We start from the raw sequence: 144179 nt of genomic DNA, 5'->3' as shown, positions 1-144179 counted from the left end.
GTGTGTGTGTGTGTGTGTGTGTGTGTGTGTGTGTGTGTGTGTGTGTGTGTGTGTGTGTGTGTGTGTGTGTGTGTGTGTGTGTGTGTGTGTGCGTGCGTGCGTGCGTGCGTGCGTGCGTGCGTGCGTGCGTGCGTGCGTGCGTGCGTGCGTGCGTGCGCACATGTGTGTGTCAGTGGTGGAAAAAGTATTCACTTTTACTTCTAGTAAGTAAAAGTATCAATACTGCAATGTAGAAATACTCTGGTAAAAGTACAAAAGTATCCGTATCAAAATGTACTTAAAGTATCTAGAAAGTACTCATTATGCAGAATGTCCCATTTCACAACTTTTCAAATGTATAAAATGTACCGTATAAACATGTGTGTGGGTTAGGGTGTTGGTTTTGGGTTTGGGTGCATTCATTGCATTAGAAAAGTCTTCACAAAGGCCAGGTGTGTCATTGTAGTTGTGTGTGTGTGTGTGTGTGTGTGTGTGTGTGTGTGTGTGTGTGTGTGTGTGTGTGTGTGTGTGTGTGTGTGTGTGTGTGTGTGTGTGTGTGTGTGTGTGTGTGTGTGTGTGTGTGTGTGTGCGCGTGTGTGTGTGTGGCAGTATGAATAATTGAAGTGCTGTTCTGTACGCCGTGTTGAGGGATCCTCCATTTAGATAGCAGGGTTTCTGCAGTGACGCAGCAGCTATTATTACCTAGACTTCACTTGACCCAGCGACCTGTTTTCTCTTGCTGTGAGAATTCAGCCTGCTCCTAAATCCTGTTATCCATTATAAATATTTCCAAAAAATCTTAAAACATGCATTGCACATGCACAACAAATGTGCCAACATTTTGTTGTGCATGTGCAATGCATGTTTTAAGGCCCAGCGCTTGCGAGATTATCCCTGGACGGCCTCACAGACAGACCTACTGTAGCTCTGGTCCATAGGTTGAAGACTGTTTTTTACGAAACAGCGCTTCCAACGTCGCAGAGCTGAATAACACCCAACGAGACTAATGCTCTGTTAATGTGGTCCTCTGACCTGCGCGGCAGTAGTGAGTTGGCACCGCGATGGCGACAACAAATAGTGGAAAAACTAGAAGAAATGGGGTCTCCATCCGGTGGAATATTTTTCATTTCGCCCTAGAAATGTATTTTAAGCGTGTGGTGGGGGGCTCAGATTGCGTCCACTATGTAGAGTAAGCTTTCAACTACCCACTGATACCTTTGGTTTGGTGAGGGGCGAAACAGTTTTTGTTATTTTCGGACCATACTACCCAAAAAAGTATGTGCATTTCTATTTGTGGAGTAAAGATTTGGAATAGTTTGACAGAAGAGATCAAACACAGTAAGAACATTTCACAATTTAAAAAAATACTCAAATTAAATATCATTATCATTTATTCGTACTTGTTAGTATTATTAATTCTATTATTATTTCTCTTACTATTACTTTGTAACATATCTCTGTTTCTTGAATTGTTATTATTATGGAATGTATCAAGTCTATTTCCTTATACATTTTGTTTTTAGTTTTTAATTTTTTTTCTTTCTTTTCTTTCTCTTTTTTCTTTTCTTTCTCTTTTTTTTTTTTTGAAAAAAAAAAATAATAATAATAATCTGAACACTTATAACTAATCAATGTCTTAATTCATGAACATGTAGGATAGGCATTCACAAGCTTTTAGCTTCAGCCTATTCCTTTTGATCACCTGTAACAATGATTATATGAATGTTTGACCTGTATGAAATATGATGATCAAATAAACTAAACTAAACTAAACCAGACGACGGGGCTTTCCGGTTTTGCCAAGCCGGGGCGGAGGTAGAGAAACATTAGCCTGGCGGGGCCCGACGCTATATCTGTGTTCATTCCTTCCACAGTATAACGTCTGGACTTCCGTTGATTGGCAGCGAGTATACCGATTATTCTGTGATTTGGGCCAATCAGTGACTGCTTCCGCACTATGCTTCCGCACAACAAACGTAGTCTTCCTGACAACAAGTGAAAAGATTTCCCTGATTGGTCCATGTGTAGACGGTGACGGTCAAAACAACAATGGCTGCCCTCGCGATGCAAAAAGTGTAACAGTTAACGCTCTAACCATAAAACAACCAATAAGTGCAGTTATTTCAGAGTTGGAATCAATTACAACAATTAAAAAGCAACACGGAGGATGCGCTAGTGGAGTTTATCGGCCGAAAAGACGTGTTTGTTTGCCGTTCTTCCGACTGGCTGAGAGATGGTGATTGGTTAGAGGAGTCTGTCTGTCAAGGCAAGTACTCCCGCCCACTTTTCAAGCTGCCAATAGGCTAAAGGCCAGACGTTATACTGTGGAAGGAATGAACACAGATAACGCCGGGCCCCGCCAGGCTAGAGAAACATAGCGTTAGGGAGAACTCCACTAACGCTATGGACCAGAGCTAAGACAGACCCTGTTCTAGACGCCGGCTCTACCTCCTTCAAAGCCATGCTGTAAAGAAAAAAAATAATAATCCAAAGTGAACAAGGGCAGAGTGAAATGAAACGGTGACATTTACTGCATGATGTCAAGGCAGAGATGGAGAGATGGCCAGCCAGTGTGATTGAGATAAGGCACAAAGACGGGGAGCCAGGCGGGGGCAGAGCGGGCGGGCGGGCAGGAGTCTTCTCCCACACACTGAGATCCAGCTGTAGCACGCTGCACATCCACTGGAACGCCAAGGACAACTGAAGGGCACAGAGAGAGAGGGAGAGAGAGAGAGAGAGAGAGAGAGAGAGAAAGAGAGAGAGAGAGAGAGAGAGAGAGAGAGAGAGAGAGAGAGAGAGAGAGAAAGAGAGAGAGAGAGAGAGAGAGAGAGAGAGAGAGAGAGAGAGAGAGAGAGAGAGAGAGAGGGAGGGAGGGAGGGACAGGAGGATGGCTGTGACAAGAACCTACTGTACAGGTTGAGAGAGAGAGAGAGATAGAGAGAGAGAGAGAGAGAGAGAGAGAGAGAGGAGCCATTGCTCGAGTTAATGTCTTCTATTATCAGTTTAACCATTGAAAAATAGCAGATATACAAGCTCGCAGCGCACCGAGTGCAGCGCTTGTATATCTGCTATTTTTGAAATGTGTGCTTTGAATATCTTTGACCCAACTTCTAAATCCTTCCTCTAAATCGGTGGTTCTCAAACCTTTTCATGTCAAGGATCCCCAAAATTACAGGTATTTGGCCGCGGACCCCCATCTCAAAATAATTGTTCCAGGGACCACCCAGAAGCAGAGATTTGAGTTACAAAAGTTTGTTTTGAAAAATATATTGAAAGATTTGCACACATTTTCACAATTTTTCAAAAATAGCAGATCTACAAGCTCGCAAATATATCTGCTATTTTTCAATAGTTAAAGCAGTCAATAATTCTAGGCCTAAATGGGTTAAGACGTTTTTAACACCTAGAAAGAAAAAAGATAGAAAGAAAAGAAAAAGAAGATTATGCATCAAATAGTAATCAACAAACTAGCCTGCTATAAAGACTTTCTATAAAGAAATTGTCAAATAATATAAGAAAGAACTTGGACTTAATGTCTGAACTCTCGAGTAATACTATACAGGGAAATCTCGCCTTTTCTACGTTTCATTACTTCGACTACAGGAGGGTACCAGTGTCAGCAGCTACTCACCCGCGTCGGGTTACTGAGGTTAGGGTTTGGGTTTGGGTTAGGGTTAGATTTACGCATAGAGGTTAACATTCACCCGGTTAACAACTCACTAGCGTCGGCAGGTATAGCTACTCACCAGGTTAGAATTCACTGTGTTGAAAGAATGGAATGTCACTATACAGTATATTAATAATGATCTAAAAAAAACATTTGAATGATATAATGCCTTTGATGGCATACCAACGAGTACATTCAGACAGCTGTCCTACTTTGAACTGTAAACCATTTTGAAGGTCTTAGATTAAAATGTACAAGGTGCCACTATACACTTGTAAATATGTCTAAAGTTGTAAATTACTGTTTGCCTGCTATATTTGACTCCCAGTCCCAAACACCTTTTATAGACTTTATCTCCCGCTCAATCAGCCTCCTCTGTATCCAGTCATTCACCATGACTAAACTCCTAATCCCCGTTAAGTGGCCATGTGAAGGCAGGCTTGCTGCTCCACCAACTCCCATGCCTCGCCTTCATACACCCCTTTCTTCCCCTCCGTTTCACTTGCCTCTCTCCTGGGCCACATCCATTTCCACACCCAAAATAAGGTTTAATTCATTTAAAATATGTCCCAGATTGTAGCTTTAAACACATTTCGATTTGATTTTTCAGGGGGTCATCACCATGCCGGCTTGTGACAGACATTTTCATCAAACTGTATTTTCGCCATGGACATACACATAGACACATAACACATAGACCTAAACTATAGCCCTAAATGTATACTGTGGACTTGTAATGGGTCATAGTGTTTAAATGACAGTATTTCTGCCTTAATTAAATCAGTCTACCTATTCTGGGGAAAACCTGGAGACTGGCAAGTCAGCCACTACTAGCTGTATATTAGGCACCAATGCAGCATGGTCCAGGTCTGTTCCGTGTTTGATGTTTCAACAATTGAATCTTATCAGTACCGCCAGTGCTTTGATTGCACGTTACTGTACATGTACATAACATTGCTTTTTCATAATATATTGATGACCCATTTATTTTGACTACAGTACATCACATATAATACACCAGTTGTTCTCAGGGACCCCCAGGGTCCCCCCTTAGGGGGTTAGAACCACTGACATACACAATACAGAGAACAGCGAATACTCGGGGAGGAAAAATGATAAAATCCAGCTCATGTTACTTGTCCTCCATGTAGGGGTGTGCGATATGGAAAAATACAATATCACCTATTTTCCGAAGCTGTATCACGATACACGATTTTATCACCATTCTTTTACACGTTGGTTTTTATGGTTATTTTTCAAGGTACTTGACAAAAACTAGACTCTCTGGGTTCCTTTTGGGAGGTCTTTACAAGTGTGTAACTCTGACAGTATACAAAGGAAACCAAATATTTGGATTCATTTGTATACTGTCAGAGTTAAGTGGAGACCTTTTTAAAGTTTGAGAACTTCTGATTTAGACCAAAATGCAGGTTTAAATTGAATTCTGCAGTGAACCTCTGTATTAACAGGATCTTTTACAAGGCTCCCTCAATTGTATCACAATATATACGACATGTCTAAAAAGGCATATCGTGGAGACATTGAATCGCCTCAACGATAATTATCACCATATCGCCCACCCCTACCTCCATGGGAACTGTAGCCATGCAGCTGGATGTGGGGCGAGGTCATGTGGATTCTCTGACAGACATAGACATTAGCATTTCTGGTCCGGCATCACGTTTTGCCCCCTGAGTCCACCTCAGGAAGCCTGTAATGATGTCTCCGTCAGTAGCCTCTCCTCAATGGACGGGGCTTATGAATAAGTAAGCCCCGTGTACAGCGGTTACAGTGGCCTATAGTGAGCTGGAGGATGGGGCTGGTTTCATCATGCTACAGTACTTCCCAGGCTTCAGTAGTAAAAAGGTTAAGGAGGCCGACTTCCCTTCTTCTGCGTTTTACCTTTCATTTCCTCTTCTGCCAGGAGTCTCATGTGGGATTGTGTGGTGGGGTTCAGGGCCAGGCTGAGATGGTGCTCTCTCTCTCTCTCTCTCTCTCTCTCTCTCTCTCTCTCTCTCTCTCTCTCTCTCTCTCCATTCTCCCGCTAGGGGTGAATCTGGGTCAGACTTTGCGTGACGGACAGCCTGCCATTATCACCACTCAAAGACATACAAAGAACAGACAGGGAGCCTGGAAGTGCTAGAGAGAGAGAGAGAGAGAGAGAGAGAGAGAGAGAGAGAGAGAGGGAGAGGGAGAGAGAGGGAGAGAGAGAGTGTGTGAGAGAGGGGCATGAAAGGGATGGGAATGTGAGTGAGAGGAACAGGACAGAGTGCTTTTCCCCATTCTCCTTGTGACTGGATGACAGGATTAGACGGGCTGTCCCACGGGTGTCCTCCTACACAGTCCAAATCCACAGTGTTAATTCAACTCTAGCGGTGTAATAAAAAGGAACCCGGTCCATTCGGGTGCCCTTTTTTCTTTTTACACCATCAGGGTTAAATGAACACTGAGCATTTTGCTGTGTATCCTCCTGCCCCCATTCACACATTCACACTCGACTATCGTCTCCCAAGAGTATACCGGTACATCCACGAGACAGACATGCACGCCCTCGCTAGGGAAGGATGGGACGATATGAAAGTTTCATATCACGATTATTGTGACAAAAGAAATCGCGATTTACGATATTATCACGATAATCAAAATCCACTATTCTGGGGTGGAACATTTGCAAAAAATAGCAGACCTACAAGCTCACAACGCGTCGCAATGCGACGCGTTGTGAGCTTGTAGATCGGCTATTTTTTGGCAAAGACATTTGAAAGAGAGATAAAAAAAATACGTATCCACCTGTTTCCGCGGGAGTTTACTGGAGATTATTTGGACCACACTTCCGGTTTAACAGCAGACATACAAGCTCACGTCGTGTCGCAGATGCAACCCGTTGTGAGCTTGTAAATCACACTCGGCTGCGGCGCCGAGTGGTACCGGATATGCAGCTCAGCAAATAAAAGGTGAATTGATCCCAGTGATGGAGGACGATATCACAATATATTAAATCTACACGATACGATTATCGCGATTGTTTTTTATCACGATAAACGATAATATCGCTTATCGTCCCATCCCTAGCCCTCGCACACACGCACAGTGGCGATGTGCGTTCACTCTTCTGCTAGGCCTGATGGAATTTAAGGGCTTTCTCAGGGGTTTCGTCAAAAGTTCAAGTCTCATTATTGCCCACTGATTTCACTGTAATGTCCGTGACATAATGTCACAGGTTGTCACCGCTGCGTCGCCGGGATGACACTCCATATTTCTATAGCAGTCGGCAGCTGGCAGAGGTCACGCACAAAACACGTAGAGGTTTTTCCTCTCTCGACGGATTCATTTCCTTTTGTTGTGTCTTCTTCATATACTTTCTTCCCATTCCACAACCACGCCAGTCTTATTTCCGGCCCATTTGCAGTTGCTTTCTCATTATTTCTTTTCCGCCTGATTTCTGAGATTGTTTTAGCACCTGCCCTTAGACGCTCTTCTCTCATTTCCTCTGTCATAATTACCCACGAGACACCCCTGCAAATTCCCACTATTTGTTTTGTCTTGATGTGGAGTTATTTTGTGTTGTCCTCCTGCCCACCATTTTGAGCTATCTTTATTGATGTTATTGTCCCATGAGTTGATGAGTGAGTAGGTGAGTAATATCGAAATATATTATTTTAATAAGCAGCGTGGCGAGCCCTAGTATTCTGTTCTCCCTTTGTAGGTACACCCGCTGGTGTTTTGTGTTGTAATTTGAGTTGTGATTTATTTTGCCTTGTCATATCAATTGGGTTGTTTATGTGTGTGATTTGAAAACAACTCTAGGTATTAGATTAACTTCTAATACCTAGCGGTTGTCATAGTTTACCACTCACAGATAAGCTGGATAATATTCTTCAGTAAATATATACATTACCAAGTTATTAAGTGAATATCAATCCCTAACCTTGAAGTAGAAGAGTTGAAGAGTTGATTTAGCCTGTTACACACACACCCACACACAGGCATGCATTTCTACTCCCTTGCTTCAGTGGACGTTCTAATCACATGCACACATCTGAAATGTGCAACAGGGGAATCAGTCAGGTTAATGAGCCTATATCACGGCCACTGAGCGAAAGGGCTTTATACCTGGATAGCTGCTCCTCAACTCATCCAGAGGCCACCAGAATCAGGATAGATCACGGTTTCCCAAACGCTGGGTCGGGAGTCGGGACCATTTGTGTGTCGCAGTCACATTTTTATGGGTTGTGAGGTAAAGGTTCCTTTATTTTTGGTTTCCAACATTTAGTTTTTAATTATTATTTCACAACATTTGAAAAAATATATTCACAATGTTTCATGAATTACGGTAAAAACTATATAGATAGATTACATAATAGAAAAACAAATGCCAAGAAGTAGTGAAATTAGCCGATCTACAAGCTCACAATGCGGAGCAAAGCAACACGTTGTGAGCTGTTTTCACTAGTTTGGGTCCCGGGCAAACGACAGATTTCTCTTTTGGGTCTTGAGCTAAAAAGTTTGGGAAACACTGGGATAGCAGTTGATTGGAGTCCTTTAAAGCTTTCCAAGTCAAGGTCAAGAGGACAGGGGTACAGGGGCAGGTGCATTCAGGTGGAACAGGGGTAAGGCTTCTGCTCGGCTTGCCTGTGTGCTTCAGCGAATGTAGTTAGCTGTGGTCATGGATTCTCTGTTGCTGCACTGGCTGCACTGACTCCAATACTGTAGGTTGGTTGGTGTGCCTATTCATCAGGGTGCCAAACTAGGAAGGACTATAACAGGGGTCTTCAACAGGGGGTCCGGGACCCCTAGGGGGTCCTCAGAGTTACTACAGGGGGTCCCCCAAATCTTTGTGTGATAGAAGTTTTTTTTTTCTTCTCCTTTTTTATATTAACCACTTGAACCCTAGCATCATATTCTGAGAACTTTAGCCAAAAATAGCAGATCTACAAGCTCACAACGTCTCGCGCTGCGAGGCGTTGTGAGCTTGTAGATCGGCTATTTTCGGCAGAGGTTTGGTGTAGAGGAGAAAAAGAGTATACTAAGTTAAGAGGTTAAATATTTGAAAACACAAATTGACATGAATCCGAAATACACGGATGATTGTGCCGTCAAACGATGAAACTATATGGACCCTGGACTATAGTATGTGTTCCTCTGCATCTATTAGTCCATAGTCCTCCCGGTGAAGCTTCTCACTGCCAGCTGAAAAGGAGTGCCAGGTGAGGTGACTCCCGTGTGTATCGGAGGAGGCATATGGTTTGTCTACACTCACCCTATGACCAGTGAGTAGGGTTTGGCAGTGACAGGGACTCTACACAGTGGGGAATTAACATAATGACTACACTACATCGAGGGAAGAATACATAAGACGAGAAGCTGTTTATGAACAAGTTGGCATTTGAACTGAGATGCCTTGTATTTTTTGTTTTGTATGGATACCATGAGTGAAAGACTTAATTATGCCACTACAAAGCCTCTGCAATCAATCACAAGTTGACCTAAATAACCCTGGATGCTCTCTATACTAATTCTTAATTACCAAAGTAACATTTTTTTTCTAAAAGAAGTTGGGATATATATAATTTTTATCGTATCTAATTAGCTCTATACTAGGTTGGTCCTTGTTTGTGGCATTGGGTTAGTACATGCATAAAACACCAAGGCTTGCCTTAGCAAGGATTGCCTTTCTATGCTTCCCCTTCCCCTTGCTGTGGACAGTTAGGAGCGCAGCAGTCCATAGAAGCAGTGTTGCCAGGTCTTCTGAGAGAAATAAGACCTCTAAAAACTAGCGAAAAACAAGCCAAATCTTGCTAGGGAAATAAGCCACATCGCACCTAAAAAAAACAAGCCAAAACCAGCCCAGAAATATGGCCATATATTACTAATAGAAACATATTAGATGCATATATCATAATAATTACTATGTAGGTCTATCATTTATATGTTGGTTATTTTTCATAATATTACATACATACTGGAGCCAGGGGCTTAATAAGTAGACCGAATCTGTCAGTCAATGTGATTCACACTCCTCCACAAACGTATGGGGAATTATATTATATACGTCAAAGAAATGTTGGCTTGTTAGAATTGCCAAAGAAGCCACTGCGTTTTTAAAACAAGCCGCAACCCGCGACTCTCAAAAAACAAACAAACAAGCCAAACACTGGATAGACGTGAACACGGCTTTGGTTAAATGCCCAATAAATAACAAATGGTCAGCTCCATACACCTCCACCAAAACTAAAAGTCAATATGTTGACAGCTAATTACTGATTTACTGTAATGCTTTATTCTGAGGTTGTAAGGCTAAGGTTAATTTTTGCAAACGCTGGAAAACTGACGAAATAGTCATCTACCAATTAAACCCTTTAGGTATATGTACTGCATGTTAATATAACATTTAACTGATTTATGGATTCAAAACTATTTCATATTGGGTCTATTAAGTGCCCCCCATTATGTTCTGTTCCCACCTGACTTACAGTAATCAGCGTGTTTGCTGTCCAAGAGAAAAAACAGGCACTCTGTGCTCAGCAGCCCAAAGGTATTTGGCATGATATGATAGAGAGATGGGTTGTTGTGTCAGACTCCTTGATGCTTGATGAGGTTTATTATTTGTATTAAGCCGAACACTGATTAACTTGGTGAAATGGGATTGTTTATACTAGGGAGGGAGTTGGCTTAATATGCACTGAGAAGTACTAACTGAATACGTCGTGCACACAGGGGAAGAATATCACAAGTGTGTGTGTATGTGCGTGGTGTGCGCACGTACGTGCGTGTGTGCGTGCGAGGAATGTGTACACATTCATCAACAATAGGTATTAGGGATGCAACTATCGATCATGTTATTGGCGATTACTTTTCCGATTAATCGAATAATCGAGGAGAGTTTTTTTTTTTTTTTTACAAACCATTAAATAGATTAGTTTGATTAACTGTTGCACCACTAATGTGTATTAATGTAATCTTATCTGGAGATGTTTATTGTGCCATTGGTTCTTTACAGTAGAGTAGACTATACCATACCTATTCTGTGCTTTACAACGACACTATTTAGCCATCAGAGGGCAGTGTGACGGCTGGAGCAAAAAAAAGGCAACTGTTGCCTGGGGACAGAGAGAGGGTTGTTTTCGATTAACACATTTTGGACTGTGGTGTAGAAATACAACAGGGATGGAGAAAAACAACTTTTATAGTTTTTAATTGAGAGCAGTGTTCCTCTCCAGTGAAAGACTGGGCAGAACTCCCTCCCAGATGGCCATGCTCGCAGCCCACCAGCACAGACACAGACGGATGGACAGACTCTCTCCGCCCACACTCATGTCTTCCACAACAACAGCCTCAAACCATCCGCACAATGCTCTCCCCAAACACTTGTGCACGTGCATACAAACATATAGGTAGACACACACACACACACGCACACACGCACACACACTCAAACACACATTACCCCAGATGCTCCATATGTCACCCTGCGCTGCTTTACTAATGCTGCGTTAATGGTGTTGATGCTGTTTTTGTGTGTGTGTTCTTTTTTTTGTTCTTTTTATTTTTCCTAGTCACGCTGGGCTACTAAACAGGTGCCCTAACGGACCAAAGTCCCTAATGTAGTTGCAGGGAATGCCCTTCCGTGCCAGCTTCCCACCCATAAGCATGGCTGTGCTCATTGGAGTGCCTGGCCAAGCCAGGGGCACTCTGGAGCAATGGAACCTCAGCCTCCACGCTGGTGGGCAGGGACTCTGGCCCTGTGCCACCCCAGTGCCAACGTTGATGGCATTTCTAAAGCTGATCTTGCCAGACTTCAGCATCCTCTTCAACAGAGCATGAGTCCACATGCACGGCTCTGGGTGAAACCTGCTGATATATCTGATATATCTGATATATCTGATATATCAAAGACTTCTGGTGCAAGTGACTTTATTTGACATGGTTTAAGTAGCACAAAGTGATGCACTGTGAACTTGCTATTATTTTTTGAATAGCTAGCTAGCATTTAAACTGACACAAATGCTTAATTTTTTTATGGATTAACAACTGTTTAATTCGCATTTCTTCTATGGTTTTTTGGCAGATAACAGATATTGTGCGATATATGACGGGGCAGTTGGCAAAGATGTCACGTTTGCTTTCTCCAAAGTTAGATCTGGGAAACGAGAGGACCGATTTCAGTGTGTATGTGGGGGACTACTTTATTTAATTTGGATATACTCCCATTAAGATAAGCCCCTTATACATGAAACATGCCATTCACGTCTGTATCATGTGATAATCAGGGGTGTCACAAGGGGGGAAAAGTGGGACTGAGTTACTAGGGCCCAAGGTGGGGCCCAAGGTACTTTACCTATTGAAAAATTGCAGATATACAAGCTCACAGTGTGGCACCGATTGCAGCGCTGCAAGCTTGTAGATCTGCTATTTTTGAAAAAGTTGTGAAAATATGTGCAAATCTTTGAATATATGTATTTTTAAGCAAACATCTTCATATAACTTTGCAAAATTTTGCTTCCTTGGAAATTTTGGTCCTTGGAACTAAATATTTTGAGATGGGGGTCTGTGGGCAAATATATATAATTTTGGGGGTCCTTCACATGAAAAAGTTTGAGCACCATTGACATAGAAACATGTTTTTTTTAAACCTTAGAAGGATTTGAAATATTCAAAGTGAACATTTTCATGATTTTTCAGAAATAGCAGATCTACATGCTTGCAGCGTGGCACTGTACATCTGCTATTTTTCAATGGTTAAAGCACAAAATAATCCAGTGAATCCAGTGTACCCAGGGCCCAGAATTTGGTGCGACACCCCTGCATGAAACATGCCATCCACGTCTGGATCATGTGATCATTTTCAAGTTCATTATCTCCTGGCCCTCATTAACCTTCCCTCTCACACCCCTCCTATGGTAACGTCAGATATGCTGGCTCATTACTGCTGATATTGAAACACATTAGAAGTTATAGTTTGAAGCCAATTAAATAGCCAATTAGTGGATTCATCATCAGACACAAAGCTGTTCTCTATTCCACACACTGGTGTTATTCGTCGATAGTCATTCAATAGCTAAGCTCTTAACAGGAAGTCACCTCCGCGGCTTAAAATGCTCCGCAATTTGACGCTGGTCAAAAGTTCCCGCCATTATTTCAAGGGCACCTCGAGTTCTCTTGACAGCATTCAGCAGAATGGTTAGAAAGCTGCTTACTGGAGCCATAGCCATAAAGCGTTTTTTATAATAACAAGTTCTCACAATTTGACATTGTGGAAAAACGGCAATAACAGGTCGCAGTTCAAACCTCAGCCAGTGATTTATCTGACTGTGGAATTATAACAGACCTCTGGAGCATTTGATACGGACAAAAGAATGGAAGGACAAATCCCAGATGCATTGAAGGACAATGCACAGCACACCACCAATACACACACATGCTGGATTGTGCTCTGTCCTCTCTCAAGCAGCTGAGATTCTTGTCGTCATAGCCAGGGGTGTCGCACCAAATTCTGGGCCCTGGGTACAAGGATTCACTGCGGTTCCCCATGAACGCGTTATTACATGTTATTTTGTGCTTTAACTATTGAAAAATAGCAGATATACAAGCTCACAGCGCGGCACCGAGTGCCACGCTGCAAGCTTGTAGATCTGCTATTTTTGAAAAATCCTGAAAGTTCTTTGAATACTTCAAATCCTTCTAAGGTTTTAAAAAAAAGAAAAACTGTTTCTATGTCAGTGGTGCTCAAACCTTTTCATATGAAGGACCCCCAAAATGATATGACCCCCCAGAAGCAAAATTTTAGTTACAAATGTCGGCTTAAAAAAATCATATATTCAAAGATTTGCACTCATTTTCACGACTTTACAAAAATAGCAGATCTACAAGCTCAAAGCGCGGCACTCGGTGCCACGCTGTGAGCTTGTATATCTGCAATTTTTCAAGAGTTAAAGTATAAAATAATTAAGGCCCCGGGCCCTCCACCTTGGGCCCTAGTTATACTCAGTCCCACTTTCCCCCCCAATGTGACGCCCCTGGTCATAGCATCAGTTTGATGTAGTGGTCCTCCCCTGGATGTGATGGCTGCTGGAGTGCGGGGCGGAATGTTGAGGTCTAGAGCGCCACAAATTAACAGCTGAAAACAGCGAGTGACAGAGTGGCTCCGCGATGGCAACGGAGCCCAGAGTGCAGTGCCTCGCGGCCGATAGCCGATCGATATGTCACACTGTCCTGTCCCAGCTCCCACAGCGAGAGTGCAGCCCACTGTTCCTCTCTCCCCTTCAGACCTGAGTGAGCCTATACAGTCAGTCAGTGCGTGTTCTCTGGCGCTGCATGCAAAATCATCCGCTGTGCTTATAGGACCAGTAAATTTGCACTCCCTGCCAGTCATTAAATGGCGGCTCAGAGCGCGCCCTGAACAGCGTGCCCTTGTTTTGTTAAGCCCACGTGTACTAATTCAGCCATTTTGACATTCAGATTTTTTATAAATCACACGACTTGTCACTTCCTTGCCTAATTCTTTTCTTAAAGGCCTCCAGTCAATGCATCTCAGAGCCTGAATAATTCTCTGTTTCTGTCAGTTCCCTTCCCCTCAGCATCTCACCATGGGGACATTTCCCTGCATACATTAGAGAAGATTGACCGCGCCGTAAAAGGAGCAAAAGACGTTATGATGGCTCTATCTGGTTGATCGTATGTTATCCAAGAGCCGTTGTGGCAGCGGTGTTGGAAGGTTGAGGACTACTCCCTCCCCCTCCCCCTCGTCATGTCGACCTAACAGGAGAGGGCGGCCAATGGGGGACGGAGGATTGATGGATGGCGGTACTTGAGTGGGCAGATTCACAAAACCGCTGACAAGATACAGTAGCATCATTAATGCATGCTGCTGTCTGTATAAGTATCTCTGTGTGCAGGAGAGCTATATGGATACGTGTGCTGGTGTATAGGGTGGATATCGACTATTTTCTTCATATAACTGAGACTTTCTTATGGAGTGTATAGTCGTGCTTTTGTACTGTGTGTGTGCGTGTGGTGAAACTAGTAGTCTCTATGTGCCGGAAAGCTATTGGATACAGTACGTGTGCTGGTGTATAGGGTGGATATCGACTATTTTCTTCATGTAGAATAAGTGAGATTTTCATATGGATTGCATAATTGTGCTTTTGTACTGTGTGTGTGCGTGTGCGTGTGCGCGAGCGCGCGCAGCGCGCGCGCCTGCGTGCGTGCAGTGAAAGTAGTAGCCCGTCGTGCGCTCATGTTCTCTGGCCCCTGAGGCAGAAATCCCAGACATACCTTCTCTTTCTCTTTCTCAATTAAATAATAAGCTGAAGCGTGCGAGGAGACGGAGGCAGAGCATCTAATTGGTCTTTTCTCCAGAAGTGTTCAGAAGCCTTTATTGTACCAGATTCACCCTCTGGATAGATGCACCCATGACGACATGACCATAGACAGAGCTTTGGTTGTTTACAAACGGCATTAATATCATTCTCTTTCGGCAAATCTCCCAACAGATGCTGTTTGTTTGCCTCTGTTAGAGCGGTCTAAAAAATGCTAATTAGTAGGAGCCATGAGCACACTACTACTTCTTGCTCTGGCTTATGGCCGATTTACAGTATGTTGTCGTTGTCGGGTGAAAACCTTGTATGTCCAAAACCGTTTGTTTTGTATTTATCATTTTAAAAATGATGATGATCTAAACTAGTGAAAATAGACATTCTACGTGTGCTTGTACATCTGCTATTTTCACTAGACCTGTGCGACTGTCTTGTGTGATGAAGCAAGGCTTTGCTTTAAAAAAAACTTGGAGATATGAGGTTTCTGCCCGACAGTGACGATATTATACTTGGATACAGATTGAAAATAGACCAGCGCGCAATCGTCACAGCTTGTAGATCTGCTATTTTTGGGGTGTGACACCGGCATAATCAAATGAATGTCAGGCATTAGCGTGAGCAGCGACGGGCAGCGTGTAGAAATCTCCTTCCAACACCCTGCTTGAGTGTGTACACAATATATCGTCGTTGTCGGGTGGAAACCTTGTATGTCCAAATACCGTTAGTTTTGTATTTAACATTTAAAAAATTATTTAGGTGCGAGGCGTTGTGTGCTTGTAGATCGGCTGTTTTCACTACTTTTCTGTGTGATGAAGCGGGGCTTTACATCGCGGAAAAAAAACATGCACATTTGAAACTTGGAGATACAAGGTTTCTGCCCGACAGCGATGATATGTGCACAGCTGAAAAAGAAAAACACACACGCACGGAAAAGTCAGCTGAAGGGCAGAGTGGAATCTCCCAAGTGTGAGAGCTATAGCTGAGTAAATACGCAGAGTTAGTGATTCACTCTGGCCTAACATTGTAGCATCTTAACAAGCTTCCACCCCAACATGTTAGCGCTGTCTGCTCGTCACTCCACTCCAGCTTTGGCAACAGCAATCATGCTGTCAAGAGACGGGCCTGGCAGACAGATCACATGCAATATTCATGCTAAACTCGGGCACAGATTCCTCACGGTTGGAGCAACACAGAACACACACACACACACACGCACACACACACACGTGCAGCGGCCTACTGTAGGATTAACACTAACACGCATACTGACATTCACTTCCCCAAGTAAATAAACAATGAAAGGAAAAAGGTGGCAATGTAAGAGCTTTCAAAAGTCACACTCGTCACTGTATCACATGGCGTCTGCCTGGTTGATTCTGCTGTATGTTGTAGTGCTTTGGTCATTTGTCATGAGGCGCAGCAGCCGGGGCTGTGGCGCTTCGGACCACATAAAACTGAGTTATAGCACGGCCAATAAAACTGTATTACTGCAGGATAGGACACCGTACGCCAGACTCTGGGGGATATCGGTGAACGAGGGAGAAGCACTATACATAGGCTACCGTAGACCAGTGGTTCCCAAACTTTTTAGCTCAAGATATGTCAGACTAGTGAAGATATGGCAGATCTACAAGCTAGCTAAGCATCACTTCACACCGTGTTGTTTTCTAATTTAGGGAAATTTCTTTGATTATATTTTTTTTATTAATGAAATAACTTTTGAAAAATGGTTTAATGTGTTTTCAACTTCAATGAACATGTGTGAATGTTTGTGGAAATATTTCATAATAATGATGTTGTGGGTTCGTATCCACTGTTGTACAACCGGCCCGTGTTCGGGGGAGGGAAGCCGAGCGGGGAGGATTATAAGTGTCATTGCACGCACTCCTACGGGCCGGAGCGGCACCTGTCAGCAAGGAGTGTTGGCCGGGAGGAGTAGAACGAAGGCACTACGTCCTCCCAGTAGGGGCTCCTCACTGGCAGGTGAGCCAGTAGGACACAACAGCAGCGACACCACTGGAATGTGTGTGGGGGGAGGAATCAGTTGACATAATGGCTAAATTGGGGAGAAAAAATGATTGGCTATACTCTAAATCAGGGGTCTTCAACGTTTTCAGGCCAAGGACCCCTTAGTTGAGAGAGAGATGAAGCAGGGACCCCCACAACCTGATTCCATATAGTTAGCACGATCGATCATCAGTATATTTTGGATTCATGTTAATGTGGCTTTTCAGATATTTAACCATTTGAACCGTCAATACTTAATAAACTTGACTTTTCTCTGTACTTTGTCAGCCCTTTTCCCCCTCCAAAGCTCTTAGCCAAAAATAGCCGATCTACAAGCTCACAACGCCTCGCAGCGCGAGGCGTTGTGGATCGGCTATTTTTGGCTAAAGCTCTGAACATATGGATGCTAGGGTTCAAGTGGCTAATATAAAATAGGGGGAAAAAACAAGTTTCTATCACACAAAGATTTGGAGGACCCCCTGTAGTAACTCTGAGGACCCCCTGGGGGTCCCGGACCCCCTGTTGAAGACCCCTGCGTGCGTGCGTGCGTGCGTGCGTGCGTGCGTGCGTGCGTGCGTGTGCGTGTACGTGTGTGCGCGTGCGTGTGATTATCTCGGTGTCAGCAGGGTTGCTCATGGGCGAGTTCATTCTCACGGTCTTGACTTTTAACCAAGGCTCAGACTTGGTTTGAAGTCCAGGGAGCTGACCCAAGACTTCACTGTGTTAGTTCTTCTGCTTGGTGTGTCAGCTCAGTGTGACATGGGATGGACATGCTGCTCATATCTTGAGCTACCTGATAGATAACATTTTGGATGCTGATGTTATATGGATTGGAGAGTCATGGCATTTTGGGCAAATTTTCAGTAATTGTCAACATTTTTCTAAAAAGAATTTTCGCATATTTATTTTGAGTAATTTTTTTTGCTGATCTCAGACACTGTACAAGTTCACAACGATGTAAGATTGTAAATCGGATATTTTCACTATAGTAGCTTAATCATTTAGTGGTTTTAAACAGTTTTTTTATCAGTCTTTCTTTCTTGACTATTACTCCACAGAGCATGTGTTTGAACGGAAGCCTTTTGATAACTGGACTAAGTGGACTCACATCCCACATCACAGAGATGACCTAAACAAGGCAAAGAATTCTGACCTTGTCTACCCATTACTGTTAGCGTCATGATTAGCATTCTCTCTCTCTCTCTCTCTCTCTCTCTCTCTCTCTCTCTCTCTCTCTCTCTCTCTCTCTCTCTCTCTCTCTGTGGTGGAAAAAGTACTCATATTTTGTACTTAACTTAAAGGTACTTTTGCAATACTGCAATGTAGAAATACTCTTTTACAAGTAAGTCTGGAATTAAAAATGTACTTGAGTAAAAGTACAAAACTATCTGCATAAAAACGAAAATAGCAGATCTACAAGCTCACAATGTGTTACATTGTGTTACTCAAGTACAGTACTTGAGTAAATGCACTTTACACCACTGCTCTTTCTCACTGTGCCCTAGTGCAGGGGTTTTCAAAGTGGGTGACGGGGCACCCTGGGGTGCCGTGATGGCAGTCCAGGGATATATGATAATAAGATAAGATAATGTGATAATATTTGGAATTTATTTGGACACTTGAAAAAATATTTAGTATCATTTTAAACTTGAAGTACAAAGTTATTTTCAGTCAGATCTAACCAAAATGGCTATTATATCAACGTTTTCCACGCAACATAATCACTAAAATATATCGCCACTGTCGGGCAGAAACCTTGTATCTCCAAGTTTCAGTACGTCTTTTGCCCTGCTTCATCATACAAGACTGTCGCTCAAAACTAGTGAAAACAGCCGATCTACAAGCACACAACGCCTCGCATCGCGAGGCGTTGTGTGCTTGTAGATCTGCTGTTTTCACTAGTTTAGTACATTTTATAGATGATAAATACAAAACAAACGGTTTTGGACATACAAGGTTTCCACCCGACAACAACGATATGTTATAAATATAAGGTGCTGGGAGTGAAAATTATAATGTAGGGGTGCCTCGGATTAAAAAAATATTTATGGGGTGCCCTGAGACAAAAAAGTTTGGGAACCCCTGACCTAGTGCTTCTCTTTTGCTCGCCCTCCATTTTGTCTGCACCTGGCATCGCTAAGTAAAAAACAATCCTTATCTGTTCTGTCCCAGTGCTCTCTGTGGCTCTCCTCTTATCTGCGTGGCCCCCGTAAGTAAAGAGGTGCTTGGCATGGCCACGCAGAGGTATAATAATGAGCCATGTTATGCCTCTTCCTCGACCTCTCACAGAGAGACAGCTCTGTCAAAACATGCCCTTATTTCCACTGCCCTCCGCCTCTCGTGGTGTTTGAGAGGGGCTGTAAATGTCAAGTGTCAAAGAGAGAGTTGCTGCCGTGGGTCCGTGAGGTCACACTTCCCTTTTTTCTGGCCTGTCATTGTAGCATTGTAACGTGTCTTTCTTGTGTCTGTGTGCGTGTGTGTATGCGTGTGTGTGTGTGTGTGTGTGTGTGTGCGCGCGACGCACACGCGTCTGTGTGTAAGTGTCTCCAACTCTTTAAAGCCGGCTGCACAAAGGCCAATACTTTGGAGTGAAGCAGAGTTAATTAGGTGAAATGTTTTACCCAGGCAGCACAGACTCCTTGGACGCACCCATCACCCATCACCCACTCCCGGGAGGAGGGCTGCAACCATGACCCTCACTACCCACTAAACATTGGGAGATCATGTATTCTTTTCCTAGCTCTATAGGGCTGCCGCCACTCGCTTCACTCTGATCCCCTCTGCGCTTTTTCCAGACACCTGGATCTGTGCATCGGGCAATTAAAAGTGAGCTATGAAATAATAGGCTCCAATGTTCTCCTGTTTGCTCTGTCATTACCCTGCAGAAATAAAACCAACAGCTAACAGGAGCTTCCCTACACCATACCTTGAGCAGAGCAGTATGGGGGAAGATGTTATACTTTAGTTTGCTTACTTAGAACTTGCTGCACTAAATTGTTGTGCAAGAATAACACCAAGGCGGCAGACTAATTTCAAGTCAAGTCCAGTTTATTTGTATAGCACATTTCATACCTGGCAGACCCAATGTGCATCACATAAAATAGAATTATGACGGATCTCAGGATCCACAAAGGAATGGCCTGGCTACGATGCTTTTTTTTAAACAATATATTTATTGAATCTTTTTCAAAATATACAGAATATCGTCGTTGTCGGGTGGAAACCTTGTACGTCCAAAACCGTTTGTTTTGTATGTATCATTTTTAAAATGATTTAAACTAGTGAAAACAGCCGATCTACAAGCACACAACACCTCACGGTGCGAGGCGTTGTGTGCTTGTAGATCAGCTGTTTTCACTACTTCTGCGCGACGGCCTTGTGTGATGAAGCAGTGCTTCATCAAATTTACAAATTTGAAACTTGGAGATACGAGGTTTCTGCCCGACAGTGACGATATGTATGACTTGAGTTAATGTTAATATACTGAACATTCGAACAACAATAGACCATACAAACACTGCATGCAGGCGATGCTTTTGGTAGGTGCTAAGAGGGAGCAGGGTGGGCAGCTAGGGGTGGGTGTAGGGAAGGGGACAAGCGAGGGGAGAAACAAATAAGGGTAGAGAGATAAACAAACAGCGGTACGTTGGTTGATCGACTGTGATGGGGAGAGGTGGAGACGCCGCCTGTTTGCCAGATGCTTCGCTCCACAGATAAAGGGAGAGAGCGAGTGATGAGCCCCCTCTAGGGAAATGGCCAGAGGGAGGAAGAAAGGGAGCCGGTGGGCAAATGGGAGGGGTCAAATGGGGGTCAGGCAGGGTTCTGTACTATAACCCCCCCCCCCCCCCCCGTATCCAGGAAGCCAGAATACGCTGTACTCTCCAGTTGCACAACCCATTATGGCCTGTAATGACCAAATCATGTATTTGCTGATAGAGCATAATTGCACGTCAGAGGGTTTGACTACTGTTAACTGGGCTAATAAATCTAAGATGATTTACTGCACACACACGCGCACACGCACGCACGCACGCACGCACGCACGCACGCACGCACGCACGCACGCACGCACGCACGCACGCACGCACACACACACACACACACACACACACACACACACACACACACACACACACACCTCTGCCTCTGCACGTACAGACTCACAAGCTTAAACGTAAATGTATTGCTCACAGAAAGGCAATGCATTCTCTGTCTGCCTGCAGAATCAACAACAACAACCAGGGGTTGTTGTTGTTGTCACAATAGTCACAGCGCAGCACTTGGTGCCGCGCTGTGAGCTTGTACAGATCCTTCTCGAAAGATTAGAATATTGTGTGAAAAAGCATTGCAGATGCCATAGCACCCCAAATCATAACCGACTTCTGAAACTTCCCATTGGACTTCAAGCAACTCTGACTTCAGAAGGTTGACATTTCTCTATTATAAATCCTTGTTTTGAGTGGTCTTGTGTAATATTGTAATATTTGAAATATGGACTTTTGACATTCATAAGCTGTATGCCATAAAAATTCAAAATTGTAAAAAAAAAAAGGTTTGGAATAATTCACTGAATGTCCAATGTATCTAGAATATATGAAAGTTTCAAGAAATATATGAAAGTTTCAAGACAATTTACTTTTACACAATATTCAAATTTTTCGAGAAGGATCTGTATATCTGCTATTTTCCAATAGCTAGTGTAAAATAATTAAGGCCCCTCAACCTTGGGCCCTAGTAACTCAGTCCCCCTACCCCCCCCCCCCCCCCCCCCCCCCTTGTGACGCCCCTGACAACAACAACTCCCTATCTCAGCTGGAACATTGGCTAAACCTGCCAAGATGTTAATGCAATTATTGTACGGAGGCTCTCTGTACACAAATCACAATAATTAAAAGGTCAAAGAGGACAAAGTAACCATTAATTTCTCATCTGTATGTGTTCGTAGGAGCTAATTTGCTCGGCGGGTGGAGAATTGTTCTTCAAAGGACACAGGATAAAGCTTTTTGTTTACTTGTTATGTATGTGCCCTTGTATAGGATATGAATGCTGCATTAGCTTAATAGCCTTCTCTATCTCACACACAGACACTGAATCTATAAATAGCTCTAGGCCTATATATAAACAGTATTACATACGCAGTGCTCTTCGTATTTCTATTTTCACCTGGCAATTAACATGCATTTTGTATCCAGATAGTCTCCAGACAGATAGTCTCCAGACAGAGTTACAATTAATTAGCCATGACATTAAAATCCTAATCCTTGTTATATAATGTAAATTCAATTGGTCTCGTCTGCAGGTTAAATGCAGATCACTGCGCTTGTCATTTCGCCTTTAAATCCTCCAGAAAGATGCCAGATTTCTCATAAATTGCTGTCATTATGCACACTTTCTTTTATTTTTCAAATAATATCAGAATCCATGTCCTGAGGCAGCTACTGTATTAGCATACAGTGTACCTAGCTTTGCGGAGCATATATACTGTATGCCAATTACTATACATCGTTGGTTGATTATTTATCCGTTCACATCATTTGGAAACTACTGTATGCACTACAATCACTGAACTCCTCACCAACAATAATGATAACCCGCAGGGGCGTCACAAGGGGTAGGAAAGTGGGACTGAGTTACTAGGGCCCAAGGTGGAGGAGCCCTAGTAACTTTAGCTATTGGAAAATAAGAGATATACAAGCTCACAGCGCGGCACCGAGTGCCGCGCTGCGAGCTTATAGATCTGCTATTTTTGAAAAGTCGTGAAAATGTGCGCAAATCTTTGAATATATGTATTTTTTAAGTGAACATTTGTCACTCAAATTTTGCTTCGGGGGGTCCCTGGAACTAAATATTTTGAGATGGGGGTCCTTCACATGAAAAAGTTTGAGCATCACTGACATGGAAACATAGGTTTCTTGGCACACATTTTCACGATTTCTCAAAAATAGCAGATCTACAAGCTCGCAGCGCGCTGTGAGCTTGTATATCTGCTATTTTTCAATAGTTAACATTCATGGGGGGCCCGCAGTGAATCCTTGTACCCAGGGCCCAGAATTTGGTGTGACGCCCCTGATAACCCGCTAAACCCAGACAGTCACCTGGTGCAAAGACAATTACCTCTAACTCCAGGGAAATAATTGCAGACGTAAGCTGGTTGCACACTGCTGCGTTTTTTGAAATCCGAAATGCACAAAAAACATAAAATTTACCCTGGTCCGATAATAAATGTGAAACGGGCGGCAGTGTGCAAACGTGATTGACATAACGTGAGGGTAGGTTTTTTTTTATTTACATGCTCCAAAATTCGCAAAGACCTTTACTGTATCTGAAAAACAATCAAACCCATATTCACATTGATGGTAATCCCATCACCACAAAAGGGTCTTTAAAATCCCTCAAATGGAAAACAACGCCTGTATTTTCTCAGAAAGTAAAAAGAAATACAGGGTTGATATTCCACTTCTCATCCAGTTGTTCACAGCCATCATTCACAGTATTCTCACATTATTCATCACAGTTTGCTCCAGTAATCTCGACAGTCACACAAACTGCAGAGCATAATAAACAGAGCATCCAAAATCCTTGGTGCTCCCCTCCCCTCAGTTGAATACCTCCATATCCATCAGCTGATTAAGCATTTCTGAATTCCACCGGCCTTAAGAGGTGTTGTTATAACTCAGAGCTTAGTGCAGGAGCATAGTTCTGGCAATTTAAAACCACTCCAATACGGAAGTAAAACTTCCTATGATTGGCCGCTAGTTGCGCTGTTTTCCCCCGGCCGATCGCAAAAAGAATTGTTCTCCATTGGATCCCATTCATTTTCCCCTTTCGTTTTCTAACCTTAATTAACATTTTCATGAATACTGTATGGTTCCTATCGCTAGTTAAAAATTGCCTTTCAATCACCATCATATTCGTTTTGTCGAAATGTGGTCCAATTTATTTTAAAATAAATGATAAAGTTGCGGGGGGGCGTGGCCAACTAAACTGATACCAGCCGGCTGTGTTCTTCTTCGTGTGCTGTATTTCGGGAGGCTCCAACCACATTCTCCCATGTATCCCTGCGGTTGCACGTGACCGTTGGCAGCCAATAGCATCTCTGATGCCTTTACAATTCTATGATGGCGACACCCATTCCAAGGGGTAGAAAGGGCCATTTGCGCTGCATAGAAACCAATGGCTTCGCATCGTCCATATTTTTCTACAGTCTATGGCTTAGTGAAGTGATTTATAAAATCATTGTAAACCATGGCCGTTCATAAAATGATTCCAAAATATGGCAACATGAAAATAGACATAGACAATGACAAGCAATTGCAGCGACCCGATGACGAATGGTTAAGGATACTGCACATGGGCTCTAATGCCTGACAGCTAGTCTCCAGTCGATTTCCGGCTGGCCGGACAATTTGCTGCGTGTCACTCCCCTGTTCTCTCTCCCTCCAGGTTTCCAATCTTTCTACACTCTACGTGTCAAATAAAGGCTCTGAAAAAGGCCCCGAAATAACTTAGAAAGAAATGAGAAAATATAGAATCTATTCCCAGACTGCCTGGACAATCAAGGAAGTTGCTACAGCATGTGAATGAATAGAAAGTACCGAATGGTGAATATTGTAAACACGCCATTAGCGCAGTAATACTGATCCAGGCGGTAACAGGTGTGTGTTTATAGAGCGTTTTACAGCGGCTTCAAAACACGACTCGGCCTATCATAATCAAGAGACTGGAACTATCCGTTTTATAACTGTCTTTTACCGTCTGATCACCCAGGATGTATGTTCATGACAGGTGTAAATGGGTCTTTGGTTCGTAGCGTACTTTCACACTGTACTTTTAAGTGCTATAGTGGGATCAATAGTTCATGAAATAGCGGGGTTTGTGTGTCGGTTTGTCAGATGAATCTCGACGGGGTGGAAAGCCACGTGATCGGCACTTGTCCACAGCCCCATGTGGTGGTTGTTAACCTGGCATCTCCCAGCAGGCGACGTTCTCTGTGGGCAAGCCGATCAATCCTCTCCTCTGACTTACTGTACTCTGAAACATCCTGAGGGTCCATCTTCACATCCTCAGAGCAGTGGCTGGTGGAAAAAGTACTCACATTTTTCACTAATACTGTAATGTAGAAATACATTGCTATTTTCATATAGCCAAGGTCTAAAATAGGGCTAAAGTGGTTTATGTATGTTTTCTAATAATATAATGTATTATCTGCAAAGTAACTAGTAACTAAAGTTTTCAAATACATTTAGTGGAGTAAAAGTACAATATGTAGGTGTAGTGTAGTGGAGTATAAGTAAAAGTATTGGACATTGGAAACTCAAGTAAAGTACAAATACCTAAAAAGTTGTACTTAAGTACAGTACTTGAGTAAATGTACTTAGTTACTTTACACCACTGCCTCAGAGTTACATTGACACTCACGTTTTCGCAGTGTTGTGAAACACACACGCACGCACGCACGCACCCACGCACGCACGCACGCACGCACGCACGTGGATAGACAGACCCACGGAGAGACGGGAGCCGTCCCAACATGTTCATCCTCTGTGTGGTGCAGAGAGTCATGGGGTGCTCACGCTGGCTGCCCTTGCTGCCTCCTGAGCTCCATCCAAGGCTCCTCGCAGGCCTGGAGCAGGCTGGGTGTTGCCACGTTAATTAAACATGCACGTTATCTCAGAGAATCAGGGCGCAGAGCGGCGCATCCAGCCAGATCACACAACGCCAGGCCAGCGCTCATTATGGACGCACGCACGCACGCACACGCGCACACCCACCACACACACACACACACACACACACACACACACACACACACACACACACACACACACACACACACACACACACACACAGGGACGCGCTGCGACGTGTTGTGAGCTTGAAGGTCGGCTATTTTCCGTAGGCTACTTGATACCACACTAAACTAAGCTAAAAAAGGCAATACTAGAGATGTGGTGTAATGGCATGGATTTCTACACAAAGAGATCTATTCTTTCAACATAAGATGCTGCATTCAAGTTCAGGAGAGGTTGGACAAGGACATTCTCTTGAATGCTGCCTTCAGGTATGGCATGGAAAGAGGGAATTTTCATTTCTTTCACCATAGTAAAAACTGCATGCATCCATGGTGGAGAGGGCTCTTTTCTACAGATGGATAAAAAGGCAAGCCCCCTTTGATGTCTACCGTATGTGTGCACGTGCCTGTGCACACACAACGAGGCTCAGCCCCACTGCTGTTAATTATCATACTGTATCTCTCACCCCCACCCCGGCCCACCCCTATACTCACTCTCAGGGGCGTCACACCAAATTCTGGGCCCTGGGTACAAGGATTCTCTGCGGGCCCCCCATGAATGTTACTATTGAAAATAGCAGATATACAAGCTTGCAGCGCGGCACCTGCAAGCTTGTATATCTGCTATTTTTGAAAAATCGACCCCCAAGATGATATGTATTTGGCCCCGGGCCCCCATCTCAAAATATTTAGTTCCAGGGAGCCCCCAGAAGCAAAATATGAGTTACAAATGTTCGCTTAAAAATACATATATTCAAAGATTAGACACATTTTCACGACTTTTCAAAATTAGCAGATGTACAAGCTCGCAGCGCTGCACTCGGTGCCGCGCTGTGAGCTTGTATATCTTCTATTTTTCAATAGCTAAAGTTACTATAGGGCCCCTCCACCTTGGGCCCTGGTAACTCAGTCCCACTCCCCAATTGTGACGCCCCTGCTCACTCTCTCCCGAACCCTCCCTCCGGCTCATGATTGGCTGGCTTTATGGGAATAAACGAGGGAGCGTGGAGGCTGCCTGTATGCTGCTTCCATGGTGCTCTTTTTATTAGCGAGGATAGAGAGATGGAGAGATGAGGCCATCTTCACTGGTCCTGTGGGCTGCCGGCAGACCCAGAGTTGGCTCATGGTGGTATAGATTTCAGAGATAGATGGGATTAAATCAAAAGACTCTCTCTCGGGCTATACATAAACACACACACACGCACGCACGCACGCACGCACGCACGCACGCACGCACGCACGCACGCACACACACACACACACACACACACACACACACACACACACACACACACACACACACAGTGAGAGAGAGAGAGAGAGAGAGAGAGAGAGAGAGAGAGAGAGAGAGAGAAAGAAAGAAAGACTATGAAAGGGAGAGAGACAGAGGGTGAGACAGAGAAAAACCGAGACAGAGAGAGTGAAAGAGAGAGAGAGAGAGAGAAAGTGAGACCAAGGAGAAGGGATGGGACGATATATACGTTGTGTCACGATTATTGTGACCCAAGAAACAGCGATTTGCGATATCGCCATAATCAAAATAACCCCAACAGACATTATCCTCGGGCGGAACGTGAATAGCCTACAAGCTCACAACGCGTCGCGTTGCGGTGCGTTTTTTTGGCAAAGAGATTTGGTAGAGAGTGAAAAAAAGAAAAGACTTAATCAAGTACGTTATTTCCAGGTCCGTTTTACCAATTCTAGAAGGTTTAAATGGTACCGGATATGCAGTTCGGCAAATGAAAGTGAATTGATCCCAGCGCATGACAGCACAATTTCACGATAAATGTAAATCTCTGCGACACGATTATTGTGAGTGTTTTTTATCACGATAAACGATGATAGCGATTATCGTCCCCTCCCTGCCAAGGAGGAAGAGGTGGAGGCAAATGGAGGATGGGATTGAATGGAGGGATGAAAGGAGGGAGGGAGGGAGGGAGAGAGAGAGGGAGGGGAGCAGGATGAGTGGAGGATGGGAATAGCAGGCAGGGAGCGGAGGTGTTGCCGGGGTGACAGGAGATATGGATGAAGTGGGACGTGCCAGTGGAGCGTCAGTAATCCCAGCGCTGGCTGCCTGACAGTGCACGCACGCACGCACACGTACACACACACACACACACACACACACACACACACACACACACACACACACACACACACACACACGCACACACACGTACACAGTAAAATCTTGCGTGGTCCCAAAATGGACCCAAATGGACCCATAAGGATCTATCAGTGCACGCAGGTCTAGTCAGTATCAGCAGGGTTATGTACTTGGTTGCGCGCGGGTGTCGCGCATCAGAGATAACCGATCTGCAAGCTGCACAAGGCACCGTGCCACAACACGTTGTGGGCTTATAGAGCGCCTATTTCTGGACAGTGACGTGGCGTGCGCAACCAAGACCTTCTGGTGGTTCAAGGCCACGGGGAGCCATGCATGTTTGTCACCTTTTGCCCTGCTAGTTTGGCACAGCCACGCAGATGGATGTAATGGGGGAGAGAGAGCGAGAGAGAGAGAGAGAGAGAGAGAGAGAGAGAGAGAGAGAGAGAGAGAGAGAGAGAGAGAGAGAGAGACGGACAGCCTGGAACACACAACCAGACAGAAAGAGAGGGGGGTGGTAACGTTGGGGCCTGGCAGCCTCTCTTCTCACGCTCTCACACATACACACACACACACATGCGCGTGCGCACGCACACGCACACACACACACACACACTTAACATACTCCTCCTCTATCTCTCACTCTCTCTGACTCTCTCTCTTGCTCCATCCTTCCCCTCTCGCTCCCAACCGTCCTGTCGTTGATTTGTCCGTCCTTTGCCCGTCCCGTGTTGGGTCTCACCACCACCACGTACTGTACAACCGAGGACGTCCAGTCTGTGAGTGAGCACATGGGGGCATAGGGGAGAGTGTGGGGGGGGGGGAGAGCTGGATGATAACAGGGACAGAGCGACAGAGAGAGAGAGAGAGAGAGAGAGAGGGGCAAGGAGCGCGGATGGAGGATGCTGGGGACCGCTCAGGTGGGCACTTAGAGTGACGTGGCCCTCCAACTCCAACACCTAATCCCCCATTCCTCCCTCCCACCCTCCTTTCCCTCTTCATCACCTTCCCTTCTCTGTATGCCTGCCTGTCCCCCTGCCCCCTCCCTCCCCCCCTCCCTACTGTGTTCGCTGTCCCTGTCATGTTCTGTCCTCTATCCCCCCGTCTCTCTTTCCCGTTGTTCCTTCGCCGTCCTTCTGCACAGTGTGTTTGCTTGAGCGGGAGGTGTCTTTGGTTTACTAACCCGCAGCGTTCAGGGATTGACTCTCTGTGTGATTGTGTGTGTGTGTGCGCGTGCGTGCGTGCGTGCGTGCGTGCGTGCGTGCGTGTGTGTGTGTGCGACGTGTGTGTGTGTTATTGCCATGATAGTCACGTAGCTCTGCTGTACTGTATGTTGAAAGACTGCATGCATCTCTTCGACCTCATGCAGCTGCAGCTGCTGCCTGCACTGTAAACCGGAGTTAAAGGTCCATTTGGTTCCATTTGTAGCCTATACTCTCAGAGTCTTTTTTTTATCATACCGGGAGCATTTCTTTATGCTATTATTTGAACTGTTGTTTGTGTCATGAGTATGCACATAGAACGTGAATTATTATGTGCCGATACAGTGACATTATTTGTTTTCATAACAAGCAAATAAAGGCATATCCTATGAGCATCCCCAAATTCATAGTTTGATGTGGCATTCGCATTTTCAGATCCTTTATTCCTCACATGTCCCGGTGTGTAAGGTCCTTTAGGTTTTTACTGTATGGTTCAATGGCAACTATAAAACTACTGGATCTACAGTATGGGGCTCCTTAGGCACTTACCCCTTTTCTGGGTGCGGAAATATAGCTTACCAAGCTCACATTCACAATCTACTGTAAAAGCTCTCAACGCGATAGGTTGTTAGCTTATAGATCTGTTATTTTCAGAGAGATTTGGGTGTGGAGGGGGGAAAGGAGCAGACCAAGTACAGAATCGACCCGGATAAACTAAGTGTTCATTTACCAACCAAGTATAGAGAGGATGTTTCTTGGTTAAAACAAAACTTTTTTTGTTGTTGTTAAAAGTTTAAAGCACTCCTGATCTGGGTAATAATCATTGCCCTAAATTAGAGTGTTAGTTCAGTAATAGGGGTGAATGAGAAAATAGCCAGCAGCACACAATACATGTCCTTTTCACATAATACAGGCCACTGCTGAGCCTAATAAGTGCCTCAAGGGTTGGTTATAACAAGTGACTTGTGAGATTATTACAAATACAAATAGGGCCTACAGAATATAAAAATACTTGAATAACAGAAAATGTAATTGCAAGTGGGTTGGCAATTTCAGCCAATCAGGAGAGAGTACCCATTCATCAGCTTCAGTTGTAAAGTGTTCCAGTTCCAATTCTGCCTGCTACTTTCTTTATGTCATCACTTCCAAGTCCACTTCTTTAATCTGTATCCTGTTTGAGTTCTCTCTCCTGATTGGACACATTTTGAAAGGTTTATTTTTATTTTCAAAAAGAGCGAAAATGGGAGGTATATTCGTGAGTCGTGACAATCGTCTATCTTCGACATCATCACGGTGTATTCGTAAACTTTAGTTACTACAGTAGTTATCTTGTAGATTTGGATTACAAAACATACATTAACCACTAAATCCCTACATTTCTGCCATAGCCGCTCTCAGTGTTGGGTGTAACGTCATTATAACTAACGACGTTACGTAACGACGTTAGTTTGGCGGTAGCGGAGTAACTTAACGAGTTACATTTTACAATATAGCGGTTAGTTACTTAGTTATATTTTCAAAAAATAATCTCGTTATTTTTTTTTTAAAGTGTCCCATTTCACTGTTCATTTTGTTGCCACCGATTAAAAAAGAAGCCCCGAGTCACATTTCCTCCTTCTGTCTTATTCTGTCAACAAATACACGTGTGTAGCTGTCTGTCTGTCTGCCTGTCTGTCTGTCTGCCTGTCTGCCTCCCTCGTATGTCAGCCAATCGCATTCCTTTCATCTCTCCAGCTCTGTAACGCGCGTCATCTTAAAACCAGGAAATCAACTCACTCACTGTTGTTCACTGTTGACGCTGTTGACTTGGTGCTCTCCATCCATGTCCCACAAAACAACGACAGAAGCTGCTGCGTCCGTCTGTAATATAGCCTACGTGTTCCTCACAACGGGGAGATATTAGAAGCGTCCGTGCCTTTAGTTGACCCGACCGTGTGTAAAAGTCTGCGTCGGTAGGGTATTAAAATGGATTTACTGTACATCATCGGATCGTATCTGGACGGCGGACAACAGTGGATTCGGACCCGGCCATTTAACTCCGGTATAGAGCCTCCATAACAACGCCACGGCACCGAGGTACTGTACAGTTTAATGCTGGGGAGCGTTGATCTTTTGAAGAGGACGCATGAACTAAAAGGAGGCTGCACTCTTGTCTTTTTATGTTTACCAAACTTCCACGCTGGTGGGTTTTAATGGTCGGTAACGGTAACGGTAGCTCGTTAAGTTACAATTGTCATTGGGTAGTGGAGTAACTTAATGGATTAGTTTTTCAAGTCAGTAACTAAAGTAACTTAACGAGTTACTTCAAAATGTAACGATACCCAACACTGGCCGCTCTACATGATACATGATTGAGGTTGTAGATATGCTATTTTCAAAAGACTTTTATACATTTTATACATTTGAAAACTTGTGAAATGGATCATTCTGCATAATGAGTAATTTCTACTTTTGGTACTTTAAGTGCATTTTGATACCAATACTTTACTCAAATAATTGTTTTATTCCTGACTTGTACTTGTAACAGACTACTACAGTACATTTCTTCAATATGGTATTGATACTTTTACTTAAGTAAAACACACGAGTACTTCTTCCATCACTGGTTATTTCCATTATGCTATAGACACCCAGGCGTCCCCTATAGCGGCATAATATCTGCCGCCGTTGCCAAGGTGACGCCATGCTGGATAACAAACTGGCTCAGTCGCTGCCACTCCCTTTTCCCATGTTCCCTCGCTGCATGCATGGCGTTGCTGCTCCCTCGTTTGTCTGTGTGCTGCGTGCTGCTGCGGTGGCTCCGTAGGACCAGGGAGACGGAGCTGGAAGACATTAGCTGGACAGCTGGCCCAGCCAGAGAGCTTATTGCTCATAATTATACCACTTTGATGGCCTCGGTGTGTGTGTGTGTGTGTGTGTGTGTGTGTGTGTGTGTGTGTGTGTGTGTCGCGTGCGTGCGTGCGTGCGTGCGTGCGTGCGTGCGTGCGTGCGTGCGTGCGTGCGTGCGTGCGTGCGTGCGCATGCAAGTGCATGTAGGACAATGTACAGATTATGTGCGCGTGTACCTGTGCGTGTTTATGTGTTCATGTTTATGTGAGCGTGTTTGTGTGCGTGGGCAGTAACGTGCACACATAGACATCAAAGGGGGTTTGAGCCCCCGTCCTTTTAGCTGTCTGTAAAAAAGTGCCCTCTTCAGACAATGAATGCCGTTTTTGCTATGGTGAAACAAATGCAAATGCCCTCTTTCCATGCCATACCTGAAGGCAGCATTCGAGAGAATTGCCTCGTCCAAACTATGCTGAACTTGAATGCAGCATCTTATGTTGAAATCAAGAAATATGTAGAAATCAAGCATCGAAAATAGCCGACCTCCAAGCTCACAACGCGTCGCAGCGCAACGCGTTGCGAGTTTGGAGGTCTGCTATTTGTGATGTTTTCACCAAAAGCTCCTTTTAGAAATTTCAGCCCCTGCCTCTCTAACATTCTCTGCACGTCCCTGTGCGTGTGCATGTCTGTGTGTGCATGTGTGTGTGTGTGTGTGTGTTGTGTGTCATTACGACGGCCATGTCACACCTGCAGAGGAAAGCTCATAAAGCTACTGTACCTAGACACCTAGACAACCATCTGGACCTCCTGATAGCTGCCAGCATGTCAGGGGAGTCGCTGTGAATTTCACGGGAGAGTGTTTTCTGCTGGTGATTCAGTCCGAATGTATCAAAGGGTGCGTTCGTAAATGCGCACGAGGGTGTGGTTAGGGTTAGGGGTTATGGTTAGGTTTAGGCATAGTTTTACTGAGGTTAAGGTTAGGGTTAGGGTTAGGGTTAGGCATAGTTTTACTGAGGTTAGGGTTAGGATTAGGGTTAGGTTTAGGCACTCACTACACTGAGCACACACCCGGTGCGCATTTCCGAACGCACCCTTTGATACACTCGGACGGAAACACCGGCAGAAAACACCATCCCGAATTTCACTGGCCCTGTATTTCACTGGCCATGTATTTATTTCTTCCGTGATAACTAGGCCCCTTTCTCAGCATGCATGTCTGTACTGTATGGCAGGGGTCTTCAAAGTTTTTAGGCCAAGGACCCCTTAGTTGAGAGAGAGAGAAGAAGAACCAGGGACCCCACAACCTTTTTCGTAGTTTCCATATTGTTGAATTGTTTGATAGCACAATTTGTGTTTTCAGATATTTAACCACTTGACTTTTCACTTTACTAGTCTGCTCTTTTACCCCTCTAGACTAAACCACATTGCCAAAAATAGCCGATCTACAAGCTCACAACGCCTCGCAGATCTGCTATTTTTGGCAAGTGTTTAATAGAAAAAAGGAGAAAAACGTTTCTATCACACAAAGGTTTGAAGGACCCCCTGTAGTAACTCTGGGGACCCCCTAGGGGTCCCGGACCCCCTGTTGAAGACCCTTGATGTACTGTACTGCGTGCTTGAGTGCAACAAGGCTGAGGGACAGGTCCCATTAGCCCAGTGTGTTTTGTGTCAAAGGAGGCCAGCACCTCTCCTGTCCTGTCCTTTCCTCGCCTTCGTCTCCGCTTCCACAGTGCGTAGAATCGCAAATGAGATGCGCGTGCAGTTCTAATGCTGTGTATTTGTGCGTTTATCTTCTAGTGTGTTGCACGTGGGCGCTTCTGTCAGTGTGCGCAAAGCGTGTGCAGTGACCCTTGATGCAACACTTGGCCTTGCCCTCCTCTCTCCGCTGTTAGGACTTAAAGAATCCCGTTCTCCCGTTAATTAGGCAGGCAAACCTCCAGAGTTTGAGACTATTATTTATTCATCGTGCCTCCAGTCCCATCTCTTCACTGAAGTAGTGAGAGTGAGCGAACGTGTGAATGTGTGCATGTGTGAGCAAGAGTGCATGAAGGTTTCATAGCTGAGAGGGTGATAGGGTTCATTGACTCTTTTTTAGCAATGCACCCCACACACACACACACACACACACACACACACACACACACACACACACACACACACACACACACACACACACACACACACACACACACACACACACACGCAGGGGCGTCACAAGGGGGGGAAAAGTGGGACAGAGTTACTAGGGCCCAAGGTGGAGGGGCCTTAATTATTTCATACTTTAGCTATTGAAAAATAGCAGATATACAAGCTCACAGTGCGACACCGATGTGCCGCGCTGCGTGCTTGTAGATCTGCTATTTTTGAAAAGTCATGAAAATGTGTGCAAATCTTTGAATATATGTATTTTTTTAAGCGAACATTTGTAATTCAAATTTTGCTTCTGGGGGGTCCCTGGAACAAAATATTTTGAGATGGGGGTCTGTGGCCAAATACATATCATTTTGGGGTCATTCACATGAAAAAGTACCACTGACATATAAACAAGTATTTGAAATATTCAAAGACTTGCACATGTTTTCATGATTTTTCAAAAATAGCAGATCTACAAGCTCTACAAGCTCGCTGTGAGCTTGTATATCTGCTATTTTTTAATTGTTAAAACACAAAATGTGAGTGAATCTTGTACCCAGGGCCCAGAATTTGGTGCGACACCCCTGCATGCACGCACGCACGCACGCACACACACACACACACACACACACACACACACACACACACACACACACACACACACACACACACATACCGTACAGTGCATCGAGAGATTCTGGGGAAACAAAAGGTTCTGATTATCCGCATCACTGACTTCCCCTTCCAGCTCTTCAAAGCATCCCTGCAGCCTGTTGTCTCCATGACATGGATGTAGAAGAAGTGAGATGGGAAGTGAACGAGCACAGTTGATGTTTGTGCTTGAACATAAACTATAATCTGACTGTGGCTGAAGAAGAGATGCTTTGTGATATCTATAACCATCGGAGAACTTTCTTGACTCTTTACAGTACATCGTGTTGCCGTAGGGGTTGCGGCCAGTTGGGTGCCACTGTGTTTCTGTTGTAAACCAAACTTCATTTTTATTTCATTTGACATGGCAGGTCATGACTTGGTTCTCGGTTGATGCAATAGCCTTTTCTGCCCAGCGGCCTTCCAAGTCTTTATCTGATCAAAGAATGGGAAGGGCATTCACAAGCATTTTACCCTCAAAATGATGCTCCGTGATAAAACAGTTTAGTCTTCAAACACAGTCACCTTGACATGATTGTATAGCAGTACGCTGCAGACAAAGCTAGATCTCGCCATTCATAGTGTATTCAGCACATGATTACAATTTTTGTGTAACTCTCTTGGAATGTGCATACGGCCAAGTACATCTTGGAAATGTTATTACAGTACATCAGTTGCCCTACTTTGGCTTTCATGTCTGAGAAAATAACATTTGCAGACGAATCAATGCAATACAAATGAGTTCACGAACCCGCATGTGCTGTAGTAGCCGCCTAGACCACAAATCCAAAAAGGAGAGCCTATGCTTTTAGAGCTCATAAACACAGTGAAGCTGAAAGTGATCCAGTATCTTAATCTTTACATTACAGAGAGTGGCTGGTATGGTGTTTAAGAACTTTATATCAGTACGAAACAATACTGACCAATTTGTACAGTCTTTAGCACAATTCCCTGTGAGAAAATGATGAGTCATAGGCAGTCATTTGTCAAGAGGAGGTGATGAGTGCAGAGTGAGTGGTTTATGATTGTGAGCGGATCTCAGACAGTGTGTTAACCTTTTCGCAGTGGCTAGAAGTCCCCTGAATGTCTCTGACCCTGTAAGATGGTTACTGTATCTTGGGCCCGGCTACAACTTTCCCTCCTACAATCTCACTTCCAGAAGATGCACAAAGGATGCACAGGAGCCTGTACAGGTGGGGGGTCCCTGGTAGGGAAGGTACCGGTGGGGGGTCCCAGGTAGGGAGCCAGCAGAGCATTCATGTGGGTGAGAAAAATGGTTCTGATGCAGGGGGAATCAGTGTGTGTGTGTGTGTGTGTGTGTGTGTGTGTGTGTGTGTGTGTGTGTGTGTGTGTGTGTGTGTGTGTGTGTGTGTGTGTGTGTGTGTGTGTCTGTGTCTGTGTCTGTGTCTGTGTGTAGGTGTGTGTGTGTGTGTGTGTGTGTGTGTGTGTGTGTGTGTGTGTGTGTGTGTGTGTGTGTGTGAGGTGTGGGGATGAATAGCACTGTGGCAGAATAGGGAAAGGCTGGAGATGCAGATATGAGGCGATAGAAAGAGAGAGAGGGAGAGAGAGAGAGAGAGATTGCAAAAGATACTGCACTGCGAGTGATTGACAGGCTTTTAAGCAACGACCGGAAATGCCCCAGAAGCAGCCGGTGAAGCGTAGAGACCTCATCTTCAGAAACTCGGGAGGGAAGCGAAAAGAAAGTTGCAGTGAAGAAGGCAGTTTAACTGATAACACTTTTAGTAAATTAAGGTCAGTGTAGTGCGGTGCGGTGCGGTGTCACGAACAGAACCCAGACACGCGCGAGGAGGTGGAGCAGTAAGTTCCCGATCGGGGGCTGGGATAGGATATGGGAGCAGTTTGGAGAGTCTGGGGGGGAAACAAGGCGACTGGGTGACAATTACATGGCGTGGTTGTTTTTGGGAGAGCTGCCTGTCAGTCTGTGTGAACGTCTTCAGGGATTTCTGCGGGAGATTAATGTTCTCCCGTCACATCCAGGACTACTAACTGTCAAACAGGCCGCTCCCAGCACTATTTATAGCCAGACGCCCACTCGCAAACCACTAATGAGTCTCCTTGTGACAAATGGATTTGGAGGACACCCCGCACAGCCCTGTTTCCCTCACACACTGCTCTCTCGTCTATCCCATCACTTGGCCCTGCCTATGCCCCAATCCTCTCCTGATTCCTTGGTACTTTTTTTGTTTCATTCCTCCTACACGCATCCGGCTGCTGACCCAGCCTCGTCATGGCCTACTTCTCTTTGCTCCTCCTCCTCCCTTTTCACCTGATTTTTTAGCAACTCGACTTGCGCTCTCAATTTGTCTCGGCTCTGCCAACCTCTTTCTGCCAACCTTGGTATCCTCATTTTTTTGCATAGCATTGCTCTGTGTTTTTTCTCTCTTCCCACTGTTTATCTCTCGTCTGTCTTCACATATCGTCACTGTCGGGCAGAAACCTTGTATCTCCAAGTTTCACATTTGTGCGTTTTTTTTTCGCAAAGTAAAGCCCTGCTTCATCAGACAAGGCCGTCGCACAAAAATAGTGAAAACGGCCGTTCTACAAGCACACAACGCCTTGCGGTGTGTGCTTGTAGATCAGCTGTTTTCACTAGTTTAGTTCATGTTTTTTAATGATAAAAACTAACGTTTTTGGACATACAAGGTTTCCACCCGACAGCGACGATATCTTTCTCTGTAGCTGTATCTGTCCGTTACTCTCTCGCTTTCTCCCTCCCCATCTGAGTTTGAGTCAGTGCAGTGCAGTGCTGTGCTGCTTGGATTAGCTGACGGCTGCTCTGTGGAGTGCTTTGGGGTTCAGAGCTCTCAGGATTGTCAGGATTACAGTCTCAGTCTTGGACAGCCAGAAGAAACCACAGGGGGAAAGAAGGACAGGGCAGAAAATAGCGACACGGTAGAGAAGTTCTCAGACCCTTTCGCTTGGAATTACGGCGCATGAAATGCACCCCGGCCTTTAAAAGCTGCAATCTGTAAGATTTATGTCCTTCCCGAGATTCGTCCCACCCGAAACAGAAGGTCTAAATGTCTCAATAGGAGAGCAGGGAGACCACCTCCAAGTTGCTCCAACCACCACAGACGTACTAGTTACTGCATCACGAGGAGCGAAATCGTCGGAGGTTTTTACCAAAGTTGACGCCCCCTATAGGCTTGCGTCACGGCTAGGCTTGCGATGCAGAAGGGAGGCGAAGGGAGACCTCTGTGTCAAGCGCGTCTCTGTTGCGCTCTACACTCAAAAATGAAACGGTAAAAAAGATAACAAACCCTATCCAAATACCATTTTGTGTTGTGTTTTACGACCCCCATTGTTTTCCTGCATAGTTGGCCTACTGTGTTTTATTTGTCTGTTGTTTCATGTTAAATTAGTTAAAAAGGACCCCAATTGAAACAAAAGAAGCACAAGCTTTTCTGATGTATCCTTTTTGTTGACCTTGTGCCAGTGAAGTGTACTGTACCTTTACCCATGCAAACGTCTTATAAAGTCTTCAATGTACTGCTCCCAAGCCGCGAGGGGCGTCAACCTTGGTAAAAACCTCCGCTGATTTCGCTCCTCGCTACTGTACCACATTATAATACTCTTCCATGCAGATTGGTTAAAATAATGTTTTATTCATTCAAATACGTTGCAGATTAAACAGACCCTGTGGAGATCTACTTGACTTGGAACTTGCCATGCTTTATGTAAGGCAAGTATTAATGAGTAAAATGTGCAATTGCGTGGCATTGTAGAACAACTGCTCCTCTCGGGGGCCGTGTGTCTGCACGTGGAAGACTATTTACCCAGAGACGGTGTCTCTCCCGTGGGTGTGACGCGGGCAGCATGGCTCCCTGTCGACTCAACTGGAGCCAACGCAGCCAAACGGCTCTCCCAGAGGAGTTCTGTGAAATGTCAGTTTACTTGGGAGAATGCGTGTCTATTGGTGTTGGTGAGAGTCTGGAACTGGGAAATGTGCCTCAGAGCCTGCGTGCAGTAGCATTGTTATGCCAGTCAATGGAGATCCTTTCACAAAAATCAATGCACACTCAAGCTACAGTATAGGAAGCAAAATGAAACGTGAAAGGAAAGTTGAACTTGTAAAAGTATAATACCTGAAGCATTCTAAAAGTGAGGTAGGGCTTTACAGTACTGTATGTGTGTGTTTGCAAATGCGTGCATGTGTGTGAGAGTGAGTGTGTGGGAGAGAGAGAAAGAGAGAGTGAGAAAGAGAGAGAGAGAGAGAGAGAGAGAGAGAGAGAGAGAGAGAGAGAGAGAGAGAGAGAGAGAGAGAGAGAGAGATAGGGGAGAGTGCCAATACTGTAGTGAAGGAAGAAAAGCATTCCTCGGTATGATTTACCGGCATCAGCGCAAATACAGGAACGTGATAACGTATAAGCAGTCAGATTGTCCCAAAATACATTTCGACTGCTCGATTCTGACTTATTCCACCAGGGAAACTTTAATGTGTTGGTCGCTGTGTTCTGTGCCGCTGTAAGCCTCTGTACAGCGGTCATTTCTACCAGTATATTCTCAGCCATCCGGGAGTGGGCAGATAGCTTGAGGCAGTAGCTGTATGTGTGTGTGCATATATATATATATATCTCCAAGTTTCAAATTGTTAAATCTTTTCGCAAAGCAAATCCCAGCTTCATCATACAAGGCCGTCGCACAAAAGTAGTGAAAACAGCAGATCTACAAGCACACAACGCCTCGCCTTACGAGGCGTTGTGTGCTTGTAGATCGGCTGTTTTCACTAGTTTCAATCATTTTTAAAATGATAAATAACGGTTTTGGACATACAAGGTTTCCACCCAACAACGACGATATACATTATACACACACACAGTCGTCAAACAGTCCACAGCAAAATCCTCAGTGTCAGTTTAACTCTGAGAGTGTAAAAGTAGACCCATCCGGGGTTGGAGGGGGTTGTTGTTGTTGTTGTTGTTGCTGCGCTAGATGCAGTGATGTGTGGGTACTGACAGCTTGTTAATGTCAAACTCATCATCAGCACCCGTCGCTGTGCCAGGCGCCTGCTGTTCTCTGCTCCCTGCATATATATATATACGGCCTATATGCCATGGAGAGAAACCCACGCTTTCCCGTCTGTGCCCGCCTGGCCCCACCCTTGCCTGGCGTTGCCAGCCTCTATCGCACACTTCGTTTTGGGAAGAGAGTCTGGGATTTCAGGAAGAGTTTTCATTTCTGGGGTTTGCCCCAAACCACTTGCCCCAAGCCTACAGAAACCACGTGCCCCAAGCATACAACCCTGATTGTCCAACCCTTGAAGCTGGTTGAGGAAATAGAATCTCAATGGATCGGTGCCAGACCGTACTACAACACCACTACCGCCAGGGGGTGGTGTTGTGTTCGGTCTGGTTTATTTACCAGGCAAGCCCCACCCTGCTCTGCGTCGACGTGTGCTTCCCACTGGCATATGCCTACAAAAGGCACGCAATAGGCTGGTAGACAGGCGAGACGGAGAGGGAGAGAGAGAGAAATAGGGAGCAAGGCAGCACAGGGTAAAATCCTGAGTGTCCATTTGTCTCTGAGAGTGTGAAAAAGGACCCAAATGGACCATCTGTTTACATTTGTACAAGCTCATAGTTAAGAAAAGGAACAGGCAGCCAAGCAGTCAAGGCTAATGCGGTTATACTCGTTACTACGCCTGTGTGCCAAGATCAATGGCTCTCTGATCGATGATGGGAGCGAGCTGCGTCCAAACGCACACACACACACACACACACACACACACACACACGCGAGCACACACACACACGCACGCACGCACACACACGCACGCACGCACACACACACACACACACACACACACACACACACACACACACACACACACACACACACACACACACACACACACACACACACACGTTATGTTGTTGCTTACTTACATTACTGCATCCATTAGCGTCTAAACTAATGTAGTGGATACAAGGACATAATGACCACCTTGTCAATTACACACAACGCCCCCCACCCTCACACACACACTTGATGGATGGCTAGAATGTGCCAGGGAGCCGTTCCTCAGTGTCAGGCAGTGGGGTCAGGCAGTTTGATCTACAGTACAATGGTTTTACATATTTCACGCACGCACACATTCATTTATCTCAGAGATTGTACAAATGTTTCATCTCTCACGGTTATAAATGGATAAATTAACAGATTTCTTTTCTTTTTTTTTCTTTTTTACTGTGAAACCGAAACACAAAACAATTTTTTTACAGTTCTCACCGGAGAGAAAAATGTGTCAAGGACTGCCGATAAACAATTATTTTGCCGTTGTTTCCAGTGTGCAAATGCTGGAGAAAATTATGTTACTGTTCAAAGAGGTATAGCTGGAAAGAACGTTCTGAAATATGGAATGTAGTTCTGTCACATATAATATTTGCATTTACACTTATTCACAGTAAGAACTATAGGCAGCATTTGCATTTGCAACGGCTTTTGCTGTACATTATAATGACATTCTTCTAACATTGTCCTTCATTCAGAGACAGAGGGACAGTGTCTGTTACACGCATGAAAGTAAACTGCTACTGCAGCAACTTTTGCCCGCTAGCTATTTTTCCACTTTAAATTTTCCCCCCCTTATTCCTCTCCTCCTATAGAGTGGTCAAACATTTTCTTTGCTCTTGCTAAAAAGTGTGTCACTGAGAGGCATTGAGGGTCTGGGTAGGGGGGAGGGAGGGAGGGGGGGTATAAGGAGGGAGGAGCAATTGATGGGTGATATGGTTCAGGGGGTGGGGCTGCTGTTTTGCAGGCTTTTATCCTGGTCTGCTGCTGCAGCCCATTTGCTGGTACCCTCCGGGGACCGATGGAGCAGGCAATTACAGCGGCTCTCCACTAGGGACGCCAGTGCGCTGTTCAGCTCCTCCCTCCGCCTCCCTCGCTGGGCTCCTACAGCCAACATGATGATCCAGCAGTGCACCCCACAGAATAAAATACACCTGTGAGACCAACCATCTTCACCTCTGATTCACATTCCCCGCAAGAACTGTATCTACAGTATGTCAACGTTCCATTCCGTAGACCAGGGGTCTTCAACGTTTTCAGGCCAAGGACCCCTTAGTAGAGAGAGAGATAAAGCGGGGACCCCCACAACATGTTCATAGATTCCATATAGTTTCATTGTTTGGCAGCACAATCATCAGTGTATTTTGGATTCATGTAAATGTGTGCTTTCAGATATTTAACCGATTGAACCGTCAATACTTAATAAACTTGACCTTTCACTCTGTACTTACAGAGTGAGTACAGAGTGCTCTTTTTCCCCTCTGCACCAAACCTCTTGCTGAAAATAGCCGCTGCGAGGCGTTGTGAGCTTGTAGATCTGCTATTGTTGTCTAAAGTTCTCAGAATATGGACACTAGGGTTCAAGTGGTTAATATAAAAAAGGAGAAAAAAGGTTTCTATCACTCAAAGATTTGGAGGACCCCCTTTAGTAACTCTGAGGACCCCCTAGGAGTCCCTGACCCCCTGTTGAAGTCCTCTGCCGTAGACTAGCTCAACAGCAGGTGAATGTGCTTCTGCTGCTGTATATGCCCTGACCCCGTCTCCATCTCCTTCCTGATGCCTTGTGACAGGCATCGTGTTGTAGCGTCACCCATGAGCGTCTGCATCATAACACACGGGGCCTGTGCATGTCCGTGCAGCAATCTGTAATCTCTCCCATCGTCCTCATCTGTCACAAGCTGAGTGTCTCTCACCGCCGCCTTATACTGGGTAAACGCTCTACAAATGTGATAGGTGCACGTGTGTGTGTGCATCTGTGTGCACACATGCACGCACACACACAGAAGCAGGCATGTTTAAATCTCAACAACGTGAGATTTTAATAAAACTAGTAAGACGTTTCTGGGCGACATGCGCCCTAAAGGGCGAGGTCGCTCCAATTCTTTGCCATATCTGGCCAGTGATGTATATCGGACCAGTTACCCATATATGGAGACCCCTGGTACCCATATATGGAGATCCATGTACTGTATATGGAGATATGCTGTGAGAGCCCAAACATGCTTACTCAGTTATTCATTATGTGAAAGTCCTATGATGTCAATGACATCTGACATCATACCCTTTTATGCCCATACATGGAAATCCCTCTCTGTAGAACCAGCCACACAGATATGGGCTGTCTTGGCCATCTGTCTTGGCCATATATGGATTCTGTTCCGTTAGTGTGGTATGTGGCCGATGTGGCCTCCATATACTGTATGGGCATTATATGAATTTCTGTTAGATATGGGCTTAATATTGATGACATCAGGGAACTCCATATATGGGCATAAAAGGGATTCTGTTAGTGTGACATCACTGTGAAGCCAGAGCGTGATGTCAGAGCGGCAAACCCATTCTGTTAAGAGTGGTTCCCCTGACACCACAGTGACATCAGAGCATGATGTCAGAGCGACAAACCCATAGAACCACAGTGTCAGGCGTGACAGAGATACATACATACAGTACAGTACATACGGACAAGCTGTGACCATTCACATACTAATCTGCGACCTACGGTTGCAACAATGAATAATGTATTAACTGTTTGGTAGAGTATGTTAATACAAGAATACAATATACGGTACGTAACTAGCCGGTGTACACTAGGTTGGACACCGACTGGTTGACAATGTCAATAAGGTTATTTGAAGAAGATGGCACAATGGATTGGACTCACACTTTAAAGTGAGAGTCTTAAGTCTGGTGTCTAGTCTTTTTTTTTCTTCAGATTTTTTGATAGCTTTATTGATAGTAGTGGAGAGGAGAGAGAGACGGAAACAAGTAGAGATTAGGGGAGTGACATTCAGAAAATGGTCTGCTTGACCTGGGCATCAAACCGGGGACTTGCTGTCAGGCATCAGAGTCTGGTACGCGTCTTAACCACTCAGCGCTCCTATAGTCAAGTCATCTGTCTCAGTGCACGCTCTGTAACGTGCATTGCTCGTTACAGAGTTCAAGTAGAGTGCAAGTAGTAAGTTCAAATATTAATGTATTGCTTTTATTGGAAGTGCTGAAGTCCTGCCATAGGAGTCTGTATGTTTTATAATGGGTTGACAAGGCACCACAAGCTAACATTATTACTCAGCAATAAAGTGTTTCTGAAAAGGAGAAAACATTATTATTTTTTTGTTAGCATCAGGGTGGATTTATACTACTACGTCTCTCCACTAATACATCATCTCTGACTCTGGCCTCTTCAATCTCTGAATTCCTTCGGTGTCTCTCCTCTCTTACTTTTGTCTCTTATGCGGATGTGTAGTTCATAGTACAGTGCTAATCCCCCATACCTGGCTGCCACCGCTCGCACTGAAGTTGATTGAAAGTCTCTCTGTTGGTCTTTTCCAGCACAATATGTCCTCTCTTGTACATCTCTCTCCCCCACAACGGTCCTCAGTTAATCATCTGATTCGGACGGTATAATTGATGAATGGAAACGGCTGTAATGCAGCATTTTAATGGATTATCCCTGGTTAGTGCCTGGCTTTTCTGACAGCTGATTTGTTCCAGTGGAGAGTAGTTATTCTTTGAGGCTCTTTGCTTGGTTGTATGGGCTGTAAATGGTGCTAATACTGCTGATGCTTGGCAGCATCTTTAGTTATCTAAAGATGCATCACAGCCAAGTCATTTGTATTCGTAATACTACCCTGTAGTAACGGTACCATTCACCCTGTGAGCGCAATCCTTTTATATAAGTAATGGCGAAGAGGAGATTTAGGGCACATTACACATCATTAGGAGGCCTCAATTTTAGCAGCACGAATCGGGCCTCAGCATCCAACACAGTCAGGCAATTATTATATTATTAATTGCGTTAATGGCATTTTGCTGCTAAGTGTTTAATTAAAATAAGGCTCATGCCATTTTCAATTAGTGTACAATCATTTTCCGATCCCTGTTTGAGGCTTTGCAATGGAACCTGACTGTGCCAGCTACGAGTGGCTTCATTTCCCATGAACAGCAGCAGCCTGGTCCTCTCTTTTAGACCAGCCCAAACTGGGTCAGCTGCTTCACGTGTTTGGCAGTCAGCCCCTGAACTCGGAGGGTTGTATCCATTTGTTTAACCTGGAACCACAAGGAAGGCGGAGCTCACAGTTTTTCGTCTGCTGTCTGCTGTCATTTGCTGTGACAGTGTATGCTCAAGCAAATAAATCTGTCCATGACCCCAACCTGTCACCAAACACAGAATAAGAGGATGTTTATTTTAACATCCGAACTGACTGTTCTAAAGGAAGAGAGAGACTCCATAAGTAGCATTTCTCTGCAAATAACTGATTGCAGTCAGTGACTGATGACCATACACTATTGTTCAGCCAGTTTAGCCGACCAACGAACTAGCCAATCGCAGAACAATAGTCCCTCCAGTCTTTATATATTTCATCCTCGGTCCTTCTGTCCTAAAGCGTGTTTGGTTTGCTGCCTTGGTCTGTGATCAGGCGTTGTGTGGTTTTACCACCATGGACGAAATCGTTCTGGATTACCGGTAGATGCCCAAATTGTAAAGTGGAGCAAATACAACAGGTAGCCTATTTACAATCCTGTAATGTATCAGGCATCCAAAGATTGCTGTACCCATGCTGAGGGCTGAGTAATGTACTATAAAAGATGAAGATGCTCTGTGAAGTCAACATAGTAACCTATGTTTGTTTGTAATTTTAGAGGGGAACTAATGGAGGATATTGTTAAGTCCCCAAACTATTGACATAACTGTAGAACAATCTCCTTGGCCTGTAAATGAGAAATGGACCAGGTGTAATACCTGACCCATATTAACAAGATACCTACCGGTACTTGAATTATTTGTTAAAAGGTTATACAAATTCCTGTGATAGACACTTGTACTGTATCTACCATCCGTGTTGTCAAGGGGTGGCTGCAGCTGAATGGGTAGAGACCACCTGGGAATCATGGGAAGGCAGTCGCTTCGTCCCCTGGCTCTCCCAGTCTTATGTTTCGAAGTATCCCTGAGCTAGACACTTAAACACTAACAGCTCCCTGGGCGCTGTATAAATTGCATCCACAGCTCCTAATAGTTAGTATGTAAATGCAGATCGAGGACTTAATTTCACATTATGTGCAACAACAGCTATTGAGCCAGTGTGTATGAAGCAAAGCTTAGCAATTCTATTATTTAGTTGGTCATTTACTTCCACTACACATATTATAATCTGTCTCTCTTTACAACTCACAACTCTGTGAAAGGTGTTTCGTATTTTAGATATTTGAGTTGGACTTAACCTGATCTAATTGTTGTGTTCTTATTGCTGGTTAACTTACAATATTTGGTGTTTACTACAACAGAACAATGAGAACCAAATTGGAGATGGGGTTGTTGACATTGTTTTCTTATTGCGTATTGCCATAGTAGTCCTATTTAAAGTAATAGAGGTCTACCATTTATACTGCCATGGTCCAGCCAAATTGTCTTCTTTTAGTAAGTCATGTCCTTGTAATCCCTCTGACAAGACAGTAAGGAGAGAAAGAGCCCGGTTGGGGATTTAGCTCCCGGGAGTGTTTTGATAGATTTAGAACTCTGAAAAGATTCCTGCAACAAAAAAGGGGCTCTCGCTTCTTTCTCCCATAAATACTGTAGATAATTTGACACACGTGGACGGAGGGTCCGTGGCAGGATTTCACAATGTGTGCAGGCAGCATACGTTGGCAGCAGGCAGCGTGGGCATCCATGGTAGACTGTTGTGTAATCCGCCGGATGTTGTCAGTGCACCAGACTCAGTTGGTGCAACGGACTGTCCTGTCCAGTACGCCTCTAATGAACTCAGACTCCACACACAAATGCACTCACCATGCACACGCACGCACGTACGCACTCACGCACACACACACACACACACACACACACACACACACACACACACACACACACACACACACACACACACACACACACACACACACACACACACACACACACACACACACACACATATGGTCGCACGTACACACACATGCTGTACACTCACATTATGCTGTATTCTCACATGTTGTGCATAGAGACATTTGTGTGATTTTGCACTTTAAATAAATATAACATGAATTGAACTCACACATTTGTAGACACAAACATGTATACACTAAAACAATGGTTCTCAAAGTGGATTCCAGGGACCCCCAGGGTTCCTTGAGGGGGTTTTACATGGACTCTTACAGGTCTCTGACTGTGAGAATGTACAAATGGGACTGAATGGACACTTACGGGTCCATTTGGTGCCATTTGCACACACACACACACACACACACACACACGCACGCACGCACGGCATACACTCACACACTCACGCACACACATGCTCACTCACTCACTCACTCACTCACTCACTCACTCACTCACTCACTCACTCACTCACTCACTCACTCACTCACTCACTCTTAGTACACAGGCAGCTCACAGCTGTGCAATTGTGTAAAGATTTATGGTTCCCCCACCTCCCTCATCGTGTGGCTGTGCCCCGTCCCTCATAATAACTTGGCTCATCTCATGAATATGCACACGCTCTTTATATGAGTACAGGGTTGAAATGGAAATGCAATGGGGTCTTTTATCATTTTTCTTTGCATTCTTTCTACTTTGTTATATACAGGTGTTAATAGTGTCAGATAATATCAGTACATAATAATGTACTGTATTTATAGATACGAGCGTGCGCCAGTTCAGAACGCATGCCCATTCAGAATGGGTCAAGGTCCGTGGTATGATTGCTTGCAGGGTGCTCGAGGGCCGCTCATCCACTCGACCCTGCACTCCCTTGGGTCCTCAGCAATACACCCACCAAGTATGAAGTCAGTCGGGTGAGCGGTTATTGAAGGATGGATGGAAATACAGACAGACAGACAGACAGACAGACAGACAGACAGACAGACAGACAGACAGACAGACAGACAGACAGACAGACAGACAGACAGACAGACAGTGATTTTGTGATTTCTAGATACATAGATAAATAGATGTTTATCTATTTATATTAATCTTAATTTTCTTTTACATTTATACCCATCTTGGTGCCTCTGAGGCGTTTTCAATCGCTGTCCTTAATAGGTGGCTTTTTAAAAGCTACCTGCACTGTTTGTCTTCAGAGACCCAGATGAAGACTTCGGGCAAAATGACGGTCAGATAAGGTTCACGTGCATCACTTTTTCCGCTGCCAGCGCCTCATGTGCATTTTCTCCCGCTTGCAAACAAATTAATAGAGCGGTCATCTTGTTCAAGTATAGTGGCAGAGACGCTTAGCTTGACACTGTGAATTAGAGTAAGCAGTCAGATAACCGTTGATGTTCATCTTAATCTCTCATCGGAAGGGTATACAGCTGCCAGGCTGTAACTGGGCTGGTGTTTATCCACCTACCTCGACCGGTGCTGGCCTGTTTGTTTTGATTAAGCACCGTGTCCACTCCCCTAGCCCCGGGTAGTCAGATTAGTTTAGATTTAATTTGTCGCTCCCCACGTCTCCCTCTTTTCCTCCCTGCATTCATTCTCAAATTCTAATTTCTTTTTACAACCAAATGAACGTCTTCGCTCAGCCACCATCATTATTTCATTATAATTAACAGCTGCTTGTCAGGTGTCAGTTCAGTCATAATGAATTAAAATGTTTATTATGTTCGAGAAGGGACTTGCAAGCATTAAAGTCCATGTCCGAAAGGGTTTCAGTACATCTGCTATACAGTAAACAATAGCTTATTCAGACAATGGATCCTGAAGGGAACAATGTACTAATTGCAGTTACAGCTATATGAAATCTTACGCCGTAGTTCTTGGTTTTGTCTATTGTTTACAAACAATACAAAATGCAAACAAAGCATGTTCGTTGTTAGAAATTGATTTTAAACGTCATCTATTTTTGGTCACATTAGTGCTTTACATCAGGAGCTCAGTTGGTTGCCATCCATGTGAAAACAAGCCAGTGGCCTAGATAAGAAGCGGTGGCTGGAAAAGTCACACCCTGTGATGCGAGGGTAACTCATTTGATTCCCATCATGGGTGGACAACGCTACCGCAGAGCAGAGCTTTGCCTGCGTGCATGGCACATTATGCCCCTTCAGACCGAAAGAAGAGCAGGAACAAGTGGAGCTCTGGGACTGAATATATCGTCGTTGTCGGGTGGAAACCTTGTATTTCCAAAACCGTTCGTTTTTATCATTTAAAAAAAATAAAACCTCGGTTCGAAGTGGAGCGGTGAATTTGAGCAGCTGTACCCTATGTGAGTGAGTGAGTGAGTGTACACTGTGCCTGTGAGTGAGTGGTGAGTGTGCCTGGCCTGCACAAAACAGCGCCCCTCCTTTAACTAGTGTGTTGTGTGTGGCCACTCAAGGTATTGCCAGGCTACGGACAGGGCCAGCCACCCAGCCAGCCACCCACATACCCACGGACATACCTGTTCATTGGGAGCGCTTTCACCGCTTCAAAAATAAGTAAACTAGTGAAAACAGCCGATCTACAAGCACACAACGCCTCGCACCGCGAGGCGTTGTGTGCTTGTAGATCTGCTGTTTCCACTACTTTTGTGCGACGGCCTTGTCTGATGAAGCAGGGCTTTACTTAGCGAAAAAACGTACAAATTTGAAACTTGGAGATACAAGGTTTCTTGCCGACAGTGACGATATGCTCAGCAGGTTGTTGCTGGACAAATCATGTTTGAGCCAAAAAGAAAGTGACATGACACGGTGTGACACTGCTTCACAACGATGACACAGTGCCCCAGCCCAGGTAGTGAAGATGTAATTCCACAAAGCTTTGTTTATTTTTTATTTTTTTCCTGCTTTCTTGGCCGTGTCTCAGCAGCATGTCGTCGTGCTGCTCTACTGCATCCACAGAGATAAGCTTGAATACACACAGCACGCTCTTTATTTTCCTTTTTTTTACCATCTTCATCACTTGCCCATGCACGCGCATGCACACACGCCAGCACAGACATACAGTACCAATCCGCTAATAGATGGAGCTGTACAGTATACAGTAAAAACCTCAGTGTTCATTAGGCTCAGAGAGTGTATAAATATAACCAAATGGGCCCCTAATTCATTTAGTTGGGAATACTGTGTCAATCCTACTCTCTCTGGACGGGTCTGACAGTCCAATATTTAAGGGTGGGCACTAATGGGCCATCCATCCATCCACACACCAAACATTGATGCCGTAGCTATAACTGCAAATGTATTGTTTTACAAATTGTTCTAACTCAAGTGGATGTCAGACTCCACAACTTTAACGACAACATCATCCTCACATAGTTATCATGCTTGTTGTGGACTGCCCTTAAGGATAGCTACTGTATATTGGTCAGTACTATGTCCATACACCCGCCACTTTGATCCCAAACAAGGTATCTAGAAAGCTACTGGCTGGATTACCATGGAGATTTCCATGGTGCATAAACCACTGAGGATGGCCCCTACTGATGTTGGTGACCTCATGGCCTTTGCTCTGGCACCACATTTTAGTCTCAATGTTAAACCTTTTTTCTTCACACACATTTTCTCCCAAGCAAGAGATCTGGAAAACTTCTGACAATTGCCACTTGCCGAGCTATTCATTTCTTCCTGGAAGATTGACTACTTGACATTTCATCTAGTGCTACCCTTTGGACAAAATATAACATTTTCACAAAAGATATCTCATAATCTAATTCCAGGATGAAATCTACTCCCGTCCTTTGGCCCTTTTCCAATGTGTAAGTAGCAACACAGACTCTAGGGGGCTGCTAGCGGGGCTTATAACATCTGCTCTGCTGTCCACGGCATGCGCATGGGCGCGTGCACGTGTGTATGCCTGCGCGTGCAGGAAAAGCCTCAGTGTTAACGGAATGGGTTCTAAAAGAGAGAAATACAATAGATCAATGTAGCCTTGCATCTATCAGGCCATGTATAGACTGCATGATTACCCACCTGCCACTAACCTGATACTGCCCCATGCTGAGTATGACAGAGAGAGAGAGAGAGAGAGAGAGAGAGAGAGAGAGAGAGAGAGAGACTGGATGGAGATGGCATCCAGTCTCTCTCTCTCTTGCAGTAATGAACTGCAACGTGATGAACAACATGAACAATAATAACTAATGCGTTTTTCCAGGTGGTAAAAAAAAAAGTGGTAGAAAGAGAAATATCTCACTCATTTGTTCAGCTTTTGCCAATCTGCCTCTCCCCGTCCCTTTCCTCTAGCTGCATACACAGCAAAATCCTCAGTGTTAATTTAACTCAGAGAGTGTGAAATGAACCTCTTGGAGTTGTTGTTAAAGTAACACTTTACTTTTTTTTTACTGAATTTTACTGTGTAGCCTATGTGTCGGCGTCTGGGGACTGACTGGATATAGGTAGCGGTGAGCCAAGCATACCATTAAAAATGTCCTGTCAGCAGCAGCATCCTTTTCCCCACATTTGTTTATGATGACTCAGTTCTGGAGAGTACACCTCCTTTGTCGTTAATACTCACAGTGCATAATGCCACCGGACTGTGAATCATGCACGCGTAAGGCATTTCAATCAAAGGTGTGCACAGCAAAAATAAGAATTTGGTGGTGGCCGGTTTTAGTCCGTTTTTCTGGTTTTCTTGGCACGGTCATGTTTTCATGGCACATTAGCTTGGCACTTAAGTTGAAAAATCAACTTACAAAGTGGCTAAACTGTGATAGAAATGTAGGTTAATTGGGATTAAGCTGATGTAGAACTCTACACGCCTTACCATGTGAACCTTACTGTTTTTCTGTCAAGGCGTCTTCCATCTGTGTGTCTGCCACCATGGGGGACTTGATCAGCCACGTCCCCTGCAGAGATCAGAGGTACAAAGAGATAGGGTCCTTCCCGAAAGGGTTATTACTTGCGCAAGCAGAACCCGCAAGAACTGTTTTCGGTTTGGTATGTACCGGTATGTACTGTAGGTGACTGGGATTTTTGAAGACTGTAGCCCTGGAATGCTTGGGATGTATGTACTGTATGTATGTAGGTGTCCCCCTACAGCCAATGAGGGACGAGCATTCCCATGGTGATGATGTCAGCAGAGTTTGGTATATAAGAGCGCTATTGGTAATGTCTTCATTAACGAGCGAAGACATTAGGGACATGAGGCCAGCAGCGCACACCTCGTGGTGCGCTCTTGCACACAAGTAGGCCATGTGTGGCCTGCTTGAGCGTGAGGTGCAAGTTGGCACCTCGACAGAGTGCAGTTCTAGTTTATACTTAGTTGAACCTGGATGTTGTGCACCGAAAATAGCGATCTGCGAGCGTTCACTGTAGATCTGCTATCTTTGGTGCAAGCACGGTGCACAACCAGATATAATTTGGGCATGGGTAAGGGCACCGTATGTGGCACACCTCCCTCTCTTCACAGGCCGGCATTGAACCCCCTCTTTACTCACCTAATTTCTTTTTGCCTCCATACCACCACTGCCGTTTAGTTCAACATCGTCGCCCAAGCATCTTATTGGAGGCAGCATGGCTCTCCTTTGTGGGGAATGCCCAGAAGCACTGATGTAATGAGATGTGGCTGGAGTGCTGTCTCCAGACCCAGTGGCAGTAGTAGTAATTGACCTGGATCTGCAACAGGCTGTAATTAAGAGGCTCTTTCACCCCCTGTCGGACGGATGCTGTTAGACTGAGAAGCTGACTGTTACCAAGATGACGTGAAACAAGACAATGCATCACGTTCACTGCCTCTCTCTCTCTCTCTCTCCCTCCCTCTCTCTCTCTCTCTCTCTCTCTCTCTCCGTCTCTCACAAAGTAGCTTCACTTCACTGCAATTTTTCACACACCCACACTTACGCAGCATCTTTCATCCTCCAGTTAACTACACCCGTTTTGTTGGCTTCGCCTACAACAGACTCTCGAGAAAGCGCTGGGGAATTGGGGAAGCTCGCACTAATTGTCTGACTGCGGGCCACAGATCCGCACCACTGTCAAAATTCAAAGTCGGCTGCCTCCGCAGAACTCCCCAGCGTTACTGTACCTGGTTGATCGGCGCAGTTGGGAAGATGGAGGGGACTGGTTAGATGGGGGGAGAGATAGATAGAAAGAAAAGGAAGAGATGAAAAGAGGGGTGTGGCGTCTCAAACTGTTAATGAAAGCGGAGGCCTTGTCGTCAATCGTGGGTGGGTGTGAGGCCACCCTCTGGCCTCCCTCATGCTCTCAGCCTATTTATCATCATGTCCAGCAGCACAAGGGCGTAGGGCCTCTGTTCTGGCTCACCTTCTAAGCAGCCCTCCCCCCGTTCTCTCTACTCGCCCATAGCCGTTGATATCACCCCTTTTAACTCTCCACCACAGTACTGCCACTGCAGAACCACGCGAAACTCATACATGACCTTAATTGAGGGAACAACCAGCAGAGTGTTTGCCTGCTGGGTTTCAGTGTATGTCTCTCAGCCTGGGGCCTCAGCTTTGTAAGAGTGTTAGTACAACTGCAGGGACAGATGAGTGTGCTTTAAGTGGGATAAAGAAGGAGAGAGAGAGAGAGAGAGAGAGAGAGAGAGAGAGAGAGAGAGAGAGAGAGAGAGAGAGAAAGAAACATTTGTGATATAGAGATATGCAGTGAAATCCTCAGTGTTCATTTATACATTTTTGGTACATTTTCGGAGATACAAATGGATCACATTAACATTTTTACTTTGTATGGGTCTTGTGTAACAGCATGCTTGAATACAATGTCTCAGCACACCCACACGCGGCGCTTTAATTTCCAGGTGCGAGCAGTCAGTGGGTTGTGTGTCGCTAGTCAGCCATTTAACAGTTCCTGTTGGAAGATTGGTAATTATACTGCAAGGGAAGCCCTTTGTATCAGCCGTACAACCGAGAGTTGACAGCCAGTGCATAACGTTGAGTTCAGATTGTTAACCTAACAGGGCCGGAGTGGGCCTGTCTGGGCCATAGGGACCCATACACCCTTCCAGGCCACCCTACCCAAACGCTAGGCAACATGAAAACACATTAACGCGCCTACCACCCGCACTCACACACATGTGACAGCCTTACAGAGCTTCAGTTCTGTTTGGCTGAGATGTTTCTTGTAAAACAAAACACATAAAAAACGAATATACTAATACTGTATATACCACCCACTGTAGGCCTACAGAAGTAGTCACTACAACACTCGCTTCTGTGCAGACAGTGCAGTATGTCACAGGAGCAATCATATGAAGACAACAGTTACAGCATGTTTCCTTTCCACATGGGCTAAGTAATCACTCAAAATCATTATTCCATATATACCAACAGTCACACTAGAAAGTGTTCTATATCCAGTCCATATTATTTATATGGTATGCAATTAAATAAAAATATAGTATTATTTTGTCAGCAAAGCATTTAGATGTCAGCTTACAATATCAATATTATATGCAAACGCCAATGTTCAATGTAAAACTGTACAATCTAGTACTGTACTGTATTATCACTGAGTAGAGCTCTGCATGCACCTCTCCCCCGGAATAATCTTATATTCAGTTAGAATCATCACTATCTGCTAGTAGTTCCATTCTGCTAGTAGTGCTATGGAACCTCCTATTCAGTTAGGAAGACATTGTGGAATAATTACTGGAACTAACAAGCACTGGCCTCCACCCTACAAACAACATACCACATAGCTAGCTTACAGATTGTCTGTTTCAACAGCACAGCAGCTTCACATTTCAAAATTGCACCAGTTATTTTAGAGTTGTGCATACTAGTATCCACCAAATGTTTCCTCCAAACCCTAAAGTGTAACTTGCATCATTCTTACTAGAAGACTGCATGCTGAAGCTTTGAACATTTCAGTCAGTATAACATTTCCCCCCATCCTTCTCTCCCTTCAGCTCCATGTTTTCTCTTTTTCTTTGTGGGGCTATGCGGCTGGGGTTGGGGTCCATAATTTAACTATTTATTTTGTCGCCTTCTTCTCTCTGCTGTCTGGCCACTATCCTCAGTCAGATGTGTGTTTGTGTGCTGCCTTCCTTAGCCGGTAGGTCTGTCTGTGAGCACGCTTGTGGTAGGGCCTGGCCAGAAAGCCAAACTAACCAATCATGCATTGATTCTTCTAAAAAAAAAGTTGATTGCTGTCCTTTTTGACCAATCCCTTGGGGATAAAACACACGTTGCTTTTCTGTTTAGAGAGGGGAGGGGGCGAGTAGCTGTCAGCACAGGCCAGCTGTGGTGTCAAGTTACACAGGCAGGGCTGCTGTATGAAGCCCTGCTGCTGCTGGCTATGTGGCCTGCGCAAAGGGGATCTTTTACTTTTTTTCAGGAGGCACCAGGCCAGTCCACCAGGCCAGTCCACCGGGAATCGTCCCCCTACTCCCTACTGTCAATCCGGGCCTGTAACCTAACAGAACAGAAACCCCCCCATGCCTGGAGATGTGGCACGTAGCTGTCAGTGTTCATGGAAACTGTAGGGCTGCTGTGCTGTGACCTCCAGTCTTTCATGAAGGCTGATAGAGCATATTACAGCATTCCCTCCTGGTTATTTGTTTTAACTATTTCCCTCAGGAGCGTAAGGTAACAGCTGCCAGCAGCCGCAGGCCTGGCTCATTTCCTGTTACCTGTAGCCTGAAACGGATGTCTCGAATGTGCAGTTTTCTGTTTCCACTTACTTCCGCACCCACTCATTTCTTGGTTTGTGTTCAGACGTGCATTACCACCACCCTGTGCTGTCACAGCCAGCATACTACAGGAGTCCTGCCAGCCCAGGCCGGTGGTAAATTAACGTGTCTACTGGAAGAGGTTCTGTGTGACAGGGGAAAGCCAGCCCAGCCATCCTCTTTCCATCTACTCGAAGGCCTACTGTTGTGGAGAACACGGATGCCATCAGTGGAGATTGGCAGTACACTAGAACAGTGGTTCTCAACCTCTTCGGGCCGTGACCCTCCAAAATAATCATGTTTTTACTGGTGATCCCCCCCAAAATTATCATATTTGAAGTTGAACGGGGGACCCCCTAGCCTAGTAAACGACCAACTTCCGTTATCCAGGAGGATTCAAATGAAATGGTTTCCGGAAGAGGGCGGGTACGAGGCTAGGGACCCCCCACCCTGACAACCACTTGGAATTGTAGTTTGACTCGGTTCCACAGATTATTATTTTTTTAGTGTGGTTGCTGTAGGCAACACACTATAGTTCTAGCCCAGCTTACTTCTTAATGTTCTGGATAAACTTTTAGCCAATCAGGAAGCAGCATTTTCGGTGACGTCACGATTATAGAGTAAGTGGTACTAGCTTGAGGATTGGTCAAGCTTCACATGACAATTTGGCTATCCAAAAAACTTTCTAGTTACTTTTGGTGCAGTAATTGTCTTTTTTCTTTTCTTTTCTTTCTGGCCCACAGCTTTTTTGTTTTTTCTCACACTTATTTCCTGTGTCATGTTCAAATGTGATGACAAACTGTGTCAAAGTGCGGGAGCTTGAGTATCGTATATTGTGTGAATTCATATTTTCTTGGACACAATTGAAATGCCTTTAAAAAGTAACTGGCAATATTGATCTATTTAAATATTGCCTCAAACATCACAGAGCAGAAAAAAGTTATAATAATAATAAAAAAGAATGTCTCCACCTTTGCTGTTATTTTCTTCACCGGGAGAAGAACTTTCTCATTTCCTTTACAAAGCATCTTTGGTTATACATTTATTCCTTATGTACATCAACTGGACATAGAAGCTTCAGTTCTAAGTTTTCTCACGTTCGTCCTGTTGTTCTCTTACTCTCCCATACGATACTGCTTAGTTCCTGGTGGATATCACTGTGCACATTCCTGTGCTCTGCTTTCGTTCACATCTGAATGGAGCCTCCTTGTCTTTCGATTCGTTTCCATTGCCTGGAACCTGTCCTTTCTTTTCTTTATGGGCTTGCTTGGCAGTCTGTGTTAGTTGTCATGGCTGCCACTTCCCACCTGATATCGTGTGGGAGTCCCAAAGTCTCTAGACCGTAATGAATAACTTTTAGCTTGCATAATGTCTTCAGACTAGGACTTACGTCCAGGATGTATAGGTCATCATATGTGTATCTGAGTCCTCCAAAGAGAATGATACGATCTCCCACCTTGCAGCAGCACATGCGAGTCATCCAGCACGGGCCTTTCCCCTTGGGCACAACCTTCTTCCAGGAGAAGACGTCCGGATTGAATTTCCACAGATCACTGAAGGTCAGGTTCAGGTCGTCGCCACCAAATACGTACAGCTCGTCATTGTAGGCAAAGGCTGAATGGCACCCGCGCCCTTCTGGGAGAAGCTGTGCAGAGGGAGTTCTCAGCCAGCAGTCGGCTTCTGTGTCAAACACTCTGATGTTGTTGTAGTGACTTACAGCCCCTCTCCCCCCAAATACAAACATCTTTGTCCCAATCATGGTGGCAGAGTGACATAATGAAACAGGTGCCTGTGTTCCAGTTCCACTGGTGTTAATAAAAGACCAGACCATTATGGTGGTGTCCAACTTGTAGATGTCATTGGTGCGTGCAGTCAGCAGCGTGTGCCCTCCATGGACATACATGACCCTCCCCAAGACACAGGCTGAGTGGTTGCACCTTGCCTCGGGAACATCCCCAGAAACCCCAGGCCTGAACCATCTGTTGGTGTCGACGTCAAATGCATAAAGCATGGTGGAGTAGTTAGATCCCCCCCAGATGTAGATGATATCTCCTATCAGCGCAGCTGTGTGGCCCCACATGTAAGGAACTTCCAGGGAGTTTTCTCCCCCAGTTGTCAGTGCAGGGGGCAACTGGGTCCAGAGCAAAGACACAGTGTTGAAGACCTTCACACCAAGATGTTTCACGTTGGACGCAGAGTGGCCGCCAAAGGAGTAGATCTTTTGTCCCACTGACACAGCAGCATCATTGAATATCTTTGGCCCTTCTTTCAGATACACCGTCCAGTGCAACATTTCACTTTATTTAACATTATTAAACAAAGTAGATCAAAGACAACTCAGGATACTTAAAAGATCGGTGTGCTATGATGCGCGCTGTCACATAGTTATAATGGCACTGCAACACAAATGTCTCGCGAAGCTTGGCCAAGTCGTGAAGCCGATGGATTGGGTCGGCCAATCGGGGAATCAAATGGCTGTTGATCTCCCTAACATAACTGATCGTAATTGATTGATTGATAATTGATCGTCATTGTAACGTCCAAGCAAATGTCTGTGCTAAGTACTCTGGTCACTGTGTGTCAACAGACTGCTACATCAATACTGTTCCTATGAAACAGTGTGGGCTTGCATGGAACACCATGTATGTGCACAAAGATCTATCCTTTGGCTGCTCCTCATTGGCTAAGGGCCTTGCCTTTGTACTGTCGGTCATTTTTTTGAGGAGAATAACCTTGACCTATAAAGATTTGGTATAACATACTTGTCTCGCCTTTCAGCAAGCCCTTTCAGCAAGCCCACTTAAAGATAATAGTCAGCAGCATGGATAATAATGCCAAATGGTATTATATTAGTTAGTATGATTGATTGATTGATTGATTGATTGATTGATTGATTGATTGATTGATATTTGTATGACAGGTGGCAAGCTGTCTAGATTCTAGAAGTGCCACATTTCTTGTGCACACTGAATATTTTTAGATGAAACATGGTGTTGTGTTTCACAATATAATTTGATGTGTAGATTTTATAGTTTTGAGAATGTTGACCGATTAACAAGCGCTTGTGACTAAATAATAACTACATGTGATTCATTGGAACACAGCTTATTTTTTTTTTTAATTTCCTCTTCCTGGACGTACAAGGTTTCCACCCGACAATGACAACATGTAAATGCTTGTGAGCTTATAACGGGCTTCAGATAGAATGTGTTGTGGAAAGGGCCGGGTCTGTTTCCAGGGCAAGCTGTGAAAAGGTAAACTTATCTGTGGTGGTGCAGGATAGGCTAGCTGTGTGCTATAGTAGTTGTAGTGGGCGGGACAGCATGCAGTTGAGGAGCCTCCTGTCATAAACAACACAGTGAATGGGTCTTTTTGCTCGTGGGGAGTCAGTCAGATATACGCACCATAAAAACTTAGTGCAGAGTGCAGACAAAGGCCAATTGATCATAAAAGCTGGGTTGTTTTATCACGCCACTTTGGGATCCAGACTTGTTTTTGCTTGTGTGTGGTAATATTTTCTTTTCATGTAGTTTATGTATTTCTCTGCCTGCTGTGTTTGTCTTCTTGTCTTATCTCGGGCTGCCTACGACAGCAGGTCCTTTTATTTAGGCAGGTTAATGCACTTGAGCATGTCCACTAGCTTGGTGGTGCAGTGGGGGCTTCATTGGCTGAGCGCACAGATCTTATCGCTTCTGACTGCAGGTTCATGCTGTCATTCTGGTCCTCTTTTATTTAACCACATCAACCATAGTGTCCCTAATCTATAGGGACCAGCACCAGCATGTTTCCTTTGCACTTCCACGTAGGTGTGGGACGTCCTCTTGATCGATGCCCGTGTGTTGGTCACCACAGTACAGCGAGTTCCCGGTGTCGATGGCAGTGCCCGGCTAGTCTCATTCTCCTGATTACTATCTTCTCCGATACACATTGTAGCTCCCCGTACACACGCTTGTTGTGTTTTAATTTTCAGTACTACACGTAGCATTCTGGTGTAGCACCCATGAAGGGACTTCCGTTGGGTATGCATCAGTGTTCAGCATTCATAGCCGTAAAGGAGAACAGAGGTTGGATCTGCACACACACACACACACACACACACACACACACACACACACACACACACACACACACACACACACACACACACACACACACACACACACACACACACACAAAAGTTAGGAAGACCCTGGTTTAAACCACACCACCGGCACCAACCCTCCGATCCTGTGTAAATAGACTTGCATACAGATGTTGCTTTCTCACGGTAAATCATCATGAGGAATCCATCCCATCATGGCTCCTTTAGTACTTTTAAATTGTGCAGGCAGCACAAACTGGCTCTCTGCCAGTTGTATTGTCTGCCAGCTTATGTGGAAATAATGTCTGTGAATGACAAGTAAAGATGAATAGCATGTTCCCATTTCCTATTCTTATTTTCCCACCTACACAGTTCTCTCCACTGCTGCACTCCAAATGAGCTCTTTGTGGGTTTCTATCTTGTCTGTCCTCCAAACCAATGTTAATACAGACTGAGGGTTCCCAAACCTTTTCTGCTCAAAACCCAAAGAAGACATTTGGTGTTTCCCCAGGACCCAAACATACAAAAATACAAACTTACAAGAATACATTATAGGCCATAGTTAGACAATCTATGTTACAGGGTGCTAACACAAGGCCCACAAGTGTTTCGGGGTGCTTAATAGGCAAACATTTGACGGAAATAGGCAAAGACATTTGGCGTAGAGGGAAAAAGGAGAGGACCAATTAGACTGATCCTAATTATTGCGACTGTAGGTTGCAGTTTAGCATACCGTACTACCGTATCTCTGTCTATAACGCCTGACACTGTGGGTCCCTGACACATCACTGTGACATCACATGTGACATCACAGTGATGTCAGATCCTCAGAGCAGGGATCTCCATATATGGGCATAAAATGCTGACACATCACTGTCACATCACAGGCTACATCACAGGTGACTTCACAGTGATGTCAGATACTCAGAGCAGGGATGTATGTAATGTATGATGTCCGACGACATAATCCATATATGACCAACACAGATGGCTCGCAAGTTAGCTTTTCGCCCTTAGGCGTCTTACTGGTGTATATACAGTACAGGGTTTAAACGATAAAAGGTACATACTTATGTATATGTTATCATTAAAACACAACCTGTCATCTCATATTCCACCCTTCACTGTTGTTAAAATGGTGTGGTAGAAACACTTGGCCAGTCAGATGTACAGAACAAAAAACAACAACACTGCTGCACTACCCTTATAACTCTAGGCTATTACAAATGACTAATCTGACAGCCATATACCATGTACAGTGTTTCAGTTCTGCACACAATTTGACCAATACTTTGATTAATGTAGCCCTCAAGATTGAATGTGATAGATGAAGAGTATATTTATTTGTTCACTTTGATTTAATGCCTTCCAGTAATGTATGCAGTCAAAGTTTGATTTTACCTTTCTCTACAGTAATCAGTCATAGAAGATTTATTTCTCTCCTTTGTTTTTTTAACTAAGAAGGAATATAACTCACAATTTGAAAGATGTTGTTATTGTTTTGTTTGTTTTTATATTTTTACTTTACACTACAAGCAGATTCAACTTTTTGTTCTTACAGGGAAACAGGGAAATGTTTTAATGTGTAGACTACAACCTTTAGTATCTGCTGTTTAGCTGGTTGTTTGTGACATTATATCCTTGTACACTGTGTTTTACTTATCAGCTAAATATTGACTACAGAAAATATGAAGGTTCACGTAGACCATATGGAGGTACCAGACCGGCCCTTGCCTTTGAAATATATTTAGTCAGGAACACTCACGTTTAAGTAGATTTAACCATTTATTGCACACATGGAATACAGTTAAACTTGGCGTTAAAGTGCTCCGTGTTCGGAGATGTTCCCTGTATTTTACATGCATGCCTGCTATGCAAATTCAGGGAACTTTAAGCAAAACTCTCCATAGGGATACAATAGTAATACAATAGCAATACATTGGCATAATAGCTTGAATCAGCAAACATAAATTACTTTTATTTGAGCTTATGCTGGACTATGATCAAAAGGTGGAGGAAGCAGCAAGCAGCAGCGGATCTGAGGCTTCAGCTTCTTTTAAGAGCTCCCTTACTGAGCGTGAGCTCTGACTGGAGTAAGACAGTGTTATGTAATGACCAGCAGATCTGTGAATGAGGAATAGGAAAGGAGCTGACTAACAGCTGATTACAGCTGGGCAGGCGAGGCTCTGTGTCCTGCATAAACTAATGCTATGCTTAATTTATAAGAATTGTAGGACACTGGAAAAAGTCAAAATAGACACAGGAGTTTAGTTTCTATAGACTGATTATCATCTATGATTTGAGCACATGTCACTTCTCATGCTTTTTGCACTGACCAATGGACACTTGAGCAGCCTAGATAGACAGACAGAGACACACACACACACACACACACACACACACACACACACACACACACACACACACACACACACACACACACACACATACGCACCCGCACAGCGATAGTGATTGTCTCCAGCTTTGCTAGTCGTTGTAATGGTGCCCCTTAGTCAGGCTCTTGCTACCTGATGCACAACGATCTTTGGTCGTAATGAAGTATGAACCACAGATCTGTCCAGTGCTCAATGCTAATGATGTTACCTGAGAGATCAGTCTGTTTAGAGTCACTTCTCTGTGATAACTGTCAGAGAGTGAATTAGAGAGAGACGTATTGGAATGAACACATGGACCTTCTAACTCCTATCACACTTCTTCCACGTCTCGCAGGGAGTTTGTACACAGGAGTGACATCTGTCCTTTGAGAACGGTTCCGCTTGGACGTGTCGCCGCGTTCCTCCACGCCCTTCTTCCTCTGCGTTCATTAACAATCCTTTTGTTGCTTCTACCCTGAGGAGCCCTGCTCTGTTATTCACTTACTCTCAGCCCGTCCTAATGATGCTGATGAACATTTAATGTGCAGATGGTCCACTTCATTCTGCCCTATTAAGCTTGACTTTATGCCGCACTTTTTTAAGCTTTTAGTTTAGTCCCCCCCCCCCCCCCCCCCAACACACATTTGATTTGATCTGAGTCGAGTTGAATAATTGTTCCATTTGCCATCCATTCCAAACAGAAGTAAAATGTGTCCTGAATAATATTCGAATGTGGTGGAGCGTGGCGTATGAACCATATTAGGAATGTAATGAATACATCCATTTAAACATTTCCCACGCCGTAATGTATCGTATATTCACTATAAGCATCCATTACCACATATACCGTATATATGTCTGCCCTTATTAGCGATGCATGTGCAATGCATTGCAAAGGCAGCGTTCCACAGGATGCGTTATCGTTCAGCAATAACGTTATTCTGGTGGCCGCGGTGGGACTGTACCTTGGTGTTTGATGCCGCATACGCGCCTGTTCACATTAAACACACATTTTAACCATGGCCATGTTTCTCTTTTAGCCAACGCCGGGGCCTGCTATCCCAAGCAAGGTAACTCACAGTGGAGGAATGGCTCCTCACCTGTTGTCATACTTCAAGCTCATTCATCTCAATGTCATCCATCACCAGTTTAAACCACAGGTTTTCAAAGGCAGGGCTGCAGGGCTGCCAGAGGACCCATTTGGAAAGGAGAGTAAAGTAAAAACATAAGATTAAAATAATTATGTTTAATAATTATTTAATTTTATATATATATATATATATATATATATATATATATATATATATATATACATATATATATATATATCGTCGTTGTTGGGTGAAAATGTCCAGAACCGTTTGTTTTGCATTTATCATTTTAAAAATGATTTATACTAGTGAAAACAGTCGATCTACAAGCACACAACGGCTCGCACCGCGAGGCGTTGTGTGCTTGTAGATCTGCTGTTTTCACTACTTTTGCCCGACGGTCTTGTATGAAGCAGGGCTTTACTTTGCGAAAGAACTTACACATTTGAAACTTGGAGATACGAGGTTTCCACCCAACAACGACGATATATATATATATATATATATATATTCACAAACGTGTTCAGATGCAACACATTTGTGAGCGGCTATTTGTGCAATTTTTGTTTATTCTTTCAAGCCGTTTTGAGGCCAGAGGCTATGGCTATTTGGAGGTCCTTGACATGTAACCCTGGTTTAAACCACGCCGCCGACTCAATGCGCACCCCCATGCCCCCCTCCCTGTGTAACCCCCTCCCTCACCCACCTGTTCTGTTGGCTTGTGTTGTCTGTGTCCGCTAGAGAGGGAGGGGCTGATAACGCCAACAGGACTTTCGGAGTAATATGCTGATCTAAGGCTGCTCGAAGTCGGCAGCATCTCCAACCTCCTAACCTCGCCTCACCAGGCTTTTTGTGTTCGTTCACAACAGGCCGTTTGGTTTCCGCCTAAAGTGGAAACCACTAGAAGAAGCGGCGTCACTTTGTTTTGGTTCCCCCTGTTCGTTTCCTCAATCAATCCCCATTGAGCGCAGGGGAATCATTTTGGGTTAAAACTGAATCCGGTTTGATCTTTCCGGCAAATTGTAGTCCTTTGAGGACTACAACATGACGTGTTGTGGTTTCCGCTCCCGACCGGATACAACCCCCGAAAAGTGAAGTGATCCCAGACTACCAACCTCCTGACCCGAGAAAGTGGGAATTATGTAAACAGTAATGGAGATCAAACAGAAACAACAGAACGGGACGGGAGGGGAGGAATCAGAGGGACGGCCTGGGCTTTATTATTTCTGTGTGTCTTTTCCACTCGAGATGATGAACAGACATTATAGAAATGGAACATCCCACTGTGAAAATTCACTTTGATTCTCACCCCTTGATCCATTGCAAAAGCGTTTTACTTTTCTCCTTTTTTTTTCTATTTATTCGCCTCTGAACTCTGAGATCAATAATTCTGCAGGGAGCTGATTTCTTTTTCTTTTTTCTGTCCGTTCTGTCTTGGTGGCAAATAGTCTAACATTCCATTCCACTTTCTCTCTCTCTCTTTCTCTCTCTCTCTCTCTCCCTCTCTCTCTCTCCCCCTCTCTCTCGCTCGCTCGTTCTTCCCCGCCTTCTTATTTCCTTTCCACTCTATTTCCTGCACTCTATTCGTTTTCATCCACGCGTGGGTGCCTTGTGTGTCTGTGTGTGTGTGTGTGTGTGTGTCTCTCCAACAATGAACGTATACATACCTGTGCCCGTGTGGTGATCCACTCCTCATCACTCGCACGCACCTCCCCTACCTCCTTTCTTTCCCCTCATCCTCACTCTCTCCTCTTCCTCCCCTCCCCCCCCTTCCTTCGTTCCTCTCCTCTCTTCTCCACTGCAGACCCCGATGCGCGTGGTGGCGGTCACATGATCTCCACAGATGACCTGGAGTACCCGCGGGAGTACCGCACGCTGGGGAACGGCACGCGGCGCTTCTCCAATGTGGGCCTGGTGCACACGTCGGAGCACCGGCACACGGTCATCGCCGCCCAGAGCCTGGAGGCGCTGACCAACCTGCACAAGGCTGACATGGAGCGCAAGAGGGACGCCTTCATGGACCACCTGAAGACCAAGTACCACCAGCAGCAGCAGCAGCAGCAGCAGCAGCAGCAGCAACAGCAGCACCACAGCCCGCACCACAACCCGCCCTCCCCGTCCCCGTCGCACGCCAGCATGCGGGGCGCCTCCGAGCGCGAGCGCCGTGAGGCTGCACGAGAGCAGGTACGGTATAGAGGCGCGTGCGTCGGGGGTTGGCTTGTTTCGGGCTGGGGGCGGGTGGGGGGGGGGCATTCAAACATTAACATTATTATCAACCACTTAAACCCTGGCATCACTATTTTGTTCATTGTGGGCGAAACAGTTCCCCAACTCCCAAAATGTATAAATGTTTCCTTTTTTATAAAAATCTCAAAAATACAGAAAATAGCAGATCTACAAGCTCACAACCCATCATAAGTTCTAAAATCATTCTTATTGCGTCTTATTATGGAGTTCACCAATGTTATAGGACAGACCTGCCTCTGATTGGGTCCCTGGCAGGCATACCTTTACTGAAGTTAGGGTTATGGTTTGATTGATTGATTGATTGATTGATTGATTGATTGATTTGATTGATAGTAATTATTAGAAGTCAACTAAAGGAAACTCAGGTAAGTCTTTCGGGTTATTTCCAAGGAGATCTTTCTCTTTAACTCATGAATGACAGACAGATAGAACACAGTACTATGCAGTAGATATCATCAGAAAAGAAAGTTGTAAACTAAAAACAACAATGCAAAATAAAAGGTATTTACAAAGAAGGGTCAAAGAGGGTAAGGTTAGGCTAGGTTTATTGTTACCAGTTTCGAGTGGCAGCCCAGAGAAGACTGTAAGTTACGGATTAACACTCCTTTAAGGCCTTAGGTAGGGCTTCCACATTTTAGTGGTATAGTAGAAGAACGAATTTGACCCTTTGCTTGAGTCGACTCTGGGTTGAACATGGTTACGGTTAGGTTTAGGCACAGTTTTACTCAGTTTAGGGTTAGGGGTAAAGGGATATTTCACTTTCACAAAAAAAGAAAAGAAAAGAAACCAGAACACCCCAGACAGTTTTTAAGTTGCTAGATTCAGTATTTAGATATCTGATATACTGTATATTTTGAAGTTACAATGGGTTTGTATAGGAAGCGGGAGTGTCTGATAAAAGTAATATCAAATATCTAAATACTGAATCAAGCAACTGTCCCGGGTGCTCCCAGATCGCTGCGTCTTTATTTATTTTTAGGCATAGTTTTACTGAGGTTTTAGGCATAGTTGCAAAAAAAGGAGACCTGTCCATCACAGCGACTACTGGCCAATCACAGCGGGTCTCCCCAGAAAAGCGGTGGTATCCATATAAGCACGCTCTTATTTCAACTGCATGGTTCGGGGTGGAGCCATGGTGTGCTGTGTGGTCAAGCAGCAGCAGATAGATATCTCTGCTCTTCATCGGGGGCAGGCTTGTGTTGGAAAGCAGTACGGTGAGCGTGGTGCGGTGTGTGTTCCGTTGGCTGAGTACGAGGGTGTGTGAGAGATCAATGTCCAGCAGTGGGTTTTGTCTGCCATAGTAGGAGGTCTTCATTGCGCTGTCACACCCCGGTGTCTCTCCATGTCTCCCCAATCGCAGTGCCAGTGTCGTCACTGTCTGCAGACCGTCAGATAGCGAGGGAGAAGCTGTCTGCTCTGAGGCGTGAAGAAAGCACACACACGCGCACACGCGCACGCACGCACACACACACACACACACACACACACACACACACACACACACACACACACACACACACACACACACACACACACACACACACACACACACACACACACACACACACACACACACACACACACACACACACACACACACACACACACACACACACACACAAGCGAGTGCATGCAGACACACATGCGTTCCAGCACCTGGGAATGCTTCAAGACCAAAATGTTTCTCATTCAGTCTTTTCATCGTTCCCTCTCTTTCTCCGTTTCATCCGAGTTTATACCTCATCAGCTCTTTCCACTATTTTCCTACCTTGCATGTTTTTAACCTATCTTTTAACCTCCATATTCCACCACTCTTTTTCACCCATTCTCCCTTCCCGTCTCTCTCTCACTGACTCTCTGCTGCTGCCGCTGTGCACGGAAAGGCATAATTCCGGTGTAATCATACGATAGAAAAGCATTGACGCCGATACACGAGAGGTGAAAGGGGGAGAGAGAGAGAGCGAGCTAGAGCAAGAAAGAGGGTAGAGAGGGAAAAAGGGGGAGGGTGAGTGAGAGACAGGTGGAGTCCATAGTTGCCATAGCAACCTCTCCCGTATATGGCATGCCGGCGATATCACGTTGCAAAGGTCAGGCGGTATAGCGAAGGTAGACAATCATACAACACGGAAGAGACAGCGAGAGAGAGAGAGAGAACGAAGGAAGACAGATACGGAAGGGAGTGAGAATCGAGTACAAATCGTAAAGTGACTGGGCATTTTCATCACACAGGAGAGGGGAGGGAAGTGGGAGGCGCGCGGCAGATTCGCTGTCATCGCTCTGGGCTATAGCGTGGACGGGGGAGGGAGGGGTGGGGGGGCGGAGCAGAGCAGCCAGTCAATTAGCCCAGCACCAGCAGCAGACAAGCCACCCCGACTGCGAAGGAGTTAATCGGCTGGTGTCGTAATGAATTAAATAAAAGAGTTCCCGCCGCATGTGCTACCGTAGAGGGAGGGAGGGAGGTAGAGTGGGAGCGAGAGGGAGAGAGAGACTGACAAAACACTACGAGGATTCACTGCACCTGACTGACAGCCGGGGATGACTGGAGTAGTGGACAGGAACAGGTGCACTGCAGGTGAGCCGAGGCTGGGGGCTATTGTGTGTGTGTGTGCGTGTGTGTGTGTCTGTGTGTACACACAAAGACTGCGCCGACAGGCATTGGATTCCACGCGTTGCGTGTTTGTTGTGGCTGTGGTTGTTGTGGTGACGTATTGCTGAGCAGGTGGAAGCCGGCCGTACGACCAGGCTCAGGGAATATAGCGCTACAGGACAGCGGGTGTCATGTTCGCCTACGTGTGCATTGTGTGTTGTTTGCTTTGGGGGGGTTGGGTGGGTGTACAATGTGAAGGGAATAGAGAATTAGCCGTAAACGTTAGAGGTATTAGACCGGACTGGAGATGGATCAGGGATAGCATACGCTCACAGTGGCAGGCAGAGGAGGGGGCGGGGGTGCGGAGAGGATGACAAAATGAGAGGCAGGCAGGGGGCGGAGGAGAGGAAGGAGAGTAAAAGCTGCTTTGCATGCAGGTCAGGTAATGCAGCGCTCCAGCCTGTGAGGCTCTGTCCTTCTGTCAGAGCCCTGCGGCCACCTCGTGCACCAGGGTGTAGGTGTAGGGTGGTTCTATGTGAGTGTGTGCGTTGTACGTGCGTGAGTGCGTGCATATAGGCAGATGTATTCATCATTGATTGCCTTTTGAATGCAATGCAGGCGGCATTGCATTCACAAGGCATGCAGTCAGGGATGCGTTTAAGCCCCCCCAACTCCAATCCTGAAGCCTGAAACACATGGCTACACATGTAGCTACATAATGGAATTCAACAGGAGGCTTTGTTCCAACATGACAAGATGCTGGTTCGGATATAAGCAGTAGAGATTCCGTGTAACATTTAGCATGCTATGATGACGAGCAGAATCCATCTACATGTAGGTGTTCTGATGACACTGCATCTAGGATTATTGTAAGGTTTCAGTGGATAGTCCTGAGATGGATCCAAGAACGAGGCAAATTCCTTGGCTAGGAGTATATTTGTATTTATTTATTTTTTAATAATTTTACATGGTTTATATTGATTTAAGATTAGGAGGTTATAATTATGCATGCAAACCGTTAAACGTGTGTACTGTATCATTATCACTCCACTGTTAGTGTTAATGTTCTCCGGAAACACTTTGAAGTCACACCCAGGGCTTTGTTTGCAACTCAAAGTCCAATTAGTGTAATTGCAACTCCTAGTGGAGTTGAAACAACTCAAATTGTTGGAGGAAACAGTGTTTATCAGATTTTATCTTTTGAATAAGTAATATTCAAGCAACAGGAAAACACGCATGCATCCGCACACACACACAGTCACACGCGCGTGTGCACGCACACACACATGCACATGTACAGTACACACATGCACACACTGGCCACAAATCACTTCTGCATCATTAAAACCAGACCACAGAATAATTGTGCTTTGTGGAAAACAAGATTATTACCATTGTCTGAACAAGTGAACTGCAATTATTTATGATGGCAATGGAAGCCCTGAACCACTGTCAGTTCTAGGTTATCAAGGGCTGCCGTAGGGCCCCAGCTAGACTAGATGAATGACTGACACATGATCAGGTAGACCAGGCCTATCCCAGCCCTTCCCACAGAGAGCTCATGTACAGTCTTAACCCTGTAAGTGACCTGCTTTACACATGGCGTCACAAAGCCTGGTCTGACTGACAAAGAGCTTTTCGGTCACTTGCTTCAGGAGAGTGAGTTGGTTCAGTTAAGTATAAGTATACAGCACACATACGAATCAGATAGATAGAATAGAGTGACCAGGGGTGTCGCACCAAATTCTGGGCCCTAGGTACAAGGGTTCACTCACATTGTGTGCTATAACTAGTGAAAAATATCAGATCTACAAGCTCACTGCGCAGCACCGAGTGCCGAGCTTGTAGATCTGCTATTTTAGAAAAATCGTGAAAATTTGTGCAAGTCTTTGAATATTTCAAATCCTTCTAAGGTTTTGTTGTGGTCACGTGACACATAGACTCAGGTATCATGTCGTATCATCAGGGACAGCCAGGGACACGCCAATCACGTCGCCTCACAGTGGCTGCAATGTGTTGCATAATGTATCTGCGTGCATGCGCGCGTGTGCGTGTGTGTGTTTTGGTGCATTAATGAGGCAGTATTCTACAGTTGTGGCATAGTGGCATATTAATAGATCCCGGAATTCTAAATGAGGGTACAGAAAGGGCAAAGCTTGAGATTCCAGCCATAAAGTTAATTTAGGAACAATTTGGTTGTGGGGGAAATTATTAGCGTGTAGTTGATCCTAGATATGATTTTTTTTTTGTGAATGAAACCAAACTCTGGATGTGTGAACTGTGAACTGCAACTTTAACAACATATGAGCCTCCATGCTTCAATGGAAATAGAAATTACTTCTGTAGGACGAAATATGTAGTATAGGTCTACTTCCTATTGAGCCATAAAATATATATTGTGTTTGATCAGTGCTATATTGCAGTAGAAGTGCAGGGGTGTGACTACAGACTACTGTGTTCCTGGTAAGAAATCATCCCCTCCTGATTAGTTTAATGATATGAAGGATCTGTCTGTATTCCCTCATAATAAATCAGAAGACGTTATGGAGAGAAGGAGACATGGAGAAAATCAATGGGGAGAAAAGGGTGGCATCAGCGCCAAAATGAGGGAGAATTAAATACAAGATTAAATTACACTGAAGTAATAATCTGTTTGCTCTCCATGTTTATGGAAATAAATCTAGGCTTATGTTGAGGTGATATTAAAAAGGATAGCAGATAATGAAAAACTCACGACGATCATAAATCAAAACTTGCCTGTCAGTTATTTTTTTATTTTTTCCCCCTCTTGTTGCAGTGGGTAATATGGCCACTGTAGACAGGATGGTGAAGGGACAGAAAATTGTCCAAAAGATAAGAACGAGATCTAGAATAAGAGTTTGGACTGGCATTAAAATTCATGAACTGCCCTCATCTTTTTAATTTCCATGTCATTTTGAGGTGTTTCTGGGCAGTCGGTGGCTTGGCCTGGTTTTTAACAATGGGGGTAATCATGCTTTAATGGCAGGCATATAATTCCTGAGGCCTCAGCCTCCATGTGAACACCTTTTCATATGTAGCAGTGCAAAAAAGATGGGACAAATTGATGAAAAAGGCCTGAGATACAACATGGTTTTGAGAAAACGAGGAGTTAAGGTGCTGAATATGAGATGGAAGATAGAGGCAGGTGAATCAGGGCGTGTGTGTGTGTGTGTGTGTGTGCGTGTGCGTGTGCGTGTGCGTGTGTGCGTGTGTGTGTGTGCGTGCGTGTAAGTGTGCGTGCGTGTGCAAGTGTGTGTGTGTGTGTGCAGGGTGGGGGGAGCATCTGCTGCATAGAAGTCTGGGAGATAGGCCAAAATCCAAATAACACTGTGGGCCTTGCCGTTTAATTCAATTTCACTCTTTTCCATTCCTCTTGCCATAGGTCACACGCACCTGACAGTTCAATGGCGTTTCAGACACACTGTAACCTTACACTGTCACAACAAATGCCAGTCCCCATGTCCTTCCGTCAGCCAATAAACAACGCCAATGATTGCAGCTCTATTGAACCACTTCAGAATCACCAATGGGCACCATTCCCCACATGATCCCTTGCACCCCTATTCTGGGTCATTTCACAATTTCATAACATTCTCACACCGCTTCACGTTGTGATACGTTGTGAGCTTTTACTGTAGATCCGATTTTGGCAAGGATATTTGATGTAGAGCAGGGGTCTTCAACGGGGGGTCCGGGACCCCTAGGGGGTCCTCAGAGTTACTACAGGGGGGGGCCACCAAATCATTGTGTGATAGGATAATTATTTTAAATGAACAACTTGGACCCTCACATCCCTATACTCTGAGGAGAACTTTAGCCAAAAATAGCAGATCTAGCTTGTAGATCGGCTATTTTTGGAAAATAAGTTTGGTGTGTAGAGGTAAAAAAGAGCAGACCAAGTACAGAGTGAAAGGTCAAGTTTACTAAGTATCGTCGAGTTACGATTTTAAGTAGTTAAGTGTCAAACAAGTCTATGAATCTATCTATGAAATCGATGAGAATCTCCATCACACATTTATACAATATGTAGAGGGGGTCCCTGCTTCATCTCTCTCTCAGCTAAGGGGTCCTTGACCTGAAAACGTTGAAGAGCCTTGATGTAGAGTGAAACTAGGAGGGGGCCAACTATAGATCGCCTGGGGGACCCTGGTCAACAAAGTATATTGGGTTAAAGTGGTAAATTACTCGTCATAGACTCTATGCACATCAATACTATTCAGGTATTGTTTCTTACAGTATAATGCAGAGGCTGTTCTCAGCGTTGTGCTGGGAGGACTGTGGGAATGGGAAAATTGAATGGTGCGTCATACATGGAAAAGCATTTGATTTTGTGTCTGGGGCCTGCAGGGGCTTATTTCAAAGTTGCTACTCCCATCCGCCCCCCCTGCCTAACCCAGGCCATGGCTGATGTTTTACAATGGCAAGGTAAATGTCTAACAACCCGTCTCTCTATTTGTCCTTCTTCCACTTTCTCTCTTTCTTCCTTCCAATGAATGCTGCAGCAACAGCCCAACTACTGGAGCTTTAAGGTCAGTGCTATAAGTCCAATTGTCTCTGTGTTATTATCATCCTCATATTCATAGTGTGTGTGTGTGCGTCGTGCGCGCGCGTGCGTGCGTGCGTGCGTGCGTGCGTGCGTGCGTGCGTGTGTGCGTGCGTGTGTGCGTGTGTGCGCGCGTGTGTGTGTGTGTGTGCGTGCGTGCGTGCATGCGTCTATGTGTCTGTGTGTGCCTGTGTTTCTGTGTGTGTTAGAGAGCTCAGTGATGCGTGTCTCTTTCTATCACCCCAGACCGTTGAAGCACTATTAGCCTACACAGTAATTCCCAGGGTTCCACTGTGATGTGCTTCTACTGCACCATTGGCACTCAGCACAGTTGGTGTCTCTAGTCTACACTCTTAAATGGGAGAGGAGTGGGGGGGGAGGCATCTTAAACCTCTGAAGCTCCTTTTAATCTGTAGGAAATTATTCTCTAGTGTTATGATACCTTAGTCAGCTAGCACTAGTGTGACCTTGCCTAAGCATTATCCAGGCTAATAATGTACGGTACAGTGGACGTTGAGAACTTTCAGACGTGCTGAATTAACGCTTTGACGTTACCATGGCAACTTGAATCGACGCTGAGCTGCAGGGAAAGTTATCCATATGTAATTTGCATGAAGAAAGGCTTAAAGATTGTGTGGTGTGCATTGACATGATGGGTATAGTGTACAAACACCATGTAACATTTTTAGTACATTAGTCAACTGGCATGTTTCCAGATCTTTATAGCCGTGAGTAAATAGCTCCCTTTTTTTGTTTCCTACATTTAAAAATAAAAATGGAAGATTTTAATAAGCTTAAAAAAAATCATTAAAATAATAATTTCTATTAACAAATAAAGTTTTATAAGAAGGCCTAGTGAAGATGGCAGATCTACAAGCTTAAAACTCAGTGCAAAGAGACGTGTTGTGAGCTTGTACATCTGCTATTTTCACTAGTTTGGGTCCTGGGCAAACGTCCTTTTGGGAACCACTGTCATAGAGCTGCTTCAGAGACAGTTAGGTTGTTACAATACGTCATAGAGCTGCTTGAGAGACAATTATGTTGTTACGGTACGTCATAGAGGCTATTGAGGGCCGGGAGGCTTTGGCGTGTGTGATGGAAGTGGCCGGGGGCCAGGATACCAAACCCTTACTGTGGCAATGACAAGTGGAGCTTCAGATGTCAAACCAACAACACACATAATTCATACGTGTTCATGGTTAAATGAAGAATTCATAGTTCTAGTGCTTTAGGGGAATACTGTTCTGTATCTGGGTGCATTTCTCTTTCTAGCACAGCATGTTGCCGTCTATCAATCAATTTACCATATATTATATACTCTGTGGTTATAGCAAAGATTATTGTGGCAGCAGTGAAGGTGGATGTTTGTGTTGGTGCGATAGCACAATGCAGAAACAAAAACACCATCAATCAACTGGTCTCGTTGAGTGGCAACAGGTTTATGGTACCGGGGAGGCGGTTTGCTTTCTGTGCACCTTCCTCTGTGATGATTCTTGTTGAAAATTCTTCAAATCAAAGTGGCGCTTCATGATGCCTTTTACCCATCTTCTTAATGTGATCCAGGAAGTGCCAGCATCACTGTTGGTAGATGACGCAAGATGGGACGTAGTCAAGTCAAGTCAATTTGATTTACTGTATAAGGCATAATTATTTAAGAACAACCAGAGAGCTATTACAGCAGCATGTAAGTAAGAATTGCATAAAATGCAACAGGCAGACAATTACACAAAGAACTGAGGGTTAAAAAATATGTATGCAAAACAATTTATAAAAGATTGAAAGTCAGAAAAAGTGTCTAAAGAAGGGATAGTCCTAACATGGAAGAGTAGGATACTCCACAGCAACAGCAAAGACTTCAAGTGGCTCACGGGACAGTAAAAAGCATCTGGTCAGAGGATCTAAGTGGCCGAGTGATGGAATGGGGGCACAGGAGGTCCGTCCATTCAGGGCTAATGGAACCCAGGGCGGGCATCTACAAGGAAAATCTGAACCAATCTGAACTGAAAGGTTTCGATCTTGGGGGTACAATGTGAACCGATTTAAGGCTGTTCCCTTAATGACAACTCCATGTTTGAGTTCTGAAACACGAATGTTCTGGTCAGCTACCGGTATGTCTGAGGAAGGTCTATGACCGAAAGCTTGCTATCTATACAAATAAAAAAAGGGGGAAAAAAAGAATCTGATTTTGCACAGTTTCGAGTGTGCTGAGGCTCCCTTTAATTGTTCATCGTGTTCAGCTTTGTCGGAACGGAAAAAACAGTGGGGTTACGCATGCCATGGACCTTTTGGTGACAGACGGAACAACAGCATTTCGTTAATAAAATGGAACATCACCTGTACCAAGACAGCTGTTCATAATTGACAGAAGGCTGGGGCGAAAACTGTCAAATGCCTCTTTAAGGAGGTGTGAAAGAAACACAGCAGGTTGTAGGTTTCATATGGGAAACTATATCCAGTAAACAAGGGACACAGGCTCAAATTAATTAGACACAGGAGGGACATACTCATTGTCCTTTGTTGATTGCGACCGTAGGTCGCATTTACTATCAAACCCTGCACAAAGTGTAAGTAACTCCGTCCGTCCGTCCCTCCGTCTGTCTGTCACACCTCACACGTCACACTCTTGCCCTGCTCATATCTCCGCAACCGTTGCCCCGATCCATGCCAAATTTGGAACACGCGTTCCTTGCCTGCCAAACTACAACCTCCAAGGACCCCCGGAGCTCCAGGGACCCCCAGGTCCCTGGGGGACCCCCAGATGTAAAAAATGACCAAATGTGCTAAACTGACCAAATGACCACCCCACCGGGGCTGCTCACGGGGAATTCCCGGGGACCACCGACTCCTGGTGCTCCAGAACGGATGCAAAAGTGGTGGCGCCCCCAGTGGAGGACCCCCTACACTGCAGCTCACATAAAATGCCATAACTCCGGCTAGGAGCGACCGGGACAGCCGGGGCCGGTACCTATTCGTCCGCCTTGCCGGCACGGAGACCCCACCCCTCATTTCTCACATGGCCCTCTTCTAGCGCCACCATGAGGCCGATTCTTGCAAAACACATTTTTGGACACTGCTCCTGCAATTTTTGCCCTAAAATCACGCAAATCGGTACACAGTATGTCTACACTCATCCCATCAACATGAATCTCTCCCATATAGCGCCACCTCCAGGCCGAATTTTAAAAACACATTTTTGGACACTGCTCCTACAGATTTTGCCCTAAAATCACGAAAATCACTACACAGTATGTCTACACTCATGTCATCAACATGGATCAGGAAGATTTTGGCAAAACACATTTTTGCCCTATTTGTGGAGATAAGTGACCTACGGTCGCTTATCTCCCGATTAGGGAGCCTTACTGGTATTAGACAAGTGATCTAATGTGACTTATGTGACTTATGACAAGTGATGCTATTATTATTGAAGTTATTTGCTCTCACTGTTCTCTCAGCATCTTGGTATTTAGTCAAACACTCTCTCAGGATATTGTAAACTTTAATACCTTTAGCTTATCCTTCTTCCATTCATGCTCTGCCTAGTTTGTACAGTCCTGCCTTTTACAGCACAGGAAGCATCTTTAGGGGGTTCCACACGGTACGCGGTAACCGCCTGCTAGTAATCCATTTTCAATGAGAGGCAGGCGGCTTTTTCGGCTGTGCAGCGAAGTTTTGGGGCGGCTATGAGATTGGACGCGGTCCCGTGAAATCCACCGCGAGTGTGCTCGTTTGTGCATGCGTGCGTGGGCGGTGAGAGATGGATTGTGTTCATCTTTGTGAAATACCGCGCAGCGTTTACTCACTGAGCGAGTGTGTTTGTGTCTCACCGCGGTGCGGCCACCGCTGATCCTAGCGGCAGCCCCGACGGAGGGCACTTTTGTCCGGAGATGAGATGTGGGTTTAGGACCCCTGGAGTTAATGGGGGCAACAGGGTCAAGGATGCTGAGTCTTGCTGACCAACTCCTCAACACTCAGGTGGCGGTGGGTGGATGCATCATGTCATTAGTACTGGAGTATTGGATAGAAATGATTGTCAGTCAAACAGTTAATATAGCGAGGGGGATGACCGGACAGATGAGGTTTGAGCATTATAGGCTGGTATTCGATAGGTACTTGATGATGTAAAATGAATACATTCACTGATATTGACGGGCACAACTACGTCCAGTTAAATCAAAGAGTGAGGATGGCTGAGAAAACAAAATGATTGACAGTTGCAGCCCGAAAACCTGTGAGGATTTCGACTGCTGTTTTCCATCTTCCTCCTTTTCATGGGCGAAAAGGATTACGACATCACCCCCTAGGAACACAACCCCCCTCCCCTCACTCTCTCTCTCCCTCTCTCCAATGGCATCAGTGAAAAACCCACAGCAATTTTGAGTATTTTTTTTCCATTCATTGACGACTTCTTCCAGAGACATAAGGGGAGATCTCAGGAGGGGCTGCATTGGGTCAGACAGGCATTGATGTGGAAACGTACAAGGATGCAGAGCAAGAACGATAAAAGCAAAAAGAAAGTTGAAAGACAAAAGGGATGTGAGAAAAACGCATCGCCCCACCCTCCCCCAACCAACCCCCTACGGTTTTCTGACAGGACATGCTTGTACGTCTGCGGTGTTGACAGACAGGCTCAGAACAGTTTCTTTATTAAAAAGGGGACATAGTGAGAGGTGTGAGGGATATGACAGAGGGTAGATCGAGTAAAGAATGGGGGGGGGGGGAGGGCAGAGGTAAAGGAAGGCAGGTGACCGAGCTGAGATGAAAAGAAAATGAGTGTAGGAGGTGTGAGAGCTGTTACAGTGTTCCTGGAGATTTGAGAAATATACCCAGGGGAGAAACATTAATTCTCCTTTCACATGAATCTGTCTGCTCCCTCAGTGGGGCCCAGACAACTAGCGGATCACGTATCAGCATCTTAATTAGAAGACTGGCAGTCGTGGTGCCGGTGGTGGTGGGTGGGTGGGGACGGGATAACAGGTAACCCACTGCTACGGGTCTTTGTTCTTTGATTATAGTCTCTCTGGTTCTTCTTACCCGAGACATTATGATGTGCAGCCCTATTATTGGAGTGCTGGATCACATTTAGCAACAACTACTGTATTACCCTGACCTTATTTAATACTGCCATCTTTTGTGTGTGTGTGTGGGGAGAGAGAGCACACATGTATGTGAGAGCAGAAACAAGAAAAAGACAAGGATAGGGAGGAGGCTGCATGGGATTTAATAGGCCTACACCTAATAGCCTCAGGTATGTTTTAGGCAGCTACCGGTATGTCCTCCTTTTCCCATTTAGTCATGTTCCGTGCAAGATGGTTTTGTTCTCGTCTGGATCCTCTCCTCCTCTGCTATGCTCTAATAACACAACAGTAGTGTAGAGTTCGCACTGTGCAATCCAGTGGTGTTTGAACACGTGCTGTGGAATGGCACCTGGAAGGTGAATGGTGCAATAAACCAGTTTCATTCTCAACAGACGTGCGTGTGTGTGTGTGTGTGTGTGTGTGTGTGTGTGTGTGTGTGTGTGTGTGTGTGTGTGTGTGTGTGTGTGTGTGTGTGTGTGTGTGTGTGTGCGTGCGTGCGTGCGTGCGTGCGTGCGTGCGTGCGTGCGTGCGTGCGTGCGTGCGTGCGTGCGTGCGTGCGTGCGTGCGTGCGTGCGTGCGTGCGTGCGTGCGTGCGTGCGTGCGTGCGTGCGTGCGTGCGTGCGTGCGTGCGTGCGTGCGTGCGTGCGTGCGTGCGTGCGTGCGTGCGTGCGTGCGTGCGTGCGTGTGCGTGTGTGTGAGTGTGGGTGTGAATGTATTGTCATCATGTTTAGCTCTAATGCCCCAGTCCTAGATAGTCCCAAGCATGCAGCACTACCTTTTTTGCTAAATATCAATTCAACACACTGAGGATGGAAGTCATGATAGAGCTTTTCATTTAGATGTATGTACAAATAGATGAACCATATGAGTTGATAAAGAACAACAAATGTACAGTATGCACAGAAGATGTCTGCAGGCAGAGGGCAATTTACAATGCACACCTTATACTGTACTGTATGTCAGTGGAAACTACACAGCGCACCAGCAATATTGTACACTTGAGAGCAGCTTGACAGCTGGACATTCTGCACCTTCCTCAGTATCTGTAGCATATCGATGGCGCTTATTGAAGGACAGGACAGTTCATTTCCCTCCCAAATAGATTTTCCTTGGATTCAAATGGGTGTCTTTTCAACAGAACTATGCTTCTTGAATGCTGATGCTACTGCTTACCCTTGCAGGAGGCTCAACAGGCATTGTGAGAGAAGTAGTGCTCGGTTTTCGGGTGCATTATGCAGTTCCCTCGCCTCAAACATATCACACTATACTCTATTTTAGCGGTGGCATGAAACAGGTATTTCTGAACACAGCAGCAAAATAGCTTTCAACTTCGCAAAGCTCTAGTTCAAAGGACAGCTACAGGAACTGCCGACGCACTTTGTAGACATGACAGTGTTTTGAGACAGTCTTATTCATCTAGGACTATTGCAGAAAAAAACTGTTGCTTCTACGAGCTGAGAGTCTAACCGTGGGCTTTGCTTTTTTTGTGTGAGTATTCCCAGTGTAATTTCACGCTAATCTCTTGGCTGTCTCATTGAAGCTAGCGAGGATATTATACTCTGCAGGGGTGTTGCAGTTTGGCGCTCTGTGCTTGTCTCTGGAACTACTGGCTGCGTTGTATGGTGTGGTCATTGCGTAGATAAATGACCCCATTAGAGAGCACAGGGGGGGGTGGGCCATCCGTCAGTATCACCATCGCAGTGCCTGTTCAGACGTTGTCTGTCCTGTGCAGGCGTGTCGCACCAAATTCTGGGCCCTGGGTACTCTAACCATTGAAAAATAGCAGATATACAAGCTCACACTGCGAGCTAGTTGTAGATCTGCTATTTTTTCTCTTCTTGTCTTTGAATATTTCAAATCCTTCGAAGGTTTTTTGAAAAAGCTATGTTTCTATGTCAGTGGTGCTCAGACATTTTCATGTGAAGGACCCCCAAAATGATATGTATTTGGCCACGGACCCCCATCTCAAAATATTTAGTTCCAGGGACCCCCCAGAAGCTAAATTTTAGTTCAAATGTTCGCTTAAAAATACATTATATTCAAAGATTTGCACACATTTTCACACCGTTTCAAAAAATAGCAGATCTACTCGGTGCCACGCTGTGAGCTTGTAGATCTGCTATTTTTCACCTTGGGCCCTATAGTAACTCAGTCCCACTCCCCTCCCCCCTTGTGACACCCCTGGTCCTGGACACCACCTCTGTTTCTCAACCAGTGGTCCATGGCATAATGACAGGTGGTCAATAGGAAAATGGAAACTGTTTTAAAAAGATATACTGTATTCTACCTTTGTTAAATGTAACAAAGATATCTGTACCTAAAATTTCGGAAGTCCATCAAATGGAATAATGACTGATATGGCTTAACTGAAAATAGTAGATCTACAAGCTATATTAAATAGAAATAACTGTGTTATGTCTTCTAACTATATTTATTCATGTGGGGAGGTGGGGTGCTGCCTTGATGGCTGTTTAAAATGCTGGTGGTGGAGAGCTCTAAAAAGGTTGAGAACCACTGATGTGGGGGGGGGGGGGGGGGGGGGTGTCTGTGAGAGAGAGAGAGAGAGAGAGAGAGAGCATGCACACAGACACCACTGAATTATGTATGTCAAGACAAAAAAAAATCCCGATTAGATAGTTGATGTCTTTGAATGTTATTGAATTTCCGTGTGTCTTCGTCCTTTTCATTTAACGCGTTAGTGAATGCTCGCCCTCACCCTTGCCCTCTCTGCAGCTTCTGTCACAGCAGGCATTGTGACAGTAACTAGATTAATTGGAATTGGTACAGTAGTGCCATACTGAAATCTGATTAAGTCAGACCAAGATGGGGAAATGAAAACTGAATAAAATAAAGGCATTATCTCTGTCGGGTGGAAACCTCATATTTTCGGGATTCAAATTCTAAAATAGCAAAAGTAGCAGATCGACAAGCAAAAAAATGTGTCACTTTGCGCCGCGTTTAGAGCTTGCAGATCTGTTTTACTTTTTTGAGTGACACTGTAGTTAGTATGATCAGGTAGGGCATTAATTTACGGCGGAAAATACACAAAAAGTTCGAATATGGAAACAGGAGGTTTCTGCCCGACAGCAACTAAATAATACAAATAAATCAGCTGTGTTCCACTGGGTTTGTGGTACTGAACATATATTCGCTGTGCGGTGGCATCGGATGTGTCTGGAGCCACCTTCCAAACAGTCAACAGTTGGCATTCTGGGAGCTCATTACGGAAGTCTCAGAGCGAGAAGGGAGATGCTATTGTACTGTGCGCCGGTGGTGGGGGATAAGGGAGCTGATAACAAGGGCGTCACAAGGGGGGGGGGAGTGGGACTGAGTTACTAGGGCCCAAGGTGGAGGGGCCTTCATTATTTTATACTTTAGCTATTGCAAAATATAGATATACAAGCTCACAGCGCCGCACCGAGTGCCGCGCTGCGAGCTTGTAGATCTGCTATTTTTGAAAAGTCGTGAAAATGTGTGCAAATCTTGTATATAATATGTATTTTTTTAAGCGAACATTTGTACCTCAAATATTGCTTCTGGGGGGCTCCCCGGAACTACATATTTTGAGATGGGGGTCTGTGGCCAAATACATATTATTTTGGGGGTCCTTCACATGAAAAAGTTCGAGCACCACTGACATAGGTTTTTCAAAAAACCTTAGAAGGATTCGAAGATATTCAAAGACTTGCACAAATGTTCACGATTTTTCAAAAATAGTAGATCTACAAGCTCGCGGCGCGGCACTCGGTGCCGCGCTGTAAGCTTGTATATCTGCTATTTTTCAACAGTTAAAGCACAAAATAATTGAAGTTGAATCCTCGTACCCCGGGCCCAGAACTTGGTGCGACACACCTGGCCGATAACTTAAGAGTTCCTTGGTGTTGTACACGTCTCCGAGGACCTCGCATGGGCCACACACGCACACCGCACACGTGGTGGGGAAAAAAGGCTTCAGCAACCGTCTGTACTGCCTCGGGCTGACTGAAGAAATTCAGCATGAGCCCCCGCATCCTCGGGACGTTCTACAACAGCACCACAGAGTCAACCCCAAACCCCGACATGCGCTTATGGCAAGCTGACATACATTGTTTTGTGTGTCCTCGAGGTGTTTCCTCTAAGTGCCATGTCCTGAGGTTTTGCGCCAACCAACCACACATGCAGCCTTAGCTTGGGTGATTGTTTTTGTGCAGGAAGACTTGATGTCAGACACCACAACGTTAGTAATTGTCAGTGAATTACTGGTAGTTAAACCATAGCAATGTTGTAATTAATCTTGCTATGTTTGTGTGTTTGGTGTGTGTGTGTGTGTGTGTGCGTGCGTGCATGCGTGCGTGCATACGTGAGTGTGTGTGTGTGTGTGTGTGTGTGTGTGTGTGCGTGTGTGTGTGTGCGTGTGCGTGTGCGTGTGCGTGTGCGTGTGCGTGTGCGTGTGCGTGTGCGCGTGTGTGTGTGTGTGTGTGTCTGTGTGTGCGTGCTTGCGTGCGTGCGTGCGTGTGTGTGTGTTCCTATGTCCACTGTATCCTCCATCACCCCGGTTCAATCCAACCAACTCTGACTCTCTCTCTCTCTCTGTATCTCCCTCTCCCTCCCTCTCTCTCTCTCTCTCTCTCTCGCTTTCTCTTCTCAATAATAACACTTTGAATTGGTGTGTGTGTGCCTGCCTCCTCTACAGAGCCGCAGCCCGCGGCACTCTCAGTCCACTCAGTCGGGGCTCGCTGACCAGGCCGCCAAGCTCTCCTTCGCCTCGGCCGAATCCCTGGAGACCATGTCGGAGGCCGACATGCCGCTAGGATTCAACCGCATGAACCGCTTCCGCCAGAGCCTCCCGCTGTCCCGCTCCGCCAGTCAGAGCAAGCTACGGTCGCCAGGTAAGGGTCATGGAATGCATGCATGCGAGGACCACATTGACCCAGCCGCCATTTTGTTCCATACCTTTACTTTGCACCCCCCGAGTGTGAAGTAACCACAAAATGGCCGTCATGTGAATATGTCGGGTGGAAACCTTGTATGTCCAAAACCTGTACTGTATACAAAAAAAAAATCGTTTTCTATACAGTAGCCTACAGCTGCTATGACGCAATCGCCGTAGCAGTCAAAATCAAAAGCAAACAGCCGGCGGCGACGGGTTCCCACCCCTTTTACTGGACTCTTTGGTTCCCATGGTGACATCTCTGCAGCAGACTATGTAGACGCTACGTGGTAAGGTAGTTTCTGCTGTAGTAAGGGCTGCGACGGCAAGCAGGTTACTGATCCATTTCTGGCTACCGTAGCGGGACTGCTGTCGCCGTCCTTGCTTAAAGTCCCTATTGTGTGCTTGTAGATCTTCTATGTTCACTAGTTTTGTGTGACAGTCTTGTATGATGAAGCAGGGCTTTACTTTAAGAAAAAACATACACATTTTATATACTAGGACCTTGCCTGGGGTGTGCACAGTATATGAGGGATTGAATGTAGGAGTCTCAGGAGTAATGTTGGAGAACCAGACGTGTCAGTGATGTCAGGAATTTGGGCACTGTTTCACCCGTTTATGCCCATGGTGTTCCGTGTCCTATGCCCATATATGGTGTTCCGTGTCCAGGCCAGTATGTGACTTAAGTACTATGACGTAAGAGTACAGTAGACAGACGGCGGACAGACAGACATTCCGTAAATTAATAGTTATTATATTAGTCCTGTGCCCGGTGGTGTGCACAGGAGTGCTGTATGAGTGCACATATATGAGGGATTGAATGCCCCTGAGGAGTCTCAGAAGTAATGTGGGAGAACCCAGACCGGTGCAGACCGCGAGAATAGTCACCATTGACGTCCAGTTGTGCAATACCCGTTGTATCCGTCTGTCTGTCTGTCTGTGTCCCTTTCGTGCCCATACATTATATGGAGATCTCTTATCTCTGTCTGTCTGCCTCTCTTTTATGCCCATATATTGTGTTCCGTGTCCAGGCCAGTCTGTGATGGCATCTCCAAAATTAGGCACTGTAGTGATGTCAGTCAGTGATGTCAGTCATCTCCAAATTTGGTCACTTGTTTCATCATGTCAGACAGACATTGCTTCAGCATGCCACTGTTACCATGGTGGCGACACTGTTTGGTATCAGTGATTTCAGCATGCAGTCAGACAGCGGACGGACAGACATTCCGTAAATTAATGGTTAGAGGTTTTATATATATTATATATGTAATATAGATTAGCAGGCTAGGTTGACAGCTGCCATAATTAGCTTCTGTAACGTGTGGACATGTACTGTAGGTCTATGCTGTGCTTTCAGAGGTACAGTGACATGGGATGGGTTAACGGTACTCTCACTTCAACAGCTTTAGCGTCTAATTGCTCCCACTGCGCAGCCAGTGCTTTATGTTGAAAATAACTCATTTCAGTCATAAGTCTAATGATTTGTGATTTTATGTCTCTACACATTAATAGCTGTGAACAATCTATGCCACATTTCACGTTTCAAGTTAACGAGTCACCATTTCCAAAACAGATTTCATATACAATATAGCACGATACAGCATGGTACACCATCTACCATCGTAACTTAATGACCTTTATTACACTGATATATTATCTCACACCTTGCGCAGTTTAGCGTGTGCAGTAACACCTCTTAGAGTGCTCTTCGCTGTGGCACCATTACAGCAATACCATTTAGCGAGGTAGGTTACTGTAGGAACTGTTGACACATTGAGGTGTTACAGTACGTCTCCATTAGCATATCGAGGCGAGGGCAGGTTATTATGGGACTGTTGGACGGTAAAAAACAAAAAACAAGACAGGTTTAGTACTGTAAGGCCATGGCAGTGAGGAGAGGATTAGTAGTATAGCCGGGCTCAGACTCATAAACACAGCGGCATAAGGTTATGCCAAGCACGGCGGGATAAAGAGGCAGCTGTAAAACTGTCCTGACAGTGACTGATGAGGAGCCGTTTTGAAGTGCTAGAACACGGCGGACCTGTCAGTCTCACTTGTCTCTGTCTCTGCGTGAACTACAGGTTCACTGTACAATCCTGAGTGTTAACTTAGCTCGGAGAGCTTACAAATAGAAACAAATGGACCCGTAAAGGGTGCATTTGGTTAGATTTATCACTGAGGATTTGATTGCGTACTCCCCTTTTGTTTTCAGCTTTCTCCACCTCTCTCCCCGCAGTATCGCCCTCATTTTGCCTGACTGTCATCATCTCCCTTTCTTTCATTTCTTCTCCGTCATCTCGGTCTGACACCCTTTTCCCTGCTCTGTAGGAGGCGAGTTCTCTCTCTGTGATTCTGTGTATGGGACTAATCTCACAATGTCTTGTGCACACTGCCACTGAGGCCAAGGAAGCAACCCCCCTGCATTTTGTTTCTCATATGTTTTATATTACTTTAAATATTTAACTAATATTAATAACAGAAGTCAGTTTTGGCTGAAACATTGGCCAAATTTGGTGTCATATACATCATAGATAGGTCATAGACCAGTGGTTCTCAACCTGTGGGTCCCCACGTGATTTTTGTTTCTTTCTTTTTTCCTTTATTCTTTTTGATGGTGAAATGACAATTTAAGTAACCTTTTAATACCTAAGGAATAATACCATTAAGGCATCAAATGTAATCAACAAATTACTAAAATAAAAACTGGTCAAACATTGGCCATATTGTCAAATAATAATATAAGAAAGAGGCATCAATATTGTGAAAATAGCAGCTCTACAAGCTCGTACTAGATGGCTATTTTCACAAAATGTATCTGTGGAAGCAAGTCAAACTAAATTGAATGCCTCAACTCCAGTGCTTATCAGGGTGGAGGGTCCCCAGTTCAAATATGATTCTTTTACACTGTCATAGATGACTGATATCATAGAATACGATGTCCGGGATCCACACGGGGGGTCACGCCATCATTAGACCCTGTGTTATTTTTCTTTTCCAGGCGTGCTGTTCCTGCAGTTCGGCGATGAGACGCGGCGCGTGCACATCACCCACGAGCTGAGCAGCCTGGACACGTTGCACGCGCTCATCGTGCACATGTTCCCCCAGAAGCTGACGGCGGGCATGCTCAAGTCGCCCAACACGGCCATTCTGATCAAGGACGAGGCGCGCAACGTCTTCTACGAGCTGGAGGACGTCAGGGACATCCAGGACCGCAGCATCATCAAGATCTACCGCAAGGAGCCCATCTACGCATCCTACCCCGCCGCCGCTCACCTGGCCAACGGGGACCTGAGGGTGAGCAGGGTGTGGACTGTAAGGGTGTGGAGTAGGGATGGGACGATATGAAAATGTCATATCACGATGATTGTGTAAAAGAAATCGCGATTTACAATATTATCGCGATAATCAAAATCCTTTATCCTTTTTTAGAGTGAAAAAAGACTGTATCAAGTACGTATATTGTAAGTACCTTTTAGCAATTATAGAGCGTTTAAGTGATACCGGATATGCAGCTCGGCAAATAAAAGGTGAATTGATCCCAGTGCATGACGGAGGACGATATCGCGATAAATTAATCTCCATGATACGATTATCGTGAGTGTTTTTTATCACGATACACGATAATATCGCTTATTGTCCCATCCCTAGTATGAGGGGTGGGGATTGAGCCACGTACACTTGGAGGACTGTTTCAAAGGAAACCTTCAACCTAAATTCCAGAGGTCAATAATTGTTGGCTCGCTCTAGCGAGCACACATCACTTGTCCCCAATTTATATTTATTCTGACACTTTCTTTGGCATCCAACTACTTCCACATTCTTTGAGCTAGAAATTTCGTTCAAACCTCAATTTGTTCAGCTTTACGCAGTTATTATTGCTTGTGCTTTTCGCTTTACAAATTTGTCTACCTTTTGAGATTGGGCAGATATATAAACATAAAAAATAAACAGTTTCCCAGTGGATCCCTCTGGGAAATGAATTCTGTCTTACCATTTATATTACTGCTTGGGCTTGAGTCTGTCTGAGGAGGGATGTGTACATTTTCTACTGTACATAATATAGGCTACTCTGTGTGTGTTTTCAGTGAGCCCACGCAGTTTCCGCAGGAACTGCTTCTCTAGTTTAATGTAAGAATACCCTATATCTCCCATTTTCCTCAGTTGGGCGTACATCCCATACGCCATTTTGCAATGTCAACAATTTGCAGAGAAGTACGCCGAAAACATAGGGTATTATTTGTCATACTATTATTGATCTCCTCGCAACAGAACAAAGGCATTAGGTTGAAAATTGGCCAAGTATCCCTTTAAGAGAAATCCTTGCAAATGTCATGCAAATCTGATCTTGCAGCCCTAGAATAGCACATTTACCTATTTATATTATTCTATTACAGCGCTGTAAATAAATGGAGACCGTGGGTTTCTTATAGGCAGGGTAATAGAGGGTGTTTTTTGGAGCTGTGTGAAGCACAGGCTCCCTATACGTGGCCGTGTGGGTGTGTCTGTCTGTCTGTCTGTGTGTGTGTCTGTATGTAGCCTGAACTTCCTAAACTTCGGCACGCCACTAGTCCCACAGTTTTGCCACCACACACTCGCGCCATATGTCAAATCGAACAGCTTACTCGGGAATCGTGGGCTATTACTTTTCTAAGAGAAAGGTTCTATAGTTTAATTGATATTAATTTATTAGTGAATTAATTTCCCCCATTGACTTATAATGGGAATCGCAAAAACTCACATTCAATTATTTGTCTCTCGCAAACCATAGGGGCTAGAGTTTCAAGACTTGGAGAGGAGGTTCATAATGATTTCAAGGATTAAATAAAAAATAATTGTGTCATTTGGCCGCATGGTGGCGCCATAACACCCCACTTTACGTTTTGGCCTGTAACTCTTGAACCGTAGGTCGGAAAATTAAAAATATTTTTTCCCTGGATTCCTTGGGTCATGACGCATCTCCCCATATAGGCCACGCCCATTTGCGCCATGATAGATTTTCCGCCATCTTGAATTTTCTCCAAAACACACTTTTTGCTCCTTTTCCTACATATTTTCTTCAAATGTCACAAAAATCGGTACACATGATCCACACACACACACACACACACACACACACACACACACACACACACACACACACACACACACACACACACACACACACACACACACACACACACACACACACACACACAGCTCCACTTCACACGGGTGTGATTTTTTCTTTTACTTTCCCCAGCAATAACCTGCAATCAGTTGGGGCAGCGTATGTGGGTTAGTAATTTACCAGCTATTCCTTCTGGAAATGCATTTTCTTATCTCCAAGTGGGCCATCTGTTGATGTGACACCAGAGAACAATGTTCCTCTGTGATCTGAGCAGAGAAATAACACCTTGAGCAGTATCTGTTGTGGTCCAAAAGAGTGAAGCCTGGAGTTTGTTTTGGTTTTTATGCTTTTTTTTTTCTTTCACGGCACACTGTTTTTACCATCTGCATTATTCACACAACAAAGAGAATCAATCAGCCATTAATCATATAAACCCGACCAGACTGTGTTGTGCACGCGTGCATATGTGCGTTTTCTTGTGCTCATTCAGTTAATATTAGGATGTGAGAGAAACCCTAAAGTAGAACTAAACCAGTAAGACACCCTAAGGTGTCTCTGTGTGCGATGTGTGGCTTATCTGCTTTTTAACGTGAAAACATCAGTTTTATTTTTATTTTTATATGTTGCAAATCCTTTTGTCATACACCAGTGTGCAGTGTGAGTCAAACAGTACAGCGCTATAGCTGGGATGTTGAAAAACGAACGGACAAGTAAAGTAGAGGGAAACACTGGTATGCTTTAAAGAATGAGACAATATGGGAGATAGAAAATATTTGGCCTAGAGCTGCATAGATGAAAAGAATCGCAATAGGAGTAGATTGGGAGAAAACAAAGAGGTAAGCTGAACAAAATACAATACAGAAAGACTATACCACTTTCTTTACAAAAAATGTGAAAGAGAAGAAAAGTGAAAGAGGAAAAAGAATCTAGTTCAATATATGTTGATGCTTCTGCTGTCCTGAACTGAGGTGGCAAAATGGACTGTTACCGGACAATACCCATGATGCATTGCGCAAACTGCTAAATCAATAGCGTGTATGTGTCTCCCGTAGGAAGTGAGGCCGATCGCCCCCCGCTACCCCCGCCTCCCCGTTCTTTGCTCCCAGACCACGCCCCCGACCGTCGCGATTGGCCGGCTGTACTCTGCTGTACTTCCTGGCCATGTCCTGTTACTGTTGTTGTCGCGTCGCACTAGTGCTGTCACGCGTAGAAGGATGTTTGAGAGAGATGAGATTCAATTTATTGTCAGTGTACAGTACAAGTACAGTACAGTACAGCGAAAAGTATTTTCACATCTCATACGTGGAGACGTTTGAATACGCGGAGACGTTTGGACTTTTGGAAAAATGAAAATAATAATAATAACAATAACAATAATAAAATGAACTCAAAATAGTCTGATTCCACGCTGGCTACTTTAGACTAAAGCATCAGTCTCCAGACGTTTTTCCCCCTCTCCCTCTCTTCCCAAACCTGCAGTCACACTGCTTTTCTGTGGGCAGTAATGCCACGCTATTCATGTGGTACAGTAATCGAACTTTACATCATTAGATGGTATTTAGCGACGGTCCAACAACAATATTGTCATCGGTCGGTCGGCAGCGTTGTAAATCACGCGCATTTTCATTTTTCCAAAAGTCCAAACGTCTCCGCGTATTCAAACGTCTCCACGTATGAGATGTGACAATAAATTGAATCTCATCTCTCTCAAACATCCTTCTACGCGTGACAGCACTAGTGCGACGCGACAACAACAGTAACAGGACATGGCCAGGAAGTACAGCAGAGTACAGCCGGCCAATCGCGACGGTCGGGGGCGTGGTCTGGGAGCAAAGAACGGGGAGGCGGGGGTAGCGGGGGGCGATCGGCCTCACTTCCTACGGGAGACACATACACGCAAATCAATAAAGTTTTAGTTTAGAGATGGTTATGGTTATGGTTATACATGGGGCTGGTCTGGTTTAGTTAATTTAATTCATTTGATTTAAGGTTAGCTACTGTTTGTTTGGTTAAGTTTAGGCATGGGTTTGGTGTTGTTAATAGGTTAACTTAAACCCTAAACTCTATTTATCAAACTAATATGGCTCTGTACTTGGTCCACCCCCCCCCCCCCCCCCCCTCGCTACACCAATGTCTTCGACAAAAATAGCTAATCTACAAGCTCACAACATATTCCCCACAGAATATTGATGGGTGATGCTATGCTTAAGGATATTGGAGGAAGGGCGCCACTTCATTTGGCCCCACTTGACGTGCAATGCATACTGGTATCGTCCTGCTTAACGATCCATTCTAATGCCTACCAAGGAGAAGACATTGATATAAGACAGTATCCTGGATACCAGCTCAGAGTCTAAAACATCATTCTGGCTGGACGAATGCTCAATACATTATAGAGCTGGACATCTTAAGATTCTTTTCAGATTTCTTTCTTTTTCTTGTGCAGTGGCCAGAAATAGTCGATGCTGAATTCGACATTCAACATGTCTGAACACATTCTGTTGCTCACATAACTGCCGCTCAATTTACGCAATTCACCTTTGTTTGGGGAGTAATTGTGCTGTGGGGCAAATGACTGGTCTTTTCGAAACGTCGCATTGGCAGATATAGACAATCCCAGGTCACCCTCAGCTTGACTCGCAGCGAACACATTGTTCTCATCCCCAGGGTCTCCATGGTAACCCCCAGGGGCGTCACAAGGGGGGGAAAAGTGGGACTGAGTTACTAGGGCCCAAGGTGGAGGGACCTTAATCATTCTATACTTTAGCACAAGCTCACAGCGCGGCACCGAGTGCCGCACTGCGAGCTTGTAGATCTGCTATTTTTAAAAAGTCGTGAAAATGTGTGCAAATCTAAATTTCTAAATCTCTAAATATATGTACTTTTTATGTGAACATTTGTAACTCAAATTCTGCTTCTGGGGGGGTCCCTGGAACTAAATATCTTGAGATGGGGATCCATGGCCAAATACATATAATTTTGGGGGTCCTTCACATGAAAATATTTGAGCACCACTGACATAGAAACATAGGTTTTTCAAAAAACCTTAGAAGGATTTGAAATGTTCACGATTTTTCCAAAAATAGCAGATCCTTGTACCCAGGGCCCAGAATTTGGTGCGACACCCCTGGTAACCCCCCTCCCCATCTTGTCATTTCAGAGGGAGATGGTGTACTCGTCTCGCGACTCCTCCCCCACCCGCCGCCTCAACACCCTGCCCTCCTCCTCGGCCTCGCCCCCCTCGGGCTCCCCGTCTCGCTCACGTCTCTCCTACGCCGGGGGCCGCCCGCCGTCCTTCGCCGGGCCGGGGTCCCACTCGCAGCAGCCGCAGCACCCGCATCACCCCAACGCCGGCCACGGCCCCAACTCCGGCCTGTCGCCCTCGCCCAGCGCCATCCTGGAACGCCGCGACGTCAAGCCCGACGAGGAGGTCTCCGGGAAGAACATGGTGCTGATGAAGAGCGACGGACTGTACGCGGACCCCTACAGCCTGGTGCACGAGGGCCGCCTCAGCATCGCCTCCACTCAGTCTCTAGCCGCCATCGGAGACCCCTTTAGCTTTCCCGTCTCCAGTGGGCTTTACCGCCGCGGCTCTGTCCGCTCCCTCAGCACCTACTCGGCCGCTGCCCTGCAGGGCGACCTGGACGACCCCATCTACAAGCCGGGCAGCTCGCTCTACCACGACGCGTACTCCTCGGCCACGCTGGGCAGCATGGGCTTCCGAATGCCCCCCTCCTCTCCGCAGAAGATCCCGGACATGGGGCTGAGGGACAGGGACTCGTACTCCAGCTCCCCCAGCAGGGCCTCCCCCGTCAGGCAGACCTTCCGCAAGGACTCCTCCTCCTCTGTCTTTGTAGAGAGCCCAAAGTCCAGGCCCAGCTCCGGCTCGGACCCGCTGTGTCTCACAGCCGGGCCCGGGGAGGGAGGCAGGGGCATGTCCGGTTTCGGCTCCATGATGTCCGGACAGGACTCAGACAGTAGTAGGTCAGTATCAGAGTCTGTGCGAGGAGTGAGGAGTGAACACAGTACTTCTTTGCCTGATTACTAAAGGCTACCATATCATGGTTGTCGGGTGGAAACCTTGCATGTCCGTTAGTTTTGTATTATCATTTTAAAAATGATTTAAAATAGTGAAAATAGACGATCTACAAGCACACGCCGCCTCGGACCGCGAGGCCTTGCATGTTTGTAGATCTGCTATTTTCACTAGTTTTGTGCGACAGCCTTGTATGGTGAATCAGGGCTTTACTCTTTGAAACTTGGAGATTTCTGCCCGACAGTGACGATATGCATAGCATAAAGTACAGTATACTTTTTTTGTGTGCCGATGCACCACTGTGTGGCCTAACTATGATGTGATTATTATGACATATACACTGTTTAGGGACCAACGTCTGGAGCGCATGGAAGCCATGGAGAAACAGATAGCCAGTCTGACTGGCCTGGTTCAGAGTGTTCTGACCAGAGCGCCAGACAGCGACAGCACGTAAGACATTCTATTATACCCCCATTAGCCCACCAAGCTGCAAGCTGAGACTCACGAACACCAACGAGTAACAAGCAATTTTCAGAACCATTACCAGCTCTCATGTGCAGTGAAATGGTGCATTTGTTTTGTGTAAGCGTGGTGTAAGTACAGCCACACAAAACATCTGCAGGGCACAGCACATAGATACAGTGAGATCTGCAAGACAGTTCAGCCCATTTATCTAAACAGGACATACGGTAATCATCATCATCGTCATCATGACATCCATGTCAACACAGACTACAATAAGAGTCCATAAAGAGCAGGACATTCAATTGTACAGGTCAGCGTTTGTACAGTCAGTGTACATCAGGGATTCCCAAACGTTTTCAGCTCGAGACACAAAAGATACATTTTGGTGTCTCCCCAGGACCGCCAAACTTTCAAAAATACATCATGAATCCGACACTTGAGCCCTATTTAATAGTGTAAATAGCTCCCTGCTATTTGCATTATTTCTTTTGGGGTTAACATTTCTGAAAATATAGATTTATTTTTGGAAAATCTTTTGAAACAACAACAATAGTAATAAAATAATACAAATGGTACAAAACATTTAAATAAAAATTAATCCGTGACCCAAGAATGCAGGCTCTTGGTTTGGGAACCACTGGTGTGCGTTGTGTGTTAGTGTCCAGCTAGCCTCGGAAACCCAGGCATTTTATAGTGTCCAGCAGTAGCACTATTAGCATTAGCGCTGTAATTCACCCTTTGTTAGCCTCCTGGTTGGTCCCTGACTGACCAACCAGCAGGCTCTATCTGCCTTGTCCCGCCCTGGTTCCGCCTTTTTTATGTTGAATTAGCTAAAACATAATTTTTGGAGAAATAAAAACATTTAAAAACATGCTGATTCACTATGCTGCCACTGGGCAGCTCCAATTGACTGAAACAAAGTTTGAAATTAGAATTGAGCCCACAGAATAACAATATGAAGCAACTGAATTAACATGGCAGTGGATGGAATGTCCCACTGAATGTCCCACGAAGACACAGCAACCAATGGGTGTGGAGAGGGGCAGGACAATGGGCGGGACTTGACAAAGGGTGAATTGCCTTGCCCTGTGGCCGTTGATCCTCAGATGTGGCCTGCTGCGTCTCTGCATGATGGCGGGCTGCCCTCCGGACCAAGGGGCGGAGTTCTCACGGCCCTTACCTTTCTCTTCCAGCGAGAAGACCGAGTCCAACAGTGACGGCTCCGCCACTGGAAGTGAGTACAGTCTGTGAGCCGTGTGATCCTGAACGGTCTGTTAGCTGAATGCTAACAGAACTGCCTTTCTATCTCAATTAGGGATGGGACGATATGCGATATTATCGTTTATCGTGATAAAAAAAAACACAGATTTAATTTATCGTGATATTGTCTTCCGTCATGCACTAGGGTTCAATTTACCTTTTATTTGCCAAGCTGCATATCCGGTACCACTTCAACCCTCTAATACTGGTAAAAGGTACTTATAATATACGTACTTGATAGTCTTTTTTTCACTCTCTATCAAATGTCTTTGCCAAAAATTAGCCAATCTACAAGCTCACAACGCGTTGTGAGCTTGTAGATCTGCTATTTTTTGGAAAATGTCCCGCCCAGGATGATGGATTTTGATATCGCGGTAATATCGTAAATCGCGATTTCTTTTGTCACAATAATCGTGATATGAAACTTTCATATCGTCCCATCCCTAATCTCAACATCCTCCAGGAACTGTTTCATTTTTGTTCTTTTATGCATGTCCCTGCTAAATTACGCCCTTAACCACTTAACACATTTCTAAATCTTTTTGAAACTAGCCGGCCTACAAGCGATGACCTTGTAAATCTGCTATTTTTTGCCTATAATGACATGCCCAAAATGTTGATGCCAGGGTTAAAGGGGAAGCTCACCCAATGAAATTACTTTATTTCTATGTTTACTCATTCCAGAATCTTGGTTTGTATACATTCCTATGGTGAATGAAGAATCCAAAAATGAAGAAAATACTTGATGAATTGAAGTAGACGTTTGGCAGAGATTAGCAGCAGCTATCGGTATATCAAACATCGGTTTATAAACTCCTAAACAACACTGACAGTGAGAATTCTTCTTTTGGGTTAACTTCCCATTTAAAGGGGTTAAAATTAAATCTAGCCATTTGGGAAAATGAAGGATGCAATTAGAATTCATGAACTATATATTTAGTTGACATGAACTTCTTATTGCTAGCCTGACTATCAGCCTGAAATTTCATTTTGTTTCACATATTTTTTTAATAGGCCTGGCTAGTGATTCAGGTATTGCAGCCAGGCTAGATTATTGCAGGATCAGGTCAGAATTGTCTCGGTCAGCAGGGACGTGCTGGCCATTGGGAAAAGCGGGACAACTCCCGAACGGCTGGTTCATTCCCGGCCGGTCCAGGCCGGCCATTAGGAAAAAGTTTAAAATAAAATGTCGGCCTTCGTTCCATTTTGGGGGCTGGGCGGCCAACAAAGTAAATCGTCACTGTCGGGCAGAAACCTCGTATCTCCAAGTTTCAAATTTATACATTTTTACAAGGCTGTTGCACAAAAGTAGTGAAAACAGCAGATCTACAAGCACACAACACCTCGCGGTGCGAGGCGTTGTGTTCTTGTAGATTGGCTGTTTTCACCAGTTTAAATCATTTTTAAAATATGATTTATAAAATAAAATAAAACGGTTTTGGACATACAAGGTTTCCACCCGACAACGACGAAATATAACGCAAAAATTAGGGCCTTTCCAACTCGGCTGAATCAGGGGCCCAGCACGTCCCTGTCGGTCAGATACATTTTCAGTATGAAATCCTCATCCCTCTCTCTCTCTCTGGCTCCCCCCGCCATCAGTCACAACCTAATTTTATTTTATTTTATTCCCATTCCTGTTTCACCTTCTCCCCATATCATTAAGAATAACAAAACAACAACAACAAAAAAGCATGTTGGCATTTAATAATCTTTGGAGATAACCTTTCAATGGCCAAAGCTTTGCATTGACAGCGCAGGGCTGTATGCCACTGAAGCTTCTTACAGACTGAAATAATGCCAAATCAATACAGTAAACCTTCAGTGGAGACATTGTCTACTTTCACACATTTGTCGACAACTGTAGTTACCAACTGCAGTCGTTCATGTTCTGTGTCAGCATGAACATGCATATTTGGAGGAATAGTAGGAAACCTCCCATAGTTAATCACTGTGCATCAATTAACAGTTGTAAACTCTCGTTCCTGTCCACACATGCACAGCCAAGCTCATTTGCATAGGAACAAGAGTCATGTTTGGTTGTTGTTACAGGGCAGTGGTTCTCAAACTTTTAATATTTGACAATTTGGCTAATAATTAATTTGTCATTTTAGAGGTATTCAAAAAGTCCTTAAATTGTCACTTAAGACATGTGCAGATACCCTCTATACACTTAAACTTTATGTTGGTTTGTTTACTGTTGAGTGAGAAAACAATGTTGCACATCTGGGGACCCCCCAAAATAATTTTGGGGACCCCCCCTAGGGGTCCCGGCCCACAGGTTGAGAACCACTGTTACAGGGAGCCTGCTTTGGGCAGGCGTCGCTAACACTGGTCGCTCTCATTCATACACTAACCACACTGAGTGAAAACCTGCTCGCATTTTGAACACTAAAATAAAGAGCACTACGTGAATGGGGGTCTCTACACCAGGGGTTTTCAAAGTGGGTGACGGGGCACCCTGGGGTGCCGCGACGGCAGTCCAGGGGTGCCGCGAGATAATTTGATAATATTTGGAATTTATGAAAAAATATTTAGTATCTTTTAAACTTGAAGTACAAAGTTATTTTCAGTCAGTTTTCTAACCTAAATGGCTATTATCTCAACGTTTTCCTCGTAATCACTAAAATATCGTCACTGTCAGGCAGAAACCTCTGTCACACAAAACTTGTGAAAACAGCCGATCTACAAGCACACAACGCCTCACGATGTGAGGCGTTGTGTGCTTGTAAATATAAGGTGCTGGGAGTGAAAAGTATAATGTGGGTGCCTCTGATAAAAAAATATATTTATGGGGTGCCCTGAGACAAAAAAAGTTTGGGAACCCCTGCTCTACACTACACTAATCAATTAACGATGTTTCCAGCGGTTCACCGGTACGTTTGAACTCTAGAGATTCCCTGTTCTATCTCCCTCTCTACCTCATTAATCTCTTGTAACTGGCTCACTCTTTCTATATTTCAGCTGGACGGCTGAAGCGGAAAGGTAGTTGCTCTCTCTCCTACCTCACACCCCCTCCATTTCTCCTTTATCCAACTCTCTCTCTCTCTCTCTCCCCGTCCTCATGGCTCTGTCGTCTGTGTGGGTGTGTGGTGTCGCTCTCACAACCTGGGCTGGGTGGCTGGCTAGTGGTGTCTATCCTCCCGTGTGCCTCCTCCTCCGATCGATTCCTCAAGAGAACAGGCCTTGATCTGTTCCTGTCACTGGCCCCGTGTCTGGTCCTGTCTCTCCTTCTGAATTTCAGTCTGGCAATGCGTCTGTGAAATTCAGAGGGATTGTTTTGTCTGAGACGTGGCACTCCTGGCCCTGTGTGTGTGTATGTGCGTGTGTGTGTGTCTGTGTGTGTGTGTTGTGGTGTACGGGAGATTGTTAGAGAGGTTAATGGCCATAATCCCAAAGCCCTGAGGTAGATAAGAGCATGGTTATCCCCCTGTGTGTACTGTAAGTCACACTACTGAATAGAGACTGATTGCAATTCTCTGTGGATCACTAACAGCATGAGGACACACCTCTCCTCTAATTCCCACCGGGGCTGGAAGAGGGTTGTGAATATGGCGTTTTGCATTAATTTGTGCTGCCGTGTGTACACATAAGTGCTGCTGTTGCGCTTGCAAGTGCCATTAGTGCCCTTGGCCTTGTGTGTGTGTTTGTACAGTACAGTAAGTATGCGTGGTGGCTGGCTGAAGCTTTTAGCCCAGTCACAGCTCACAGTGGCGGCAATTAATTTCTCCCATCGCCTCCCTGTGACCCCGGTGTCCTGCTCTGTGATTGGCAGCTCTCACGCCGTCGGCGCCCCTGGCTCTGATGCCTCCTCCGTCCCTCAATGCAGGCCCAGGTGACAGCGTCAGCCGGCTGCAGATGCAGCTCCACCTGCACGACCTGCAGCACAATGCCACGGACCTGCGCAAACAGCTGGGCCAGCTGCGCAAGATGCAGGTGAGACACCTGCTGCTTACGAGTGATTATCTCCAGTCTCCACCAGGCTGGAGCCCGTTTGTATGTTTGTCTGTCTGTCTTTCTGTCTGTCAGCCTGTTAGCAAATACTCTCAGACACTGTTGGTACAATCGGTGTGGCACTTTGCATGCACACCCCCAGTAGGCCAAGGAAGAACCTCCACTCTATTTATTTTTTTAATTGGCCTCATTGTGGAGCTACTGTATGAAAGGACACTTTACGTTTTGGCCTTTAGCTCTTGAACCATAGATTGTACAATCAAAATGTTTTCCTTTTTTGGATTTTGACAGAACTCGCCATATAGGCCCATTTCCTTGCATTTTCTGTTTTCGCTATTATTCCTACAGATTTTGTCCAAACCTCCCACACATATCTATTGAATCATATTTTTTACATAAGATGCAATCTTTTATCATTGAGTATTCTCCATAGGACGCACCACAAACACCAACAGTTGCACCGTCTGTCGTACAAACTACAGTACGGTATAGTTCCACCTGCTTCTTCCTCCAGTCCTGACGGCTGATACAGCCCTGGGTAGGAACTGCTATTTGCTTGCCAGAGATCTGTGGAGATCAATAGATGGCTACCTTGGGGGAAGTCTCAGTGGAACCTTACAACCCTGTCTACAGTATTCTGGGGTGTGGTTTCCCAAGAGCAAAACGGCCAATTGGCTTTGTTGTTGACAGAATCTTGACTTCAATACTACAGTATACAGTCATAAAGAGACACAGGTTATACGGTAGCTGTACTGTCTGACACATTGAGGCCAGTGGCTCCTTTGAGAACCTACAGTATGATGATGAAACATACTGTAAGAAAGATAAAACACTGGTTTCAATTCACATTTCTAGGGTCAGGCAGATGCCACGCTGTGAAGAGGCACAAATTACGCGTGGCGATTGGACACATGATCACATAAAAGACTATAAAAAGACAGGATAAGTAAAAAGATTAAATTATAAAAGAGATGGGGTCGCCCGCTGTTTCCCTTTTTCTGTTGAGTTAAACGCTTTCTCCGGCTGTCAAGGAGAGAGGGCAGAGAGAAGGATAGAATAACAGTGCAAATCACCATATTTATTCAGACTAGTCCCTACATTCAGCGTTCACTCAGGCACTGAGCATGCAGTACAGGGCAGTAGGTTGCTGTGCGGGTCCTGGGCAGTAGACCAAGGTTTACCTCGTTTAGCATTGATTGATTGATTCAATATTTCAACAAGTGCAGACAGTCAAAACAAAACGAAAAATGTACAGAAAGTACAGTCAAAACACCCTGCCTAAAAGGAACACCCCAAAAAACTCCTTGCGGCTTTGTTTCCGTTGGTATTCAATTCATCAACATATAAAGTAGCATAAAAAAAAACATTCAATATCATCACAATATAACTACTGTACCTCCACCTTTGGCCACACTGCACTGCCTGTTAGAATGTTGCACCAATTCACTGGATTAGTTGAAAAGTGCCTCACTAAGTGCAGTGCACATGTTCTACAGCAGTTATTTTCAAACAGTAGGGTCTACTCTGGGGACCCCCAGGTGTCCTTGAGGGAATTCCAAAGGGTCCCCAGACACATGGGGCATTTGTTTAAAATTAGTTAAATTCACTTGACATTATTAGGCTACAATATTAAAACATTACACTTTTATCAATATGTTGAAATTCCATTTTAATTATATTTTAAATAAAGCTTATTTTCATATCAAGGTCCCTATAGGACTGAATCATTCCAAACAGGGGTCTGTGATCGCCTAATGAAAGTCAATTTGGGGGTGACGTGAAATAATGTGAAAACCCCTGTTCTAGATTAACACAGATAAATTGGGAATATTCCCAAGGAGTCCACAGGCAGTCCACAGGCTCCTTAAACAAGCCCAGTACTGAAATGGAGAGCTAACTAAATCATGCTGGAATGCATGAGCATGGCGCTGTGCACGGCGTGTGGCTTCTTTTGGCCTCAGAACAGTTGTGGAACGAAGGCTTAAACTATGCTGGAACTAAACCATGCTGGAACACATGAGTATGGCGCGGCGTGCCACGGTTTAGCTTCAGAACTATTGTAGAAAAAGAAGGCTTAAACCTGTTGTTCTCGAAATAGGGTCCAGGGACACTCACGGTTCCTTGAGGGGGTTCCAAATGGACCCTTACGGGTAGCTGTAGGCTAGCTCAGAGAGTGTACAAATGGAACCTGTACTAGATAGATAGATAGATAGATAGATAGATAGATAGATAGATAGATAGATACCTTTATTATCCCAAGGGGAAAATCAGTCGCCCGTAAGCAGCACAGCAGTTTAAGGATATTTACAGAGAAGTACAGTAGTAGTGTGTAGTGTACAGTAAAGAGCAAGGTAGGGTCCAGAGTTGGGGGCAGTGTGGTGTGGCTTCATTTGGCCTTAAAACGCTTGTGAACAGAATTGGCTTATTATAACCATGCTGGAACTAGACTGAAATGTAGGGCTAACTAAACCATGCCAGAACTAGACTGAAATGTAGAGCTAACTAAACAATGCCAGAACTAGACTGAAATGTAAACCATACTGGAACTAATCTATGCTAATTAGACCAGCTGACATACACCTGGATGTGTGGCCAAACATGACCCCTGACCCCTTTAACCCACCCTGTTGCCCATGGACACGACACACACAGCATGAATTATACATGTGCTTTATGAATTATGCAGGCAGGGTGTCCAGGAGAGAGTGTAAACAGGAGAGATGGAGCATAATGCTGAGGAAACGCACACACACACACACACGCACGCACGCACGCACGCACGCACGCACACACACACACACACGTGCGAGCGCACACACGCAGTCAGAAAATCAGGCGAGTGGACATTAATTAAACTCTGAGAGTGTACAAATATAACCAAATGGACTCGTAATTAACCATTTGGTTACGTTGTACACTCGCAGAGTTACAGATGGATAAATCAACAATGCCGACTTTCCTGTGTGTTTGGACTGGTGCCCTGGCTGGCATCACTGCTGCTAATGGCCTTTTAATGTACTGCCTCCATGGAGCAAATCCTTGGTAATTTTCAACGTTAGTGGTATCAATGTTCTGCTTCATTTCCTGTAACATGAGGTCAATCAGTGATTTATTTTTTTCTTCTGCTAAGCAGGTGCTGTTTTCATTTGAGCAAACTTGCATTACATGCAAAAACACCGGTGGAGTATTGGGTTCATGTTTACTGTAGTTCTCTTGTCATAGATGTATTATTGGGTAAGTGGATATTGTCGCTGTCAGGCATCTCCAAAACCAGTGGCGTCAGTTCAGCAAAAGCTAAGGTATGGCAACATGACTGGTGTCTTGCACGCACGCCCTCGCGCGCGTGCAAGACACCAGTCATGTTGCCATACCTTAGCAACAGGCACGATGAAAAGTACATTTTATTATTTCCCCCTGTAGCCAAGGTATGGCAGCTGCCATAGCTTGCCATACCCAATTGACGCCTCTGTCCAAAACCGTACTTTTTCAGGAAATGGAAACAAGTTACTTTTTAGTCACAAGCTCATGTTAATACTTTTTATTGTCGTACTCAAATACTTTTAGCTGCTTTATAAAAGCAGAAAAGATATATAAAATCGTATAAAATAAATACGAAAAAGGAGAGATTTCTTCTATCAGCGTCCACAAATGAACATACTGTAAAGTATGCTAACACACAGGCGTGCGGACGCACGCACGCACACACATATACCATTTTATTTGCCTGCACTCTGGGTTCCCCGCGGCAGCTCAGACAGCAAAGTACTTATGCAGCACGCCACATTGTTTTCAAGGACAGAGTAATTGGTATCAAGGCAAAAACACACAAAACGATAATTCAAATCCATGTAAGTAGCCAAGGACGGACCACCGTGCATTCTCCTCACATGCAGGACATGCAGAAGGACACGCGGTATAGATTGCGGTACAGAGAGAAAAGCTTCTAATGCATAAAACACAGGGACATATGCAGTGCACGTTTAGTGCATGCCGTTGTAAATCACTGGCGTGGCTTTTGAAAGGCTTGGGGCCCGCAGTGTGTTTTTCCTCGACGTTCACGCCAGAGTCATCCTGCCAGGAAGGGCGTTTCATGGCATTCCGAAAGGTATTCACCTGAGACGAACACCGACATGGAATAGTGCTATGCATTCAATGCATTTCACCAACACAATGCACACTGCTAGGGTCTACAGTACACTGCAGCGCTGACGCAGAACATCGTTTTTTTAATAGAGCTTTGGAGTTAAATTAACACTCCGGATGTTAACTGTGAACAACTGGCCTGTTTCATTTAGATCAATTACTTCGTTACAATTTACAATTTAGGCATTTAGCAGACGCTTTTAATCCAGAGCGACTTCCCACTGAGCAATAGTCGTCTATTAGACGTTGGTCTAAAATTGGTCTAATAAAGGTATCGATTTTAAAGTTTTTTAGACGTCTACTGTAAGCTTAGACTAGACGTTGATTAGACGTTATTTATATACGTCTATTAGACGTCTAAAATATAGACTGTCTATATATAGACGTCTAATCAACATCTAATCTAAGCTTAGACGTCTAAAAAACATTCAAATCTAGACGTATTTTAGACAAGCCTTTAGACGTCTAATAGACCGAAAAATGTTTCGGGGGTTAAAATAAGCAGGTAATACATCAATACAGTAAGCAAGATAATAAGCAAGATAATATGTCAATACATCAACAACAATACAACAAATGCATAGGAATATCAATCTAGAAAAACAATAACGTATAGACCACGCACCTAGTCAGTAAAAAACTTTTCTAAAAAGACAATGAAGACTTCATTGCTTGTTGACCTGCGTTAATTTATTTTGGAACAGTGTTTGCTTTATTTTTTGTATTTATTTTTTGGTATGGGGAGTATGTGGGAGAGCCCTCATGTGTACAGTGTACAGTGTGTCCCCTATCTGTATGTCCTTGTTGACGTGGTTATGTTGATTGGTATGTCTGTTGGAATGTTCTATTTATTGTTATTGTGTGTGTGTTGTGCTTGAGGAAGATGATGCCTCTCAAGGGGCTCATCCTTTAACTGGAATATCCAAATAAAAAATAATACAATCCAGGGTATTCATATAACTGTGAGTGTAATGGAACCTCCATTTGGTTCCATTTGTACACGCTTAGAGTGAAATGAACGCCCAGCATTTTACAGTGCAGTGTACCTCTTGTATAACAATCCACTGTATATAATGTATTAACATTTTACTGGGCCATTGCCCTTCAGGCTCCGGCCTTCTCCGGGCCATGCAAGTCAGGAACAATGCAAGTGTCTGTAATGGAAATAAGCCACAGGGCTTTATTGTGTTTTTATCCTCTGTGATATTGTATGTGTTATATATCGTTGTTGTCGGGTGGAAACCTTGTATGTCCAAAACCGTTCGTTTTGTATTTATCATTTTTAAAAATGATTTAAAATAGTGAATATAGCCGGTCTACAAGCACACAACGCCTCAAACCGCGAGGTGTTGTGTGCTTGTAGATCTGCTATTTTCACTAGTTTTGTGCAACAGTGCAACAGTCCTATATGATGTGACAGTCCTATCCTGTATGATGAGGCAGGGCTTTAATTTACGAAACAAAACATGCAAATCTGAAACTTGGAGATACAAGGTTTCTGCCGGACAGTGACGATATGTTATGGAAGTGCTGATGTCCTCTCTTCTTTTTATCACCAAATACATTCAGTTAATCAATCAAGTGGGGAATACATCCCCCACCCCCAACACCGTGCAATACTGCTGTTATCTGATGTACTTGTAGTAGCGCTAGCCATTGCTCCATCGAGTTTAGCTGCTCGCCACCACTTTCACAGACAGTGTGTGTGTGTGTGTGTGTGTGTGTGTCTGTGCGCGGGTGTGTGTGCATGTTGTGGCCGTGCAGCTTCAGAACCAGGAGTCGGTGCGAACTCTGCTGAAGCGAACAGAGATGGAGCTGAACGTGCGCGTGAGCGACGCCCTGAGGAAGCAGGAGGATCCTCTGCAGAGACAGCGCCTCCTGGTGGAAGAGGAGAGACTCAAGTACCTGAACGAAGAGGAGCTCCTCATCCAACAGCTCCAGTCAGTGGAAAACGTCTAGGGGTGCACCGGGTTGATCCAACTGATCCATTTAATCGACAAAATAATCGATAATCTCTCATTTAATAAAATATTCGATCCCTGTTTTATAGCATGATTTTAGAGGTGGATTTTTTTCAAGGCTTTCCAAAAAGCAGCCCTATAGTTGAAACATCATACGCTCATGTTTAGCTGACTCACTCACTGGCTGATGGAGTGACACCTGCCGCAAAAATAGCAGATCTACTGTACAATAGCTCACAATGCGTCACAGACGGTGTTGGGCACGCAACGCCTGCTTGTGCTGACGTACAAACCAGGCGATAGGCTCAAACAGTCTTTGTAATTAGCCCTGGCAAAGAGCAGGATGCTTATTAAGATCCCAGGACTGATGTGGTCCAACAATTAACGAAGTGACTGCAAAACCATAGAGATACTCTGAGATTTAATCATTAGATAATTTGCGCAGGTTTTCCATAATGGAAAATGCTACTGGTAGTTTTTTTGCATAGGCATACTGTATGTGAGTGGCGTTTCTATTGTGGGCTAATTGATCTACTTGCTCAATCACCTCTGTGAATCAATGTCTGTTAATTGCCATCGCGAGGAGCAAGTTTATTTCTGTTCGTTATTGTAGAACTTTGATTCATTACTTGAGGTCATGTGGACAGAATTATGGTCTTGCTTAGTAGTCTCGCATTTGTCTTTGTGTGTGTGTGGGTGTGTGCATGTGCGTGTGCATGTGCGGGTGTGTGTTGTGCACATGCATTATATCTAAACGTTCTTCCAAAACCCCCCCTCACTGGAGAGATTTGTCATATCTTTCAGTTGCACACACACACACACACACACACACACACACACACACACACACACACACACACGCACACACACACACACACACACACACACACACACACACACACACACACACACACACACACACACACACACATTCACATACAATATGTGTAATCTAAATCCACTGTCCACTGTAAATATTTTGTATTTGAGTCACCACTGCAGCTTTGAATTAAAGAAAAAAACTCAACAATTTCCAAACTAAATCCCTTTGTGCTGGTGTGACGAAAAACCTCATCTTCTGTGTATTTCTTTATGAAATGTTGTAGAATGATAACGTCAAAATGCATAGTTTCACGTCATGGAGTATACAGAATCTCTGCTTGATGATCACACATTTGAGAATCATTGACGTTCACCTTTAAAGGAGTATTTCACCCCAAAAAGATTTTTGAAGCGGTGAAAGCCACTTCCAAGGAGTGGCTTTGTGTGTCCCATGTCCATATATGGTCATTTCAGTCCAGAATGAACAGGTTTTTGGAGCGGTGAAAGCGCTCCCAATAGACAGGTATGTCTGTGGCTGGCTGGCTGGCTGGCTGGGTATGTCTGTAGCCTGGCAATACCTTGAGTGGCCACACAAGTTAAACACACACACACACACACACACACACACACACACACACACACACACACACACACACACACACACACAAAGATTCACCGCTCCACTTCGAACCGAGGTTTGATTTTATTTCAAAAACAAAATGTGTGTCCCATGTCCATATATGGTCATTTCAGTCCAGAATGAACAGATTTTATCTGTCCCGTACGTCCAGAATATGTGTGTAGTGTCCGTCCCGTTCTGATGATTGGATAGTTTGAGGATTGGTCAAGCTTCACATGACAATTCGGCCCTCCAGATAAAATCATTCATTCATTCATTCAGAATATAAAGAATGTACAGATCACAGAGTTCATAACTCTAGAACACATAGAATAACAGTTCACCGCTTCACTTCGAACCGAGGTTTGATTTTTTTCTATTGATTAGTCACACCATGGAGACTTGAGTTCAATAATATGTTTTTGTATTTGTCGCATTCCTAAGACGTATTAATGTAGGCTATACGGTATGTGCGTTGGCTCTCGCCAACGTGCCTGGCACTTTGGCTGACTGGTCAGTGTGCATACCTGGCAAATCGGGGTCCCGGGTTCGCCTCCCGGCCGTGACGCTACATTGGTGGCAGCGGTACAGAGGGGAAGTATTCATCCCCGGCGGCGGTGTAGACCTGTCCGGCTAGTAGTCGACGACTGTTCCCCCCTGTGTTGCGGTTGAACCCCCCGGTTTCAAAGTCGATCTTAGATCCTGGCCGGCGCGCGTGGTCGCGCTTCCAGGTAGAGGGGACGACTGTAGGCTATACGGTATGTGCGTTGGCTCTCGCCAATGTGCCTGGCACTTTGGCTGACTGGTCAGTGTGCATACCTGGCAAATCGGGATCCCGGGTTCGCCTCCCGGCCGTGACGCTACATTAATACTAAGAAGTATCGTAGTACATTTACCTCCTTGATTCTGGATGGGGACCCAAATACAAAGCCCTGGATTGGGACCCAAATGCATTTGTGACAGAATCAATGGGGGTACATTCTTTGTCTTAGGAATGCGACGAATACAATAAAATATTATTGAACTCAAGTCTCCATGGTGTGACTAATCAATAGAAAATAAGTAATTTTGGGGGTGAACTACTCCTTTAACGCCACACAATTCCAGTTCGCTAAAGTGAGCTGTTTGAAATGGTCACTTTTTCTTTTTCCCTTTCCAGCACCATAAATCACAACAAATAACCGCCTGACACTCTCTCTGATATCATGTTATTCTGAGGGAAATATTCACGCCTGAACACAGGCTGAACACATGAGTCCCTGGTGATCATCCATCTGTCTGTTCCATCTCAGTGACCTGGAGAAGTCCGTGGAGGAGATTCAGAAGGAGTCTTCTGTCAGCCACAAGCTGGCGTCTGTGCAGGAGCTGGAAGAGAAGGCTACAGTGCTGAGGAAACTGGGAGAAACACTCACAGAGCTCAAAAGTGAGTCACCAGCTTACAACATGCACGCTCCTTATTGCATGTGTGTGAGCGAGCACACACATGCGCACACACACACGCACGCACACACACACACACACACACGCGCGTGCACACACACGCGCACACACACACACACACACACACACACACACACGCGCGCGTGCACACACACGCACACACACACGCACACACAAGCACACACACACGATAGCTTGGCAGAGTTTCTGGTAATAAACTCTCATTATCTGTCAGTCAATTCTGGCAAGTCTGCCAAACATTTTCAAAGTCTCACAAAGTCCCACACTGTCTCAAACTGTGAAAATCGCTCCACGCTTCAGAATGCCCAGTTAAATCCAATTATCGCAGTTCAAAAGTCTAAAATGTAATAATATACTTTGAAATGTCATGTTATGAAATGACAGTTATGGCGCTGTAAGTGTTATATTCTCTCCTCCGCCTTCAGATCAGTTCCCTGGCCTGCAGAGTAAGATGCGGGTGGTGCTCAGGGTGGAGGTGGAGGCAGTCAAGTTCCTGAAAGAGGAACCCCACCGGCTGGACGCTCTATTAAAACGCTGCAAGACCATCACGGACACCCTAGCCACAATGCGCAAGTATGTACCGTACCCCATAACCCTCTGTGACAGGCTGAGGCCAGCTCTTAGGCGGTATAGAAATGTCTCCACAGAAAAATGTGTGTTGTTAATTTAAATCTGAAAGTGTATAAATGTACTTTCTAAAACGGCTAGTTCCATTCCTTGATTCTGATTGGCTGGTTGCTGTGGTATAGGAGACTATAACCCACACCTTGCATCAGTTTATATCAAACCCAGGTGCGTCATTTCTTTCCACAGTGTTCCACAGTGCACCAATTATCTGCACCTGTGTTGTTTCTGCAGCCTGGCCGGGAAATACCTTCTTGCAGAGCAGACCTTATTGTGTATTATTAGTGAAATAGAACAGTTTTAATTGTCACATGTCTATGATTTTCATGTTGCAATATTGTGACCGTTTTAGAAAAGCAATAAGCCACGCGAGGCTCGTGGTTACCGGGGTAGTATACACCGGCTGAGAGGGTCAGAAACACTCGGCTGCGCCTCGTGTTTCCCAACGCCTCTCAGCCGGTGTATACTACCCCGGTAACCACTCGCCTCTTGTGGCTTATTGCTTTAGTATATATCTTTACATTTCAGAGTTAAATCAACACTCTGGATTTAGACGTGTTCCCCTTGTGCAACTCATTAAACAAAGTTGACATAGTAGTATGAGGACCTCAAAAAACAAGAACACCAGGACTTTTTTGGTGTAATCCTTTTAGACTACAAGTGTTTTGACAGTACTCGTGTTGTTTTACATTTCTGTCTAATGAAAAAAATATTCAATCAATCAATGACTCAAAACCCAATGTGTTGTCAGACAAGCCAATGAGGGGGGCGTCTGGAAGAGGCAGGAGGATTTCTCCAGTCCCTTGGCCAAGCACAGCGAGGACCTTCGGAAAGGTTCGGACATGTTCGACATGCCCACCAGCCCCCCGCTCAGCATCAATGACCTGGGGGGCGGGAACAGCCTGTCCAACTGGAGCCCCCACACCAACCTGGGCCACGGGAACCCCTCTGCACTGCACGGCGGTCATCACCCTCCTGTCCCCCACAAAGGCAAGGCCCTGGAGGAGCTGGAGCGACGCGCCGCCTCTGAAAAGGCCTCGTCAGTGGAAGTGCGACTGGTAGGAAAAACCATCTCTGTCCATCATCAGCTATTTTTTCCACAGCACCTGCTTGGTCTGTACTGGTGACGAAACACACTGTGAGTCCTTTATTAAGGACCGCAGAATATAAAGCACCTCAGAGACCAAACAGGAAGAATGTTCTCTCTCTTTTCGACTAAGACGTGTAACCCAGAACATTTCATAACCTGAAACTTTCCAGAACCCGTGACATTGTTTTTTATTTTTTTATTTTTTTATGTCCCCATGTCACGTTGTGGTGCACTGTGAGCTTATAGATGGGCTATTTTAGCTATTTATTTATTTTTAAACATTTGAATGTCCAAGTTCTAAGTTCTGGGAAGTGTTTGTACTACCTCCTGAGCAGGGCCCAAATGAGGTTCTGAGAACCCTATTTGAGAGATCAGAGAACAAAGAGTACATGAGAGTCTGAGTTCCCTCAGAACTGTGCCAAGGATGTGCATCCATGTGCTTAGCGGTGACCACCACTGAGCTGATAGACAAAATGACAAACAAGTAAACAAGGTTTACATAGCAACAAGAGGAAAAGCCTGTCCCCAAAATAGCCTACACCCTGTACAGACGTGTAGTGCCGACAGAGTGCTTGCTTCCTTGCTTGATAAGACTTGCAGTCTTGGCAATGTTGCTGAAGAGAGAATAACCCTGTTCTAGATAAGGCTCTTTACAGTATTTAATGGCCAAGTCAGGTGCAAAACAGTACATGGGAAAGACAAATGCTTAATTTGTACAGTACATGTTTAGAATAAGTGGTGTATGCTGACATCCTGAGATGTCCTGAGGTATTGGTGAGCAGAATTGTTCTGAATCAGCTCCCAGCAAGCATGTCAGGACCTGGACCAATCAGTGACGTCTCAATTTGGTCCAGATCACAGCCCACATGGGGATGACCTTGACGTCATTACCAGGACGTCATATGGACTTTTTTGTTTGACAGGATTATTGTTATTGTTTGTAATGTTAGTTGAAATTTGAGTATATAAGGTTATATTCTAACTTGTTATGATATTTATATGGCCTAGAATATCACCTGATTTCAACCAACATAAATCCTGTCAAACAAAAAAGTCCATATGACGTCCTGGTAATGACGTCAAGATCATCCCCATATGGGCTGTGATTGGTCCAGGTCCTGACCATGCTTGCTGGGCTGCAGCTATCAAGGCAGCAGGAGAATTTCAGATGTTGTAATCTATAATGTTTTTTGTATTTGAATGAAGTGGTCACTGGTCACACATCATCTGGTATGTAGAGGCACTTACTGCTTTCTGAATTATGTCTGTGAAGGAGACAAATCATTGCAGGCCCTGGTGGATAGCAGTTCAGAGGCTATTGACACAGCAGGAGGGTTTGATGGCCTGTTGACTATACTATAATAGCCGGGGACCCACAAGCCCAAAAGCTCAAGGAATAGGGTAGGACATGTGATTTTCTGCCGTACTTTTTATTTCTGTTTTATCTATTAGTTTGGTCATTAAGGTCCACAGAATGAGAGGCCTGCTCTGCCGGAAACATCGCGAAAAAAAGTTATGGCCATTTGTATATTCACTGTCCCATTGACTCCACTAGAAATATTTAAAAAAGGAAAAAAGTCTGCTTTATTTAGCATGTGAGGGGTCAAACTAGGGGTTCTTCATGATTCTGAATCCATTTGTTTTGCATGAAAAACATTCCTTGGGTTAACTTTCAGCAGCCCAAAACTGTGAAAAGTGGAAAAAAGGTAATGACTCATCACTTTTCACAGTTTTGAGGGGCTGAAATCTAGCCCAAGGAATGTTTTTAATGCAAAACAAATGATTGCAATGGATTCAGGATCATGAAAACCCCCCAGTTTGACCCCTCACATGCTAATTAAAGCAGACTTTTTTCCCTTTTTTAAATATTTCTAGTGGAGTCAATGGGACAGTGAATATACAAATCACCATAACTTTTTTTCGCGATGTTTCCAGCAGAGCAGGCCTCTCATTCTGTGGACCTTAATGACCAAACTAATAGATACAACAGAAATAAAAAGTAGGGCAGAAAATCACATGTCCCCTCCCATTTTGGTGACTGGGTCCCCGGCTATAATGAACAATCGTTTTTTTGCCAGCTGTGTTCAGCATTTGAAGGGGTTTCTGTTACTTCTCAGTGTGGCATATCTCCATGGTTATTGGCTCAGACCCAAGACTGTGGAAGAAAAAACCTGAATAAACATTTTTCACTGGTGTTGTCAGTGATTTTGGAATGACCAGATACAGTAATATCAGACAGTACAGCCGTAGGAATGTTCAGAACCTTGGAGATGATGAAGTCCAGAGTGTGCCCCTTGTACAGTATGTGGGCTCCATCATATGCTGAGTCAATCCATAGCTACCAAGAAAACAACACAGTTATTTACATCCTTTGTCCTTAGTTTTCAACAATGGATGCTGAAGCCAAGTTTCAGTTAAAATCATTATATCAAGTTTGTACTTTAATAAAAATTGTTGTTGTGTTTTCCTGACCTGAACTATGAATCGGTAGGCCTACTAAATTCTTTTGGTTTCGTTTAGTCACTTAAACCCTAATTAGTTGACTGGACTCCCTCCAGGTCTCTGTACTACAGTAGATCCTTATATCTCTTCACCGAAAATAAGTGATCTACAAGCTCACAATGCATCGCAAAACACAACGTTGTTGTAAGCTCGGAAATCTGCTGTTTTTACCAAAATGTTAAGCACCAGAGTAGGGTAGATGCAGACCTCGAAGGCTAAAAAGTCTAAAAGAAAAGGTTAAAAGAGACAGGCCCTGCTTCCCTGGACTTGCCTGAAGCTGGTTAACAGATGGCAGATGCTGCCATCCTAGGCTATCAACTCACTATGCATGGAGATTCAAACCACCAGGGCTGAAATTTGCTGGACAATTGATTCTCGGATTGAGGAGGCTGTTGCTGCATTTGGAAACAAGCTTTCTACTCTCAAATCTGAAACTCAGAGTTACATCCTGACTTTACACATGCATGCTAGCGACCTCGGATCAACATGAAGCTAAGCCTGGAACATACAGTACATATACACATGACTATTTTTATCTCACTGAACGCTATAGCTTTTTATTTCTTCTTTTTATTTTTGAGTTATGCAGGATCTTGTTGCACAAATGAAGAGTGCATGGAGACCGCTCACAGTGGTTACATGGAACATGAAGCACTACGTCATTGCCCGTGGGCCCCCGGGAGTCTATACTTGGGCCACTCCTTTTTTCCCTCTTTAATAAGGGGATTTTATAAGATATTTGACCAATCTGCGAAGTAAATCGTTACCAAGAAATGTCTTCACCAATGTGTTTCTAAAGGTGTGTAATAATATGTACTAAAAGGTTGAAATTCAACTCCCAGGGGAAACCTCATAAAAAAACTGATTTGTTTTTGTGTTCCATTAACTTTACTATACAGGAAAAAATACAAAACAATAAATATGCTTTAAGTAGCATGTGAGGGGTCATCACTTTTCACCGGTTTGTGGGAGCCATTTGTAGCCCACGGAATGTTTTTTGTGCAAAACAAATGCTTGCAATGGATTCAGCAACATGAAAAACCCCTAGTCTGACCCCTCACATGCTACTTAAAGCATATTTATTTTTTGTATTTTTTCCTGTATAGTAAAGTTAATGGAACACAAAAACAAATCAGTTTTTTAAGAGGTTTCCCCTGGGAGTTGAATTTCAACCTTTTAGTACATATTATTACACACCTTTAGAAACACATTGATGAAGAAATTTCTTGGTAACGATTTAGTTCGCAGATTTTATTATGTTTCCCTTACTACTTGACCAAATCTCAGCTGAAAATAGCCGATCTACAACCTCACAATATGACGATTTGCGATGTGTTTTGATTGTAGATCTGCTTTTTTAGCTGATAGTTGGCTTATGACACGCCCAGAATACAGATGCTAAGTTTCATGTGGTTAAGGGAGTCATCCCATGGAAAGGGGGAAACTGTTGACACATCTAAATGCTCTAAAGTCTGGAGTCTGGACTCACCTGAAAAAGGTCTGTGGGATATGAGCCTTAAATAATTTTCCTTTAGATTCGCTTGTTAGTTTTGTTTATAACTGAAAAGAGGGCAAATTTATATTAATAAGTGTATTTTATCACGACTGCTGCCTCAATAAAAGAATAAAATGTATTTTCCTACGGAAGACCTGACATTTAATAAAGCTAGATTTATTGTGTTAAAGTAGGCTATTATCTGCCCTGTTTTTGGGGAGAGACTGTGGGTGACACGGAATGGTTGTTAAATTTGATACATTTTCAGAATTGATAAGAATTGAGGAAACTACAGAACCAGCACATCATAGCTGTCGGGCAGAAACCTTGTACGTATCTCCAAGTTTCAAATTTGTACGTTTTTTCGTAAAGTAAAGCCCTGCTTCATCATACAAGACTGTCGCACAAAACAAGTGAAAATAGCAGATCTACAAGCACACAACGCCTCCCGATGCAAGGAATTGTGTGCTTGTAGATCAGCTATTTTCACTAGCTTAAATCATTTTTAAAATGATGAATACAAAACGAATAGGTTTTGGACATACAATGTTTCCACCCGACAACAACGACATACTGTAGGGCCCTGGCTGGTCCTGGGATGAGTCATGAGCGCCATTAGCCTTGCAGCCTGAACTCAGCAGATATCAGTTAGGAGCTTTCCTTATTTTGTACACAAATAACCGGACGTGCTATGCTTTTATCAGGCTGGCCAATAGCACATTGCTGTACCGCTGCATGCACAGCTACTGTAAGTTTAGGCTGGAACTGCCAGCAAGAAATCTGGTGTCTCAGCGATGAAGTTTTCTACAGAGTTTCTGGATTGGGCCATCATTGTGAGAGCGGAGTAACACAAACAGCTTGGCCCAGCAGCGGACTAGTCAGTTAATCACAGAGCAATCATGTCACTGTGAGTTTGTGTGTGTGTGTGTGTGTGTGTGTGTGTGTGTGCGTGTGTGCGTGCGTGCGTGCGTGCGTGCGTGCGTGCGTGCGTGCGTGCGTGCGTGCGTGCGTGCGTGCGTGCGTGCGTGCGTGCGTGCGTGCGCGTGTTTCACATTATAGTCACTACCACTGACTGTCCCTCTTACAAATTGCCCACCATTTCACACATTCCCCGGCCAGCACATTGCCCATTACAAGCCTACAGTATATACTGGGTTTGACCCAGTCTGGTCCGTCTCTCCACTCTGCAGGCGGCGGAGCGGGACTGGGAGGAGAAGCGGGCCAGTCTGACCCAGTACAGCGCCCAGGACATCAACCGGCTGCTGGAGGAGACCCAGGCGGAACTAATGAAGGCCATCCCAGACCTGGACTTTGCTGCCAGGCAGATCAAGCCGTCCTCCCACACACCGTCCACCCAGGCACCCCAGAGCGGCGCGGCGACCCCCGAGCACCGCTCCGGCAAGCCCCAGCACAAGCTCGCCGGGAAGGAGGGCGGATCCAGGCGCGGTTCTGGTAAGTTCTGGAGGCAAATCGCCGAACCCACGTTCCCATTACCAGCCATGGTGTGGGATTTTCTGGGATTATGTGTTCACATTAACACCCGCACCTCATCCCTGCATGGACCTGCATGAATGCGCCCTGGATAAGGATCCTGTTCTTTTCCCCCTGTGAGTTAACTCTCAACTTACAGGTACCCACTATCCATCACAATAGAATGGACCACCCATTGCCCTTTGAAAACCCATTTGGTATGAAGGTACTGGAATACCATGGCTTATGTTAGACATTGTACTGTTATTCATCATGCCCAATGTGGCCGTTTTCTCCCAGATGAGCTGACAGTGCCTCGGTATCGCACGGAGAAGCCCTCCAAGTCTCCCCCTCCCCCACCACCACGGCGTAGTTTCCCATCATCCCCGGCGGGCTTGACCACTCGCAGCGGAGAAACCCTCATCCCCGGCAAGAGTATAAAGGTGACTGAAAAAAAAAAGAAAAAGAAAAACAGACACAGTTTATTTTTTACGTTTGTATGCGCTGTAAAGTCCTGAGTGTTAATTTAGATCAGGTCATGTTTGTACAGTCTCTGAGTTAAATTAACACCATGGATTTGACTGTGTACAGTTAAGAGAAAAAATGCAATTTATATTAAAGTTTTATGCGTTTCACTTTTATCCGCACTCAATACAATAAAATGATATGGGTCGGTGCCCAGACATTCCTGGAATGATCATTTAATTTGAACAACCTTATCGCCATATATCAGTCCTCACTTGCTCACTATGGGAAGGGACCATTTCTTGCCTTGGAGACAAGCTCTGTGTAGCTCAATTTTAATGGTGTAGATTTCAAGCTAATATTGCTCCTTTCTCTTCTCGGAATGTTGGCATGCTAAAATAGTAGCCACAGTGCATTAAATAGAAACGTATTTTTGAAATGTGGTTTGAAATCGCTGATGATCATATCATTGCCGGGTTCAATTCAGGCTATCCACAGCCCGCCACTGATACACACATAAATGGTTAAGGTCCTATTGTGTGCATTAGTGGGACCGATATATGAAGACAAAAAGTGAAGTTCCTTTAACAGAAAAATGCCGGGGCAAGAAGTAGAGCAATGGCTGAGAAGAGCTAAGAAGGGATTTCTGTCAGCATCTACCATCCATCTTACTGTGTGTTCCTTTGTGGTTGTTATTGTAGAAGTCTGAGTCTGACGAGACGGAGGGCCAGAAGCCTCACATAAAGCTGAGGAGGACTGTGTCTGACAACCCTCGCCCTGCCTCCACACCCCCCACCTTAGCCTCTGGAGACAAGGAGGATAGAGACGAAGACAAAATTGCTGCTGAACTCGAGGTATAGCACTGTCATACTGGGAGGTATAGCACTGTCATACTGGGAGGTATAGTACTGTTATACTGGGAGGTATAGCACTGTCGTACTGGGAGGTATAGTACTGTTATACTGGGAGGTATAGCACTGTCGTACTGGGAGGTATAGCACTGTCATACTGGGAGGTATAGTACTGTTATACTGGGAGGTATAGCACTGTCGTACTGGGAGGTATAGCACTGTTATACTGGGAGGTATAGTACTGTCATACTGGGAGGTATAGCACTGTCATACTGGGAGGTATAGTACTGTTATACTGGGAGGTATAGCACTGTTATACTGGGAGGTATAGTACTGTCATACTGGGAGGTATAGCACTGTCATACTGGGAGGTATAGTACTGTTATACTGGGAGGTATAGTACTGTCATACTGGGAGGTATAGCACTGTCATACTGGGAGGTATAGCACTGTCATACTGGGAGGTATAGCACTGTCATACTGGGAGGTATAGTACTGTTATACTGGGAGGTATAGCACTGTCATACTGGGAGGTATAGCACTGTCATACTGGGAGGTATAGCACTGTCATACTGGGAGGTATAGCACTGTCATACTGGGAGGTATAGCACTGTCATACTGGGAGGTATAGTACTGTCATACTGGGAGGTATAGCACTGTCATACTGGGAGGTATAGTACTGTTATACTGGGAGGTATAGTACTGTCGTCCTGGGAGGTATAGTACTGTCGTCCTGGGAGGTATAGTACTGTCATACTGGGAGGTATAGTACTGTTATACTGGGAGGTATAGCACTGTCATACTGGGAGGTATAGTACTGTCATACTGGGAGGTATAGTACTGTCATACTGGGAGGTATAGTACTGTCATACTGGGAGGTATAGTACTGTCATACTGGGAGGTATAGTACTGTCATACTGGGAGGTATAGTACTGTCATACTGGGAGGTATAGCACTGTCATACTGGGAGGTATAGTACTGTCATACTGGGAGGTATAGCACTGTCATACTGGGAGGTATAGCACTGTCATACTGGGAGGTATAGTACTGTCATACTGGGAGGTATAGCACTGTCATACTGGGAGGTATAGTACTGTCATACTGGGAGGTATAGCACTGTCATACTGGGAGGTATAGTACTGTCATACTGGGAGGTATAGTACTGTCATACTGGGAGGTATAGCACTGTCATACTGGGAGGTATAGTACTGTCATACTGGGAGGTATAGCACTGTCATACTGGGAGGTATAGTACTGTCATACTGGGAGGTATAGCACTGTCATACTGGGAGGTATAGCACTGTCATACTGGGAGGTATAGTACTGTTATACTGGGAGGTATAGCACTGTCATACTGGGAGGTATAGCACTGTCATACTGGGAGGTATAGCACTGTCATACTGGGAGGTATAGTACTGTCATACTGGGAGGTATAGCACTGTCATACTGGGAGGTATAGCACTGTCATACTGGGAGGTATAGTACTGTCATACTGGGAGGTATAGCACTGTCATACTGGTAGGTATAGTACTGTCATACTGGGAGGTATAGCACTGTCATACTGGGAGGTATAGCACTGTCATACTGGGAGGTATAGTGTTGTCATACTGGAAGGTATAGTACTGTCATACTGGGAGGTATAGCACTGTCGTACTGGGAGGTATAGCACTGTCATACTGGGAGGTATAGCACTGTCATACTGGGAGGTATAGCACTTATACTGGGAGGTATAGTACTGTCATAATGGGAGGTATAGTACTGTTATACTGGGAAGTATAGCACTGATCAACATGCGCCCAAACCAGCATCGTGCAAGCCTTGTTTGGATTATGTTTGTTCAATGAGATTCTACAGGGAATGTGAAACCTTGTAATGTAGCTGCTTTCATTATTCATAGGATCTCTGTAACCTGCCACTGGACACACATACTGTGCACATACTGTGATAATCGCGCACACACAGCTGCACACATTATTACACTCACAGGCATTTGTATTACCACGCTGTGACACGTTGTGAGCTTGTGGGCAATAATATAAGTCAGGCATAACTCTAACCCTATCCCCTAACTTCTTAAAGCTTGACCCCAACATTAATCCTTCCCTAATTTTATGTCTAAGTCCCCAAAACATTTTTTATCATAACACAACCATCTGTCCAAGGAAATTAATCCTACTACTCGTGTGGATATTTGGCCCTCAAAAGCATAGTAATACAACTACACACACGCCTGTCACACGCACATGCACACGCACACGCACACGCACACGCACACGCACACACACACACACACACACACACACACACACACACACACACACACACACACACACACACACACACACACACACTTGCGCATGTGATAGGCCTTGTTACCACATGTTGAAGCAGCAGGTGCCATATGTTGCTGTTCCTCCAGTACTGAGGGAAACCCAGAGATCACACACGCACAGCTCAGTCACACACATCGTCACCCAGGGCTCACAGATCACAGCCACACAGATGGGGCCTGATGGCTACTTTGGCGTGACCTGCCTGGCAGTTTGATGGCAAACAGGGCCATCCGGATCGGCGGAGGCAGATTCTGATCATTTGATTTCATCTGAGACGTGTGATCCTAAATGATGTCCGTCCCGTTATGGAGGTGGTTTTCAACCAGTGGTCCCCAGCTAAATGACGGAGAGTTGGTAATGGTAACCAAATGGACCCTTGTCGATCTTTAACTCTTGAGAGCGTAAAATGAAACCAAATGGACCCATATTAGTTACTTTTTTGTTAAACATCTACATGACTTTATTTCCTAAGTCAAATTAATTAAATGAATAATAACACAATTAGAGCATGGAATTTGGACAAAATCTTATCTAACATCAACAAACTATTACAAGTCTTTGGTCTGAGAGGCTACTCATCAAATGGTGTTCAGTAGCTCAAATGCAGAATAAATAATGAACCTTGATATGAAAAAGGTTGAAAACCACTGGATTGTGGCATTTCTCCATCCTCCCTTTGTCCCTTCCCAGCTGTTTGAGAGAGCCCCCCTCAGGCTCTCTCTGCCCCCTTCCCTCCCCCTCTCCCGCTCCCTGCCTGGCAGCCCCCCCAGCAGCATCCGCAGGACCAGTGTAGCCCCCTGCAGCCTAGACCTGTGGCCCGCTGTGGCCTCAGGCTCCAAGGTAACACGCTGGATCCAAAAGCACAAAAAAAACTAAGACTGCACATTAAGACCGATTTACATATTGTTGTTGTCGGGTGGAAACCTCGTACTGTACGTCCAAAACCGTTCATTTTGTATTAATCCTTTTAAAATGATTTAAAACTAGTGAAAATAGCCGATCTACAAGCACACAACGCCTCGTGCTGCGAGGTGTTGTGTTCTTGTAGATCTGCTATTTTCACTAGTTTTGTGCGACAGTCTTGTGTGATGAAGCAGGGCTTTGCTTTACGAAAAAACATATAAATGTCAAACTTGGAGATACGAGGTTTCTGCCCTACAGTAACGATATAATTTGTCGCAAGATGGTGGTTTTTATTATCTGCAATTGTTGGCGTGTGTCACCATCGTACGGTGAAGCATAAAAACTCTCATGCTAGTTTCATTGGGGCACATGATCGACTACATGCATCGGCGCTTCGCCTCCGTCGGGATGTGAGGAGGGGGATCACAACGGAGGCGAAAGATCATACGGTTTCAATAAAACCCACATGAGAGCAAGTCTGTGCAGGCACCAAACTTTGTATTTTTTTTGCTTTTTAAGCTTTTGGCCGTTGACTTTCTGAGTGTGTGTACTCAAACTTGACTCACACTGGCTTGACCCACTCCTGCTGTGGCCACCCCCTACCCCCACTGACCACCCCACCTGCTTCACCTCTGCCAACCACCTCCTCACACCAGTGTTGATTTCGTTGACTAAAACTATGATGAAAAATGTTTGTCGACTGTGTTTTTTTCACTGACGAAAACAAAATGAAAACGAAATAAAAACTAAGCTGTGATGACTAAAACTAAGACTAAATATATTGACAATTATGTGAATAAAATAAAAACTAGACGAAAACGTTAGGGAGGGACTAGTGGACTATGTTTGGTTGCTCTCAGGTGTTGCGTGCTGAAAATAGCCGATCTACAAGCTCACAACGCGTCGCGCTGCGACACGTGTAAAATCAGTCATTATGATGCCATCAAGGCCTGCCAAAATACATTTGAGTTGACTAAATCAACTGTAGATTTAGTCGCCTAAAATCTTATGATATTTAGTCGACTAAAATTAGACTAAAACTAAAACTTTTCAGGTGACTAAATTATGACTAAAACTAAATTACATTTTATTGAAAAGACTATGACTAAAACTAAATCAAAATTTGCTGTCAAAAACACCACTCTTGCTGTGGCCACGCCGCCACCCCCTACCCCCACTGACCAGTGACCACCCCACCTGCTCCACCTCTGCCAACCACCTCCTCACACACATGCCCCACCTTCTCCTCACTCTGAGGTTGAGTCATTGCTAACCTTCCTGCAGCTCGGCCGAGGTACAACACGGTGACTCCTCTCTGCGGCAGCGAGTCACTGGAGGACTCATAATTGGTCACTTGGAATGTTGATGTGCTTGCAGCAAGCTTATAGAGGAGGATATGTCCTAGGAATGCCAGCCACAGACATGGAACAAATGCAGATGACGGGATTTAAAAACACTGTCACTTTCTAATTAGGCTGTTATCATCACCGTTGTGACAGCCACACACCATACTGCGTGTGTGCGTGCGTGCGTGCGTGCGTGCGTGCGTGCGTGCGTGCGTGCGTGCACACACACGAGGCGTTGTGAGCTTGTAGATTGGCTATTTTCAGCGAAGAGGTTTGGTGTAGAGGGGGAAAAGCGCAGACTAAGTACAGAGTGAAAGGTCAAGTTTAGTAAGTATTGACGGTTCAAGTGGTTAAATATCAGAAAATTGACAAATTGACATGAATCCAAAATACACGATTGTGCTGTCAAACAATGAATCTATATGGAATCTATGAAGAGGTTGTGGGGGTCCTTGCTTCATCTCTCAACTAAGAGGTCCTTTGCCTGAAAACGTTGAAGACCCCTGACATAGAGGAATATAGTAAGTATAGAGCAGACATTTCTATGTCAAACACAGAATCGGGATGGGCGCCTCAAGTGACCCGTTATGTTCCACAATGAAGATGCGTTTAGTTTGGTATCCTTAGCAATAAGCCTCATCTGGTCCCCCAGCAAAGTATGTGGCTTTGAACATGGAAGTAGGGCACGCATGAACTATCAATCCTCTATCTATGGACAGGAAACAATTAAAGGGCTCAGAGCGCGGATGAAATGTAGCACAGCTCTCCAGAACAAAACCGGAGACATTGTGATGTGCGATGATGTGTCCACAAATTCATATACTGTAGACCAGTGGTTCTCAAAGTGGATTCCAGGGACTCTGTGGATTCCTTTAGAGGGGTCTAAATTTACCCATACAAGTCTGTAACTTAAGGGTAGACCGTGAAATTTGAAAGTTTGAGAAACACTGCTGAGGATAGTTCTATCCTTTGTGAGTGGTTATTGCAGTTGATGGTGTGCAGTCAGTGTCAGTGTGCTATGCCTGAATTTGCGTGTGTTTTTGTGCATGCCATGGGTGTGTGAGTGTGTTTTAGCATTGTGTGATTACAGTAGGGCATTCACCAAATATTCGAATATTCGAATATCAAAGTCACTATTCGACGTTGTTCACCGAAGTCGAATATTCGCCTTTTTTTAAATATATAATTTATAAAGCTTGGCTAGATAGGAAGTCATAAGAATGAGTTGTCAATGGTTCTCAAACCTTTTTAGGCCGTGACCCCCAAAATAAACATATTTGAACTGGGGACCCCCACCCTGACAAGCACTTTGAATTGTCGGTATTACATTTAATGTGACTCGGTTCCGCAGATAAATATTGTGAAAATAGCAGATCTACATGCTCACAGCGCCTCGCAACGCGAGGTGTTGTGAGCATGTAGATCTGCTATTTTCACAATGTTCGCCTCTTGCTTAATTAATATTTGACCAGTTTGGCCAGTCCTGTCGAATATTCCACTATTCGAATACTTTGAGGTCGAATAATTCGAATACTAAAAATCCCTATTCGTGAATGCCCTAGAATAGATTACAGTAGCTGTCAGACTCATCACACTTTGTCATTCAGCTGTCCAGATGTGCATTACTGGCCAGTTCTGGCCTCCAGCGGGAGCGGCACAGATCAGACCTCACAACCAGCCGCTCTCTGGCATCAGACACACTGGTAATGCACTGTTACTGCTCCTCCTCAGTCAATAATACATTATGATGCTACAAAAACATAATGACAAACTGTCTATTGCAGTGGTACTTGTTTATCTCTTCATGCAATCTCTTTTAATCTCTCAAAGGTATAGTTGTGAATTGCCATGGCTAGTTAAAAAATGATTTTACAGCTCATGGAGCCTTTTTTGTTTTACAGGTTGGGAGCACGGGCCGGCCCCGCACCTCGTTCTCTCTGATCCCCCAGATTGTGTTGACTGAGTCAGTGTCGCCCCCTCCTTCCGCAGAGAACCCTGTGAGAGGTTTAACACAGGACCCGGGGGAAGAATTCCCAACTCGCGAGTGGAGCAGCCACCCCCCCGCCTCTCAGGTCTGCAAGGAGAGGCCTCCTGTTGGAGCATCTCGGAAAACTCCTCTTCAGGAGCTAAGGATCCAGGAGTCTTTCGAGGAGGACATAGAACATCAAGAGGAGCTGGCGCTGTTGCTGATAGAGACGGAATTGCAGGTGTTGGCTCTTATCGAGGCCCAGGAGGTCAGGGAGATCATGGGAGATGGTCTACAGACGCTGACCATCCCACTGCAGGGTGAGGGACCCTTTGAGATCCCACCGAGAGACATGCCTCTCCTGGTGCTCTTTAGCAACAAAGTGACTGTCAGAGAAGCCTATAGGGTGCTGCATTTGCTGCTGGAGCCCAAGCCAGTACCCAAACCCAGGGTGGCATTCTCACATGGCAGCCCCAGCCCTATGGGCCAGAGGATCGCTATCCACCCTGGCCTGCAGGGCTCTCTGGTGGAGGCTCTGAGGAGAGGGATTGTGACGGGGGACAGGACCTTAAGCCTTGAGCGTGACACTGGAACCCATGTCGCTCCGAATGAGCGTCAGAGCCCAGTAGACGCTGACCTTGAACCAAGCAGGTCGACTGGCTCTGCGAACAGCAGAGACACGCCGAGCCAGAGCCCCTGGAGGAGGGGCGAGGACATCCGTAGCAGCACCTACAAGCGGCTGGACAGCCTCGAAGAAACCATCCGTGAGCTAGAGAACACCCTGATAGAGATCAGTGGCCAATGCCAGCCCACCACAGAGCACCTCTACACAGAGAAGACCTCCGCAAGCACAACGGAGACCAAGAAGCCACCAGTCCCTCCAAAGCCCTCCTCTTTCAACCCTGCACTGACCCAGGTTCATTACTTAACACTCGCTGACTAGATTCCTGCCCTCGCCGGGCTTGCTGTAGCTCTGACTTCTTCTCTGGACGGCAGAATTTCAACTTCCCAAGCTTCTGTTCTGTCTACCTCTTCTGATGTCTTCCCCCCCCCGGGATGATTTGGCTTCTAATTGCATTTCAAATTGAGGGTGTGTATTATTAACACGTGCAGAAGGACAGCCAACACACTCCCTCCTTACAGTATGTATCTGTTTCTGTTTAGTACTTGGGCTGCTATCCCGCTGGGCTGAGGCTTAATTGTCTTTTCATCGACCTGTCCTTGCATCTGTGCTCCCTCTGTAAACCTGGACGACGATTTCATTCTTTGTTACACTGAAGAAAGACCAAAATTTAATTAAAGATCTTTAAAAGATAGAATAATGCAATGAAAACAACAATTTCTTCATGTGTTCTCTGTTCTTTTTTCTGCTCTTTCTTTGCCTTTCATATTCTGTTCTGTGTTCTTCTGCAATAATCTTATGAAATCAATCGCTTCTTCTTCTTTGAAAACTGTTCAAAGTAATTAGCAGCTTAATGTTGGGTAAACAATGCAAGCCAAAAGTGAAACAGAGGTAACTTCACTTTGGTTTATTGTCATTTTCACGTTAAAAGCTTATCCAGCATGCCTGTATAATTGCAAACACTTGTATACTGCATCTGCATATATATATATATATATATACAGCGCGTGTGTGTGTGTGTGTGTGTGTGTGTGTGTGTGTGTGTGTGTGTGTGTGTGTGTGTGTGTGTGTGTGTGTGTGTGTGTGTGTGTGTGTGTGTGTGTGTGTGTGTGCGTGCGTGCTTGTGTATGTTATAGATTATATATACATTGTGCATGGTAAAATTCAGGGGTGATTAGTGCTAATTATTTGAATTCTTATGTGATGTAAAAGCAAGTATTTCACATAAGTGCTCTTGAGAGATTACAGTGGAAAAACACAACCCTCACAACGTGTGCCACTTTCTGTGTAGCCTCACAGTCAGGGCACGGCTCTCACATTGTCATGGAGCATTTTCCTGCTCTGTCTGGACCAGCACTGGCATGACAGAGGATTACAGAGTCTTCACACGTTATTTCATCACCCCAACAGTTTTTTATTAGTCCATTGCAATTCCAAACAATCCCACGTTCCCCTCTTTCTCATCGTTGGGGTATCGTTGAATAGCTTACAGACTAAATGTGTGGTCAACTGATATAATATGACATAAAGCCAGGTTACAGCTTGGATTAACTTTCATCTTAATATCTGTCTTTACATCAGGGGTGAAAGGCCCATTTTTACATTGTATTAATGTAGCCATGTAAACACTGGTTGTGTGAGGCTACTGCAGCATGTGTTTTCCAACCAGTTCTCTTTATGCAAAGGATGAACTGTAGGTTGGAGGATGCTGTGTGAGGATTTGTTTGTGCTTGTGTGTATTAGTAGCGACTGCCGACTGAGGCAGATAACAGGGAAGTAGACCATTAAGCACAGCTGCATCATATAGCCTCTGGTGTGTAGCTACGCTATGCAACGTCACTTTCATTTTCGCGCTGCCGCGTGTTCCTGTTTGCCATGGCGCCTCTAGTCCTGCTGCGTCGGTATAAGGATAAATGATTGAAAAGTGACTGCAGTTATTTCTTTCTGTTAGCCCTGATCTCGGAGCCCCTGCAGGCCTCGGGGCAAAATACTCGCTAATGGAATCCATCAGACTCACATTTGGTCTTTTTGTTTTTGTTCTCTCTTCCTCATACCTCTCCCTCCTCTTTTATCTCCCACCTCCGGCCCTCTCCCCTTGTCTCCCCGCCTCCTCCTCTGTCCAGGGAGGCAACAGGGTCCTGCACTCCTCGTCCTCGGCTGCCTCCAGACTGAAGCACCTGCAGCAGAACAGCAGCACAGACAAGACAAAGAGCGGGAAAAGGGAGGGCCAGCAGCAGGTATGTCATCATCAACAATGTCCTTGGATTAGACTCAGAGTTAACCCATTAAGACCCCAGGTCAATTCTACGAATGCCTAAATCTAAATCAGTAGTTCTCAAACGTTTTCGTGCCAAGGGGTGTTTGTTTACCCCACAATTATAAGTATTTGACGCCCCTATCTGAGAATGGGAAAACCTGTTAAAAAATGTCCGGGCTTAAGTAAACTGAAGCGCGGCTACATCAGGCCTAGATATGGCCTACATCCTGGCACAAACGGCTCAAAGTTTGTTGTGTAAAATGTCCGGTCAAAAACTGAGACATGGGTTTTAATGGGTTAAATGAACACATGTAGTTTGTAATCATTAGTATCAATCCCTTTACCTGTCAGTAACCTGGCCCCAACAGTAGCACCCGTCTCGTCAGCCCCAACCAGCACCCTACTTTACCCCATCCACACTCCTTCCCGCTGCATCAGCACCCTCTGCCTGATATAGATGTATACTTGGTTGGGCGTTGTGTTGTACACTGAAAACAGCTGTTCTACGAGCTCACCACGCGTCGGATTGCGACGTGAGCTTATAGATGGGCTATTTTAGGTGTGCAACACCCTCGTACAACTAAGTAGAAATCTAGCCTCCCTGCCACACACTAATGAGAGCATCCTCCTGTTTGGAGCAGTATTACACTATACTCCGAAAGGAGCTATATTACACTATGATACGGTACATTGTATAGTGTAGAAGAGCAGTATTACACTATGATACGGTACATTGTATAGTGTAGAAGAGCGGTATTACACTATGATACTGGTAAATAAAAATGGTAAATGGTGCATTTATATAGATTGTGCATTACGTTCACCCATTCATAAACCGATGACGGAGGAAATCGTGCAAGGCACCAACCTGGGAGACGAGAGCAACTAGGGGTTCAGAGTCTTGCTCAAGGACTCTTCATCACTAACTCTGGGGGACCTCGGATTCAAACTGGGAACCTTTCGGGAAACCTTTGTGTTCTAATGACGGTTTCTCTACCCCTGAGCCAATGCCGCCCCTCCCCTGTACATTGTACATTGTATAGTGTAGACTTGAGAGGCGGGGTGATGGCTGCTCCAATCGCGAGTTGGGAATTCTTCAATGTACACTATGATACTGTACATTGTATAGTGTAGAAGAGCGGTATGGCACCATATTGCTACACTATCATACTGTACATTGTATACTGTAGAAGTGCAAACAGCTGAATCCCTTTTCCAGATACTGTACTGTAGCATCAACTGGTTCTCAACCTTTTAGATTCCAGGGACCCCAGTTTCATATGCATTAGGGCACTGTTTCCCAAAAAAGTCCATTTGGTTCCATTTTAGTCCGAGCGTTTCAGGCAAACATCGTGCACTTTATGAAAGAAGCATGAAATTTGGCACACAGTTAGAACATGCCATATTATGGAACATTTTTGGCTATAGGGCATCGCAGATTTGTCTTGGGAAACTTGTGGGAGCCAATCAAAGTTGCTCTCATAGACTTTACTATAGAGTCAAATAATACAAAAAATAAATATGCTTTAAGTAGCATGTGAGGGGTCAAACTAGGTGTTATTCGGGATTCTGAATCCAATGCAAGCATTTGTTTTGCACGAAAAACATTCCTTTCCGAGAAACGGCCGCCACAAAACTTTGAAAAGTGATGACTCATCACTAAACCATAGTTTTATGGGGTCCGTTTTGCAAAACAAATGTTTGCATTGGATTCAGAATCCCAAAAAACACCTAGTTTGACCCCTTACATTCTACTTAAAGCATATGTATTTTTTGTATTATTTTACTCTATAGTAAAGTCTATGAGAGCCCAACTTTAATTGGCTCCCACAAGTTTCCCAAGACAAATCTGCGATGCCCCTATAGCCAAAAATGTTCCATATGGCATGTTCTAACTGTGTGCCAAATTTCATGCTTCTTTCATAAAGTGCACGATTACATCAAAATACTGCCCGAAACGCCTGGACTATTTGTACACAATTACAGAATCATAAAAGTCCATTTGCTTCCTAACTATCAGTCATTTAGTCTGGGACCCTCTGGAACCCAAGGACCACTGGGGTTCACGTTGAGAACCACAGCTATAGAGAGAGATACCTTCTATTGTCTGAGAGGCATGACATGTTGTTAATTTAACTCTGAGAGTGTAAAAATTCAGTCAATTCTTTATACTCTCTGAGTTAAATGAACAGTCTGGATTTTGCAGTGTATGCTTTCTTTTCTAAAGTGCATGGTGTTACTTTTGCAGTGGAGACATGGTAGATGGTAGTACTACCACGCTCTAGAGTCAGGGCATAGCTTGGGGATGCTGGATGGCCCATGGCAGTCTGGGAAATTGAACCGTTGAAGCGTGTCAACTGAGAAGCGCCGCCACCCTGCAATGACAGGAGTTGTGTCAATAATAAAAGGAAATAACCTAATGTCATTGTGATTCTAAAAACGCAAGAGCACTGGAGTGAATCTAAACCTCCTCCTCTACACGCTTACGGAATTTGACGGCAAATTCACAGAGAAATGTGGTTCTGGGGATTGCAGAGAGTACGAGTGGGGGGAGGGAGGTGGAGAAAGGTCGGAAGGAGGAAGCGTAATGAGGCTTAAGTCTCCATGGCGTGGGAGAAGCTCAGGAGGAAACTTCTAATAATGGGATAAGTGGCCAGTTGAGTCCTTTGCTATCACAGATTATTCAGTATGAAGAGGAGAGTTCTTCAGCTCTCCCTCCTCCAGGCATGTGCGCACATAGACATCAAAGGGGGCTTGAGCCCCTGCCCTTTTATCCAGCTGTAAAAAATGCCCTCTCCAGACCATGAATGCAGTTTTTACCATGGTGAAAGAATTGCAAATGTCCTCTTTCCATGCCATACCAGAAGGCAGCATTAAAGAGAATGACCTTGTCCAAACCCTCCTGAACTTGAATGCAGCATCTTATGTTGAAAGAACTGCCCTCTCTGTGTAAAAATCCATGCCATTTGCCACATCTCCAGTATTCACTTGATTATCAGTGTTCAGTGTGGTATCAAGTACCGAAAATAGCTGACCTCCAACTTGGAGGTCTGCTATTTTCTATATTTTCACCAAAAGGCCCTTTTAGAAATGTCAGCCCCTGCCTCTCTAACATTCTCTGCACGTCCCTGCCCTCCTCCTCTCTCTCTCTCTCTCTCTCTCTCTCTCTCTATCTCTCTCTCTCCCCCATCATTATTTCTCCCCCTCTTCCTCGGTCTCCGCGTCATCTAAAACTTCTATTTCCTCTCTTTCTCTTTCTGCCTCCCACACTCTTCCCTCGCGCTCTGCTTCTGTCTCTGGAAGCACTCTGCACAGGGACGTGCTGGGCCCCTGATTCAGCCCGGGAAAAAGAGTTGGAGAGGCCCTCATTGCGCGTTATAGGGAGATCTCTCTCTATAGCGCCGCCGCTGCTGCTACTCAAAGATTTGCCATTTCAGATCATGACAAGTGACAAGCCAGTGGGCCAATTACATGAGTTATATTTTGTCGTTGTCGGGTGGAAACCTTGTATGTCCAAAACTGTTTGTTTTGTATTCATCATTTAAGAAATGATTTAAACTAGTGAGAACAGCCGATCTACAAGCACACAACGCCTCGCGGTGCGAGGCGTTGTGTGCTTGTAGATCTGCTGTTTTCACTACTTTTGTGCAACGGCCTTGTATGATGAAGCAGTTACAATTGGACTGGCCGGGAATGAACCGGCCGTTCAGGAGTTGTCCCGCTTTTCCCAATGGCCAGCACGTCCCTGACTCTGCACACTGCGAGACACGATGGCCTGCTTGAAAGCGAAATTAATCCCATTATTTCAGGACAACACTCCAACACAGCACGTTGGCTTTGTCTACAAACAATGTTGCAAACAATTTCTCTAAAAAGTAGGCGCAGGGATTGTGTGAATACAATCCCTGCCAAGGGACAGAAGTCATTCAAAGCTAATTGTCTCTTGTGCGTCAGGCACGAGGCCAGATTGGACAGCGCCGAGCCACAATTGCATGACACATAGGAAAACGGATTTTAGAGCTACAGTATATGAAATATTCATAGGCAATAAAAAGGATCACAATTGTCAATCAAATTTCCTGCGCGGTAGGACATTGTGGATTTGTATTGGATCCAATAACCGAGTAGTTCAGTATTGTAGGACCGCTATAGGGGATTTCTCCACAAGTGTCAGCTGTCTGTCAGCCTTTGAAACCAGTAGTGGAAAAAGTGCTCGTATTTTTACGTAAGTAAAAGTATCAATTCTGCAATGTAGAAATACTTTGTTACAAGTATTTAAGTACTGTACTTAAGTAAATGTACTTAGTTACTTTCCACCACTGCGTGTAACCTGAGGAGGCCCAATTCTTCAACTGGGTATAACATTTGTTCGCTGGTGTTAATGCACCAAGCTGGTTATAACTTGTTAGACTATCTTGGCCAGACTATACTAATGCAGCTAACTAACTGCAGTATATTCTTGTACATCCCCTCCTTGTTTTAACATGGGTGGATTGTCTAGCTGCGCTAGGCTAATAACTTGTGCACAAAAAAGAACTGTCTTCTGTGAACACTGTACAGAGATCGGTTCCACTTCCCACCTTGCTTTCAGCTTTGTCTCATGCGATGAGGGCAGCTCATGTGGTGCTGTTGACCCATGGCTTCAGTTTAGGATACCTGTACTGTTTTTGTGGGGATAACATCCTCTATACACTTCCGGATGAATCCTATGATTGCTTGTACTCATCAGTGTTGGCATTTGGCGCATCACATTACATCTCCCAGTCCATGTGATCAAAACACAGCGTCCGACTACTAGTCAGACCAGCAGTGGATCATCCTCACGGTGAGGGCTGCTTGCATCAGCTTCTAACCTGACTCCGCCAGACAGTTGCTTCCACCGCAAAGCGCCGGTTCACACCAATCAGCGGCAGTTACGGGCGGGCTCTGAGGAAAGGAGCCCGCCCTCGGAGTTGTAAAAATGCACATTATATTTCATCTACACGTGAAAGAATATGTTTTTAAAAACAGCTTGTAGTGTTGTTATCTTTACTGCTGGCGCAGCTATTATACGCCATGCATACGTGCCTGTGATAGACAGGCAGCCCCATCGAATCACCTGCTAAATAGCTTGAAAAAATGGACTCGCCTCCTACATCGGTTTGCATTGAGCGAGTCCAGATGGTAGTCTTGGAAGTGGAACTCAAGACGCCACCTTCTGGCGGAGACAGGTTAATCAGCTTCAGGATGGAAGAGTGATCCGATTTGCCGAACAATAGTCGGGGCAGGTATTTAGAGGCATTGCTGAAGTGAGAGTAGCTGTGGTCAAGTACATCTCCCTGTGTGTTTACATTGATGTGTTGAAATTGTTTTGGCTCCGAGATGTTTGTCTAAAGTCCCCAACCATGGTGAAAATGGCTTCCTCTCGGTTCATATTTTGATTCCGGACAAAAAGCAACTCACAGGGTATAATGCCGTGTTTTGGTTTATCTTCTGACAACCACGGCAGATTATGTTACAATCCCTTGTCTCCCGCTGGAAACAAAACTCCTTGCTCTCAACCCGCACAGCTTGTCCAGGGATTGTACTTTGGCCAGCAGAATGCTGGGAAGTGGGAGGGGGCAGGTGGCACACTGCCTCAGCCTCACTACAACCCTGGCTCTGTTCTCCTTCACCTCCGGCAACGCCTCCAATGCCTTCATGGTACAGTAGTGCCACGGTGGTGAGTGGGTCCTCTGTTGCAGTGGGCAGGGGGGTCCCAGTGGAAAAAACATATTGGTATAAGTCAGGGTTCTCCAATAGGCGGCCCGCGGGCCATTTGCGGCCCGTGGGGGGCTGCTGTCTGGCCCCCACCAACCCCAGTAATAATGGTGGTATAAGAGCAGCAACAACACTAGTATATCGTCGTTGTCGGCTGGAAATCTCGTATCTCCAAATTTGTACGTTCTTTTGCAAATCATACAAGGCCGTCGCACAAAAGTAGTGAAAACAGCAGATCTACAAGCACACAACGCCTCGCACCTCGAGGCGTTGTGTGCTTGTAGATTGCCTGTTTTCACTAGTTTAAATCATTTTAAAAATTATAAATTCAAACCGAACGGTTTTGGACATACAGTACAAGATTTTCACCTGACAACGACGATATCTGAACTGTCGTGGGAGTAGCCCCCTGCAATGCTGTGACCCTCGGCTTGGTACCCTAGACATGATTCGGCCCTTGAGGGAAACTAATTGGGGAACCCTGGTATAAGTGGTTGTCGAAACACTGATGTCCAGCAATATGTCTGTAATAGCTAATGTAGAAAAGATGACTACTTTAGGGGTGAAAATTATGCAAAACAACAACAAAACATAAAAATAAGCGAAAATCTTTTAGGTCTTGTTTGTAGAATGCCAGCCTACTAATGAGCACAGGCCATATTGCTCTCAAATGTACACTGATTATGTACATCTGGTCTCATCAAAAGGTGCTTGGCTCATTTGCATACAGCCTTTGAGGACTTTTGTCCTTCCTTGTTTTTGTTCGCTCGACTACACTGCTGCATCTTTTTAGCTATTCATTGACCGGGGGATTGTGATCTTTTATGAAAGACATTTAATTTGTTACCGCTTTAAAAATGTATCTGATGCCTCCCTCAACTGGCTAGAAGACTGAAAACATGTCAGCTCTAATACTGTAGTCATTAGGCTAGTGTCAACTGCTAATTAGGGATGGGACGATAAGCGATATTATCGTTTATTGTGATAAAAAAACACTCACGATAATCGTATCGTGGGTATTTAATTTATCGTGATATCGTCCTCCGTCATGCACTTGGATCAATTCACCTTTTATTAAGTGGTACCGGATGCATATCCACTTAAACCCTCTATTGGTAAAAGATACTTATAATATAAGTACTTGATACAGTCTTTTTTTGACTCTCTATCAAATGTTCCTCCCCAGGATAAGGAATAATATCGTAAATCGCGATTTCTTTGGTCAAAATAATCGTGATATGAAATTTTCATATCATTCCATCCATACTGCTAAGCTGTCATCCAGGAAAGTGTATGTTCCCAGGATCTCCCATTAGAACTGGCAGGTTCCTCATGTTGTAACCCTGTCCTAACCCATGTTGTTGATTGACTGAGTTTATTTGGTAAAGAATGTACGTAGGCCTGTGTATAAGTAAATGCACACAATATCATACTGTAAATCATACTGAGGATAATGATATAATGAAATAATTAATTTCCAATGTGGTCCTCTAAAACCTGTTATAACCTCCTCCTACTTGAGCTAATCCTCTGTGATGCCCATAACCCAATCCCTCTAACCATATTTGCTGCCTCCACTTTTCTGACTAACATAATTGTTCTGAAAAGCAGACATGCTTACCGTGGGTGAACTCTCCACTGGGGTCACAGCTGAAGGTAAAGTTGTCTTTTCTCTAGTTATTTTCCCCAAAGATGACCCATTAAACTGTCACACACTTTCTAAGTAACATGTAATTTGCAATAAGATCACTCTCCTTCTAACCCTACGAATGATGTGGTTATACCCCGCCACTCCGACATGTCTCCTTTCCGACATGTCTCCATTCCGACACTAACCCTATATCTAACCCTTACCCTAAACTTAACCACTATGGAAGTGTCGCCACTCTGACAATAAGAAGTCAATTTCGGAGTGGCGACATGTCGGAATGGAGAGCGACACCCGAATTATGTACTAATGTTTGCCCAGTGCTGTGAGGCCATATGATGGCAGACAGTTATATAAGGCTATCAGTCTCTGAGTGGAACTTTCTGAGATGATGCTCTGAAATGCTCTCAGCTCTGGGGCTACTAGCTGCTAGCTACGTTTTTACCCGGAGACGCTGTAAGATTCCAGGCTTGAGGATGCTTCAAATCAATGTGCTGGATAAGCACAGACAGTTCAAAGCCACAATTTCTTTTCCATTGGCTTTGGCAAAGATCAAGAAGGGCGTGACAATGTGAGCCTCTTTCATGCTGCAAAACTCTATTTCCATTTCCCATGTGGCCATGTATTACTTCTGGCCGTAACGCAAGCTAGTTAAAGGTGCTGGACGTGAGCTGGGGGTGGATGTTGTGGGGGTTCTGAAGGCTCTCCCAGGAGGCTGTGTCTTAGCCCAGCAGTTCTGAGTCCATGAGATGAAGAGAAAGGCCACTTTTCCTGCAGCAGCACGCAGGGGTGTCGCACCAAATTCTGGGCCCTGGGTACAAGGATTCACGGCGGGCCCCCCATGAATGTTTTTCATAGGGGATGGGGTTTAACCCATTTAGACTGATTTTTTTTTTAAATATCAGTGTTGCTCAAACTTTTTCATGATATGTATTTGGCCACGGACCCCCATCTTAAAATATCCAGGGACCCCCCAGAAGCAACATTTGAGTTACAAAATGTTCGCTTAAAAAATACATGTACAATGTACACATTTTGTGTCTCCTTGGGCATAGGCCCTCACACAAAAACATGCAGTAGTCCTGGTTTCTATACTACCTCCCCCTAGCCAGCCGGGTGCTCCCCAATGTCCCCTGGCGCGGCAGGGGGAGAGCGGAAACCAGGACTACAGGTTAGGTAGTCACCGGGTGAGAAAAATGGGTTGCAAAAACGTGGGATAAAAAACATTTGAAAAAAAAAAAAAAAAAACAATGTACACATTTTCACAACTTTTCAAAAATAGCAGATATACAAGCTCACAGCGCGTGTGAGCTGTGAGCTTGTGTATATGCTATTTTTCAATAGCTAAAGTATAAGATAATTAAGGCCCCTCCACCTTGGGCCCTGGTAACCCTGGAACCTCAGCAGAGCAGGTTAAAACCTCCCAGCATGCACCTCAGGGGTGTCATACCAAATTCTGGGCCCTGAGTACAAGGATTCATTGCGGGCCCCCCTATGAATGTATTTCATTAGACTGGGAACGCATTATCACGCATTATTTTGTGCTTTAACTATTGAAAAATATAGCAGATCTACAAGCTGGTGCCGCACTGCGAGCTTGTAGATCTGCTATTTTTGAAAAATTGTGAAAAGGTTTTTTGAAAAATCGTGAAGTGAAAAATCGTGAAAAGGTTTTTTGAAAAATCGTGAAAATGTTTTTTGAAAAACCGTGAAAATGTTTTTTGAAAAATCGTGAAAATGTTTTTTGAAAAATCGTGAAAAGGTTTTTTGAAAAATCTAAATTTCTATGTAAGTGGTGCTCAAACCTTTTCATGTGAAGGACACCCCAAATTACATCTCAAAACATTTTGTTCCATGGACCCCCCCAGAAGCAGAATTTGAGTTACAAATGTTCGCTTAAATACATATATTCAAAGATTTGCACACATTTTCATGACTTTTCAAAAATAGCAGATCTATATCTGCTATTTTTCAATAGCTAAAGTATAAAATAATTAAGGCCCCTCGACCTTGGGCCCTAGTAACTTAGTCCCACTCCCCCCCCCCCTTGTGACGCCCTTTCACCTCACACCACACATGAAAAGAAGAGTACAAACAGGTTACATTTTCTCCTATTGCTTCTTTTTTATTGATTGTAAATGTGCTATTTTCAATTTCTTTGGAAAGTTTTGACAGTTTTGTACACATGTGAGCGGGCAGCCATAACTGAGTGGCCAGAGAGCCCGTCTGGGGGCCAGGTTGTCACAGGTTCAATTCCAGGCCAGGCTAGCAATGTGTCGATGTTTGTCCCTGAGCAAGACTCTTAACCACTAGCAGCTCTCCGAGGCACTGACCCCGTGGCCACTACTCCTGTTACTGTACTTAGGATGGGTTAAATGCAGATGCCTCATTGGTATGCAAATATACAGTGACAAATACCACAAAGGAGTGATTATCATTTTGCAATGAAGTGGCATGGCCCAAATAGGGACTCCAGGTTGAAAGTGGTTGAAAGCTGAGTGAATAAAAAACTCTTTAGTTCGAAGTATGTTGCATAGTTTTAGTGGACGTATAGTTTTGATGGGTTCAGAGAGACTTTGGTTCTAGAAGCATGGAAGCACATCTTTTCAGCAGTGTCACAGATGTCTGGAGTCTCTGGACATACAGATTGATGGGATTTTGGTTTAATTCCCATATTTGTAATTCCTTCAGAATGTTATCCTTTCACAAGAAGACTCAGCTTCTATCCACAGAATAAAATCACAGTTAGTCAGAGTCTCACACAATAAAAGGAGGCCACACCAGTGCAAGTGGGTTTTCTGTTAGTTGTATTGAAAGTATAGTCAGAGTTCAAAGTGTACTGTACAGCAAGTACAGTAGAGCATTTTCACCCATCGTAGCTTCTCTGCCTATCCAAAAAATAACTTCACCGATATATGGAGTTACAGAATACATTGGTCACATTCTGATTGGACAATTACACATAACAATGGATATCATGAGATGGTGTCATGACTGAGTCTCGTGGACTCAGAAGCCAAGGATGTAGAATGTTTTGGCTTTTTGTTATCCAGTGTCCTGGGCAGTCTGACATTTATTGAGATATCATTTCCCTGGTCAACATCTTTGTACGGACCTGGAGTGGACAGATCTCATTGCGAGGATTAGTTATTTGTCCCAACATTCTGATGGCATTGACGTTTAACACTGAAAATGATATCTATACCGTGTTAATCATAATAACAGGAACATTTTAATCAATTATCTTAACACAGATGTAATCAGCGGTTTATTCTGGAGCCACACTGTTCCTCCCTGTCATCACTCTCTGGATCCTCCCGCCCGTGTATGTGTACGTTATTGGTTCTCTGCCCTCACCCTGTCTCTCAAGGGCCTTTTCCACCGGCAAAGAACCGGTTCTGGTTCTTTCTCCCGCCTATGCGATGAACCAGAGGTGAGCTTTTCCACCGACAACCAGAGTTGGTTCCGATCGGGAACCACAAAATCTTTGGTTCCTCTGGTTCAATTATGGTTCAATCCGGTGGAAACGCAAGCCGGTTCGCAAGAACGAACCAAGGTTCCAAGAAAATTGAACTGGCACTGGTTCTGGAACCGGTTCTTTGCCGGTTCCTCCCGCCTATGGGATGAACCAGAGGTGTGCTTTTCCACCAGAACCGGAGTTGGTTCCGAACCGTAAAAGTTGGTTCAGTACTGGAACCACAAAATCCTTGTTTTTTGTGGTTCCAGAGCCAAATCCATGGCTCTGGTTCTGGTTAAATCTGGTGGAAACGCAAGACGGTTCGCAAGAACGAACCAAGGTTCCAAGAAAGTTGAACCGTCACTGGTTCTGGAACAGGTTCTTTGCCGGTGGAAAAGGCCCCTAAGTGCCAGAGAGACTGACACACCTCATTTCCATGTGATCCAGATGTTTCACAGTGCTAGAACAGTGCCCTCTGCTGGCTCACTCTGGCATCATGCAGAAGCAACCTCTGTTCATTGGAATATTTTGCAATGTTGTTTTTAATGACTGGCCATCATTAAAAATAATTGTCAAAATAGAGCGCACACACTAAGAGCTTAATGTACATTTTCACTTCTGTCACCGTGCCACATTATGCTGTAAAATCCTTCTGTGTTCATTTTGTACACCTCTAGGAGTGTACAAATGCAACCAAATGTTGCATTTGTACACTTCCAGAGTGGAGTTAACATTGAGGTTTTTACTAGAAGATGTGCACATTGGTTTCTGTCATCATGAAACCATCTGGCTGTGGCTAGCATCACACGTGCTGATACTAACCTGAAATAACGGTCTCCTGTGTTTGTCTCTTGTTCCCATTCCACCCCTCCCTCCCTCTCCCTCCCTCCCTCCCACACCCCCACTTCTCACTCCTGCACACCTTGTTTCTCCTAACACCTGTTCCTGCGGTGCCACCTCACCCACCCTGTCACCTGTGTGAACCTGTGCCACCCTGCGTCCTCCTGGCCCCGCCTGTCCCGTCTGTGACCCCTCCGGCAGTGAGCGACCTGTCCGTGCCTGACCTCCTCCACCTTTCTCCTCACACTCAGCCCCACCTGACTCCAGAGCTGCACACACCTGTCTGCCCTTCCGCTTAATCAGTCCGCCCTCCTGTACCTCCTGAGGGTCTTGTGCTCGAACCCCCACATCTCCAACTTAGCTCACACTGCAAACTGTGTGTGTGTGTGTGTGTGTGTGTGTGTGTGTGTGTGTGTGTGTGTGTGTGTGTGTGTGTGTGTGTGTGTGTGTGTGTGTGTGTGTGTGTGTGTGTGTGTGTGTGTACATTTGCTCTGACTGAATGTGAAGGTGTTGCAGGGGAAACGCTACCTACTATAAGGCTGTACTGTCTCTTATCATCTTCCCTTCATTCCCTGAAAACCATCTCTCCACCTTGCCCCCCTCCCCACCCCACCCCACATCCCTCATCTGCTCTGGGATGCTGTTGTACACGAAGGCCGTGGCGACCGACAGCACCGGCGGTGGCGGCGTCGAGCCGCTCCCCTGCGCGGTCAAGGCCGGTGGCCTCCCGGGTCACCGGGTGCCGTCGGTGGCGTTCGCCCCGGGCTTGAGGAGGTTTCCCCAGGAGGGGCCGCTGTTGTCCTCCAGTCAGGCCAAGGCCCTGCTGGCCAGCCTGTCAGCCTCCTCCAGCCTGAGCGCCGAGGCTCTGCTCCTCTCCTCCACCTTCCGACACCACCGGCTGCTCCGCGAGCAGCAGCAGCAGCAGCGGGGCTCCTCCACCCTGCCTGCAGAGCCCAACGGACACTCCTCCTCTTCCTCCTCTCCCACCTCCCCCTTGTCCCCTTTCTCCCCCGGCCCCCTCAGCTCCCTCACAACAGTCTCCTCCTCCCTGGGCCTGAAGCCCGCCGGCCGTCGCCTGGAGAGCCCCGCCCTCAACAACTGCTTCAAGGACGCCAGCAGCAGCAGCAGCAGCAAGCCGCTTTCCCGGAACATCACCCCCAGCGATGCACAGTGAGCGGGAGAGGGACAGACTCAGCACAAACAAAACCACATGCCAAAAGTAGAATGTGGGTTGTGGGGGGGGAGGGGGAGGGGGGAGTCCGACATTGTTCCTCACATATTCGTTCGCCACTATCCTGCTTTTGGTCTCATAAACATTAGAGCTAATGGAAGCACGGCCTCCACCTTGGACTTCGATTTCTTTTTTTTTTAAAGATTTGTTTTGGGGCTTTTAATTATGCTTTATTGGTAGGACAGTAGACTGTCAGGAAATGGGGCGAGAGATGGGGAGTGACACGCAGCAAAGGTCGTCGGCGATCACTGTCAGGCATCAGAGCCTATGTGGTATGCGCCTTCGCCCGCTAGGCGGGGTGCCACCCGGACTTTGATTTCTTGTGATCTGGTCCCACTTCAAACTCTTTCCCCGCACAGTAAAGTCAGCAGTGTTCATTCAACTCCATGAACACTGAGGACTTTACCGTGCACCTCAGCAGCAGGATGTACAGAGAGCACACAGACACCCCCCTCTCTCCACCAACTGGACGCTGCTCTGAAGTCTGACGTGGTCTCACTGGACGGACGATGTGACAGCACCGGTGTCAAGCGCGCTCCCCCATCCACCACATCGTTTCAGTGGTTCTCAACCTTTTCAGGCCGTGACCCCCCAAAATAATCATAGTTGAACTGGGGTGCTCACCCTGACGAGCGCTTGGAATTGTAGGAGTTGGCATTACATTTAGTTCAACTCGATCTGTTCCATTGTGAAAATAGCAGATCTACATGAAGATCGTCTATTTTCACTATTTCTTCTGCCTCTTAATATTTGAGAGTTTGGGCCAATGTTTAACCAGAGGTACTAAAGAGGTCTTTAAATTCCTTAAATTGTCACTTTAGAAATGTGCAGTATACACTTATACTGTATGTTGGTCTGTTTGCTGTTGAGTGAGAAAACAATGTTAACATTTAGCTAATCATCTGGGGACCCCCCAAAAGGTTGAGAACCACTGGTTTATTTTGCCAAAACCTCACGCGGTGGATTGTTAGTTGAGTAGATGTGCTATCTAGACTGTGACTTACTGTATATCATAGAGAATAGAGTTGCAATAATCAACAAGTGAGTACAGTAGTCGTGCGGTGTTCAGAATAATATCACCCTCACTCTTCATATGCATCACCTGGCCGAGTGCGAGGTTGCTCAGAAAAAGAAAATGACGATTGAAAAAGTCTAAAGTATTGTATAAGCTCAAGGTAGTAGATGTGGTTCTCAAGTTATGTCCTGTGCAAAAGGGTCATTTCAAGCGTATCTTGCTTCATCTATGTAGAACTCTGAATTGGTGCTATACTTTCCCCCCTGTTTGTACATGTGTGTAAAGAGTTTACATGAATGTCCCCATTCCCCTGACCCCTTCACCTTGTTGCAGCTGTACATTCCACTGTCTTGGTAGTCTGTGGTTAAATGAGTCAAGGCTTCTTATGGATCTAATTGCTTTATGTCCATGCTTCCCTGTTGATCATGTATCCCTACAAAATGCTATGGTCGGGTCACAAATTAGGGTATTGGATTTTCAATTGGAAATGTTATTCATAAAAGCACATTATAGGGAGAGGTATTATAATAGCACATCTCTATTTAAAATACTTTGAAGGGACCAAGAGGTTGCGGTTACGCAGACAAGTTACTTAAACACTGTAAATTAGGGGTCCATAAAGGAATGTAGAATTGTTGATGTGAGTGAACATGACAATCAGGATGTAACAACGGTAGCAGTGGCCCGCATATTCCATAACAGATAAGAACCCTTCTCAAAGACTCACACGCACGCACGCACGCACGCACACACGCACACACACACACACACACACACACACACACACACACACACACACACACACACACACACACACACACACACACACACACACACACACACACACACACACACACACACACACACAAACAAACAAACACATAGACACAAGCACGCACAATGGTACTACATGACTCGCACTCTATCTGGAAAAGCACAGACCCTAATATTCTGTCCATGATATTGTATTGTATTATTTTGGGTTTTTTCATGGCTTATCTGTAGCACCACCACCACTGATATTGAGTACAGTGGTATATTTTGCCATGTGGACCAGAACACTATAACCCATTTCTGGCAGAGCAAGACCCAATTGACTAAATGATATTACTTCAGTCTACTGCAGTTTGAGAAATGGTAGCTTTAGCTCTTGGAATGCTGGCTGGTTTAAAAGGGAGGCGGTTAGGAAACAGCCTCCACATTATAGTTTAGCATTTTCCCGGGTTTCTTGTAAAACGTTACCCTTCTTCGAATTATCGTGACAACAGCACTACAACCGATATCTTTCGCTTCAGTGAAATAATTCAATGCTGCGTTGTGGCGTTTTGAAGGATGGTTAGTTTTGAAGGATAAACAAGTCTTGCAGCTGTTCGCACATTTAAGGCTTTCATTCAGTTCCTGTAGGAGAATAGGAGCTTAACAGTCTACCCACTAGAAGCACAGTTCTGCAACAAAGTACCTTCTCAAAAGATGTGTTTTTGAGGCAAATGCCTTGCTTACTTGGCCAGTGACATATTCTAGAAGATCATTCTGATTGGTGCTATGTTGCTATCTATGTTGCTAGAAAGAGTAAAAAGATGAAGCGTAACTATTTCCTTGAAAAGGACGTTTTATCTGCACAACTACAAAGAGCACAAATGATTCCATGTCCCTCTGCCACAAATGCCCCAAAGATAAATTCAGAACACTGTAAAATCCCCAATGTATTTATATATTACACTTGCTTTATCCATTTCAGGGATTTTAAAGGTTTAGAGGCTGCATGTTGTAAAACTGGAGGGTTTATGAATGTTTGGCTGGTGGTGCTTTCATGACAATGTCTTAAGTACTGTAGGTTATCTCAAGTGATCAAAGGCATGCCATAGTTCATACTGTAAGACTAAATCCTGCATCAGGAAAGATTTTTTTTTTCAGGCTTTCAGTCTTTGTCCTGTGGGAAGGATCCCTCTGTAGGGGTGGTGGGGTCGGCTTTCAGTCATCTGCCAGACTAGCGTGAAAAACTGACCCTTTTTGGCATTGAGATTAAAACAATAGCTTTTGTAAAAGAGCTGCTGTCAAGAGAAGAAAGCTCGAGGAGAAGAGATTAGTTGGCGGATGTACGTTTGAAGGCCACTTTAATAAGACAAACTTTGACTTGCATCCACTGAGATTGCTTGTGATATAAAAGGCCCAGAGAGATGAGAGGAAGCCTTTGTCAGACTGTGACACAGACATTCATTTGCTTCCACCCCGTGTCATTTGTCTTTGTGTCATTTGAGGTTGGTGTGTGAATCAGAAACTTCTCAGTGAGGTTAGACCAGGACAAAGTCTGACAGGCCTCTGTTGTGAATAATATGTGCAATATATAATTGCCAGTCCTGCAGTTTCATTGTGGCAGTACATTTAGCCTCTGAAATAACTCTGCGTCTTTGTCTGCAAGGACCTGTAACCATGGTTTCTCTTGAGTGCCTCTAAGACTTGGTTCATGCAATTCGTTTGCTGATATATACTGTATGGAGGAGTTGTTGTTTTTCAACAACCGGCTTTCACCGAACAATACTTTTGCCCAAAGAAGAGACCGAAAAAGGTTGTCTTGGGCGCAGAAACAAGGAGACACATGAGCTGCGGGGTGTCATGTTGTAGCAGAGGTATTTCACTAGTAAGCACTCTCTGTGTGTTCCAAGTATGAAAAGCTCCCAGCACGGTGAATGAAGCATCACGCTGGGTTGCTCTGTTACTATGCTGTGTTCAAGCACTGGGTTTCATGGTGAGCGGAGCCTAATGAAAGAAATTCACTTACACACGTTTGTTCCACATTCAAATCTGTTACTCCCGGCGTTAAATTAGCTTTATTGGTGGCTGGTGAGCATCGGGGCAGGAAATATTCTACCCTGCTCTATGCTGAAAGATGAAAACGCCAGTGCTCTCTGGAATAACTTTCAAGACAAGTGTTATTTGGACTGTGTCTTTTAACTTGGCTGAAGGCGTATGTCTGATTTATACTTGTCTATTTTTAGTTGCATGCCATCATCACACACTGAAAATAGCAGAGCTGCAAGCTCACAGCGCGTCACATTATGACGCATTGTGAGCTATTTCCGGTGTGCGATACCATGCAACAAAGTATCAATCGGGTATTGGAGGGCATGTTGAAGATGCTCACAGTGAATGCCCTTGGCAATCAGAAAAAACTCTTCATGCAAACTTGAATTGAAATGAAACAGAATATATACATATATAAATATAACTGCAGTGAGATGTTTGTGTATATTTAATTGTGAAGAAAAGTGTGATATATTATATAGGCCTAGATTGAATTATATAATGTAAAATGTCATCATCTCTACAGCTTTATATATTAGTGACCGTTTTGTACAGATTTGTCCTTTTTTAATTATTTAAAAGAAAGTATTGCATTTCACATCGACAGATAATTTATTCATAAGCTGCATTGTTGTTATTTTTTTTTACATGATTTGAATTGATCATTTGTATAAATGACAGCTAGGTTTGTAATATATATGTTTGAGTTGATTTCTCATTTCTGGGGATTTATTTGCACTCTGTCAAGTTGATTTTGTCTAAACTTTACTCTATTGCTGGCCTTCTCATGAAGAGCTTGTCCCTGGAAATGCTTATCCAGAAGACTGCCTGCACTTCTGCCTCCCTGTGTGTGTGGTGTAGCAGACTGGACCTATAGACGTGTGCTTTGGCACACACGTTTTTAATCGCTGTTCATGTTTTTGTTTTATCATTTTATTTTGATTATACGCCACATTATACTGTATTATGTATTTCAGCTGATATCAGTAATATTGGAGAAGGTCAGAAATACAGATAATTGAGGTAACTACTGTGAATGGTGAGTTGGTGAAGCCCACCTGTTTCATAATGAGCCAAGCTGCTCTGATGTGGATCTAGTTGGCTTTAATTCTCCTCCTTGGTCTTATGGTTGTGAGACAGGACAGTTGTGATGCTTTCATATAGCATAGTGCAGTGTTTCTCAACCTTTTTTCTGCATGGGCACACTTTTCATGTCCCAAGAATCCATGGGCACACCAACATAATATGGGGGTGTAAATGTCGTCACTGTCGGGAAGAAACGTTGTATCTCCAATTTTCAAATGTGTACGCTTCTTCGCAAAGCAAAGCCCTGCTTCATCATACAAGGCTGTCGCACAACAGTAGTGAAAACAGCAGATCGGCTGTTTTCACTAGTTTAAATCATTTTTAAAATGATACATACAATACTGGCTTTCAAGCTGTTTCAAGGGGCACACTTGACCCTTCTCAGGGGCACACCAAAGTTCCCCAGGCACAGTGGTTGAGAAACACTGGCATAGTGAATAGAGGTTCTTTATTGTTGTATAAATGGAAATACATTGTTGTTGGTTATTCTATTCCATTGTTGCACAGAGTGGATTCGGATTGTACGTAAAGCACCGTACATAAGTAATTAAGCAAAACCACAGAATATGTGGATCAATAACGGAATGATAAGGACGTATAGCTTCTTTATCTTCTTTTGCCATTTTCCTTTTTTTTATATACATATAAAATAAAACCTGCATTCTGTAGTATGTATATGAGATTTTTACATGAATGTGTGGATGTTCAAAAATCTTGGCATCAAAAAGAATACAAAACAAATGTAAATAGACAAAGTCATTCCTAGCGAGTTCAACAAATTGTTATGTCCAAACGGAAATGTTTTATTCATAAAAATATGATGGGTACAAAGATATATACAAAAACAATGCATGTATAGTTTCAAGCAATCGCACGGTGCAGTTGAAAAAAAAAGTTACATTTTCTCCAACAATGAGAGAAAGAGAGAGAGAGAGAGAGAAAAGAGATGTCAATGGTTTACAACTGTAGAGAATGAAATATTATTTTGGTATCTGTGACACAGGCATGTTCGGTCTTACTGTGATCTGTGATGTGATGATGATGACAATGATAATGAAGAAAGTGGCTTGGAGTGATGAGAGTCTATAGAAGGATAAAGGAATGCTTGACTGCACCCCAACCAGAAAACCCACCAGTAATGGTGTACACTCTTTACAGAGTGATTCTCCCATTTGTAGAGTAGTGTGATATATGAGCAGAATAATACAGAAAATAGATCTATAATATAATGATATATAAATTTAAAAGCCTACCAATACTGGAGATACTAATTTATCAGTGTGGATGCCATGATATTCTGTGAGATGTGTGTTTTTTCTTTTTCCCTGTGAGAAAACTGGCGGTTGAACCTGCCTTCTTTTGTACATAATTTGCTGTGATTATGTGTCTAATAAAGTGCAGCTCTCTTGTACAGTGGTGGAGTCTGGATGTTGCTTTATGTTGCCTGCTTGGAATGTGTTTGATGGAGTGGCTCTTTGATATTTTAAACACTGGTTACATAGCTGTATACAAACGCTACATCACAGGCCAGCAGTACAGGCAGGCCAATACAGTGGAATAATAATAAAGAGCAACACGCAGTCATGGTAACATGTTGTCATGTTACCATGTTAACATTACCATTTTACCATGTTAACATAACATTGATGGGTGCTGGATAAAAAGTTGCGGAGGAGAACAAATTGAATGCTCCTCAAATATTTATTAAAGGCAGACAAACAGCGTTTCGACCTGCAGGAGTTCTTCATCAGGAATAATGATCATCATGCGACCTGATGGTCGCTTATCTCCCGATTAGGGAGTCTTACTGGTTATACTTTACATGATATCTCCAGCATGTTGAAACATGTGTCTGCCTCTAGTGGCGATGCGACAGTTGGGCTACCTTCCTAAATGAACCATCTTTGACAGGACCACTGCCGCCTGGTGGAGATCTGCACTCATGTCACGTCACACTTCTGGCCCTACTCTTATCTCCGGCACCGTTGCCCCTATCCATGCCAAACTTTGCACACACACACTCCTTGGCTGGCAAACCACAACCTACGCCCCTCATTTCTCACATGCCCTGGCCTGTTCTAGCGCCACCATGATGAGGCTGCTTTTTGCTGACAACATTAATGGACACTAGCTCCTACAGATCTTGCCTAAAAATCACGCAAGTGGTACACACAATCTTGCAATGAAAAGTTAAATTGGAATTTGGTTACCCTGAGTGGGATTCAAACCGGCAAACTAGCGGGAACATCAGACTGAGAGTCGAATGATGATAAAGCCCGTATCAGAGTCTACGGTGGAGACCTATCCACCGCAAATTTGAGGTGGAAAGCTTTCCACCTCAAGTCAGAAAATAAGTGCAGGCCATCATAGTCACGGCCCACGGTGAAGTCCTTTACCCCGTCTAGACCGGTTCAGGTTGACCAATCAGTGAACGGGG

General features: G+C 44.7%; 1 protein-coding gene across 1 annotated transcript; it reads left to right on the top strand.

Annotated features, from left to right (window-relative positions):
* Window positions 1-62742: 62742 nt before the first annotated feature.
* srcin1a (SRC kinase signaling inhibitor 1a) lies at window positions 62743-136782 on the top strand (the record flags this gene model as incomplete). Its single annotated transcript, XM_080723300.1, has 20 exons — window positions 62743-62767; window positions 64593-64972; window positions 72146-72172; window positions 81937-82132; window positions 85172-85467; window positions 90441-91264; window positions 91665-91766; window positions 92888-93015; window positions 96006-96026; window positions 96817-96977; window positions 102903-103078; window positions 105833-105963; window positions 106427-106574; window positions 107377-107683; window positions 112903-113164; window positions 113483-113625; window positions 114349-114501; window positions 121737-121961; window positions 123791-123904; window positions 136264-136782. Exons 2-20 carry the CDS (start codon window positions 64619-64621, stop codon window positions 136780-136782), a joined length of 4287 nt encoding a protein of 1428 aa, XP_080579426.1. The 5' UTR covers window positions 62743-62767; window positions 64593-64618.
* Between the last annotated feature and the right edge of the window lie 7397 nt (window positions 136783-144179).

Source organism: Nannobrachium achirus (genome assembly GCF_963921795.1).
Source record: "Nannobrachium achirus genome assembly, chromosome: 4".
Lineage (NCBI taxonomy): Eukaryota > Metazoa > Chordata > Actinopteri > Myctophiformes > Myctophidae > Nannobrachium > Nannobrachium achirus.
This window is presented reverse-complemented; position numbering and strand designations above follow the sequence as displayed.